We start from the raw sequence: 107782 nt of genomic DNA, 5'->3' as shown, positions 1-107782 counted from the left end.
TATTAGTGAGGTACTTCCAGAAGACTCTATTCTGCAGTAATCGGGTACATTTTTCCCAATGGGCAGACTCCCCCCGCCCGCCACCTGCCTCGTCCCCCAATACGGAGAGTGGCCAGCTTCCAAGATGTCAGCATTTGCCTTTTCATCCCGAAACGGGGGTGGGGAGGAGGGGGCACGGAGGGGGGAAGCGGGGTTCGGCTCCGGGAAGGAGGCCGAGCCCCTCCCCGACGGGCAGTACCACCCAACAGGTGGCCGGCAGTGCCCTCCCAACTCTTTTGCGCACACCCCCCCCTCCCCCATCATGGGTGAAGTTTTCAACCAGAGTCTCCCCGAAAATCTGCAACTTGGAAATCGGGGAGCCGGTGGGGAAAGTTTGGGGGGGCGGCACTCGTGGGAGGTCCGGTTGTCCGGGGGCTCACCCAGATCGTGGGGTTCTGCCCTTCTCCGTCTCCATCTCTCTCAACGCCCCCATCTGTCCCTTGCGGTTCTCCGAGGAAGGGGTGCGCCCAAACGCACCCCGCTTTCTCGATGATCCTCAGAGCCCAGAACCCCGGGTTTCCAAGCGTCCTCAGGGCCGGGGTGGGGGAGCTCAGTCGCTTCCCCCCCCCCCACCCGCCTGGTGGACGGACCTTCTGGGGCCGCCGCCCCGCCGCCCGCCCGCCCGCCCGCCCGGGCCGGGGGAGGCCCCGCGGGGCGGAGGTTCCCGCGCGCCGCCGCCTGCGTCACAGCGGGGCTGGCGCGGCGGAGCGGGGCGCGCGGCGGCGACCCCGGGCCCGGGCGCTGGGCGGCGCTGGCTGCCGGGCCGGGCTGCGCGCGGGGCGGCGCTGGAGGCGGAGGCCCGCGGGGCGGGGCGGGGCGGGCGCTGCGTCCCCGCCCGGAGCCCGCGGAGAGGACGAGGAGGGAGGCGCCGCCGAGGCCGCAGTGCTCCGGCCACGCCGAAGCCCCGTGCAGCGGCCCCACGGCTGACGGCCGCCGCCGCCGCCCGCCGAGCCCCGCCGGAGCCCCGGGCCGCGCCTTCGCGCCCAGAGGTAAGGGCGGGGACCGCGAGGGGATGCGGGGGGCGGGGGGACCCGCGGGAGGATGGCGGGGACCTGCGGAGGGACGGCGGGGGGCGGCCCGCCGGGGCCACCGGGCTGGGTGCGCTGGGGCGCGCGCCGCAGCCCGAGCCCGCTCGCATTCCCGCCCCCCCCCCCCCGCCCGAGTTGTGGACGGACAGAACGGGGTCGCCCGCCCTGGCGTGGCGGGGGGGGGGGGTCCTCGGGGCCACCGCTGCTCCAGCCCGGGACCCGCCGAACCTCTCCCCACGCCAGCCCCGCGCCCGGGGCCCCCGGGACCCCTCGAGCCCTGGACCCCCCGCGCCGGCTGGGCGCGGCCCGGCTCTCTCCGGGGCCTGGGACGGGGCACGCGAGGAGAAATCGCGGTCGCGGCGGACGCGCGGGTGGGCGGCATCGCCCGGGAGAACCGGGGCTGTCCCCCACCCCCCTTCCCCGGTCTTCCTCCCCGCTCCGCCTTCGTCAGCGCCGGGGTGCGGAGGGGATGTGGGGGTCTCCCGGGGTCCCGCGCGTCCTCGCTTACCTGCGCGACCCGAGGGGACAGAAGCCGGGCGTGCGGGCCGGCGGTGGGCGCCAGCCCCGCGCCCCCTCCATCCTCAGCTGAGTGCCCTCCCCAGCCTCCCCCCCACCATCCTCCTCCGCCATCCCTGTTGGTTCTCAGCCCCGGGGCAGCCGGGGGAGGGGTACAGCCTTCGATTGTGCCCCGCGGGGGGCTGAGGTCTTCTCTCCCCCTGCTCCCCTCCCCCTCTCACCGTCCCCCCCCCCCGCCCCCCGCACTCAAATGACTTCCTTCAACCCCAGTACCCCACCTAGCTGGGCAGTCCAGGCTGGCACCCGGTCCACCTTCTTGGGCTGATGATATCTCAAAGTGTTAGGGCCAAACTTGGGTTCCGATGCCGTCAGCGCTTTCCTAGCAAACCAGTTAGGAAACATGTTTTGGGTTCCCATCTCTTTAAAGAGACAAATAAGGACCAATCAGGCTTTATGTTGGACGTTCGGCAGGGGGGGGGGGGGGCGGGGGGGGAAGCTTGAATTTTCTGTGAATGATCAAACCTGGGACAGGGGCAGTAGGAAGTAGAGGAAATCAAAGACTGCACCAGAGTCAGAAATGAAGCCTTCACCAAAGACCCCGTGCTTGAACCGGTAGGTGCTGATTTCCTAAAGGTTGGACAAGGCTTCAGCATGGATGGGACATTAAGGTGACATTACGGATGAGAAGGAGAAAAAGTAATCCTTGGCCAGCACCATCCGTTTTATACGTGTATATGTTCTCCTTGTTTTCTGATGACTTGTCGAAAAACGACCCAGCCCAGATTGCAATCTGAACTTCACAGAAGTCGCTCAGATTCATAAACCGTGGTAGATGTGTTTGCAAAGTTAGCAGATTAGATGTTCACAACTCTAATGTATTCAGATTTCTTGTGACTAGCTTAAACAAAGGAGGCGGGGTGTGGGGGGGGGCAGTGGAAAGCAGTTTTTGCAAAGATGGATAGTTTCCAGAGTTCGCATAATAGACTGGTCACAGGGGTCCATAACCCATTGCTGAGATGGGGGTAGTTAGAAACTTCCTTTGCTTTCTCTTTCCTACGGCTGGGGATTAAATCCAGCACCTTCCACATGCTAGGCAAGTGCTCTACCACTGAGCTAATCCCAGCAACAATATTCTTACTAGTAAAATTGGCCAAGCTCTTGTTAATAGTACTAATGTATGCTTTCTCAGATGGTCTATACACGTTATTTAATGAAGTATATTTTTAAAGAAAAATTCTTTTAGTTAAAAAAAAATCTAAGAAATGATTGTGCCTCACTTAGATGATATTGATCTTTAAAAAACAACACACAGAAAATATCTTTAAGTCCTTTTTAAGACCCAGTTTTCATCAAACTATAGTGACATCTTTTAAATATTTGGTAGCATTTTTGTTGTTGTTGGTCATGGGGCTTGAACTCTGGGCTTGGGCGCTGTCCTTGCGCTCTTCAGCTCAAGGTGAGCACTCTACCACTTGAGCTACAGCTTAAGTTTTTCTAGTGGCTTATTGGAGATAAGAGTCTCATGGGCTTTTCTGCCTGGGCTGGCTTTGAACTGTGATCCTCAGATCTCAGCTTCCTGAGTAGCTAGGTTTACAGGTGTGAGCCACTGGCACACGGCTCCCTGGTAGCATTTTTAAGTGATATAATAAAGCTAATGTTGAAGAAGAAATAAGGTAGAAACTATGATATTGACAAGATTTATGTTAATGATTTCGTATGGTACATTGATATAATATACTCTGGTTGCCTAATATAATCCAGGTACTTAACACAGTCTCAGGGTCTTATGACAAACTCCTAAGAGGAAATGGTGCCTGGATTCACATTTCATAGAAAGAAACAGAGTTTGTGACTTGCCAAAGATCAAACCTCCAAGATAGTGCCTAAATGTGGACAAGCTCCTTATTCTTAGGTGCATTGTTCCTATTCTGTAAAGACAGCTGCTGCTTCTTGGTGCCTGTATTGGGCCTTGAACTCACGGTTCTTAGTTTGTTGTTTTTTGGCAGTGCTCTACTACTTGAGCACAGCTCCACTTGGGGCTTTCTGGTGGCTAATTGGAGGTAAGACTTTCACAGACTTTCTTGCCCCGGTGGCTTTGAACTCTCTTTTTTACTCTCTTGAGTAGCTAGGATTACAGGCATACGCCACTAGCATTCCTCTTTCTTATTCTTTTTGACTTAAGTTTATCTGGAACTTGCCATAATGGTAGTTGTAATGCCCAGACTTTCCCACATCCCCAGTATGTGGTGGAGTTTGAATATTGAAGCAGGGCCGTCTGTTTCCAAAACTGTCTTCTTGCTACCAATACCATTCAATGAATGATTCAAAATTCACCCTAATGGATAGTTCATGCCTACCCATTAACTCCTCTTGTTCCCACAGTGAAGATAGTTTCACGGGTTGCCTCAACACATCTCCCAAGATTTAATACTCTACCCTTGGAATGTTGGCCCTATCTCTAGAGCTCCGGGTCACTTATAGGCGCATATTACAAGCAAGCAAGGTTACAAAACTACATGGCTTTCCTTCCATCCTCTAATGTCTTCTAAAGGAAATTAAAATTGACATGGGGTAAAGAACAGCTTCAAGTGCTTTCAAGTTCTGCTCTGTTGCCCAAAGGAGGACAGAGGTGCTCATGTGTGGGACTTCTTTGAGGCCTGGTTTCCTCTAATGGAGTTATAAGCTTACCTTGCTGTGTGAATGAAAAGCAACGATGCACGCAAAGGACAGCCCCTGGCACCTGGCAGGGGCTGGGGAGGATTAGCATCCTGTAGCCTGGCACTGATTGCTTTTCTGCTGTTCTCTGACTGTAGTTGTATGTGACTCGTGCACAGTGATTCGTCAGGGCTCTGTGCAGAGTGAGATTGCAATCGGGTTTTAGCATCTTTAACTTTTGAGTCAGATCCTTTTTTTTAAGTCTTGAATTAGAAATGTGGAGACACCTTCTTGTAGTTTTTCCTTTGTCCTACACTTTTTAGAAGATTACTAGCAGCAATTACTAGCAGTTCATTGGAATGTGTGTGTGTTTTGGCAAACACACTTTCCTGTTTTCTGCCTCTCACAGTCTCTCAGCCTTGCTTATCTCTCGGGGTGCCAAGACAATGCCAGTATCTCTCCATTGCACACTTGACCATGTCCCTACCAGCTGACATGCTTCAGCCTGAGTTTGCCTCCTTCAGCAGGGCATCTCCATTGAAATCTGTTGTTGGCTCATATACAATTTAGGCAACATGGACCCCAATGCTAATTTTAATTTGTTTTTTTTTTTCAAAATTTTCCCCCCAGGAAATGTCCTATGAAAAACTGGAACTTATTTCTTAGGAACATTAAAAAAATTTCTTTGTGGGCTTTTGTCATTGGTTTGTTTTTGTTTAGATGAGCACAATGGATTCTGTTTCCTGAATGAAAGACAAGTCATGTTTTCAGAGAGATCCTTACAGTAACTAGTAAAGACACCCAATTGTTTTTTCTATTGTATGATTTCGTAGTGCCTTATTTTGAGGCTTGTCCATCCCCTTCTCTATTAACTTAATAGGCCTTACCTGTTAAATTAGCAGAGAAGTTAGTTCTTAAAGTAGAGGCCAATTAGGCACCACACAAGATAGCTGTGTTTCATTAATAAATTGCTCCCAGAGTGATGTAATAATTAACCTTGATTGCAAACAGATTGAGCACATCAACTGCATCTAAGTAGTTGGCATGGGAGGTGGGGTAAGGAAGGGTCCAGATGGATTTCTTTAATTAGGACCTGGATTTCCTCGAGAGGAATGAATACCCCACCCCAGAAATTTGCCTTGGTGAACAGGGCCATTGCACACCACTATGGAGACGACAGAACTATGGAGACAACAGCCAGAAGGCACCACTCACTGCTGGCAGACCCGGTCTCCTCACATGAGTGAGAGAGAGAAAAAGACAGGGCAGAAGAAATGAAGAATGGGGGCTGGGGTGTAGCTCAGCAGCCAAGTGCTTGCCTATCCCAGGGCTAGCACAACGAAACAAGGGGCTAATCACAGAACTTGTTTTAAAGTAGTTGGGCATGAATAGATTGAAAAATCCTAATTATATATATAAAAAAATGAGTAAGATGCCAGACATAAAAAAACCTTGAACTATCTTAGGACTATAACTACTTTTGAAGAGTAAATTTAGGAGCATTTAATTTTCTGGTCTTTATTTTTTGGTGCTGGTGATTGAACCTGGGGCTTTGTGCATGTGCTGTACTGAGTTACATCCCTAGCTCCTTGTCACTTTTTTTTTTTTTATAAGGACCCAGAAAGGAATAGGAAAGTTTAGCAAATTCAAAAACCAATTGTTGGAAAACTATTTTAAAACTTAGGGAAGCAATTGAAAATGTCCAACAGGACCAAAGTATTTTATGTCAAAGAAATCTAGGAGAGTTATATGTTCTTTAAAGATCCTTTGTAAGGGGCTGAGAAGGTGGCTCAGAGGTAGAGTGCTTGCCTTGCATGCATGAGGCCCTGGGTTTGATTCCTTGGCACCAGATAAGCAGAAAAAGCCAGAAGTGGCACTGTGGCTCAAGTGGTAGAGCACTAACCTTGAGCTGAAGAGCTGAGGGACAGCGCCAGGACCCAGAGTTCAGGCCCCACGACTGACAAAAAAAAAAAAAAAGAACCTTTATAAGGATTCAAAAGACCCCAAATTATTCTCATACCAGAGAAATTTTTGAAGGAGTAAAATGAGTTTGGCTGAGCCAAAATGTGCCTGTTTTCATTTTTGTGTTATAAACATGATAGAACACATTCAGAAATGCTTCCCCCTTGCCTCTGCCCAAGATAAAGCACAGAACCACAGGCACTTCATTTATAGACTACAACGATATGGTAGACCACACTCATCGTTTAAGATTGTGTGTGTTCACACACACATGTGTGCACACTGCTTCTGAGACTTGAACTCAGGGCCTGGGTGGTGTCCCTGAGCTTTTGTGCTCAAGGCTAGTTCTCTACCACTTAAGCCACAGCTCCATTTCTAGCTTTTTTTTTGGGGGGGGGGTGTTAATTGACAATTAGAATTTCACAGATTTTTCTTGCCTGGGCTGGCTTTGAACTACGATTGTCAGATTTCAACCTTCTGAGCTTCTAGGATTACAGAAGTGAGCTATGGGCGCTTGGCTGTTTTTACCCCTCTTTTCCGTTCGAACCCATTTTTGCCAGGTGCAAAGATTGTTTAGAGGCCATAATGTCACACAACCCGGATATTGTGTCTAATCTAAAAGGCACAAAGAATAATCAGTATATCAATATATTTTTGTGTGACTACATATGATAACTTACAAATGCTCTGCAATTATACTGCTACTTCTTTGTCTTTATAAGGAGACTATTTTATTGGCTCTTAAACTGATACATATTTAAGCAGTATTAGGCTCCTGCTTGTCTAATTTCACAGTGGCACAATCGTTCAATTGTGATCTCTCCCAATGCATCCTCTACCTGTAGCCCTAGTTCCCGTATGGATCTCGTTCCCCAAGTGTAACTCAATCAACATCCTTTGTTCATTTCTGCCAGGCTGAGAGTGCTCTGTCAGTAGCCATTCATTCTGGTGACTGGTCCACTACATATAAGTTTGTTTGTGGGTATCAAAGAATTTACACTTTCATCCACTTATGATCATGAGATTTCAGGGCAAGGGATATAAGTTGGTGCTAGATCACTTGCCTGGAATGTGTGAGGTCCTTGTTTTGGTTCTCAGCACTGTACATATGCACACACATATCAAAATGTTCCATTTACAGTAAGTAGATAACTGGTGAGAGTAAAGACCGGTAAGTTGTCCTTGGCTTTCCCATGTCTGGACCTTGCCCAACTTCCGGTTTCTGTTGCTGTTGTAGAGTCTCTGTTAAAACTGATAGTCTCTGTTAAACTCTGATCACACACCTGTAATCCTAGCTACTCAGGAGGCTGAGATCTGAGGATCATAGTTCAAAGCCAGCCCAGGCAGGAAAGTCTGTGAGACTCATAGCTCCAATGAATCACCAAAAAGCTGGAAGTGGAGCTGTGGCTCAAGTGGTAGAACACTAGCCTCAAGCACAAAAGCTCAGGGACAATACCTAGACCCTGAGTTCAAGCTGCAGACCAGCATTAAAAAACAAGAACAAAAACCCCCAATGTGTTCAGCATCTGGAGCCTGTCATTCACTGGCCTGCTCGAAACAACTCATCCTTACCTCCTCCATGTCTTGTTTTAACCATATCACCCTTTTTCCTTTATACTCATGCTCATCTTTGAACATCTTTTCTGTCTCTCTCTCTCTGCTATTGGGAGCAGCAGGCTCGAGGACAGTGTCTTTATGTGTCTTTCTCTCCAGTGTCTCCAGTCGCGTGCAAAGTGCCTGAGATAGAGGTGCTCCAGAAATTCTCCTGCCGTAAATATCAGTGTATACTTTCCAGTGACATTTCTTATCTACCATCTTGGACCATATTTGTATTCTTGGAATGAAATTTGGTAGCCTAATCAGAAATTGTTATTTTTAATAGAAATAACTTTTGTGAAGATGTGATTGCAATTTAGGGAAATACATCTAACATAAGAAACATAAAGTCAGGGTATCCTAGGTTGAAGTCTCTAAATAAGTGAAAGCTATGAGAATGCCTGGCTGGGTCTTGCTAGTCCTGTGTGTGTGTGTGTGTGTGTGTGTGTGTGTGTGTGTGTGTGTGTGTGTGTGTGTGAATGCCTGGCTGGGTCTTGCTAGTCCTGTGTGTGTGTGTGTGTGTGTGTGAGAATGCTTGGCTGGGTCTTGCTAGTCCTGTGTGTGTGTGTGTGTGTGTGTGTGTGTGTGTGTGTGTGAATGCCTGGCTGGGTCTTGCTAGTCCTGTGTGTGTGTGTGTGTGTGTGTGTGTGTGTGTGAATGAATGCCTGGCTGGGTCTTGCTAGTCCTGTGTGTGTGTGTGTGTGTGTGTGTGTGTGTGAATGAATGCCTGGCTGGGTCTTGCTAGTCCTGTGTGTGTGTGAATGCCTGGCTGGGTCTTGCTAGTCCTGTGTGTGTGTGTGTGTGTGTGTGTGAATGCCTGGCTGGGTCTTGCTAAGTCCTGTGTGTATGTGTGTGTGTGTGTGTGTGTGTGTGTGTGAATGCCTGGCTGGGTCTTGCTAGTCCTGTGTGTGTGTGTGTGTGTGTGTGTGTGTGTGCTTGCCAGACCTGGGGCTTGAACTCTGTGCCTGGGTATTGTTCCTGAGCTTTTTGTGCTCAAGGCTAGTGTTCTACCACTTTGAGCCACAGTGACATTTCCAGCTTTTTGGTAGCTAATTGGAGATAAGTATCTTACAGGCCTTCCTGCTGGGGCTGGCTTTGAACCAATCTCAGCCTCCTGAGTAGCTAGAATTACAGGCATGAGCCACCAATGCCTGGGCTCTCTATGTATCTTAAGAACTTGTCCTAATTAATAAAAATTGCTCCATGGTGCCTCTCACATCTCTTAGAGGTTTATTAAAATTGGAAACATAGTCACATAATCTTCTTTTTGTTGGTACATGGGGAAAATGTAACTTACAAATCCAACTTCTGGGAAATCTTATAAAAGGTTTTTTTAGTCAATAATAGCATGATTGTTTTGAAGCCTTGAAGTTTTCATTAGGAAAACATTGTCAGGCGAATTTATTTTATTTTCTGTGACATTAGCAAGGTCAATATAAAGTACTACTCAATTTAGGGAACACTGGCCGCACACACAGCATTCCAGTTAATGCCCAGCTATCTGGGTTTTTTGGAAGAGCGAGCATCTGTGTGTGGGGATGCAAGGTCTACATCTTTGAATGAAGCATTTTAGCATTTTATCTATGGAAACATATATTTATATAAGCGACTCCATGATGGACCCAAGTGCCTTGGTCTTATAGCAAAGATTTGAAGAGCTGGGCAAAGGAAAAATAATACAATGAAAGGAAACAGGCAAAACCAAGCAATTAAATTAATTGAAGGAAAGTATAGGGTGGGACCTTTGAAGAAAAAAAATCATCAAGCAGACAATCTACGTGAATGTACTTGATGTTTGGAGGTTTTATTTCCATCGCTATGCCACCAGTAGTTAGAAGAGTGCACAACATGTAGCAAAAGGCCAATAAATGTTTTCTGAATGAATAAATACATGAAAATTCAAGATGGAGAAGAGACTGTCATTAGCATAGAAACAAATATTAGAAGAGGTTGGTACTGAATAACTAGCAAATAGTTAGGAAAAACATTTTGGACAAACAATTTGCCAGCAAAGTTTTGTTTAGGTCTTATATTCAAAAGATTTCTGGTAAGTCTATCCAAAAATGTGGCTTCAAGGTTACTAAGTCTGACTTAAAAAAAAATCACAGCTCCACCCTTGCTCTTCTTTTGTGTTCTTTCATAAGGGGTTATTAGGAGCCAGGAAATTAAGTTCCTATTTATTTGTTGAAATTATATTTTTATCTTTAAGTAGTTGTACGAGAGTTACTATTCAACATTTTAGTTTGTAAGAACAATGCATGCTGATCTGTGTCACCCTGTTCATCATTCTCCCCCACCCGTCCATCCCAACCATTCCTTCCCCTTCGTTTCTTTAGTTTCATAGGATATTAAGCACTTTGAATTTTTTCTTCTACATATTGTATTAGCATCAATCAGCTGTATAAAGGAGTTTCATTTTGACATGTCCATATATGCACACATGGTGTATTGATCCAGCTGCCTCCCTCTGTCTTTCTCCTTCTTCTCCCTCCCCCTCTGCCTGAGCCCAAACCAATCTCACAAGCTTCTTTGTTCCATTTTCACACATACATGTAAAGTATTTTGACCATATTTATGCTCCTTTACCCTCTCTATCCCTCTAGAACCCACAAGCTGGACAGGACCTGTTTTGAATTCTTGTCATTCTTTTTTTTCTTTAGTTGATGCTAATGGTTCAAAGAGATTTCGCTGTGCTATTTCACACATGTATATGCAGTGTTATTACCAGATTGATCTGCTTTACTCTTACTTTCTCCTATCCCCACTAGATTCGACTAATGTCGCCATCCCCCCAAGAAGATAAACTCCTATCTTCATTATAGTTAACTTAAAAAGTGCTTCAGCATGTTTTACCAGAAATATATATATATATATATTTCATAGAAGGAGATTGTAAAAATAACTTGGTGTTAGGTCTTACCCTAGATACATTTAGTAGATAACCTTTACAACTCTGTCTTGGTCAAGGAAAAGTCCTTCATTCCATTTGTGTGTTAAGATCACTGGATTTATTACCTACCCATTTCACTTTTTTAGATTTCTTCATTTGTATTGTACAATCACAGCTTTGTGATTGCCAGCAATGTCTGATAAATGCTGATTATATACTGCTTGGCTCCGTCAGGAAAGATTCTCAAAGCATAAACTAACACTGCTTCAAAGTCACTATTTTGTCCAGTGTATGGACCTGGACTTCTATATTTCATATGTTCTGTCTTATTTAGCATATTTTACTTTAAAAGATGCAGCAAGAGGTGCGTAGTAACTCATCTAAACTATTTTGTGTTGTAAAGTTCACCATGGTGTGATTGTGAGCAAAGGCATTACCTTCTTTTTTGAAGGCTCTAGAGTTACATTGTTTTCATTGCTTCTTTCCAGCTGGCAGGGATTTTGCCTGTAGTTTTTACTACTGTGACAGCCTTGTTTTCTTAAGGACCTTCTTTTCCCCTAAGATTCTTGCTATACTAGGAAATTACATTATTTGCTACCTTAAAAGTCAAGAGTCTGAAGACCTGGTATTGTATCTAGGAAGGATGTTGTAGGCATTGTAACCATTTATAAAGTGTAACCACTAGTATCTTATTAGTGTGATTGTAGTTTCTAAATGTGCAGCATGTGACAAAATAGCCCAATCAATTATATACTATTAGGAAGTAGATTCTTAATGAACCTATGCAGATAACAATATCATATCAGGGACAGTTTAAAGTGTCTGAGTGACAAGTGATGACTGTTATTCTGTGTGGATTTGTGGATGAGGCAAACTACACATGTGTATCACATATAGTCAGAATAAAGTTTATCAGCCAGACACTCGTGACTCATGCCTGCAATCCTAACTACTCAGGAGGCTGAGGTTTGAGGATTCAAATTTGAGACTAGCCTGGACAAGAAAATCAACAAGCTGGTAGTGAAGCTGTGGCTCAAATGATAGTGCCAAGACCCTGAGTTCAAGCCCTAGTATCAATGGAAAACAAAACATCCCTCCCCAAACATTATGTGAAAAAAAATATAGTCCTGATGAGTTAACAGATACTCTCACAGAGAACTGGGAACAATAAAAACAACAAAATAGAAAAACTAAAATGGAAAATCTGTTAAATAGGCTTAGCAGCAAATTAGAGAAAACAGAAATATATCAATAGAAATTTGCAATCTGAAGAATAGAAAGAAAAATAGTTGAACATACTAGACAGAGCCATATTAACACATGGAACAATATCAAGAGTATAGCAGCGGTTCTTTCTAAAAGATGCCTGAAGCGACCTGGGGAAATGATCTGCCAGTCTTTTGACCAAGCCAGCTGGGGCAGGAAAGTCCGTGAGATTATCTCCAATTAATCACCAGACATTGTCCAAAAAGAAATGTACTTTTTTTTTTTTTTTTGTCAGTCATGGGTCTTGAACTCTGGGCCTGGTAGCTGTCCCTGAATTCTTCAGCTCAAAGCAAGCGCTCTACCACTTGAACCATAGCGCCACTTCCATTTTTCTGGTGGTTTATTGGAGATAAGAGTCTCATGGACTTTCCTGCGTGGGCTGGCTTTGAACAGTGATCCTCAAATCTCAACTTGCTGATGGCTAGGAGTGCAGGTGTGAGCCACCAGTGCCCAGCTAAGAAATGTACTTTTTACTTGACTTATATAACTAACTCCTCTGTATATCACCTTTATAATAACAATAAAAAAATCCCCCCAATTTGATGAAAAATATAGATTTACAGATGATAGAAGCATCTCACAGTATAAAAGGTTAAATACAACAAACCATTTTTAAGTATCACCACAGACCAATCTCTGGACACCAAGGATAAAGAGGAAATTATGGGAAATAAAAATACACAGGATAGCAGCAACACAAATGAAGATAAAAAGCTGGGCGCTGGTGACTCATGCTAGTACCTAATTCTAGGTACTCAGGAGGCTGAGATCTGAGGATCGCAGTTCAAAGCCAGCTGGGCAGAAAAGTCCATTAGACTATCTTCAATTAACTAACAGAAAACCAGAAGTGGAGCTGTGGCTGAAAGTGTTAGAATGCCATTGTTGAGCAAAAGAGCTCAGGGACAGCTCCTAGGCCTTGAGTTCAAACTCCATGAGTAGCCAAAAAACAAAAACAAGATTAAAGAAAATAAAAACAGAGGATAAATGAAGTTTTGTTGGAAATCTTAAGAACGTAGTCTCTGAGCTGGGCGCCAGTGGCTCATGCCTGGAATCCTAGCTACTCAGGAGGGTGAGATCTAAGGATCACAGTTTGAAGCCAGCCCAGGTAGAAAAGTCCTTGTAAGACTGTTATCTCCAATTAACCACTCAAAAACCAGAAGTAGCGCTGTGGCTCAACAGGTAGAACACTAACGTTGAGCACAAAGAGGTCAGAGACAGTGTCCAGAACCTGAGTTCAAGCCTCACAATCAACCAAAACCAAACCAAAACAAAACAAAACCCAGTATTCTTTGGACACAGTAGAATTTGAAACCAGTAACAATAAGATAAGTAGAAATGCATCAATGAGCTATAAATAAAATGAGAACTTCTATTTATCTTTTGGTCCAAAATAAAGAGAACTCTAAGAATTGAATGATAAAAATGTAGTGTTGCTATTAACAAGAAAAACTGATTAGTCTTGGCCAGGTGCACACAACTGTAATTCCAGTTACCTGGGATATGGCAATCAGGAGAATCACAGTTCAAGATCTATTGATAGTATTTTAGTCAATAAGCTTGCTCATGGTCCTATTTGGGAGAATACAGAGAGGAGGATCTGAGGCCAGCCTTGGCAAAAATTTGATACCCTACCTGAAAATAACTGAAAGCAAATAAAAAACAAGTGTGTGGCTCAAGTGGCAGAGCTCTAGCATAAAGCCCTGATTTCAAACCCAGCACTGCCAAAAAATAATGAGGATCCATAGCTAGTTAAGTAGATGATAGATAGTAGATAGATGGATGTAGTTTTTTAGAGCTTGATGTGCTTATATTAGAAAAGCCATTTAGAGCTGGAGACACAGCACAATGGTAGAACACTTGACTAGCATGCATGAAGCCCTTGACTTGACCCCCCCTGTAATGGAAGGGGAAGCAAAGGAAAAGAAAAGAAATATTTAATATCAATTATCTTTTTTTGGGGGGGGAGGTCCAGTCATGGGGCCTGAACTCTGGGCCTGGGCTCTGTCCCTCAGCTCTTCAGCTCAAGGCTAGTGCTCTACCACTTGAGCCACAGTGCCACTTCAGCTTTTTTCTTTTTCCTTATGTGATGCTAAGGAATCAAATCCAGGGCCTCATGCATGCAAGGCAAGGACTCTACTACTGAGCCACCTTCCCAGCCCCAATTATCTTTTTTTTAACCACAGGAAGCTAAATTAAACTACAAAATATAAATGGAAATAGGAGAATAGTGGAATCAATGAAATGTAGAATGGATCAAATAAGCCAAATATTAAAAAAAGATTAATGAATCTGGAAAAAATCCATAAAAAAATTGAGATCTGAGGTGGATGGAGAGAAAAGCCCAAATTACCAAATCAGGAATCAAAGACAAGTGACAGTATAGACCCTCAGATAAGGAGGAAATATTGTGAAAAATTGTATGTATGCCTGATACATTTAAGAGTGTAAATGGGGGGTGGGGAGAATCCCAGAAAAGCATAAACAATCAAGTTACACAAATATAATAAATAACTTGGTAAACAAATATCAATAAGGAAAGCTTCAAACAAAAGGCGCTTAAATCCAAGAATGCAAGGTTGGCTTAACACTCAAATTGATGCCTCACTGTCATTCACCTTATTGAATGATCACAAGGATTTTCTCCCTATTGTCTAAGTGATTGCATTCAGCATCCTGAAAGGGTTTCTCATAGCTGAGCCACACGTGATTACACGTTGCTTGTCCTCTTTTCACTTGACAGCTTTTCCTACAATGTGAGTACAATAAATGGAGCCTGCTATTTTTAACCTAATGAAGTAAGGAGCAAATCGGTTACACCTAATTATTTCTCTCATTCTTTAACTTGTGGGTGCCACATCCTGGATTTTACAGGAGAGAAGCAAAATCTTTGCTACCTAGATGATGTGTCAAGCATGTTCCGAGTAGAGCCTCAAGCTCTAGCTTGGCTTTTTCACTCATGGCTGGTACTCTACCAATTGAGCCATATCTCTGGCTAGTTAATTGGAGATTAGGGTCTCTCAGATTCACTTTATTGCTCCAAACTTGGAACATGATCTCAGACTGCAGGAATATCTTTAAATAATGTCAGGTGAGTATACAGATGAAGGCCTTAATAGAAGTGTCAGGAACACATTTTCCTGACAAAAAGAAGTGTGTGTCAAGTTATTTTGCTTGATTCTTTTCTGTTATTTATAATTGTGAAATACAAAAGCAGGATACCTTATTGACCCTTCTGAAAGACCCTTCTGAAAGTTAGATGAGAAAATAAGTAGCCATTTCTCTCTGGGTGTAACATACAATAAGTAAACTTTATAGCTTTTATATTGAGAAAAGACCAAACTGAACATTTTTCTTTCTCACCAGTAATTTATTCTAACTACTTAAACTCTTATCTCAATGTTATTGTTCATGTAGGTCATGTAACCCAAACAGTGGTGAATGACAGTACTACAGGGCTTGATTTTAGTTTTTAGAAATATTATTTTATTGTTATTGTTAAGGAATTGTACAGAGGGCTTACAATTCCATAAGTCAGGTGAAGAGTACAATGCTTCGTGAACAGCATCACCTCTTTCTTTGCTTTTCCTCAGTTTATCCCTCTTGTCCCTGCCAACAAATTGCATAGTTCATTTTCTACATAGTGTCCACTGAATATCATGTCTTCATTTGTTCTTCCCTCCATTTCTATGTGATTTTAGTTTGTTTGTTTTGTTGGTCATGGGGCTTGAACTCTGGGCTTGTGCGTCAACTCAAGGCGAGTGCTCTGCCGCTTGAGCCACAGCACCACTTCCGGTTTTCTACTGGTTTATTGGACATAGAGTCTCTCGGAGTTTCCTGCCCTGGCTGGCTTTGAACTGTGATCCTCAGATCTCAGCCTCCTGAATAGCTAGGATTATAGGCATGAGCCACTGGTGCCCAGCTGTGATTTTAGTTTTAATGATAAAAAACTTTATAAAGCATGCCAGAGTCAATATGTATAGTCTTATTTCAGTGTTATGAAGTGCAAAATATGTTTATGTATGGATATGGTAGGTCAAAACTATTGCATGATAATTATTTTATTACAGATTCTTTATTGACCTCACGGTGTTAATCTATCATCTTAAAGTTGTCTTGAATTATAGTTTACATTGCTACCAGAAAAAGCACCATTCATACTAAAAATTCATCAGATCTCTGGGTGGGGTGCAATGGTGGCACACTTGCTTAGCATGCATGAAAACTTGGGTTTGATTCCAGAACCACAAGAACAAATGAGAACAAAAACTTCTAAGAGCCGGGCGCTGGTGGCTCACGCCTGTAATCCTAGCTACTCAGGAGGCTGAGATCTGAGGATCACGATTCAAAGCCAGCCCAGGCAGGAAAGTCCATGAGACTCTTATCTCCAATAAAAACCACTAGAAAACCGGAAGCGGTGCTGTGGCTCAAGCGATAGAGGCTTGCCTTGAGCTGAAGAACACAGAGACAGCGTCCAAGCCCAGAGTTCAAGCCCCATGACTGACCAAAAAAAAAAAAAAAAGCTTATAAGAAAAATAGGACATTCCATGATCTCGAACAATTCAGCACTATCTGAAATGTACAACTGTTAAGGAAATGTTAGTTATCATTCAATGTTGTTGAGTACATCTCTAGTCTTAAATTTTTAACTATCTGATGTACCAGATAGAAGATGAATACATTCCGGTTAAATAGCTATCTATTGAAGAATATCCATAAACAACTTTATCTGATTATACCATATACTATTTAAGTTATTATTTACTTACACAGCCTACAACCAAATGATTTAAAAAAAATTTTTTTTATTGTGAGAATACCGTACAGAGGAGTTACAATTACATGGGCAAGATAACGAGTACATTTCTTATCAAATTGTTGCCTCCTCTTTGTTTCCCCTTCCCATCCCTTCCCATACTCACCCCTCCCCACACCCGATCCTTCCCCCCCGCCAAAGTTGTAAAGTAAAGTTTGTTTTTCTTTTCTGTCTTTTTCTTTTCTTTTTCTTTTTTGTCGGTCGTGGGGCTTGAACTCTGGGCCTGGGTGCTGTCCCTGTGCTCTTCAGCTCAAGGCGAACGCTCTACCACTTGAGCCACAGTGCCAATTCCGGTTTTCTAGTGGTTTATTGGAGATAAGAGTCTCACGGACTTTCCTGCCTAGGTTGGCTTTGAACCATGATCCTCAGATCTCAGCCTCCTGAGTAGCTAGGATTACAGGCATGTAAAGTTTGTTTTTTGACGTAACGACTTGTACATCTCATTGTTGCAGTGGGTCCACCTGTATCCCTAGTTAAGCGATTTGTTTTTTCCCTTCCCAAATGATTTTTAATATCATAAAATTGTATGACTCTCACATCATCATAATCTAATTTTGGAACATTCTTGCCACCCCCAAAAAGAAATCTGTACCCACTAACTGTCACTCCACCCTTCTCCTTCCTTGCTCAAAGAAATCAACAATCTATTTTTGGTGTGTAAAATGTCCTATTCCGGTAAGTGGTATTATGCAATAAACTGTTTTATGTTATTAGCTTCTGTCAGTATGTAGTATGTGTTGCTCTCTCCCATTTTAGGGTCGAATCCTAGCTTGTAACATGGCCTACTGCATTTTGTTCATCTGTTTGTTCATCATTATACATTTAGGCTGTTTCCACTCTGACCTATTAGGAATACTGGCTCCTGTAAAGATTCACATAGACTTTTATGTGGACACATATTTTCATTTCTTTTGGATAGCTATGTAAAGAAATAGAACTGCAAACGGGTATGGCAGCAATGTATTTGATATTTTGGTGTAAATGATGTATAATCTTACATCATGTCTGCAAGTGGAATAAATGGCTAAGACGTTTAACTTTTTAATGAGATTCAGCCGGATAGTTTATTCATATTTGTCAGGATGTCTATTAAACTTCATTTTTCATAGATTTTATTCATAGTTGTTTATAAGATGCTCTTAAAATGTCCTACACTTTGGGTAAAAAGCTGATTAAAGCTGATCAGGGAGTTATTTGTATTATTATTTTTTAAAATTTCTTGTTCTCAGTAGCCTGCATACATACTGTCCATTAATTCCAAACTCATGATTTTTTTTTTTTTTTTGTCAGTTGTGGGTCTTGAACTCTGTGGCCTGGATACTGTCCCTGAGCTCTTCAGCTCCAGGCACGCACTCTACCACTTGAGCCATAGCACCACTTCTGGTTCTCTGGTGGTTAATTGGAGATAAGAGTCTCAGAGACTTCCTGACTGGGCTGGCTTTGAACTGCAGTCCTCAGCTCTCAGCCTCCTGAGTAGCTAGGATTACAGGCATGAGCTACCGGCACCTGGCCAAACTCATATGTTTCTTACATTTTTTTTCTTTAATGGAGCATATTGAGGTAGGGAGAAATTTTCAGATTCGCAAGCTCTAGATGTTTGTATGTGCTTATTAGCTCTGCCTAGAAAAAGTGAATTCCAGCTATTTGAATGACTTTTATGTTCTTTCTGGAGGAGAGACAGAAACTTCTGAGAAATGAAACATTTTTTCCCTGGTTAACATTTCTGTCACAATTTATTCTTTGCTGGGGATGGTTGTGGAGGACATCTTCTGATACATTGTATATTACATCAGTTATAATCTCTTTAGTCTTATTTTTTTCAGTCCCTGTCAGCTGCAAACCTGGCAGAAAGTCTTAACACTATCTCTTGATAGCACCCAGGCAATGTCCCTATCTTCCCTTATTCTTACTAAAACCATTTGTGTACTGAGGTGTTTTCCTATAACAAGGATAAAATCCTGGGACTCCCATGACCTTTCTTAGAGGTTTTCAGATTAGGTGACATGCTATAAGCCCAGTTGTACCCAAGCAAGAAACTCCTTGACCAAATGATACGATATACAAATAGCTGCTGATACACACAGAATAGACACAGATACAAGACACTTGTGAGACAATTCCTGTCTACATTCAAAATACAAATATTAGTGCAAATACATACATGCACACACTCGCTGCAGGCAAAACACAGACTTTTTTTTTTAATTTTGTTTTATTTTATTTGAGAACATACTGTACAGAGGGGTTACAATTACATGGGCAGGATAATGCATACATTTCTTACCAAGCATTGCAGCCTCCTCCTTTGTTGACACAGACTTTTTTGAACTGTTTCTCAGGATAATTTTCCAAAAGTTTTAAAAGATGACCCTTAGTCAAATGAATGTGTCAAAGTTTTATTTAACTCATAAATGAGGGAGCCAGTAGGAAGACAGATGGGTTCAAAGAGAATTCAAGGAATTATTTTTCAGAAGAATGTCTGAATAACATTGCCGTATTAGATGGGAGAATAGGACATGTACTTCAGAGAAATGAAAATCAAAATGTGTTGAGTTTTTACTGGACTAAAACACAAGTCTGGGATTTAGTCACAAGTAATTAGATATTTCCTTAAATTACCTTTGGATGAGTCAGCCAAGTGATTCTTTAGTATTACAATGAGTGTATTCTCCTTTTGCCATATTCCAAGTTTTTGAAGGTCTTTAAATAATGCTTATAGAGCAGATCTTGGAGACTTTACAATCTTAAATTATTGACAATGCCACGGCTTTTCTGTATTTTTTAAATAGATATGTACCTTATTAAAAATTTAAAATGGGCTGGGTACCAATGGCTCATGCCTATAATCCTAGCTACTCAGGAGACTGAGATCTGAGGACTCAGATTTGAAGCTAGCCAGGGCAGGAAAGTCCCTGAAACTATTTCTAATTAAGTACCAAAAAAAAAAAAAAAAAAAAAGCTGGAAGTAGAGCCTGTGGCTCAGTGTTAGAGTACTAGTTTTGAGCAAAAAAGTGGTCTAGGACAACTCCCAGGCTCTGTGTTCAAGCCCCAGGCCCAGCATATACCAAGAAAATTAAAACAGATAGGGGCGGGGGAGGATGGGAAGGGATGGGAAGGGGAAACAAAGGAGGAGGCTACAATGCTTGATAAGAAATGTACTCATTATCTTGCCCGTGTAATAGTAACTGCTCTGTACAATATTTTTACAATAAAAAAATTAAAAAGAATTAAAACAGATGAATATTTATTTAAAAATAGTAATAATAAGGCTATTTTGGGGTGGGATAAAAAATAAAGTTATTATATGTTAGTGCAAAGAACTTTTTTTATGAAAATGAGTACATTTTTCAAAACAAGTTGAGTGAGAAGCTGCAGAAGTTGTGCAGATTTCTTTAATATCTGGCAGGCAGTTCAGTCACTACCGAATATTCTGTGTTTACCAGAAAATGGATTAAAGAGGCAAATAATGTTTTGTCATTTAGGAAAATAGTATTTTTCCCTAACTGCCACCAGAGACACACTTTTTTGTGTGTGTATGTGCCTGTCCTAGGGCTTGAAGACCTGAGCATTTTTGCTCAAGGCTAGCACTCTACCACTTGAGTCGCAGCTCCACTCTGGCTTCTTCTTCTTCTTCTTTTTTTTTTTTTTGGTTGTTAATTGGAGATAAGAGTCTCATGGACTTTCCTGCCCAGGCTGGCTTTGAACTGTGCTCCTCAAATCTCAGGCTCCTGATTAGCTAGGTTTACAGACATGAGCCATTAGAGCCCAGCTCAAAGACATACTTGGACAGAGACAAGGATCAATTGTGGGAGCAAAATGGAAGCATGGGGTCTAGTTAGGAGGCTACTGTGATAAGTGAGAGCTGTCTGGGGCATGGTGGTATGAAGTGCTTGGATTCTGGATCTCTTTTAAAGTGGTTTTTTTTTTTTTTTTTTTTTACATGAGAGAAGGAAGTCAACATTGACTACAAGATTCTGAATCAAATACATCCAAGGATGCATTTCGTATTTACTGATTGTGAGAATAAGGGAGTAAAAGGAATTATTCTCTTTGAGTGACTGCTTAATTTTGAAATATCTGTTAAGCATTCAGTGGGAAATTTCCTTTGTATCCTTCAATGCTTTTTAAAAGGAAGGAGTGAATACAAGTTATCTGTGCTTCAATGACTGGAATATGCTGTTCCAACTCTCAAATTTAATTTGACTGGTTATGGAACTTCAGATTGAAAACTGCTTCCACTAAAAATTACAGGGTTTTTTTTTTTTTTTTTAAGTCATCTTCTAGCTAGCCGCCAGTGGCTCACGCCTGTAATTCGAGCTACTCAGGAGGTTGAGATCTGAGTATTGTGTTTCAAAGCCAGCCTGGGCAAGAACATCCAGGAGACTCTTATCTCCAACAAACCTCCAGAAAACCAGAAGTGGTGCTGTGGCTCAAGTGGTAGAGAGCTCACCTTGAGCTGAAGAGCACAGAAACAGACCCGGAGTTCAAGCCCCACTACCGATTTAAAAAAAAAACTCATCTTCTGTGCATTCAGTATTATTATTACAAAGTATAATGCTGATTTGCTTGTTTTTGGTGCAGTTTTATCCTCTGTAACCCCAGAAGCTTTTGGGAGTCTCTCTTTTTATTTTATATAATTTACTCACAAAGAATAAAAGTATGCAAATACTAATTTCAAATCACCAGAAATACAATACAATATGAAACATGATATATTATTTTTGAATCTTTTTAGGATCCTCTTTCTGTCACTTTTAGGATTCTCTTTCTCTCACTAATTTTCTGAAACTTCATGATTTCATTGTAGTGGACACTTTAATCTGCCTTTAAAAAATATCAAGTCCTATATTCTGGGAAACTTTTTGCCCTCTTCTACATTTTCCCTTTACTTTTTATGAACCTAAAAAATAATGGATCTGAAATTCATATTTCTGTTTTTTTCCTTTATTTTTTATTACTTTAAAATAAATTTCAGCAGCATTATAATGTGACCATCATGTTGGTTTTTTTTATTATCTTATTTTTCATTTCTAGGCTTTCCCTGGTATGTTTCTTTTATGAATACAACATTAGCTGCTAAAGCTCAGAAATATTGTTTAGAGGTCTCAAAATAAAATATTGCTTTTGTTCCCCTTATTTTTGGTGATATTCTGTGTTTTATTTTGTTTTCTCTTGTGGTACTGGGAATTGAGCCCTGGACCTTGTGCATGGTAGGCAAGGGTCTCTACCACTGAGCTCTGAGCTTCAACCCCATTCCTGCCTTTGGTTTTTGTGTGATCATCCATTCCTATCATTGTGTATTCCTATTTGTATCTCTCTTTCAGGTTAGAGTCATTGTTTAACTATGGATGATCTATAGTCATTCCTTTGTCTGTCTTAGTCCATTTTGTGCCACTGTAACAGTGTACTACAATCAAGGCAATGAGTGAATAGAAGTTTATTAGCTGGGACGTCTTGTAGCAAGGCACTGGCTTCTGGTAGGAGCCCCCTTGCTGTGTCATCACATGGAAGAAGACCAAGGAAAAGTGGCAGGGGCAGAGAGGGTGGGGTGGGGAGGGGAACACACATCAATGGATTCCTGAGGTGAAGCCTTCATATCATAAACATCTCTTCAAAAAGTTCCATCTCTTGGCAGGCATGGTGGCTCATGTCTATAATCCTGTCAGCCCAGGGGGAAAAACACAAGCCCTGACTTCAAACCTTACTACCACCTCTTTATACTGTTTAAGTAACAGCTAAAGCTCACTGGAGTTCTGGAGAGACAAACATTCAAGCATGGCATGGTGGAACATGGAAACGCTGTTAGGAAAGTTGTGTGTGTCCTGAGTGGGGAGACTTGTGTTTTGTGTCTTGAGCAGCCTTTTTGTGTGACTTCTGCTTGTGTGCATTGCTATAGGAATACCGCTGCTAGTGTGGCATCATCCTCCAAACCCCAATTATCTGCATCCTCCAAACCCTGATCATCTGCATCTTCCAAACCCCAATCGTCTGCGTCCTCCAGCACAAGGGCGTTGGGACTTGTCCGATAAGTGTTACAGTCAGAAGTAGAATGGGTCCTAGACCCTTGGCTCTCTGTCAAACATTCTTTCTTCAGTACATGCTCTCATGATTTCCATCACTGCCTTCCTCGAGGTAGAAAAGATTCTCTGCTTTTTGGGGAGAACCTGGAAGTAGAACTGGAAGTATTTTCCCTGAAGAAACAAATCTTACTTTAGTATCTATTACTTTCAGCTTTTAAAAGCATGCAGATTTTACATGAATCTCTGTTCTTATTGGTTTCCACAGAACATTCCTCAAATTTAATTTAAAAATTTTGAGTAAATGCGTCAAGTGCACCAGTAAATGCACCAGTGGCTCACGCCTGTAATCCTAGTACTCAAGAGGCTGAGATCTGAGGACTGCAGTTTGAAGGCAGGCAGCATGGGCAGGAAAGTTCGTGAGACTCTTAACTCTAATAAACTACTTAGAAAAAGTTGGAAGTGCTGTGGCTCAAGTGGTAGAGCTCTAGCCTTGAGCACAAAGAGGCTCAGGGACAGTGCCCAGGCCCTGAGCTGAAGCCCCACCATGGGCAAAAAGAAACTATGCTCTATGTATGTTTGACCTCATATCATTCCCTCTTGTTGCCCTTGAGCAAATCAGCGGCTCCATTGTGACTGGACAGATAAGCGGCCCCAGGCCTGGCCAATGACTGAGGCCTTAGGTGTGAGTTCACAAGCTTCCAGAGGGACACTGCACCTCAGCTTTCCCACGTGCGCCCATGTACACAGTAGTGACATAAACTAGAAAGGATATTATTTCTTTTTTTTGGGTCCGGTCATGGGGCCTGAACTCTGGGCCTGGGCGCTGTCCCTCAGCTCTTCAGCTCAAGGCTAGCACTCTAACACTTGAGCCACAGCGCCACTTCCGGCTTTTTTTTGTCTTTTTGCTTATGTGGTGCTGAGGAATCGAACCCAGGGCCTCAGGCATGCAAGGCAAGCGCTCTACCACAGAGCCACCTTCCCAGCCCGAAAGGATATTATTTCTTTCCCTCTTGTCATGGTCACAGTATGGAGACTCTTCTGAGAGCTCGGCTTCCTTATGTGTAGACATGTGCTATGTGTTAATGTATGTCTTCCTTGGTGTGGTTAAAGGTGTTAATACTAAAACTACACCTCATCTAAGAAGTGGCAGAAGAGTGACAGGCAGGTTCCTCTCCTTCCATTCTGGATTGAACCCATCTTTTCTGTTTATATTCTGTTGTCTCAAACAGAGTCATGTGGACACACCTTGTCTGAACTAACTTTTCCATTATGTGAAAAGGAAAGGATAGGGGAAAGGAATGTGGCTCAGTAGCATGCATGACGCCCTAAGTTCAATTCTTTGGTACCACAGAAACACAAAAAACAGATTAAAATTATCATTATGGTTGTTGTTGTTTTTGGTTGTGGGCTTGAACTCTGGGCCTGGGCGCTGTTGTTGAGCTCTTCAGCTCAAGGCGAGCGCCCTACCTCTGGATTGATACAAGATGACATTTCATTAGGTTTATGACAGATACACATGAAATTAGAGTCGAGCCAGAGTCAGGGGAAAATTACCAGATGTGTCAAAGTTTAGGACTACTTATACTTCCCAGGAATAGTAGATAGAGAAACATGTGTTGCAAATTCGATTTTTTTTTCAGAATCTAGAAGATTCCCAAAGAGAAGTCCAGCTAGTATTTTCTCAAGTAAATTATGAGGTTAATACTGTTACATATGTTGCTGGGTGCTTTTTAAGAGGTTAAAAACTAAAGCTGGGAATGTGGCTTAGCGGTAGAGTGCTTGCCTAGCATGCATAAAGCCCTGCATTCAATTCTTCAGTACCACATAAGCAGAAAAAGCTGGAAGTGGCGCTGTGGCTCAAGTGGTAGAGTGCTAGCCTTGAGCAAAAGAAGCTCAGAGACAGTGTCCAGGCCCTGAATTCAAGCCCCAGGACTGGCAAAACAAACAAGTAAACAAACAAAAAAACTAAAGAGGTTAAAAACCTGCTCAAGGTCACCAGCTCATAGGCATCAAGTTAGATCACCAAATTAGGTCTTCTGTGGAAGTTATACCATCAACATTGTGTTATATCAAAGTGGAGAGCTGAAATGACTTACATTTATTTTTCTTTTTTAGATGAATGTGGCTGCTTATGACTGAATAGAGGTCTGGGAATGCAGATGTGTAGTGAAGTAACATATATGCATAAGGTAATAACAGGAGTCTTTTTTATTAGCTTTATGGTTGACATGTGGATTTGATTAGGGATTTCATGTTCTACATGTTCAAACAATTGATCAGTTGCTAGAGTTTGTACAAATTACTTGCAAGTTTTATATTGTTATATGATGTCGTTGTCTATGTAAGAGTGTATGGTTGTTTTGCCTAACCCTGGTTGTAGGTGCTGTCAATTGGGGCCATTTTGGTTGAGAAGATGCTTAGTATGTAAACAGTTTGCATCTGCAAAATCTTAGGGGGACCTATTTAATATCAGGGGAAAATCTTTTGATCCAGACTTGGGCCTTGAACAAAGATCTACATTATAAGTCAAAATAAAAATATTTTACATGAGGAAATAAGGCATGTTTTAAGCAGCAGTTGCATTTTGAGGCGCTCTCAAGAATGTAAATGTATGATGGACAGTAGCTTTACATTTATTCATTTGGCCTGAGATTTTTTTTTTTTTCTAGTAGAAATACACTACACTTTCAATAAGCCCCTTGTACTATATCCAAATAAGAGAAGAACAGATCCCTTATATGAGGAAACCACAGATCTCTTGCCCTGATGCTCATTGGCCTGGCCTGGCCAGGCTAGGGCTTGGCTTTACTAACATTGCTGGTTGGGGACTTGCCCTAGGTCTCAGGATTCCTTTGTTCAGAAATGTCATGTTTTTGCCAGGCCTCTTCCTGTGGACACATTCACTGAATCGAAATTATTCATGTGACATCATAAGCAGTGTCAAGTAGGCTCTGATATATTAATTAATCTATTTGGGTGTGTTTGCTTGGAAACCTGGCATGAAGCCAGGTTTAAAATATATTTTAAAATATATTTGTTTTAAGAATGTAATCTGACAAAGATGAGAAATTTCTTAACATCACTAAGCAATTTGGATAATCATTCTGCTTATCTTTTTTCTCCAAACTAAACAGTTAATATAAAAATCAGACTTTATCATTTCTCTTATTCAGTGATAAACTCTAGAGCACTTCTTTAAAGTATGCAAGTGAAGCATGCTAAAAATGGACCTTCTTCTGACCGGTTCTCTCATTTAGCTATTGGATGAAGTAGGGTCTGACTTTTAAATTCTAGAAAGCACTCAAGAGGCTGTAAAGTTAAGATTTAAAGCCAAGAAAAAGCACTATCAATAGAAAAGAAAACCAATATATTCTGAATATAAGATGAATTTAAGTATATGCATCTCTGATGTTATAAGTTAATAGGTGTGTGTGTGTGTGTGTGTGTGTGTGTGTGTGTGTGTGTGTGTGTGTGTGTGTGTGTGTGTGTGTGTGTGTGTGTGTGTATGCTGGGGCTTGAACTCAGGGCCTGGACTGTCCCTGAGCCATAGATCTACTTCTAGCTTTTTTCTTTTTGTCAGTCATGGGGCTTGAACACAGGGTCTGGACACTGTCCCCTGAGCTTTTTCACTCAGAGCTATCAAGGTTAGCACTCTACCACTTTGAGCCACAGCTCCACTTCTAGTTTTTCTGGTGGTTAATTGGAGATAAGAGTCTCATGGGCTTTCCTGTTCAGGCTGGCTTGAACTATGATCCTCCGATCTCAGCCTCCTGAGTAGCTAGGATTACAGGCGTGAGACATTGGTATCCAGCAATAAGAATTTTTAAGCAGGGTATCTTCTGTTTTTTAAAGAAGTTTTTCCATAACAACACTGGGGGCAGGCAGGGTAGGAGAGGGCAATAGGAGTGAGCAACAACCTCTGTAGAGTTCTCAGTATGTGAGACAGATGTGTGTATAAATAACACAGGCAGCGAAGGCGTAGACAGCAAGCAGGAAATATATTCAAGTATGTTATGCACATATGAAAATGTCACAATAAGTACCATTATTTTATACAACTGGTATGTGCTAATAAACATTTTTGCTTTGAGTTTGGACTGCAGAAACAAATGGCAAAAAAAGAGAGCAAACACCTTTTCTTGTTCCTGAGGTGTAAGGTGAATCAAGAAGGAATTGAGTTCAGGGTTAATGTTGTGTTGTCTATGGAATGTTTGATTTGGTGACTTAGAGTAATGGCCTCTCGAAACATTACCTGGGTTGGGTTCAGGCTCCCCTGCTTACCTCTGTGTGACCCTCCCCTCCCCCCAGGCAGAATAATGCACTTTCCCACGTCATAATTACTTCCATAATCATAGGCTTATAGTACCTTATACCTCAAGAGTTCTATAGTACCTGTGAATGTCCTATACGGACTGCCACATCCCAGGTACACTGTCATTTTCAGCTCCTGACAGAGGGCTCTCCTTTATAAACAAAGACAGCTTTGTTCAGCAAACCAATGTTCAGTGTTACTCTACATTGGTCAAATAAATAGGGATCCCATCAGAACCAAAGCTGCTAGGATCAAAGCATCGTTGGCATTGTCAGCATCTCTGCATGTGGAGCTCTGGGTCCTGTAAACTGTTACATGCTCAGAGAAGTGGGTCAGGGCCAGGAGTTTTCCGAGTTTACAGTGTGGGAGGGGAGAGAAGGAGTGAACAGGGCAGGTAAGAGAGTGTTGATCTAGGGCTGCCTATGAAAACATTCAGCCACAGTCTCCCAAAATAGAACACTGCAGTTCTGGCCCAAGACCCTGCCAGATATTATTCTAGGAGTGTGCTGTTCCCCAGGGAGAGTGGCCAGGGGCATGGCTGAGTCCTCATGCCATGTTCTGGGTAGGAGTAATGTGCAGGGATCTCTAACTAAATGGATGGTATGAAAATATTGGGTCTGGAGGGATAACTCAGTTACAGAGTGCTTTCTCAGTATGTGCACAGCCCTGGGTTCAAACTCCAGCACCAAAAATAAATACACAAATCCACAGAGGACTGAAATCATTCTCAAAGCCACCTTAATCGCTCCGAAGCAAACTTTTACCTTTGCTAGGGCTGTGGCTCATAGCTTTACTTTTTAATCACAAGAGGAGGAAACAGATGTTTCTGGGAAGATAGGTATCAACCACAGGGTCTTTTAAAAATACCTCATGCCTGGGCCACTCCCAGGGATTCTGGTTTTGTTTTTATGGTGCCAGTCCGAGGGCTTGAACTCAGGACCTAGCCACTGTCCCTGAGCTTTTGTGCTCAAGGCTACCACTTGAGCCATAGCTCTACTTCTGGCCTTTTGTTGGTTAATTAGAGATAAGAGTCTCATGGACTTTCCTGCCTGGGCTAGTTTTGAACCATGATCCTCAGATCCCAGTCTCCTGAGTAGCTAGGATTATAGGGGTGAGCCACTGGTGCCACTGGCGATATTAATTGCATCTAGCCATTGGTATTCTACTCATCAAATGTGTGTGTGTGTATGTGATTACTGGGACTCGAACTCAGTACCTGGACACTGTCCCTTAGCTTTAGTGATTAAGGCTGGCACTCTACTACTTGAGCCACAGCTCCATTTCTGTCTTTTTGGTAGTTCATTAGAAATCACAGTCTCACACTTTCCTGACTTGGCTGACTTGGTACCTTGATCCTCAGATCTCAGCTTCCTGAGTAGCTAAGATTACAGGCGTGAGCCACTGACACTCCACACCAAGTTTGTTGGCTTTTTGGTCAGTTGTAGGTCTTGAACTCTGGGCCTGGGCGCTGTCCCTGAGTTCTTCAGCTCAAGGCTAGCGCCCTACCACTTGAGCCAAGCACCACTGCCGCGGACCGGGTTCTGTCGGGACGACGGAGGATACCTAGGGGAGGAACCTGGAATAGGATGGGGAGATGGCAAACAGACAACTCACACACATTAGGAGTGGATGCTGAGTGCTGAGTGCGATTTAATGCAGAGGATAACAAACTTTTATAGCAAAAAGTCTCCATAAGAAAGGGCAAAAGGTTACACAATCTTGCTACAGGGCTTCATTCTTGGGTGGTCACCAGCTGGTCGCCTGAAAGGCACTTGTTTCCGGCTTATCTCTAAGAAATATAATGGGTTTCGATGTTTGTCACCATCTAACCATTACCTTATTTCTATAGAGGCCTTAACTGTCCCGTAAGATCTTTCCTGTTCCTTCTTTAATAGTAAGGTCACGGAGGCCTAGATCTAGCAAGTCTCTTAGTAAATGAAAGAGAGTAACAGGAAGTTCTTTCTCCTAAGTAGTTATCTCAGCAATTGCCATACATTCTTTCTGTTCTAGCCGCACCTACAGCTTCTTGCAAATATCTCTTACAAACAATTCCTTCTGCTGAAGTGACTTTGTGAAACCCCCAATACTTTTATATTTACTTATAACTTGTCTACTAGCCTCCATAAGAGGGGCTTCCAGGGTAGCATTTAACTCTGGTGAGTTAGTCATATTTTTAAGACACTCATCAGATATTGGAGTCGTCAACACTCTTAAGAAAGAACTTTGAATAAGGGAACGTTGACAATGAGTAAGTACAATGAACAGCAGAAACAGTAAAAGATTAATAGGCACTCTTATACAGTGAGGAAAAGAAAGGCAGAAACACATCTTTCCCAGGGGTTTGTCAGCCTTTCCAGGAGTAGGCCTCTTAGAAGCCCTATTCTCCGAGGTAGACTTCGGTGAAGTCCCAAAACTTGGAGATAGGTTTCTGTAAAGCCCCATTCTCTGAGGTAGACTTCGGTGAAGTCCCAAAACTCAGAGATAGGTCTCTGAAGCCCCTTTCTTAGGTCTGATAGATGGTTTCCCATGCTAAGCAGACTCCACTGGAGTCGGCGTGGCACACCACTTCCACTCTTCTGGTGGTTAATTGGAGATGAGTGTTATGGCCTTTCCTGCCTGGGCTGGCTTTGAACTGTGGTCCTCAGATCTCAGCCTCCAGTGGTATGAGCCACTGGTGCCTGGCACCAAGTGGTTTTGATATGAACCAAGGTTGACAGCCACTCCTCTACCTGTCCTGGGTTTTACTCTCTCCTCCAGGAGATTTTCAAATAAATTCCAGAAGACTTGTACAGCCCAGGTTCTTCCAACAGGTTTTCCAGTCAGCAGCTGATTCAAACCAGTCTGCATGTTTTCCCTGTGGAGTTGTCTGTGTTCAAATGATGCTGCCTCCCAGGGAACCCCAGGCCCCTGCAGCATGCAGGCCTTCCTCAGCTAGCTCCTGCTTCCAGATGCAAGGCGCATCAGCCAGGCCTGGCTTACTGTCCTCTGTTTTTCATAACCAGCCCACAGGCTCTGTGCTAGAACCTTTCATTCAAATCTTTTAACAGTAGGGTTTTTCTGAATCTCCCATGCCATAAATTGGAGGCTGAGGTAGCGATGCACCGAGCTGAAGTGTTCCATGTTTCGTTCTTCACCGTATACATGTCTTTCTAGGGTCTTAGCCCATCTTTGCCCCATTTTGATTTACATAATACTTCTGTATAGGTTCTCTTTCTTCTATCTTATCCTTTCATTCCACAAATACCTACTGAATGCAGAATAGGAACCGAGTATTGTCCTGAACATTAGAAACAAAACAATTTCCAAATCAGGCAAAATTCCTACCTGCGTGGGACTTCCAATTCAAGTGGAAGAAGATAGGAGAGGAAATGCATTAAGTGACTGACATATGCATTGTATGGCAAAGGTGTTCAGTGCTTTGGAGAAAATTGAGGCATGTTGGGCAGAAGGGGAATGCAGAGGGAGGGTTGATATTAAATCTGCTTTGTGATATTGTCTACACAAGAGTGGGAGGAGGCTTAAACCAGAGTTCTGGTGCAGAGATGGAAAAATTAATTGAAATATGGTAAGTTTGAGCAAGGTCTGAAGAGAGCCAGGTGAGGACAGGAGTCTTAAGATCCAGGAGAAGGATTCCAGTTAAAAGTGCTGCAAAGTGCAAAGGCTCTGAGACAAGTAAATCTGGAATGTTCTAGGAACTGCTAGGACCATTGTGGGCAGAGCAAAGAGAATGTGCACAAGAGGGCTGAGATTAGTAGAGGACACCTGTGAGATGCTTAAGACCTTGTAGAATTGTGTGTGTGCTGGGGCTTTACTCAGGGCCTGGGCATTATTCCTAAGCTCTTTTGCTCAAGCCTGGCACTCTTCCACTTGAGCCATAGCTCAACTTCTTGGCTTTTTGCTGGTTAATTGGAGATAAGACTCTCCTGGACTCTCCGTCCAGGCTGGCAGGAACCATGAGCTATGGTCCTCAGATCTCAGCCTCCGGAGTAGCTAGGATTATAGGTGTGAGCCACCAGTGCCTGGCTGAAACCCAGGCTTACTACTCACTTGAGATGGTTGTATAGAGCTTACTGGCAGAACCAAAGAGACTATGAAAAGGCTGTTGTCATCTGGTTGAGATATAAGGATGACTTGCACTGATGCAATAGGAGAGAAAGGTCAGAGATGTATCCAGTGCTAAAGTGCTTGCTTGGCATATAAAGGCTATATCTTTAATCCTCAGCACTGCAAAAAGAAAGAAGAAAGAAATAGGTGGAATCTAAATATATTTTTGAAGATAGAATTTGTTACCCAGAAATGTGTCTACAATTCCCCGATATTCTCCTTTAAGAGAATATATCCCCAAATTCTATCAGGGACCGGAACAATAAAAGTTACAGTAAGAGGTTAACTTTCTGGCTTTTGAGTAATGCAATTTGAACATCTACTTTAAAAAATGTATTGTTATTATAAAGGTGATGTTCAGAGGGCGTGCGGTTGCATATTTCTTTTTGGAAAATGTCAGCCCTTTCTTTGAACTCTCCCAGTTTTCCCCTCTTGTCTGCACTTATTAGTTATATAGTTCATTTTCAACATAGTGTCTAGTGTTCTGTGCCTCCTCTCATCCTCCGAAAGATAGATAAATGAACAAACAGGACAAAAGAAAATGAAAAGTTACAAAGGAAAAAAAACCCTCCTGTTTCTATTTCCTGGAGTTCATGTCAATAAACATTGTTTTATATGATCAGAGGTCCGAAGGCATTGCATCTCTGTGTGAACATCCACTTTTTAGAGGCAGCAACGTTATTGCTTAGTATTCCCCTTTGACCCTTTGTGATTTCCCTAAGCCACCATGCACCGTGTTGCATCACCAGCATTTGCCATGGAGAATTATGACCTCAGCATGATCTATACTTCCCATCTCTCTCTCTTTACCTGACTCTGTGGTAGGTCTCTGGGAGGGGATATGATCTCGCTAATAATGTAAAGGAGCTCAGGCTTCAGAATAATTCAGGCCAAGAATACCTCTTGTCCCATCCCTCCCCATTCTTCCTTCTCCCAAGTCCCTGAAAAAGATGGAAAGGAGGTGTCCCACATCCACCTCCCTGCAGATCTTACTCTTCACTTCCTCCTGGCTGCTGCACAGAATGCAGTATCAGGAGAAAATGCCGGAGAAGTGGTTTACTTCCTAAAAGTAGAGTCATCTTATGCTACATTCTGATAATCCTAGAACTTCATCTGTGATTCAGACTAGATATATGTTCATTTTGTATTCATTCATTCAGCATTTATTTATTGAGTATTCATATGCCAGATTCTGTTACAAGCAGTGAGACACAGACAACACACAACTAAACAACATACCCATAACAGTACATCCCATAAAGATAATGCTATGAGAAACACAACTTAAACACAACTTAGGATGCTGGGATGGTATCCTTCTCCAAGCATGCTAGAAACTTTCTTTTGGTGCTAGTCCTGAGGCTTAAACTCAGGGCCTGGACACTGTTCCTGAGGTTTTGTTGTTGTTGTTTGTTTGTTTCTTTTGTCAAGACCAGAGCTCTGTCTACCACATGAACCACACTTCTCTTTTGGTTTTTTGGGTAGCTAATTAGAGATAACTGTCTAATGAACTTTTCTGCCCAGACTGGCTTTGGACTGTGATCCTCAGATCTCAGCCTCATGAGGAGCTAGGATTATAAGTGTGAGAGCCACCAGTGCCTGGTGGTATAAACCTTTTCAGTAGGGTGACCAGACAATGCATTCCTGAAAATGACATTAGTGCAATGACCTTCAAAGGAAATGGGAGAAAAAAATTCATGCCCATATTTAGGAGCGAAACGTTCCCTGTTTCAGGAAGTCTTCAGTTTTGTGCACTGAGTGGGTTCCTCCTGTCTTGGAGGGCTTTAACTCCTTCTCCACCCACATTGAACTCCTACATGTAACTTGCTAGCTGACACCTTTCTTGAGTCTCGTCTAATATATCCAGCTTTTCATGGAGACCCTCCACTTGGATTTCTTTTTCTTTTTTTTTTTTTATTGTGAAAATACTGTACAGAGGGGTTACAATTACATGGGCAAGATAATGAGTATATTTCTTATCAAGCATTATAGCCTCCTCCTCTGTTTCCCCTTCCCATCCCTTCCCATCCTCTCTCCACCCCCCCCACACCTCCCTTACCGAATCCCCCTCCTCCCTCCCTCCACTTGGATTTCTAACATACGTGTTTGTAACAAGGCCATCTCCACCCCCACATCTGCTCCTTCTGTAGCCTCTTAATCTCTTTGGCAAAGGACAGACTATTCTTTGATTTCTCTGTATTCTTCTCAAATCCCACATCCAGTCCTTCAGCGGGAGGGGGAGTTATTTATGCTGAGAAACACTTTAGAAAGAGGAAATGGCATTGAGGTGAAGAAATGGAAGTTAAATAAAGGCAGAGTAGGGACCAAGGTACGTACCTTCAGGGCAGCCTTTGATGGGATAAAGATGATGAAAGGTAAGGGCTCATGAGCCTGTGAAATCACATCAAAGTCATATTCTCAAAGAGCCAAACCCACAGTACAGTGGTTTTGCTTCATTACGTCTTAGCATCAGGCTTATTATTTGGCAGAGCTAAGACCAAGTTAGTTGAGAGGACAAGGAAGTCCTTCAACATGAAGAAGAAACTTTGGGTACCTGTGGCCGTATTTTGCATAAAGCTGATTTAAAATATTTCCTATACCCTACTTCGGGAAACATTGTCAGGCCCTCATGGGGAAGCCAGAAATATAGTCATATTAATAACATTCAATCAAATTCTAGAAAACAAAACCCAGTGAACATTTGAACTGATTCTAGGAAAAGAAATTGTTGGTATATCTGCAATCAAGGAACACATTCAGGTTAAAACATCAGGGAGGGAAGGTGGTAGTGATTTTTTTTCTTAGAGGCAAGAGATGGTTAATAAGCTAAGTATTGTAACCAATTAATTTGAACAAGAACAATGAAAAGGAAGTGAGTGGCCAGCGTCCTTCTATTTTAATTTGGTCTAAGTTTCCCAGTATTCAAATTCTCAGGACAGAAAGTTCTTGTTTTGCCCCACTTGAGTTCCTAGAAATGGCGTGCCGGTCTCCATAGACACCGGGATAGTGCAGTATTGGAGAACTGCTTCAAACAACAACAAAGTATAACCAGGACTATAATGTATGAGTGATTCTGTGGCCCGGTGAAATTGTTTCTCTAGCTGCTTATGGTGGAAGGTACTAATTTGTACTAATGACTCCTTTGTGAACAGAAACAGAGTGCTTTTACATCTTCTAAAAAAGATGTGCCCTCACACTGGATTTTTCTCGCTCAGTGCCAGATTTTAGGCTTAGTGTGTTCACGTCGCAAACATGATTATCTTGAGTACAATCTTCAGACAGCTACCATCCCAAATAGTGCTTTTCCCAATGGGTGTCAGCCCTGAATTTCTCATACAGGAGCTCATTAGAAACTAAACTAAGTTTTCTGTGAAGAGGAATGAGTTGGACATTGGAATCTGACATACTTCAGCTGGATTGTTTGCGATGTCATTCACCGGCTTTGTAACCTTGAGGGCAATTATTTAACTTTTCTTGCAGATTTTTCCTCTTCATGCATTTTATATGGAGGTTCTGAGTTTTTAGTGACTGGTCATTAGTAGAAACCATCACATTAAATGTTAAATAATACACCTTTCCGTTCTCATTTAACAAAAATGATACAAAGTTTGTTTTCTCCATTTTTCTAAAGAATTTGTTTCTTTGAGGTGGGGAGGAGTGCTGGTCCTAGGCCTCAAACTGTGAAACTGGTCACTGTCCCTGAGCTCCATTTTACTCAAAGCTAGCACTTGAGCCACAGTGCCACTTTCAGCCTTTTTTTGATTAGTTAAAGATAAGAATCTCATGGGCTTTTCTGCCTGGGCTGAGCTTGAACCATGATCCTCAGATCTCAGCCTCCTGAGTAGCTAGGATTATAGGTGTGGGCCACTGGTGCTTGATTAAGAATTATTATTATTTTTTTTTAGTGTGCTACCTTGTTGCAGCTAAAGGCTCCAAACACCAAGAAATTCTTATTCTCGGGGGTGGGAAGGTGGCTCAGTGGTAGAGCGCTTGCCTTGCATGCCTGAGGCCCTGAGTTTGATTCCTCAGCACCACATAAGCAAAAAGAAAAAAAGCCGAAAGTGGTACTGTGGCTCAAGTGGTAGAGCTCTAGCCTTGAGCTGAAGAGCTGAGGGACAGCGCCCAGGACCAGAGTTCAGGCCCCACAACTGGACCAAAAAAAAAAAAATGTGATATAAACTAGAGGTATGACTCAAGTAATAGAGCATCAGCCATGAACAAAAATACAAGTAGAAGCTCAGGGTCCTGAGTTCAAGCCCAGATACCAACCCCCCCCCCCCCCCCACAAATAATACTCCATTGTAATTACACATCACATTTGAGTGTGTGCGTGTGCACATGCACACTGATCCTGAGGCTTGAACTCAGGGCCTGGGCACTGCGTTGAAGCTTGTTTTGCTCAAGGCGAGTGCTCAAGTATTACAGGCTTGAGCCACTAGTGCCCAGCTCTATTTTTTAATAAGAGGAAACATTTTCAATATGTGATGCCATGGGTGAACCTTGAGAATATTTTGTTAAGGAAATAGGCAGTCACAAACAATGACTGCTTGATTCCATTTCAGTGACTGGTTTGAAATGTAGAATTCTGGAGTACAGTGTGGTTGCCAGGGGACAGGAGGAGAGGGCAGTGGTGAATTACTAATCCACAAGCATAAAGGTTCAGTTAGTGAGATTAATGCACTCCCGAGACATGCCAGGCCTCAGTGCACCTGTAGTCAGCAAAACTGTGTGGTAGACAGAAAAGAAACCCTGAAAAAGTTGATCTCATCTGAAGTCTTCTTACCTTAATAATGCTACAAAAATTTTAAAGTAGTAGATTTCCAATACCAAGTCTGATTGTCATCTCTTTTGAAAATATTAGTAACTTTCACAGATTGAGCACTGATTTCCTGCTTGTACTGTAATTAGTGCTTGCCATAATCATCTTTTACACATTTCCCAATAACCCTGAGAAAGAAAATACTTTTCTTCTGACTCTGTGTATGTGTGAGGGGAGGGGCAGGGATGTATGTGCCAGTACTGGGGTTTGATCTTGGCCTGGGTGCTATCTTTGGCTTTATCACTCAAGGCTGATGCTCTACCACTTGAGCCACAGCTCTACTTCTAGCCTTTTTCTGGTCAATTGGAGATAAGAGTTTCACAGACCATCCTATCTCAAGCTGGCTTTGAACTGCAATCCTCAGATCTCAGCCTCCTGAGTAGCTAGGATTGTCGACCTGAGCCAACTGCACTCAGCTTAACACTTTAAAATCATTTACCTAACTAAAGGAAGCTTCATTTGAGTCCTGTAAGCCCTTGGCTGTCCCCTTCCTCCCCCCACTTAATTCTGAAAGTCAAGAAGGGTGCAGTGAATGTATTGGATCCGCTTAGTTCTTAGTGCTAGGCTTTCCCCCTTGGACGTCTTCTATATTTAATCCATTTCCATGTTTTTGCATGTTGCCATGGTAAAGCTCATTCCATGATGGGAGAGGCTTTAGTGCTGAAGCAAGTTTCCTTCATGTAAAACCCTGCATTTTCATTTCCACATTTTATCTCCGCGTTACCAGGGCAACCTAAATAATTTCATTTTCTCTTTGAAGTTGATGCCCTTAAGACCGTTATACCTCATGCTGACTCATTTATTTTCTTATACATTCTTTTCTTTCTAGATTAATTCCTGCAGCTACTTTCCTTACCCAGATGTTTTCTGCCTTTTGTTGTTGTTGTTTTGTGTGTGTGTGTATGTGTGTGTGTGTAGTCATCAAAGCTGGTACTAAGGGGTAGTGGTTCAGTATTTGGGGGTGGGGGAATCAAAATCCCATTGATAATTAGAAAAGAGCTATGAATTTTCTCATCAGGAAAAAAAAAGCCAGCTTAACAAATAATGGAGGAGAGTGTTGGCTCTATAAACGTTTATCCAATTACCTCTTATCCAAGTACCTCTTACCCAGATTCAGAGTGAGGTTTTTGAATAGCAAGTTGCAAGTGTCTGTATGGCAAAGAATTAATTTAGAAAGTGGAATCTATTCCGTTTCTAACTTATGCTGTGAAAGTGAAAATGCCTGTTTTATTTCTATTTTCTTTTCTTTACTTTTTTTTTCTTTTCTTTTTTTCTGGTTCTGGCCTTGAACGCGTGGCTCTGGGAGCTGTCCCTGAACTCTTATGTTCAAGGCTAGAACTCTATCATTTGAGCCACAGCTCAATTCCTGATTCTCCCCTTCATCTCAAGCATTTTCTTCAGTAGTGGACATACTTTGAATAATCATTATTTACAGTGTAGAACAATATGGTAATAGTCACTTTGTGGGTGTGCGCGCGCCTGCGTGTGTGTGCCATGCTGGGGCTTGAACTCAAGGCTTGGGCGTTGTCCCAGAGGCTTTGTGTTCAAGGTTACTGCTTTTTTAGTTTTCAGCTTTTTAGTAGTTCATTGGAGATCAGAATCTCAACAGTTTCCTACTGTGCTGGCTTTGACCCCTGATCCTCAGCTCTCAGCCTCCTGAATAGCTAGGATTACAGGGGTGAGCCACAGGTACCCAGCATTGGGCATGAATCACCGCAGGCACCCAGCTGATTTCCAGTTTGATTTTTTCATCCCAGGGCTGTCTCCAGCTTGGTTTCATGCCCTGTTTTTCTCTCAGGCTTCTTGGTCATCTGCCTGCACAAGTGAAATGATGGCTTGGCTTGTATCACTCCCAGTGCTTGTCTGGCTCACACAAACTCTTTGAGTTTGAAGTAGTGTAAAGAGGTGACAAGCCAAGAAATGAGATCATAATTTTTTTTAGTGTCTTCACATATAGATCTGTTGCCCACATCTTCTGTTATAATTTCTTAGTTATCTTAAATCTCTAGTGGTGAGCAATTGGTATGGTTAAAAAATATATACACCAGGGGGGGTGGGAGGGGATGGGAGATGGGAAGGGATGGGAAGGGGAAACAAAGGAAGAGGCAACAATGCTTGATAAGAAATGTACTCATGGGCTGGGAAGGTGGCTCAGTGGTAGAGCGCTTGCCTTGCATGCCTGAGGCCCTGGGTTTGATTCCTCAGCACCACATAAGAAAAAAGAAAAAAAAAAAAAAGCCGGACGTGGTGCTGTGGTTCAAGGAGTAGAGCGCTAGCTTTGAGCTGAAGAGCTGAGGGACAGCGCCCAGGCCCAGAGTTCAGGCCCACAACTGGACCTGAAAGAAAAAAAAAAAAAAGAAATGTACTCATTACCTTGCCCATGTAATTGTAACCCCTCTGTACGGTATTTTTACAATAAAAATATATACACCACACACACATGTGTGTGTGTATATACATATATGTATACTTGTACATATATGTATATATACAGAGAGAGGAAGAAATGACACTGAGTAGAGGAAAGGAAGGAAAGAAAGGAAAGGGCATATCAAAGGAATGGAAGAAGACAAAGGGAGAAGTAGAACAATGAACAAAACCGAATGAAGTAACCAGGCATGCAAAGACACATCTTCACATTCTCTCTCATATGTGGAATCTCAAAAGTGGTCACTGGAGCAGAGGGAGGATAAGGAGGGAGGGAAGGATGATAGGGAGAGGACAGGTAACTAGTACCAGTACCCAGTTTGACATGGGCAAACGCAGTCATAATATTCAATGTCCATATGCGAAAATGACCAGGTAACGTGAGGGGATGGGCAGAGTTGGAAGGGATGAGAATGAGGGAAGTGGTGACATTGATCAAAATATATTGTACTCATAAACTGTCATGTCAGATTAAAACCCATGATTCTAGAGACTTATACTTTATCCCACACATATACCAATTAAGTTTTAGGGATGAGATTGGAAGCGTAGCTCAGGTGGTAGTGTGCCAGTCAGTGAGCATAAGTTATCAAGTTTGAGTCCCAGTCTTGGACCAAATTTTTTTAAAAGCTTTAGGGATCATGATTCCAAGCCAGCCAATAAAAGTTGGGCATGGTGGATGCACACCCATCAACCCAATTATTTGGCAAGCGTAAATAGGCAGATTGTGCTCTTGGCATGCCCCAGCATCAACACAAGATGGATTTGAAATGTAACAAAAGCCAAAAAGGGGTGATGGTTTTGTCCAAGTGGGAAAGTATCTGCCTAGCAACTACTTTGCGTTCAAAACCCAGTACTGCAATATATATATAATAACTTTCAAAAACAGGTTGCAGGAGATGATCTTTTGACCAAAGAACTGTCTTCTGTGATGGCACAAAGGGTGGTTCCAGAGGAGGGGCTCTGGATGGACTGAGTGAGGGAGTGCTCCATGATTGACAAGTGTAGAGGAACCAGCCTGGCCATCACCATTGCCTGTGTTGAGTCTCAGGAAGACTCCTGATTGGGCTGACGCAATATTGGCTGCCTGGGATAAGAATTTTGTGTGCTGGGTACCAAACGTGGCCTACTGAGCCAGAGCTTTGGGTTTTCCTTACACAGAATTCATTTTTATACTAACTTTGAGTGGAGGCATGACTTGGCATAGGTCAGCATCAAGACAGATGATGCTTTCTAGAGGAAGCAGCAGGCAGGAAAGATGAAGCTGTTAAGGCTGCTTTTAATCTGATCAAGCAGTATCCTACGAATATGGCAGAATGAACCCTCCTTGTACAATTCATTGATGCCAATAAACAGGTGAAAAAAGAAAAGTTGCTTTGGTTAGCCTTTTAGTGGGCAAGTCTTGAAGACTCTTTATCAATTTAATCTATAAGCATGGATGAAAATTGGAGACATCAGTATGAATTAATGTTTAGCTTGCTAATAGATATAAGTGGATGCAAATAAATATGCAAATCTGCTGGGCTCAACACACACATATTTTGCTCTGTTAGCTCAAAGGGCCTCAAAGGGAAAAGTGCCCAGGTAGCCATATCATAATTCTTTATTTTTTTTTCTTTTCTTTCTTTTTTTCTTTTTTCTATTTATTTATTTATTTACTTATTTATTTTTGGTGCTGGTTGAACTGAAGACCTGGGTGTTGTCCCTGAGAGTTTTTACTAAAGGTTATTGCTCTAGCTCTTGAGTCATAGCTCCACTTCTGGCTTTTTTTTTTTTTTTCTTGCAGTTAATTGGCGATAAGAGTCTCACAAACTTTATTGCCTGGGCTGGCTTCAAACCACAATCCTCAGATCTCAGGCTCCTGAGTAGCTAGAATTATAGGCTTGAGCCACACCAGCACTAAACTGTCTTGATTCTATCTCACAAGAATCTCAGTGGGACTTGCATGACTCCATTTATCTGTTGATCATCTACTTTTTTTACTTCCTTTGAAGGAACTCCATTCATTTATGCCTGCATAACCATTGAAAACATTGATCTGTACTAAGTTTTTAGGCCATCTGAAAAGAGGAACTAGCTATAAACAAAATATCCTGAGTAGTTCCAAAACCCTTGTCTTTTTCTCTTGGCGCTAAGGATATTTTCTACCCTACCCCCAAAGGAAAAAAAAATCATCCACTAAAACTCCTCTTCAAAGATTTTCTTGAACTGGTTGACTCTTTAAGTGTAAATATTTTTCTTGTTTTCTTCCTTAATTTTTGCCCCCTACTAAGCCTCAGTTTAAACTCAATGTCTACGATCTTTCTATGCCATTTTTCAGTTTTTGGTTATTTGTCACTAATATTTGTAAGCTTCCTAATTTAATAACTTTGGAGTTAATTTTCTCCTACCAAGATCTCCTCACATCACGGAGGCCTGAACTCAGGGTCTGGGTGCTGTCCGTTAGCTTTTTTGTTTTTTGCTCAAGGCTGGTGCCCCACTACTTGAGCCTCAGGCTTTCCTGCCTGGGCTGACTCTAAACGAGGATCCTCAGATCTCAGCCTCCTAAGTAACTATGATTTACAGGTAGGAACCAGCTTTATATCTATCTTTTTGTGCTACTAATGAAGTTGCTCATCGAAAACAACTTTCCATGTCTCCCTGCAAGCTGATCTATTACTAGGCTTCTGTATCTTGTTTTGTAGGTCCTTCAACCATTTTTAAAAATACATTTGGCAAAGCTCTAGGTATTTTTGAGATGGTTATTCTCAAGAAGGCTTCATCTAAACCCAAGCCAACTTTCTTACTAAAAATAGCAATGGCAAGTAAACCGTTTCAAAATACTATATAGTTTGTCTATACAGATGGCACTTCCTGTTTTTTTTAATCCAAGTTAACTGGGCTTTAAATTTTTTCATAGTTTTTTTAAAAATTGTGTTCTCAAAGGAGTCAAATGAATAACTCTTGGATCTTTCAGTTGTCTTGTCATTTTTAGCTAATTATTCATTTATTTAATCTGTGGCACCTACTATAGGCAAACTTTGTGAGTTGTTGGGAGAAAAGTAGAGAACAAAACAGAAATTGCACTAAACACTGGTGGCTGTTATACCATGTTTTGTAGTTAATTTTCAGGATATACGTACATCATTTGTGTTTTACTCTCAGGTAATATATCACCTAGTGTCTCTAGTTCTTTGAGGGTGGAGGGGTTTTAGTTGTTTTAATCTTTTTTTTTTTTTCCTGTTGGTACTGGCTTGAACTAGGCATGAGTAATATCTCTTTTTTGTGCAAGACTGGTGCTCTACCAGTTGTGCCACAGATCGACTTCTGTCTTTTTTGGTGATTAACTTGAGATGAGGATCTTACAGACTTTCCTGACTGGACCAGCTTTGAACTTGGATCCTCAGATCTCAGTCTCAGAGTAGCTAGGCTTACAGGTGTGAGCCATTGACACTCACCTAGCTTGTTTTTATATTTTTAAGTTGAAGAATCAATTAATCTCAGATGCACATATTTTAACTAAGAGTTTGTTTGTTTTTCCCACATAGATCTTTGGCAAGTTAAATGGGAGGCCAGCACCCTTTGAACATAGCCTTCCTTCTAGAGCTTGCATCTAAAGGAATCTGTGAGCCCTCTTACCCATCCAGTTCTAGAATGTGTGTGTCTCTTCACATTAGATTTTATTTAACTTCACTAGGAGAAAACGACGCTTGGAAGAGGGAACTCATATAATTTAGAACCAAACCCAATAATTACTTATCCTGTAGGGACAAAGGCTTCTATTAAATAGTTATCAGAAGGATGAATAAGATTTAATTTCATTCTTAATAAGACTTTCTTGTTTAGATGTTTTCTGTCATTTGTTGCTTGGTAATGTTAAGAGTTAGGGAGTGACCCCCACAGTGTAACCCCCGCTTTCACTATATTTGATGTCAGTATAACATGTGGAGGAGATGGGGACAAACAAGTCATTTAAGGATTCAGGTGGACCTGTTGCAACAATGAGAAGTACAAAATGTCATGTCAAAACCAGCTTTACAATGTCGGGGGGGGGAGGGGGGGTATGATTGGGTGGGAGGGAGGGGGGAGGCTGGGAAGGGAGGTGAAGGGTAAACAAAGGAGGAGGCTGCAATGCTTGGTAAGAAATGTATGCATTATCCTGCCCATGTAATTGTAACCCCTCTGTACAGTATGTTCTCAAATAAAATAAAATAAAATTAAAAAAAAAAAAAAAAGAGTTAGGGAGTGACAATGTGCGGCCATATCTTTGGGTACAGGCTGAGACATAAGCATTATTGATCGACATGTCCTCTTTAGCACTAGTAATAGAACATTGTGCATTAAAATTTCAATGATCCTTAACTTTAAAATTATAAATAATTCCTGATTCGGGCCTTCATCTCGAACATTTTCTTCAGTAGTGGATGTATTTTGAATAGTCATTATTTACAGTGTAGAACAATGTGATAATAGTCACTTTCTGTGTGTGTGTGTATGCATGCGTGTGCGTGCGTGCGCACATGCACCATGCATGCGTGCACCATCCTTGAACTCAGGGCTTGGGTGCTGTCCCTGAGCTTTTGTGTTCAAGGCTACTGCTCTCCTACTTTGAGCCTCGGCACCATTTCCAGCTTTTTAGTAGTTAATTGGAGATCAGAATCTCACTGAGTTTCCTGCTGGGCTGGCTTTGAATGGTGACCCTTAGATCTCAGCCTCCTGAGTAGCTAGGATTACAGATGTGAGCCACCCATGTTGGTCAGACAGTCTGGCAGTACCAAGCCTTTAAAAGTTAATGATAACAAACTAGAAGAGTTTGGCTCTTATTTACTATGCAGTGATAACTCTTCAAACTCACAACTAACTTGGAAAAGAAAACAAGTGTAGCTGTCATGGCAGTGTCTTAGAGGGGCTAAGTGTTGCAAAAGAAGAATTCAGAGGGACCCCGCCCTGTGTGTGAGAACCTAGACTTTGCTCTTGCAAGGAAGGCCGTAGATAAAGGAGCAGTGGTCCTCTACCTCAGAGCATGGTGCCCGGGACACTGCTAGCCCAAACCTCTTGTAAAAGCCCCTCAAGGTCAGAATTACCTAATGCTGAGATGCCTTTTCCCTTTGTCACTGACATTGCCAAATCCCTAGTGCGTGTGGTGCCTTTCTCTGCATGAATCAACACCGAAGAAACCAAACTGTACTGAAGGGACTGCATCCCTCGTGGGTGCACACGATTTATTTTCGAAAATTGAAGCCTGTGTCACTTAATGTCCCTGCTGAAACAGGACCTGTTATTATTTGAGTAACTCTCAAGCCTTGACCAAATGTATTTATTATGTGAGATGGGAAAGGAACACAGAGAACTTGTGCTATGTGTGTCCCAAAGTACACTGGCCTTTCCTTCGAGAAAACCCCTGGGATGTTTAAATTGAAAGTTAAATTAGCTGTTTTATCATATCATTTTGGGGCTTTTTTCCTTGAATAAAACAACTGATGGTTCAGACTTAGGGACATGGTATGTTATGATAGGAACAGATAATAACAAACATTTGTTAACAGTGATAAAATTCTGATTTTCAAGTGATAGTTAAGGCTTTGAAGAATCAAGAGCCTGACAGCTTCCCAGTACTTAAAACTTTTTGTTCCCAGATAATAGCAATGGTGATATAATTAATATTTTAAAGTGTTTTTTTTTTTAATGAAATGTGTTATTTGGAAGATCACCAATTCAAATGATCCATTGTTTTCCAGATTATCAATGCATGGTTTTACAACTCATGCATAAGGTAAAGATGTGTTCAAAGTGCCAGACAGAGGCTGGGCTGTAGCTCAGAAATAGAATGCTTGCTTAGTTTGGGAAAGGCCCTGGGCTGCTGCTGCTGTATCACATAAAGAAAAGGAAAGAAGGCTGGGAAGGTGACTTAGTGGTAGAGTGCTTGCTTAGCATACATGAAACCCTGGTTCGATTCCTCAGTACCACATACACAGAAAAAGCTGGAAGTGGTGCTGTGACTCGAGTAGTAGTGTTGTGCCAAAGCAGCTCAGAGACAGTGCCCAGGACTGGCAAAAAAAAAAAGAAAAAAGAAAGAAAGGAAAAGAAACACTAATGGATTTTTAATAAAGAGTTTAATTCAATATTTGAAATTAGTTTTAAGAACTAAGAATTTTATAATTTTAATGAGATAGTTTCCAGATTCCACATTGCAACTATTCTAGTCAAGTTGGTATAGCTTCAAAAATAAATATCCTTCTGGACACTGTGGCTCAAGCACTTATAAACTTAGCTTCCTAGAAAGTGAAGATAAGGATAGCAGTTCAAGGCTAGCTGTGCAAAAAAAAAAAGTGTGATTTTAGCTCAGCCAATGAAGAGCTGGGAACAGTGGTTCACACTTGTCATCCCAGCTACATAGGAAGAACAAATAGGAGGATCACAGTCCAGGCTTGCCTAGGAGGAAAAATGAAAGCAAAAATGGTTGGAGACCAAAGTGATTAAATACTTTGGTTAAGAAGCCCAAGGCGGGCTAGGAAGGTGGCTCAGTGGTAGAGCGCTTGCCTTGCATGCCTGAGGCCCTGGGTTCGATTCCTCGGCACCACACAAGCAAAAAGAAAAAAGCCGTAAGTGGTGCTGTGGCTCAAGTGGTAGAGCGCTAGCTAGCCTTGAGCTGAAGAGCTGAGGGACAGTGCCCAGGCCCAGAGTTCAGGCCCCATGACCGGACCCCCCCCAAAAAAAGAAGCCCAAGGCTCTGAATAGTCTTGAACCCCAGTACTGCCAAAAGAAAAATAAAAGAATATTCTCCATGACATGAAAAAACTATTAAGCTGATGCTAGTGGCTTACTCCTGTAATCCTAGTTACTCCGGAGGATGAGATGGCAGAATCGCAGTTCAAAGCCTGCTAGACAGGAAACTCTGTGAGACTCATCGCCAATAAACCACCAGAAATACAGAAGTGGAGCTGTGGCTCAAGTGGTAGTGCGCTAGCCATGAGCAAAAGAGCTCAGGAACAGCACCCAGACCCTGAGTTCAAGCCCCACAACTGACCAAAAATACGTAAATAAGAAAAAGCTGTTAAGACACTCCTTGCCATGGTCTCCCTGATAAGTGGATGTTAAATCCAAAAGGTTAGGTGATACAACAAAATTAACAGGACTTAAGAAACAAAGGACTTCCACTCATCTGGTTGAATCACTACTAAATAACCCCATGCTGCTGATCTCATGTATGGTATATATGTGCACAGCAGAGGGAAACCAGGACAATACAGAACTAGAGGGAATCAGGGAAAAACATACAACAGCAGGACCCATCAGCTGCACTGGACATTGATCAAAATGAACTAAGCAACTCAATGGCAGCGATGGGAGGGAGGGAACAAGTGGGAAAGAGGGAACAGCTGACACTATGCAAAACAAAAGAAATGTACATATCACCCAATGTGGAAGAAATAACTGTATTGCAAAGCTCATAGAACTCATAAATGTTATAGACCATGATAGACAATTTGTCGTATGAAAGTTAGAATGTGCTTGTGGCTTTAACTAAGCTTCACTATCTCACAATACTGTGAAATTTGGGAAATTATGTAACCACTTAATCACAATCAAACATTTGGAAAAAAAAAGACACTCCTTGCATCTCTAACTATATATTTTGTTGAGGCAATGTTTACCTTGTGTAGTTCAGCCTGAACAACATGTCACAAGAACTTGCAGGTAGCAGCAGATCTAAGAGTCTGGCCAGCTGCTGCCTTCTTTTAAGCCAATATTAACGAAAACTGTTCTCAAAGTGTAAAAGTTATTCTAATTTCTGTGTTTGGGAAAATGTATTTATTTTTAATGAATTAATATATATTTTAATTTCTTGGGTTTAATTTCTAACATGGTACTTATTTATGGGCATTATTGTTATAGATACTTTGGGGTTCTCCTTATAATATTTTAGAGCACTAAGGAAAGAGAAGCATCGCGTTCATCTTGAGTGGCCATTGTGTAAGGCAGACTTCAGTATCAGTTAAGGAAAATCCATGAAACAGGATCTGGGAGACAAAGCAGCAAATACACATTCCCCCACCGCTTTGATTAGGATTGAGTAACAAAGATGAATATAGACAGCATCCGAAGGTGGCAGAAGGGAGAAAGAGTTTCCTTTTGGCACTTGTTAGGACTTATTCTTTGCCAAAAAGAAAAAGAAAACAGGTCTTCTCATACTAGCAACATGTTCAACCTCAATTTCTGGGTCACAAAAGGCAGGGAGAATGGGGAGAATGGAGATTGCAGACCAAGAAGGACATGGGCCACTTTTTCTCTAAGGGCCATTTAAATGTGCCCTATCGGTTGAACATCTGTTATGCACTTACAGATAGGAGTTTTATGTTAGTCAGCTCTGTGGCACAGTAACAACTAGCTGCAGTATCAACTTGCAAAGTAGAAAGGTTTCAGTCCCTGGTCTGTTGGCTCATTGCTTTGGGGCCTGCTACAAGACACTAGTTATGATGAGAGGCAAATGACAGGCAAGTAAAGAGCCAGGGGAAATGGCTCTGGTCCCCCCTTCAATCCTCTTCAAGAGCATGACCTTTGTGACCTACCTTCCTTCCACTAGGCCCCACCTCTTAAAGGTTCCTCCGCCTGTCAGTAATCCCACAAGCTGGCATGGAACCTTTTTCCCATGGCCCTTTAGGGTATACTTATTCAAACTATTACAGGTTTCCAGGGCAACCCTGATTTCTCAGGATGTTTCCCTCATAATAACATTAGAGCAGTATAAGAAGTATAAAAAATATCAAAAGCACACAGACAAAAAGATCTCTTAGAGGACAAAGACCATGTGACAGTATTTTTTCTTCCTGGTAATGTAAGCAAGATGTCTTCTAGAGTCCAGTAAACCATGCACATCAGGGGATACTGAAATGACAGTTCAGAGCAGCTGAAAGTGTGATCAACAGCAAAAACAGTTCCCAAGGTGGGGCCATTCCTGCGAATGTCTTTGTATTGTCTGTGAGGGAAGTGGGGGTTGAGGAAGGGACTTTTGGAGGGGCTCTCGTGCCCTGTGGGATGTGGTACGGGGAGGATGGGGACTGGGTGGGGACTCCCTAGGGGAACCCACCCTCCTCCTGTGGATGCAGGGCTGGGCTTGGACTGCAAGAACAGTGTTTTGGTTTCAGATCCTGGTACGTGTAGTATGTGGTGCCTGCAGATGCATTATTCATACTCACCAGCAGTCTCTCCTTTCCCAGAAACATGATTCCGGTGACAGAATTCCGGCAGTTCTCGGAGCAGCAGCCTGCCTTTCGGGTGCTGAAGCCGTGGTGGGACGTGTTTACCGATTACCTGTCGGTGGCCATGCTGATGATTGGCGTGTTTGGATGTACTCTACAGGTGGGTGCCTGCCCGGGGTGGAGGCGGGGCTGGGGCAAGATGCCAGGGCAGTGAGACCTCTTCAGAGAGCCAGCTCTGTGGGGACAGCATGTGGCTCAGTCGCTGAGCCCTTGTTTAGACTGAGGCCCTGGGTTCCATCTCTATCACCACAAAAAAGGGCCAAAGACAAGCTGAGCACCGGTGGCTCACGCCTGTCATCCTAGCTACTCAGGAGGCTGAGATCTGAGGATCACGATTCAAAGACAGTTTGGGCAGGAAAGTCCGTGAGACTCATCTCCAGTAAACCACCAGAAAGCGAGAAGTGGTGCTGTGGCTCAAGTGAAGAGCTGAGGGGCAGTGCCCAGGCCCAGAGTTCAAGTCCCACGACCGGCCAAAAAAAAGGCCAAAGACAGTTCGCTGTTTGATTGGGTGTTTTTTGGGTTTTTTTTTTTTTGAAGTGTGAAATTACTCTTCTCTGTTTGTAAATGACATTTGTCATCCTGGTCAGGAGTCCAATATTTCTAATAAGGTAAATGGGGAACTTATAATACTCCATCCACTCAAGTAAGGATTAATGTTGCTAACACCAGAGCATTCCGTATATTTCACAGTTTGCTTCACAGTGAGGTATAGCATGGACACTCACAATGCCATGCCAACTGGGAAATATAGGGTGTATGCTATATATTATATATTTACATAGGGCATGTGTACTGTATAGCATCTTTGCTATATTATTTATGTAATATACAGGATATAATATATAATGTTCTATATAATATGGTAACATATTATATATTTATGTATTTTATAATTTATATATAATTATATATTTCTATATGTAATGTATTTATATTAATACTATAAAATATTCTATAATATGTAGCATATATCATAATATAGTATGATATATGCTATCTATTATAGTACATATATATGTATTATAAGGTTTTTGGATGAACTGATATTTTGGTGAGGTATCATTATTTTACCTCATATTTAGTTCTGAATTAAAATGGAATCCAATCAAAATATATTCTGCATAAATGCTGTGTATCTGCCCATTAAGTCCTGAAGTATTTTACATAGCTGCTATGTGCTGGCCACCAAGCTTAGGGGACTTAGTGCCCTTACAACCAGAAGAAGCTGTGTAGCAAGTGTCCACAGACATTCCACTCTGCTGGGGAATAATACAAAAGGTAATGAATGGTTACATTAAAACTTAGAGAAGCAGCTGGAAATAGGGAGGAAGAAGAACTGGGATCTTTGAACCTTTGAACCTTTGAGGGACTGGCATAGGTTTCATACTATTTGTGTGTGCTCTTCCTGGAAGTAGATTCTGCCACTGGGAAGGTCATGAGAGAAATGATGTCAGCTGTGTCAACTACACAGCAGGGAAGAATGAAGAGAAGGGAAACCACGGGGGAAGCAGAGAGGCCTCTCGGGAGGCTGGAAAAGGGGTAGCTGTAAGAAAGACACCTAAGAGCTGAAGGAAAGTGTGGTAGAGACGGGCAGGCAGTTTTCAGCCAAGTCACAGAAAAATAGAAAGAAGACCCCTTAGAAAAGTTTAGTTTCAGCTAGCAGTAGGGGGGGCCTGGAGAGGGAAGGGGGGGTGCAGGGGTGGGGACATGGGAAAGGATGGGAAGGGGAAACAAAGGAGGAGGCAACAATGCTTGATAAGAAATGTACTCATTATCTTGCCCACGTAATTGTAACCCCTCTGTATGGTATTTTCACAATTTAAAAAAAAAAGTTTAGTTTTAGTGGTGGGAAAACTGGATAAAAGTTTAAATAGAGACAGTATAGTGACTATGACCTTTAAGAAGGTCACCCAGAAGAGCAAAGAACAGACCAATACATTTGACAGTGTGGAAATCACAGCGCTACATGGCCACCTTCGCTGCTTCTATGTGTTTGGCATGTTCATGGACACTTTGTGCATATTGTAAGTCATTTCTTCTCATGACAAGTCTAAGATTATTTTCCCAAGGCACAGAAGTTAACGGCCCAAGGTGGATAACAAAGCCTTATTCAAACCCAGGCAGTTTGGATCCAGGATGCATTTCTGTGGTCACCGAAAACATTTTCCCCTCCCCACCCAAGAAAAGAAAGGCCCCAGTGAGAAGCTAGAGTCTGAAAGAGAGAAACAGCATTCATTTATTCATAAATAAGTTTATTCATAGATAGTTGAAGAATCTTACTGTGTGTCAGGTTTTGTTCTACTAAGAACTGTTGATAAAGGAGGGGGAAAAAATCAAAGATAAATCCCCATACTCTTGAAATTCTGTGGAGGAAGAAGTGAGTAGATAAGTAAGATTAATAAGCCATATACAATGATTTCCTGGGGATCTATCTAAAAATTCTCCAGGGAATGCTTGAAACTGTATTATTCAACCTCGTGTTTTTCTGTTGTTGGTTCTTACCACGGATCTTAGAAATCTGCATAAATGAGCTGGGCTTTGGTGGCTCACACTGAAATCCTAGTTCCTCCAGAGGTTGAGATCTAAGGATCTTGGTTCAAAGCCAATCCAAACAGGAAAGTCCATGAGACTCTTATCTCCAATTAACTACCCAAAAAGCCAGACGTAGAGCTGTAAGCTTAAATGGTAGCGTGCTACCCTTAAGTAAAATAGCTCAATGATGTTGCCCAGGCTCTGAGTTCAAGCTCCAATACAAGAAGGGAAGAAAGAAAAGAAAAAAGAGAGAAAGAGAGAAAGAAGAAAGAAAAAAGACAAAGAGAGAAAGAGAAAGAAATCTGAATGTGGATTTTAATTGAAAATCTTTTCATTTATCTTTTCACTTTAAGGAAGCACTTTACGTCTTTGGCATATCTGATTTGCCAACATCAAATACTTTTGTGCTGTGTGGCCTTTTTAAACGACAAGTATCACTTGAACACAACTGAGAGACCTGGACAATCAGTCTGAACCCAAGATGGTTGCTAAGCAACTAATCTCATGGGACCCAGAAGGACATGCAATTTTAACTTTATGAATTGTTTGCCTCTGAAATTTTCCATTTAATATTTTTGGACCACCATTGACCCTGGGGTAACTGAAACCAGAGACGAGAAACCATGAACAGAAAGTGATTGCTTGGAACTACATGTTGCACGGTGAAAAGGACAATGGAAAAACAAAAAGGGAAATAAAGCATACTTAAAGGGAGTAGGTGGTCCCAGCTGGTCAGATATGACTTTTAGCTGAGGAATTGAAGGAAGATTGGCACTGAGTCATGGCAGATATTCCAGAAGAGCCTTCCAGACAGAAAGAACAGCAAGAGCAAGGGTCAGAATGACAAAGTGTCAACGTGTGGACCCCTCACTTTGTCCAGAATTTGACTCTGTGTGTGTGTGTGTGTGTGTGTGTGTGTGTGTGTGTGTGTACCTCAGCTCTGTTTCCCTGGAGACCTGACAGCGGTAGAATGTGAACTGTGTTGCTAAGCAACAATACTCATGGTATAAATGACCACTAATTGGTCAGATGTATCTGGGCTGAGAGAATGGTAAAAATGCTAAGTAGGAAGCTAAATCATTGGACTGCTGTGGTTTGCGTGACCTTATATGTAGGCATGTCCCTTGATACATCACATGTATGTTTGAAGTGATATTGAATGCTCCATGAGGGTTAAGTGTGGTAGGTCCTAAGTCTAAGCTTGTTTATTTTTCTTTGTGCCTGAGAACAGAGAGGGAGCAGATGCTCAGCTCAGTTCTGGGCAGCAGAATAGGCCACTACCTGGACAGTTGTGAAGACTTTCCCCAAGGAGTCCTGACACTTTCTAAGTGATTCTGGTGACATAGGAAGTTTGTGACAATCTTCTCAGTCTGAACAAGCAAGCAGGGGTTGAAGGAGAAGCTAGGGACCATATACTAAAGCAGGTGCCAGACTGTAGCAGTCCCATCAGCCAACAGCCCAGGGCTTTTCTCTGATTTAAATGGGACATGCTTGAAGGATTCTGAGCAAAGGGTTGTCATGATCTGCTGTTTTAATAAAAACACTCCAGCTGTTGGGAATATAATATAGAGCTGTGTGTATGGTGGTGCATGCCTATAATCCCAGCACTCAGGAGTAGAGACAGGAAGATGATGAGTCCTAGGCCAGGCTAGACTATGTAGTGAGACTTTGTCTTAAAAAACCAGCTAAGACCAGCCTGGGCAAACATGAGACCCTGTTTGCAAAAAATAACAAAAATCAAGGACCAGTAATGTTGCTCAGTGGTATAGAATTTACCTAGCAATATGGAAGTTCCTGGGTTTAATCCCTAGCATTAGCTAGCTAGATAGCTAGCTAGATAGCTAGATAGATGATAGAGATAGAAAGCTAGATGATAGAAAACTAGGTGGTAGGTTGATGAGGTAGATGGATAGATAGCTACAGATTGATAGATGATATTGGTAGATACATAGATGGATAGATAGATAATAGAGATAGATTGACAGATAGAGATAGAAAGATAGATTTACTTGGAAATATAAATAGATGATAGGGATAGGTACGTAGATAGGCAGGCAGGCAGGCAGGCAGACAGACAGACAGACAGATAGACAGACAGACAGACAGACAAAGGGGAAAGGGAGGGATTTTGGAAAGCTAGTGTACTAATTAAGGAAGAGAAGAATCCAGTAGCTTAGACAGATGGAAGTGGTAATTTGGGATATATTTTGAAGGAAAAGCCACCAAGATCTGCTGCAAGATAAAATGTTAAATGTGACAACAAAAGGACATCAAAGATGACCCTTAGATTTGTAGGCCTGAAAGCTTTTTTTCTTAAATAATTTTTTTTTGGGAGTCCGGTCATGGGGCCGGAACTCTGGGCCTGGGTGCTGTCCCTCAGCTCTTCAGCTCAAGGCTAGCACTCTACCACTTGAGCCACAGCACCACTTACAGCTTTTTTCTTTTTGCTTATGTGATGCTGAGAAATTGAACCCAGGGCCTCATGCATGCAAGGCAAGCGCTCTACCACTGAGCCACCTTCCCAGCCCTTCTTAACTAATTTTTTATTGAGATTAAGTGATTACGTAAATTTCACAAATTTCACAGTATTGTGGGATAGTGATACTTAAAGTCACAAATACATTTTAATGTTCACAAGGCAAATTGTTATTATCATGGTCTATAAAGTTTGTGAATTCTATCAGCTTTGACAAGTGAGATGTCTGTGAACCATCCAGATAAGCAGGTGGCTGTTAGACTCAGGATTCAGGTTTAGAGATGAATCCTCATCTTCTGGAGGGAGGGACAGATCAGGACCCATGTGGAAGGAGCCCCTGGACTGGGGGGAAGAAGGTATCTTCTACCACCCTGGAAGTGATAGCCGTTGTACTTGGAAGAGGGGCAGAGAGATGGAGATGACACCATCCCATTTCCGGCTTCTCTATGAGGCAGAAAGCAGCAGCAAGTCTGCTACAAGATTGTCCGGGAGGGAGGGAGCTAGGAATGGGGACAGGAAGGTGTAGAGGACTGGGGGCCTAAAGGAAAAAGAGCCAAGACGAAATGGCGTGCTGGGGATGTAAGCAGAGGTGACAGCACAGCAGGACTGTAAATCTGTCCTCCATTTGTGACTGTGCCCAGCTTTCAGCAGAACTGCAGGACTGTACAGCAAGCCCAGGGGAGCAGTTCTCAGGTTTGCATTTGCCAGGGCTGGAGGAGATATGGAAAAAGGCAAGGACACAGTCAGCCAATAAGGACAAGTAATGAACTGGGAACCAAGTGGATAAAAATGAGAGGGTCTCTACCAAAATGTCTCTAGTGGACGTCACCTGAGAGAGATGGGTGACTGGCCCACAGTCAGAGCTCTTGTTCTGTAGCACAGCCCTGCAACCACTGCTGCCATACAGAAGCTGTAAGAACACCCCACGGACCACTCTGACCCCATCCTATCGCCTCTCATGTAAGATATGTTACCTAGGTGGGGCTTTTTCATCTTGAGAGCCTTTAAAAAGAAATCCCATGCCCCTTGTCTGAGTATACACAGTGCAGTCTGTGATGCCAGCGTTCTGAGAAATGTGTCTACGCTGTCAGAATACAGGATACAGAATACAGGGCTGAGAATTCGTAGGGGATGGAACATTTGAGCCCCAATTCCTTGCTCCAATCCCTTCCTCCTTTGCATGGTGCAAGGTACATGATGCTGAACCCAAACCCCCACAGTGCAGCAGGCGCCCTTTACAAAGGTGATCCTCTAAAGATGACAGAAATACCCAGGCAGTACTTTCTCACGTGAGGACACCGTCATGTGCCTCAAGAACATTAGGAATGCAAAGTTAGAACTTGAGATGAGCAGAGTCTCAAGGAATATAGAATATGGTATTCAGAACCCAACAATCTTGGGTTCTTAGGACATATGTGGGTTTGAATCTTCCTATCCTGAATGTGAATCACACTGGCATTGAGTAACAGATGGAGGACCTGGTCTGTGTGCACTGTCTTACATCCCCAGGATGAATCTGTGGATGTAGAATAGGTTCCACTTCTCAGTTGAGGATTTGGAAGTATAAAAGGTTGGGTAACTTATACCAGATTCAAAAAGAACATAGCCAGGAATCAGATCGCAGGCTGGCACTCTAGCGAGTGCCGTCCATCCCAATGCACAGCTCTCAAGTATTATGGAAGCATTACGGTCGCCCATATTGCATAGTCAAAGTTTGGTTTGTGACACACTATTTTAAACAAGTGTAAAATGAACTAAAATGGGAAGATATAAAGTTTTAAAAAGTATCAGTTTGCTAAGTTAGAAATTAAGTTTTCTAAAGGCTATTCATTACATGCTGCTAGAAAAAAAGCATTTTCTGTAGTAAACATTAATGAAAAAAACAAATAACATGGTATAAATAATTGAGGAAAGTAAAGCCACCCAAGATCTATATTGCAAATGCAAGCACTCCTCCTGAGGAAAGGAATTTAAGCTCTTATTTCAGCTCTGCTATGATAATCCTGTGAAGTGGCTTAATGGCTGATAACTTTTGACAAAGCGTTCTCTGTAAAGCTTAAATTCCTTTTTTATTTCCAAAATGATATTAAAATAGTTGAAATATAGTTTGTGCCTTGATCTTTTCCTTTGGGGAAAAAAAAGGTATAAACACATTCTTTTGAATCTTACGAAGCAAGTTAATTCCTAAGTTTGAAAATACAACAAAGCAAAGTCTAAGATAGAAATAGAGGCTTCAAGCTGGGCACTGGTGGCTCATACCTGTAATCCTAGCTACTCAGGAGGCGAGATCTGAGGATTGCAGTTGAAAGCCATCCTAGGCAAGAAAGTCCATGAGACTCTAATCTCCAATAAACCACCAGAAAACCAGAAGTAGCACTGTGGCTCAAGTGGTAGAGTGCTCGCCTTGAGCTAAAGAGCTCAGGGACAGTTCCCAGGACCAGAGTTCAAGCCCATGACCAACACTCCCCCCCAAAAGGAAAAATAGAGGCTTCACTCTACTAATGCTAAATGATAAATTGATCACAATAAAGTGGTCATCCAACAGCTTGAGTATTTTTTTAATTGCAGATAATAGTTGATTATCTGGTTATCTGTCTACTCCTTAAATGTGGTATACTAGCCAGGTACCAGTAGCTCACACCTGTAATCATAGCTACTCAGGAGGTTGAGATCTGAGGATCATGGTTCAAAGCCAACCCAGACAAGAAAGTCCATGAGTCTTTTGCCTCCAATTAACACTAAAAAGCCAAAAGTGGAGGTGTGCTTAAGTGGTAGAGTGCTCACCTTGAGCACAAAAATTCAGGGTTAGCACCCAGACCCTGAGTTCAAGACCCCAGACTGGCACCAAAACAAAAAAAAAGTGGTATACATATAGGTCTAATACAATGCAGCTTTGAAAACACTGGGAATGGAGTCTATCTGTTTTTTGTTGTTGTTGTTGTTTTGGGGGGTTATTTTGGTGGTGGTGGTTATGGGGCCTTAACTCTGGGCCTGAGTGCTGTCCCTGAGCTCTTTAGCTCAAGGCTAGTGCTCTACCACTTGAGCCAGAGAGCCACTTCCAGTTTTCTGGTAATTAATTGGAGATCAGAGTCTCATGGACTTTCCTCACAGGCTGGCTTTGAACCACGATCCCCAGATCTCAGCCTCCTTAGTAGTTACCATTACAGGTGTGAGCGAGCCACTACCAGTGCTAGTGAGACTTTTATCTATTGTAAGGATGTTTGTTGATTCTTTCTTGCTGTGATGTAAAAGGATTATAATCCTTACTTGTGTTGCTCATCTGACTAATCTTAAGTCATTTCCACCCCAGTAGCTATTTTCAAAGTTGCTATGGAATAAAAGCCTGTATGAAGTGCATTCCTTAGATTACATCTGTCCACACAAGAAACAAACACAAACTGTGTAAGCCAGGAGAACCTTAGTGGTATGCATATCCTATTCCTGTACAGGCATACCCTCTGTGGGATCAGTAGTATAAACACCCAGCTTTGTGCTATAAACATCACTAGTCCCAAACCCAACACATTAAATAAGAGAGACCAAATCCTAAACAGCCAGCATGTGGCTTCCTGGAAAAATCAGATTGCTTCAGATCTCTGCTTGCTGACCAGGTTATCTTATTATGACCAAAGCCACAACAGCCCCAGGCAGACTGTGATAAATATAGTTAGCTGTTAAAAACCAGACACAGGAATTAGAGAAATGGAAGCCCCTGGGAACCTGCCTTGTGATTGTTACACAGGAAAGACATTTCCTGCTTTCTGAATTGGGGGTGGGAGCACAAGACAAGAGAATTATTTCAGTGACCATCTTAAAAAAACAATCTGGGTAGACTTCATTCAGACATCAAGAGCGAGTGCCAGCCAACACCCCAGCGAGTTTGGGATCCTGAGCTCGTGGTCAGGGTTAATCCCCATACTGATTTCTGTAACGGGCTGACATTCTCTTTTCCTTCTCTAATAAGGTATTCCTCAGTCCATCAGGCAAATGGTTGAAGGTAAAAAATGCTCATGGAGCCATTCACTAGAACACGCAGGTAGAAGAAATGGGAGTTCACAGGGATTTCAAAGGATTTTGTTTCGTGGACTTGTGTGTAGAATTTGTGTGTAGACTTCTTGCTTTTCCCCTCCTACAGTCCTGAGATTTCTAATCAACCTTTTTTTTTTTTTTTTTGACACATTTGAATTTTGAGGAGGTTCATGAATTCTTAATTTGATTCTTACTTAGCTTTAGGGTAACTTTTATAATATCAATGAGATTGGGAATGACCCCACCCCCCACCCCACCCCCAGGTATATTTAAAATGAAGACAGCATCTGTGATGTGTTTTATAAAGTTCTTGTGTCCCTGTTACACATCGTCATTCTCCTTGGGCTTTGGAGAATATCATCATTCTCCTTGGGCTTTGGAGAATATGCAACCAAAAAAACATTCATTTGGAAGGGGAAAATAATCACAAAGATAAGCCTCCTCCGTGTCTGTAGGGGTGGTAGAGAATGCTGTGGGGGGAAAAAACATTTATTTCAAAACCAGGTACACCTAGTAACAAAACATTCCTTAGTTAGGACCTCTTCCTTCTAATGCTTCTTTGAAACCGATAACCTTTTATCTTCCCTAGAACTTTGCTTCTTGCCATCTATCACCTTGACAACTTAATGTGGAGTAAATTCCTGGTTCCAAGAATAATATATGAGTCGCCTCTCACCTCCCTCTCTTGTGTTTCACACACGGCAGGAATCTAAATTCTATTCTAGGGTCATTTGAGACTTTAATCTTACCTTTATGGGTTGATAGGATCTTATGAATAATACATCTTTTTTCCCTTAAGCTGCATCAAAGCACTGAGTAACAGACCTTTGTCGATGGGAAGAAAATTGAGATTTATTATCTATTAGTCTCTGTTATTGTTTCTGTGTGCTCGTCATCTACTTAAATATCTCTATTAAATATATTTACTATGAAATACGGGGTCAGGGCTCATGATGTAAAGATCCCAACTCCCCAATCTTCTATTATGTCATTCTACCACACCTGCCCCCATTTTGTTCCTTTCCAAGCCCTCTCTTTCCCTTCCCCTAAGAACACATAGCACAGGGCTGGAGATGTGGCTTAGTGGTACTGCTCCAGTCTAGCAAGTATGAGGCCCTGAGTTCAAACCCCAGTGGGGTGTGTCCTCATTAGGCTAACATGAGGATCACATTTTAATTGTAGGCTAGGAAGTTTCTAGGTTCTGTCTGGAGCCTTTCATTTACTGTAACCAATGCTATTTCTTTACATATACTAGTTTTTCTTTGTAAAATCGTGGATTTTGTTATGTTTATAATTCCTGTCATTTTAGAATATCTTTCATACAGTTAAAAAATGAAAAAAAGGTTTCCAACTAGAAAGATATGAACCAACTAAAAGGTTTAAGAAAACATACCATACCAATGAAACTGGCAAGAGAAACTAAGCATCTAGAAAGTAAGCTAACCAAGAATAGATAAGGCCTTCATAGTTGTCTCATAAATGACATATATCACAATTTTGATAGGTGGAAAACACTTGTTTTGGATAGCACAGAATTGACATTACAAAGACACCCAGATTTCATAAATTATACCTTCATAGTACTGATACTTTTCTATACAGTTATAGGCACTAGGTTTTGACAACAGAAAACTTTGTCCTCAAATGTGTTTGTTGTTGCAGTATAGAAATGAACATAGGTCTTCCTAAAACTGCATAATTGCTCTAATGGGTAACTATAAAAATATGCTGAGTTAAAAAAAGTCTAATCAAGTCTACCTGAGAAATTCAAGGTCCTTGATGGTCTATATTAAATGATTGTAAGAAATAAATTATATCCTAGGGGGGAAGCAGTATGTGGGATAACAAAGGATGAGATTTGTGGGACAAGGCAAAAATTCCATGAATTTTAACATGGAGGTTTCTAGCAAATAATGACATCTTAAATATATAATTAGTAGCACTCTGTTTCTAAGAATAAAGGCGTAAGCCAGGCATGGGTGGCTCACATGTATAATCCTAGCTTTTGGAGAGGTTGAGATCTGAGGAAAGTCCATGAGACGCTTACCTCCATTTATCCAGCAAAAAGTCAGATGTGGAGCTGTGGCTCAAGTGGTAGAGCATTAACCTTGAACACAAAAGCTTCCCAGCACCCAGGGGCTGGGAAGGTGGCTTAGTGGTAGAGTGCTTGCCTAGCATGCATAAAGCCCTGGATTCAATTCCTTAGTATCCATACACAGAAAAAGCCAGAAGTAGTGATGTGGCTCAAGTGGTAAAGTGCTAGCCTTGAGCACAGAGAGGCTCAGAGACAGAGCCCAGGCCCTGAGTTCAAGCCCCAGGACTGGCAAAAAAAAATTATCTAAATAAATAAAGGCATAATGGCTTTTAAACACAGTGACTCTTTTCATCCTGTAACAGCAAATTCAATAGATGATCTTTTCTAAGAAATGGAGTGGGCATCGGTGGCTCACGCCTATAATCCTAGCTACTCAGGAGGCTGAGATCTGAGGATTGCGGTTCGAAGCCAGCCCAGGCAGGAAAGTCTGTGAGATTCTCATCTCCAATAAACCAATAGGAAAACAGAAGTGACACTGTGGCTCAAGTGCTCACCTTAAGCTGAAGAGTACAGGGGCAGCGTCCAGGCCCAGAGTTCAAGCCCCATAACTGACACACACACACACACACACCAGAAAAAGAAAGAAATGGGAAGAACTGTCAATATCAGGGCCAGCTGGTTTACAATTGAATCATCAGTTCCCTTCTCAAGGTATATCAGTACTTATAAGCTGGAGGAGGGCTGGGAAGGTGGTTCAGTGGTTACCTTGCATTGCATGAGGCCCTGGGTTCGATTCCTCAGCACGACATAAGCAAAAAAATCTGGAAGTGGTGCTGTGGCTCAAGTGGTAGAGCACTAACCTTGAGCTGAAGGGCTGAGGGACAGCGCCCAGGCCCAGAGTTCAGGCCACAGGACCAACAACAACAACAACAAAAGCTGGAGGAAATTCTTCGTACTGTTCTCAAAGTAGGGGCTGTGTGTACTTCACATAAGTTACCTCCTTATTTGTGATGCTAATGCTTAAGTCTGTAATATATGGATAGCCTAAGGCAACATGCTTCCTATGTTGTAGAGACAGATCCTTCTGGAACACTTTCGTGATTGCCTCAGGCCCTTACTTTTATATCTTCAGAAATTTTATTCTCCAACCCTAAATTGCTTGTCTAAAAAAACAGGCCATGAGCTAGCTATCTCATCAGTTTCTGCTGGATCAGTTCCAAGAAGAAAAACTAAATTTCTCTCCCAAACTCCAGAGAAGTGCCTGGTTTTTCTGAGCCCCAGTTTAGTAAAAAACAAAAAGAACAATTCAGGTATTTCCATTTCACAGATTTCTTGTGGGGGAAAAAAAATCTGATAAAATGTAGATTTATTAGTTTTAGTCTCTACAAACTTGAAAATATCTTCTTGTTGTGGGTAATCTCCAGTCATGTGTGATTGGTGGGGTCTCTGTTGATCAGAGATTGAGAGAGGTTTAAGATCTTAGGACCAAATGCTCAAATACGCTTTCCCAGAAGCCACTGCAGGAGATACGCAACCACCGAGGACAAAATCAGGCAGCACAACATCGAATGCTAAGGCTCTCGCCCCAAATGCCATGAGTCACTAATATTCTCCTGGGGCCCTGAACCACACTATAGGTAAATCAGAAGGACTTCTTTGTCCTGGAAATCCCAGAAGGAGATGGAGGCTGAAAGAATCCTTCTTAACCTCTTTTTCTACACAGTAATTTCTGCCATGATCAGTGAAAAAGAAAAATTGGTAAGATGAGATCTGATAGAAAAGGAAAAGATGAGGGAAAGAGGGAAAAGAGTGAAAAGCAAAGGGGGAAGGAGGATCCCCATCTCTTGATTCTCCTTGAAGCCCACCCGAGCTTTCCTCTTCAGACCCTCCCAGCTCCACACCCATTCCCACACGTCAGCCCGGGACTAGATGTAGCGTAAGGTCACTTTTCTTGCAACTGCGAGCCCCTGGATTGGATCTGTAGCCTTCTGCTTACCACCTCCCAAAGGGACTCCAACGGACTCCAACAAAGGCATGCGTACAGCTTCCAAACAAACTGATCCCGTGGGAAATCCTGCCACTTGTGACAAGGTTGAGTCCTTGTCCTTAACAGCTGCCTTCTCTATTGACCCTGGTGGTCACAAACAAGTGCCTCATAGTTGCCATAGCGTCTCCCTTAAGTCAAGTCTCCTGTGACGTAATGAAAGTGCAGTGTTCTCTCTTCTGAGCATTACCGACTCTCTTCCCATAGATTGGATCCCAGCCGGACAGCTGGCCCGGTGTCACACTCTGAGTGCCTTATAAGTATGGCTCTTTCCTTAGTAATTGTAAGTTACTTGTTAGAAAAATGCTTGTTAGAAAACTACTTCTAGAATATTTTTTTCTCCCCGGCTTAGTTGGATGCTTCCAATATTTCTTTATGGTGTGAGCACGTGGTGAAGAGTGCAGGTGATTTGTTTCTCCAGCTCCTTTCATTCCTCACTCCTGCTGGCAGATGGGGCCTGTGGTCAGCTGAGTGCAGAACTGAGATTTCAGGCCCACCTTGCACATTGCATCTTTGATACAAGTTTTTTTTCAATATCATTTCTATAATCGTCAGTATAAGGAAATATTTTAAACTCTCCAAACAAGTAAAAGAAGTGATGCTTGTTATTCAGCAGAGAGTATGTGTTCCCTCCTAGTTTATTTTTCATACATCTGTTGAGTTATCTCACAGAGTTCTTTAATTTGAAAGGGCTGCTGCATCCCACTTAAATTTCCACAGATCCAATCATTTGCTAGTTCATGGACTTAGGGAAAATTGCTACGAAGTACAAGGAAAATAGATGGCTTCAAGACTCACTCACTCCTGAACCTTTAAAAAATTTCCCTCTTCACTCCTTATTTGTTGTGGAACAGACTTCTTCAAAAGAAGGGAGTGCACAGCTAACATACAAGAAATAAAAACATCCTTGCTGTCTGGTGAGTGCAAAGCTAATGAAGGGCTGGCAGGATGATGCATGATGGTTGGGTGTATTATCATCTTCACCCTCAGAAAAGTTGTGTCAGCATTCACTAGGATGGGAGAATTATACTTAGGGATCAAAGTATCAAACCACAGACCACACACGTGATGATGACAAGCTTCTGTTTCCCATAGGGAGAAGCAGTGTGTCTCAGACATGCCACGGTCTTTGTGGATCTTAAGGGAATCAGCACTCTGTACTGGCTTTAGGAATCCCTAGGCTGTCATTAGTTGGCAGTTGGGAAGATGTGTGAAATGAGAGGAAGGTATCACAGCCAGACACTCCCCAGATACTCACAGCATCCTTGCGGAGACAGCAGTGTTTGTTTGCCTGCTATTTATTGTATCCCACTTTGTACCAGGAAATGAAACCGAAACATGGTGCCTGCCCCTCACAAGCTCCGTGCTCCTCATTGATAGGCTTGCTTTGTGTAATAATGACTTAGCAAGTTATCTCAAACTGATGGCATTTAGTGCTCCTCAAGCACAGGAATGTCTGATGATAGATAACTCAAGAAGATTTGCCTGATGTCGGGTATCAAGAAAACTCATAGAAAATGTTATTTTTGTTATATTCTATCTTTGAGGGGGGAAAACCCCCATAGATTCAGGGATCCAGATTTTTATGGATTCATCCTTCCCAACTAGTCAATGATTTTCCTCAAGGAAATAGAACGCACTCTCTGTCTGAAGGAATTTCAGGATCTGTTTAGTTTTTTTTCCTTTTTCCTTGTAATTAATAATACTAAAACTTAAAAAAAATAAATTTTTGGGTTTATTTATTTTATTTTACTTTATTGTGGGGCTAGGGATCAAACTCGGATGTCACACATAGTAGAGAGGACTAATATCCTAGCCCTTGGTGTTTGTGAACAAACATCTTAAAATCTGGCAATTTGCTCTAGACTATTCTTCTTCTCTCTTCCTTCTCTAGGTCTAAACTTCCTCTATGCACATTGTGTCATTTCCTGGTTAGCAAGTAAGCTTTAAATATCATAGTTAAGAGGTCTAGACAACAGAATGTTATCCAGTGCTATTGAGGAAAAAAAATGAGCTGTCAAATGATAAAAAGACATAGAGTCACTTGAATGCATCTTCCTAGGAAAGAGGACAATGTAAAAAGGCTACAGCTATAAGATGTGAGAAGGGCAAACTGTTGAGACAGAAGGCCGGTGATTGTGTAGAGGGCAGGGGAGGAGAGGGTGAATAGGAAGAGAACACAGATCATGTTTAGGACAATAGAACTTGTCTCTAGGAAAGCATAATGATGAATATGTCATACTTGTGTGTGTACATGTGTGTGTATGTATGTGTGTGTGTGCATGTGTGCAGTGGTATTGGGGCTTGAACTCAGGGCTTGGGTGCTGTCCCTTAGCTATTTTTCCTCAAGGCTGCTACTCTACCACTTGAGTCACAGCTCCACTTCCACCTTTTTGCTGGTTCATTCGAGTTGAGTTTCACAGACCATTGTGCCCAGGCTGGCTTTGAACCGCGATCCTCAGATCTTAGCCTCCTGAGTTCTAGGATGTGAGTCACCAGTCCCAGCCTGTCATTGGTTATCTGTCCAGACCCATAGAGTCCACAACCAGAGTGAACTCCCATATGACCTATGCACTTTGGAGATAATGGTGTGTCAGTGCAGGTTCATTGCACTCTGTGAGAGATGTTGGTAATGGCCAGCCTACTAGAAGGTAAGAAGAGGGAGATTGGTATGAGGAGGTGCATAACAGGTTGCTGTACCTTCCAGATTTTGCTGTGAGCCTAAAAGTGCTCCCAATTAAAAAAACAAACAACCAGTCTTTAAAAAACAGAAGGGGAGGAGATGGCGTGTGTGCAGCAGGCAGGAAATGCCGCTGCGCACTTGCAGCTTTGCTTTTCCATTTCCCCTGGAGACGAGAGTTGTGTTTGTCCTGGTGATGGTGCTGCAGCGTTGTGCTTCTCACGCATGGCTATTTTTGTGCTCCAGTGGTGATTGCCTTCAAATATACAGCGTTAGACTCGGAGCATCAGACATGTGCTAACTCCAAAAGCATTTGGATGCATGCTCCTTTACAGGCTTCTTCCCTCCCCTGCCTTTTCAACTGCCTTTCCTTTCTCCTCAGGGTATTTGTGCTGCTTAAAGTATTGTCCATAGCCAGGCATGAGCATGGGGGCTCACACCAGCTTCATTTGGTGACTTCATTTGGTTCTTGAAGTTTCACACTTATATGCGATCCTGGGGAATGAGAAGGTCAGAACCTTGTGGGTTCCAAAGACAGAAGCATTTATGAAAGAGAGGAGGAAAAAAAGGACTGGAAAGATGGACTGTCATTTCTCCTGGGACAGAAATAGAAGGAAAATAACATGTGTGTCACTAAGTTCTCAGTGAACAAACATACTTAATAAGCAATTTATTCCAGCAACAAACTTCCAGAGGGCAAAAAAAAGCAATTGTTCTCAAAAGGCACAAGTGAGTGGGAAGATTAACTCTGAGAAAACCAATTTTTTTCAAGGTTAACTACAAACTATGATGATGATGATGATGATGATGATGATGATGTTCCAGTCCTGGGGCTTGAGCACTATCCCAGTGCTTTTTTGCTCAAGGCTAGTGCTCTTCCACTTGAGATACAGCTCCACTTTTGGCTTTTTTGGGGGAGGGCGGCAGTTAATTGAAGATAAGAATCTCACAGACTTTCTTACCTGGTCTGGCTTCAACCCTTGATATTCAGATCTCAACTTCCTAAGTAGCTAGGATTACAGTGTGAACCATGGATGCCCAGCTTCTTGTTTGGCTTTGTCTATGCTGTATCTAATATGCATATAGGGGTTGGGTTTCAGAATATAAAGTAATTGGATTGCCTGTTTGGTTTACCTGTGGTGTTTAGCATATAGTAAATTCTCAGTTTTTGCTGATTGAGGACACACTCAGTATTTCTAAACAAATCCTGAAGAGTAGAACTTTGGGATGCATTTATTCCAATATTATTATGTCATCAAGAATATCTGTTAGAAGCTGGGTACCTCTAATCCTAGCTACCAATTAATCACAGAAAACCAAAAGTGGAGCTCTGGCTCAATGAGGTAAAGCCTTGAGTGAAAAAGCTCAGGGACAACTTCCAAGCCCTGAGTTCAAGTCCCATGATTGACAAAAAATAAAAAAAGAAAGAAAGAAAGAATATCTGTCAGGGGGGGGGCACATCTGTAGCTTTAGCTTCAGAGCAGAACCATTTGGCACGAGCTGTACTTGGATCTGGGGGGTGGAGGAGGGTGAAGTGAGTCACATTTCATCCTGAAATTAGCTCACCTGCCTTTCTGTGGCTCCATTCTACCTGTTTACCAAGGTAAAGCACTGTCATTAAATAGTAGTCCCTTGTCTAAAGAATACATCTGGATCACAAGTTAGCTTGCTGAGGGGGCTGCTTTATCCTAGGCACTGGCTTTTCCAACTTGGCGACATAATCTTTAGATTATAGCTCATAGAAAAAGAACCCTAGGCTTTATTGTTGAGGATGTAGGATAGTAAATATTCTATGTGATGTTGGTGAGAAGGGTGAAGATAAATTCGGCCTTTGGTGGGGTGAGTAATTTGGCCCTCCTGGTAAGCTTGTTTTTGTTTGACATTTCTCAAGCAGTGCTGTCTTCATAATGTTAATTTATCTTGATTCGTTTTGTTTTTGTATGAAAATAGACACAGACTTGCAAAAAAGTTAATTCAGTAAGTTTTATGTGTTGCAACTCTACTTTGTTCGTGTATAAAGCCATGATGGATAAAGTCATTAGAAGAGATACAGCCATACCAGTGGTTTACGCCTATAATCCTAGCTACATTGGAGGCTGAGCTCTGAGGATCCCAGTTCAAAGCCAGCTGAGTCTGGAAATAAACTACTTAGATAAGCTGAAAGTGGCATTGTGTCTCAAGTGATAGAGCTCTAGCCTTGAGCACAAAGAAGCTCAAGGACAACACCCAGGCCTCAAGTTCAAGCCCCAGGACTGGCAAAAAAGAAAAAGAAAAGAAAAGATGGCAAAAACACATGCAGGGACTCAAAAGCCAGACAAGTATTTCTGTGGAGCACAGGTGCACCGTTGAGTGGGGTTGACTGAATTATCAGGCTGCCAACTAAAAGGAAGTGGTAGCAGCCAGAAGCCCAGCTCATGCTAGTAAGGGCTCTATAGATGCAACAAGCAAGGTAAGAGACAGCAGCCTGGGCTGCAGCCAACTGGATGCTGGAGCTGGGACTTCAGAGAAAACCATCCTGAGGTGTCCCCACAGTCCCCCTGGCTGACTGGGATCCTGACACCCCGTGGAACTGAGAGACCTGCCTGGCTGTGGGAGCCAAAAGAGCACACACAAGAACGACTCCCACTCAGTGGGTGCCTGTCACCCCGTGCACGGGAAGAAAACCATGGTACAGAAAGGCTGTTGTCAAATGTAGCAATTGGAACACAGATTCACAAGCTGAAATCAAGCTTTGAAAATAAGTTGGCAATGAATTTAGCATGAGGACACTGTAGAGTGTGCAGAAAGATCAAGTTATAACCAAAGAGGCAGCTAGATATGACTCAAGAGAAGATAGGGAAGAAATAGAAATTGTAGAAATAGAGAATGCAATTCAGTGGTAAAGCAGGTCCCTGGCTTGCACCAGGGCCTGGGTTCTACTGCAGCACCAAAACCAAAAAGAAACAAAAGACAGGCATTTTAAAATATCAGCTGATAGAACTCATAAATGTACTGAATGGCCAAAAATAAGTCATGAATTAAGCAAGAGTTTGGAGTTTACCCACCTCCAAGCATAGAGACAAGGTGTGCAAAGCACAACACACACACTCAGGGATGATTGACTGGAAAGTTCTGTGTTATGTCTTGCATGAATGGTGAATGTGCACCCTTCATCTAAATAAGGCGCATCTTTGTGTTTGAAGACATACTTCCATTCTTGCAGCCACTCCTGGGAAACAGAAGCATCTCAATCCCCCGAGACATTCTTGGTGCCGATCTTGGCAGTGAATCCCCAGCCCCAACCTGTATTTTGTTCTGTGTCTTTCTCTGTTTTCTGTGCTCTTTTTCCAGATGTCCATGAGATGGCACTTTTTTAAAAATAGCAAACACTTTCTTGCACATCTTCAAGGCTGTGTAACCATATGACATTCAGGACAAGGTAGATCTCAGGTGCCAACATGTGAAAATCTCACAGACAGACTATGAAAGTGAACACTGGATGCACAGATGGCTCCACTGTGTATCTGTCCTCCGTGTGTGAGTTGCAGACACAATCTGGAACAGTAGATACTGGACCGATGGAGGAAGGGTGTGGAGCTCTACCCTCTGTGTTAAAAATAAATCTTTGAAAGGGATTTCTTTGCACAGCAAAAGAGTTCGCAGGTGAAAGACCCATCTGATCTGTTTTTAGAGGAAAGAAAACGAGCCCTTCGACAGCTCAAGAAGAGAAGCACAAACTTTAAATATCTGTCTGGCATCCACATGAAATTCCACAAGAAAGGTGTAAGTAAAATCTGGAGTCCTGGGCTGGAGGGTGTGGCTCCAGCCCATACAGGGCCTGCCTCAAAAACCCCAGGCTCTGAGTCTAATCTCAATCCTGCCTTGAAAAATAAAATACAAGGCTGGGAAGGTGGCTTAGTAGTAGAGTGCTTGCTTAGCATGTATAAAGCCCTGGGTTCCATTCCTCAGTACCACCTCAACAAGAAAGCCAGAAGTGGCATTGTAGCTCAAGTGGTAGAATGCTAGCCTTGAGCAAAAGAAGCTCAGGGACAGTGCCCAGGCCCTGAGTTCAAGCCCCAGGACTGGTGCATAAAATAAAATGAAATAAAATATAAAGATGCCAGTGTATAAATTAGAATATCACCTACTTGATCTGCCCTAAGTCAACAAATAAATAGTAGCTAAACCAGAATTTTGGTAGTCAAAACAAATTAATAACAGGTGTCCAAAATCTTTATAAAAACCACTGCTAAAAGACAGTTGGAGGTTTGGAAGCAAACATGCTGGAGAGAAAGGATCGACACCCTAAAGGGGCAGTTCTTTAATTGAAAGGGGAAATTCTTTAACTTACAGGAGAGGGAAGATATCCCTAATAAAGGTATTATCAGGCAATTTTTCTAGATGGAGATGGTCATAAAGTTTATGGTCAAGGACAAGCAATTGAGTCCTCATGGTATTTGCTGATTTAGAGGGTGCTACGTCTTGGACTTTGAAGAGCTTCTTGGTCCTTGGCATCCCTTGGACAACTACTGACAAAGAATAGAAACTCCACAGTGAGAGCCCGCACTGCAGATATGGTCCACCCAGCCTGGAGGCCTTGTTGTACCAGAGAAGCTGACACCTAAGCTTGTTGATTTTGCTCTGTCTTTGTTAACCTCAGCCCCTTGGAGTCTCACACACACAAAAGTAGGACTTTTGTTATAGGTGGGTCCTGCTTTCCCCTGCAACCCTTGTCTACTTCGTCAGGTGCAGTTAGATTATGTAGCACCTAGCAGGAGGGACTCCATTTGGATTCCATTTGGTTTGTTGGGATTTAGTGAAGCAACTCCTCCAAAAAAAAAAGGCTGAGACCCAAGTGACCACCACTAAGATGTATCATACAATGAAAGTGTAAAGCTGGACATTGGTGGCTGATGCCTGTACTCCTAGCTATACTTAGGAGGCTGAGATCTGAGGATCATGGTTTGAAGCCAGCCAGTCAGGAAAGGCTGTGAGACTCTCATGTTCAATTAACCATCAGAGAAAACCAGAAGTGGAGCTGTGGCTTGAAGTGGTAGAGCACTAGACTTGAGGATCAAAGCTCAGGGACAGCGCCCAGGCACTGAAGGAGAAGCATACTGTGCTATAGCAGTGGCTCAGTTGCTTGCCTCCACCATCAATGCTCAGGACTTTGCTATGTCAGTATCGCGTGATCTTGTATATCCACCTAATGGATCTCCAGCCATTGGATGCAAGTCATTGTTGTGTACTCTTGTTATTCTTTCTTTGAACTCTGTATGTGTTATATATTATTCCAATTATCCCTCTTACTTGGGATGCTCCACAGGATTATTTACCTGATTCATGGTCTATCCTGCCTCATCTTGTCTCATCCTACATCCTCTTCAAAATAAGCACATTCTGTCTTTCCTAAACTTCAGTCTTGGGAGCTGTCTGGACACTCTTCAAGCATAACCATTCTCTGCAACAAGTGATGGCATTGATAGAGGGAAAGAGGTTCATAATATTTCATATTTTTAAAAAGCATGCAATTTAATTATTTTACTACTGAACACTCCTATATTCTTTTGTTATTCTCTGAAGGAGTTGTTTTTCTAAACACTTAGGAAACCTGACATTATATTAAAACCATTCAGATAGGCCTATGCATCTTATCCAGTATATGAATAGACAGAGAGCAGTAGCTCAAGCCTATAATCCCAGCCACTCAGGAAGCTGAGATCTGAAGATTGTGGCTCAAAGCCAGCCTGAGCAGGAAAGCCTGTCAGACTCTTGTTTCCAATAAACGAGCAAAAAGCCAGAAGTGGATCTGTGGGCTCACTGTCTTTCACTCTCTTTTCTTTTCCATCCATGTGCTGTCCACATACTGTTCTATGTAAAGTAGGGAACTGTCCAATTCAAGACTGACTGATCTGGTAGAGGATGTGATTCCTACCTCTAAATGGATTCTCCCAGGCTCCAGTGAGAGAAGAAATGAGGGGGGGGAAATTTTAAAAACAGTGAATGTCTCCAGAAATTTTCCTTATCGTGACTTATTCTGTGTCCTGACAAGACCATGTTTTATGTCATAACTTTTAGACATCATGACTGAACAAAGTCAGATGCTCTATCTTTTCCAACATAGGAGCTAAGAAAAAAATCTTGGCGCTGGAATTGAACTTTATATTCTCCAGGCAGAGGAAATGGACATTTATTGGGTGTGATTGTGGCTTCATTGCCACTAATGACATTAGGAAAGCTCTTTGAGTAATGTAATTTGTAAAATATCATTTCTGTGTTTCAGGTCATGCAAGACAAGATAATCTGCCTCCCCAAAAGGGTGCAGCCTGCTCAGAACCACTCCTCTGTTTCCAATGTCTCCCAGTCCGTCACCAGTGCCACCCCTCTGCCCCCACCTAAGCCCTCCCCTGCCAACCCCGCCACTGTGGAGATGAAAGGACTGAAGACAGATTTGGACCTGCAGCAGTACAGTTTCATCAACCAGATGTGTTACGAGCGGGCCCTGCACTGGTATGCCAAGTACTTCCCATACCTCGTGCTCATCCACACGCTGGTCTTCATGTTGTGCAGCAACTTTTGGTTCAAATTCCCTGGCTCAAGCTCCAAAATCGAACACTTCATTTCCATCCTGGGGAAGTGTTTCGATTCTCCCTGGACCACCCGGGCCTTGTCCGAAGTGTCTGGAGAGGATTCCGAAGAAAAAGACAACAGGAAGAACAACCTGAACAGGTCCAACACCATCCAGTCCGGTCCCGAAGGCAGCCTCGTCAATTCCCAGTCTCTCAAGTCAATCCCTGAGAAGTTTGTGGTAGACAAGTCCACGGCAGGCGCCCTGGATAAGAAGGAAGGTGAGCAAGCCAAAGCCTTGTTTGAGAAAGTGAAGAAGTTCCGGCTGCACGTGGAAGAAGGTGATATTCTGTATGCCATGTACGTCCGCCAGACCATCCTTAAGGTTATCAAATTCCTCATCATCATCGCCTATAATAGCGCCCTCGTTTCCAAAGTCCAGTTTACAGTGGATTGTAACGTTGACATTCAAGACATGACTGGCTACAAAAACTTTTCTTGCAATCATACCATGGCACATCTGTTCTCCAAACTCTCTTTCTGCTACCTGTGCTTCGTGAGTATCTACGGCTTGACGTGCCTTTATACCCTGTACTGGCTCTTCTACCGTTCCCTGAGGGAATATTCTTTCGAGTATGTCCGGCAGGAGACCGGGATCGATGACATTCCCGACGTGAAAAATGACTTTGCTTTTATGCTTCACATGATAGACCAGTACGACCCCCTGTATTCCAAGCGGTTCGCGGTGTTCCTGTCCGAAGTCAGTGAAAACAAACTCAAGCAGCTGAACTTAAATAACGAGTGGACGCCTGACAAACTGAGGCAGAAGCTGCAGACCAATGCGCACAACCGACTGGAATTGCCCCTCATCATGCTCTCAGGTCTGCCCGACACTGTGTTCGAAATCACAGAGCTGCAGTCACTGAAGCTCGAGATCATTAAGAACGTCATGATCCCCGCCACCATGGCCCAGCTGGACAATCTCCAGGAGCTCTCCCTGCACCAGTGCTCGGTCAAGATCCACAGCGCAGCCCTCTCCTTCCTCAAGGACAACCTCAAGGTCTTGAGCGTCAAGTTCGATGACATGCGTGAACTGCCCCCGTGGATGTATGGGCTGCGCAATCTGGAGGAGCTCTACCTGGTTGGCTCGCTGAGTCACGACATTTCCAAAAACGTCACCCTCGAATCTCTGCGGGATCTCAAAAGCCTTAAAATCCTCTCCATCAAAAGCAACGTGGCCAAAATCCCTCAGGCGGTGGTGGATGTCTCCAGCCATCTCCAGAAGATGTCCATCCACAACGACGGCACCAAGCTCGTGATGCTCAACAACCTGAAGAAGATGACCAACCTCACCGAGCTGGAGCTGGTCCACTGCGACCTGGAGCGCATCCCGCATGCCGTCTTCAGCCTGCTCAGCCTCCAGGAACTGGACCTGAAAGAAAACAACCTGAAATCTATCGAAGAAATCGTGAGCTTCCAGCACTTGAGGAAACTGACCGTGCTCAAACTGTGGCATAACAGTATCGCCTATATCCCAGAGCATATAAAGAAACTCACCAGCCTGGAACGGCTGTCCTTCAGTCACAATAAAATCGAGGTGCTTCCTTCCCACCTCTTCCTGTGCAACAAAATCCGATACTTGGATTTATCCTACAATGACATCCGATTCATTCCCCCGGAGATCGGAGTGCTCCAAAGTTTACAGTATTTCTCCATCACTTGTAACAAAGTGGAAAGCCTTCCAGACGAACTGTACTTCTGCAAGAAACTGAAAACTCTGAAGATTGGGAAAAACAGCCTGTCGGTACTCTCACCAAAAATTGGAAATTTACTCTTTCTTTCCTACTTAGATGTCAAAGGCAATCATTTGGAAATTCTCCCCCCTGAACTAGGAGATTGCCGGGCTCTGAAGCGGGCTGGGCTGGTTGTAGAAGACACTCTGTTTGAAACCCTGCCTTCTGATATCCGGGAACAAATGAAAGCAGAATAACTTATTTTTCATCCAAGTTTGACTGATAACGTGCTTCTACCAAATACAGTATAAAGAATTAGGTAGTCTTAATGCCTTTCCTATTTTATTATTTTTCTTTTTTTTTTCTTTTTCACACCAAACAAAATGTACACAAAGATTGAGAGTAAGGAGTCTGTATTTTTTAAATAAAAATTCTATTGTATTTTTTCAATATTAATATTTTAAAGTTTTATTTGTCTTGGAACCTCATGTATAGGTTTGTTTTGTACTGATAGAAGAGACAGACGATTCTGTTTTGAGAGGTTTTTTTAATTTGTTTTTTTTTTATTTTCTCAGTTCATTTTCATGGAAAGGGAGGGAATTATAGATTACTTGCATCTTGGCAAATTTTAAATGGAAGAAGGTATTTTGCCAAGGCCATTTTTAGCTTGTTTACACACACCTGTACAGGGTCCTCCATTTGATTTCCATTGTCTGTACACGATTGTCGAATACCAGCCGCCTTCTTCATTGGCCAGGTCCTTCCTTCTACAGAAAACTCTTGTCTAGAGTGTAAATTCACCCAAGTCCATTGTTGCCCATTACTGAGTGTTTCATTTTCTCCCCAACTCCACTGTCCAACCCCACGTTGTAATCTTTCACACACTTGGCAGTTGTAATTGTTTTTCTCCAAGTACTTTGTAAGTGGATGAAGAGAATAGTGCTCAGTGCTTGACACGCTTGAACTGGCCAACATCCTGAAAATACTATTTAGAAACTATAAACAGAGAAGCCCACTCCCCTCTTCTTTAATCTCCATACTGCTATGTAGTACTGGTGGCCTTGGAGAAATTAGATTTGTTTTAATATTCTAGTAGATAATTAAATTTAAAATCATCGACTTAGAAGCCTGTTTTTTTTTTTATAGTAATTTAATCAGTTTTGATATCTTAATATGTGAATATATATCAGATGGGGGAAAAAAGATTTCACTACTAAAGTACTCTCTTAAAGACTGGGTGTGATTTTTAGGCCCTTTCCCTTCCTTGGCCCTGGTGGCAATGGTAATCTATTCAAATTCTGCCTGATGCACAAAATAATCCACTTATATACATATATCTATGAACCGATTTCTGCAAGCCTGACCTTGCTCTGAATGCTCCTGCTGGTAAGCACGGAATTCTATCTGCTTTCTGGCTTAAAATATGTATCTCCTCTACAGTGGTCCTGTAACTTTTTTTAAAGGTGTTACTAAATGGCTAAGTGAAGCACTTGGCAATAATTTTTGCCTGATGGTCAGCCAAGCTTTTATTTACCTTTATACTGTATTAAAGTGTGGGGACTTGAGCTAAAGTTTTCACCAATTGATCTTGGAACATTGGAACTTTTTGATACTGGTGGATTTGCCCAATGCTACTTTTTACATTGTCTCCCAAAAGGAAAAAGTGAGGACTGTTCACATGTCCATGTGGACCTCACTTAGATTTGAAATTACAAAACACAGCATGGAGCTTGGAGTTATAGCTTAGTGGTAGAGCCCTTGCCTAGCATGCTTAAAGCCCAGAGTTCAGTCCCCAGTACTACAAAGAGAGAGAAAGAGAAAATAGACCATAGGGGGAAGGATCAAGGAAAGAGGAATTGTGTAGAGCAAGTGCTTTAGCTTTTCTGACTTATTAAATTTCACAAGGGTTATTTTTGCTAAGCGGTTTTTATTTAGACCTGGAATCAATATAATAATATTTTGAATTAGTAACACAAGTACAGTTCTTAATCATAAAACATTCAATTCAAGAGTATTGAGCCAGGCACTGGTGGCTCAAGCCTACAAAATCCTACCTACTCAGGAGACAGACCTGAGGATCACGATTTGAAGCCAGCCTGGGCAGGAAAAGTCTGTGAGACTTTTATATCCAATTAACTAGCAAAAAGCTGGAAATGGAGGTGTGGTTTACACAACTGAGGGTAAAACACTAGGTGCACTTTCCTGGATTAAAATTTGTATTTTCTAGGTCACCCTTCAAAAATATGATTAATAATCATATTTATGTTGAAACATTTTTATCTTATATTCAGTGAGAATCCCATATGGCTTCATGGCTAAAATAAATCACTAATAATTCAATTTTATCACTTGATCAAACTTCCAAAATAATTTCATTTGTTTGCCTAATGCTTTTTGCAGCTTTCCCCCAACTTAAGTTGTAAATAGCAACCAATAAATCAGTACAGTTCTACAACTTTATGCTTTAAGAGGGGGGAAAAATCATATATCTTTCTATTAGATTTTATAAAACTTTAAAAGGTCTCAAGCTTAATTTTGAGCCTAAATTTTCTGACTGGTCCCCCTTTTTTTAAAATATTATAAGCTTTTGTTCACATTCTTAAGCAAAAAGCATTCAAATAATATTCAGCCTTCAAATGGAAACTCAGGTAAATGAAATACTGACTTCTCTACAGTTCTTTCACTGGTCAACTCAGTGTACAGGGGTATTTATTTAATCAAATTCAGTATTTTACAAGTGCTCTTGCCAAAAACAAAAAAAAAACAAAAAACAAAAACCAGAAACAACTAACTTCTTCTATAGAATTCATTGAGAAACTGCTGATAAACATTCAAGTACCGTATGCATTCTTTTTTTTTAAGTAGTTGCACAAAGGGATTTCAATTCAATGTGTCAGTTTATGAGTACAATACATCTTGGTCCCTGTCACCCCTTCCATTGTTCTCCCGTGTCTCTCCCATCCCCACCCATCCCTTCTAGTTACCTGGCTCCATTTTCACATACTACATGTATTCTTAACCCAGGTGGCTGCTTGAATAACAGCTATTTGGTGATGGTCTGGTCGAAAGGAAACATGAACCCCAACTAAGATAATGACATTTCAGAAAACTATTACACTTTTCTTACTATGTGGTGGGTTTGGTTGGATTTTGCTTTTAGCACAGAATTCCTAGTATGAAGATTCTGGATACAATGAAGTCTGTTACTTACAATTGTAGGTTTTTCTTATTCATCTCATTCCCAGTTAATTTAAGGAGTTGTAACAATTCTTATGGTGTCTTGTTCAACAGGCACAGCTTTTTTCCCCTAGGAAGGTTAGGGAAACAGGCCTGCTCTAAGCAATTATTTTGTTTCCTTTTCTCTCAATCCCTATTTTGGAAGGGTTTGGGACAAACTGGAAACTTCCTTACTCTGGACAAAGGAAATCTAAGTTCCGACAATGTGCTATTTTATAATATCTGGTATTAAAAAAGAGAAAACAGGTCTGAGAATGTTGCTTAGTGGTAAAGTGCTTGCTTAGCATGCATGAAGCCCTGGGTTCAATTCCTCAGTACCACATACATAGAAAAAGCCAGAAGTGGCACTGTGGCTCAAGTGGTAAAGCGCTAGCCTTGAGCACAAAGAGGCTCAGGGACGGTGCCTAGGCCCTGAGTTCAAGCCCCAGGACTGGTGAGAGAGAGGAGAGAGAGAGAGAAAGAGAGAGAGAGAGAGAATATAAAGATCTAAAGATCTTTATACCTCTTAATTTGTATCTCTGCAGTGGGGCTTTACTAATCTTTATTTCTCTACTATAAGGAATACCATTCTGTAGTTTATTTTACTCTCTAATCCAATTTTCATGGCAAATACCTGATCAATAGGAATGCTGTATTTACTTAATGGCGCACATACACGATTCATTATTATGAAACTTGTCAGCAGTACTTAGTAATGACGAGGTAAGACAAATGTGTGTATGATTTTCATTTGTCCTTAGACAGTACATTCAGAATTGAACTCACAGTCTCCAATGAAGCCTGAAAGTGACAATGCTCTTCAAACAGTTGGCCTTTGGGGGAAGACTCCAGCAATTCAGGATAGGGTTCTATACGAACCTCAAGTTAGCGAACCACAAAGGAGCAAAACAGCAGTTATTAGTGAGTGTGTCCAAAGGCAGAGCCTAAGTGATGTCTTTTCTTGTCTATTTGGAAACATGATAAGAAAATGTGAATAGTCTTGACCAGACCTGCCATGATATTTGCAGTTAGATTCCAGCAGCGTTCTTCATCAGCTTCGTGCCAGCTGTCCAAATCTTCGTTCACTCTCACTCCCCCTTCCCAAATCATTCACTGATAAAGATGGCGACCTTCTGTTCATTTAGGGGTCACAGAGGTGGCTCTCCACACCCGGTCCTAGAATATACTTTCAGCCAGCAGACCTTGACAGGATTATGTAACTTGGGACAATTTGATTTCTTGGTCACGTAAAGTAACAGTCACTTACATGTTTTCTGATTTTTTTTTTTCTGATCTAGGTTCTTGCTATGTATTCCAGGCTGGCTTTGAACTCTCCATCTCCTGCCTCAGCCTCCCGAGGGCTGGGATTATAAGGCATGAGTCTGGCCTGCATTGGGTCTAGTGGATTAAGTTTACTTCTTTCTTCATTCGTTCACCTTGCTCTGCTTCTTTAATGAACATTTTTATTGGGGTTGAAGCTCCAAGCTTTATATACTCATTGTGTCTGTGTGTCCAATGCCGGCAAAACCTCCATGGTGGCCAAGGAGAGGGCTGGAAATTGATTTGTTACAGTGCAACGTCATGATGTAATTGTCTTAATGTCATTTGGCTATGTAGTGCATAGGAACAGAACGTAACTTAAATAAAGTCACTTTTGTAACTTCACAAGGAGATTTGTCTCGTATTTTGAAGCCATGTTTATCTTTTGCATTTCTTAAGCTCTTACTAAGGCTCCTTCTCCATGAAACAGGCTGCATACATCCTTTCCTTGTGTGTTGAGCTAGTTGAGCTGTAATTGTGACTAATTATTTCCTTCCTTGAGCCACTCCACGGCATCAACCAAAGGTGCCCCCGGAGCTTCATTTGGGCAATTAGTGCCTTAATGTGTAATCTGCAGTGCCGTTTTTGGGCACTTGCCAGATCTGATTGTACAATGGACATCCAGCTCAGCTTTCAGTAAATACTTTTACAGTAATGACAGTGGTTACTTAAAGGACTCAGAACGATTTTACACAGCTAGGAGCTCTCCCTTCATTAAACATACTCAATTTAGGCTTATGGAAGGTCTCTACAAGAAAAATGTTATGTCTCCCACCAACCCTCCCCCCCTCCACTAATAAAAAGGCCAGGCACCAGTGGCTCATACCTATAAGCCTAACTACTGAGCAAGCTGAGATTGGATGACTGAGGTTTAAAGCCAGCCTGGGCAGGAAAGTCTATGAGAATCCTACCTCCAGTTAGCTACTAGAAAGCCAGAAGTGGAAGTGTGGCTCAAGTGGTAGAGCACCAGCCTTGAGCAAAACTCAGGGAAAGCACCCAGGCCCTGAGTTCAAGTCTCAGTACTAGCACAGAAACTTTTTTATGTGTCCCTTATACAGAAGAATATCACAACTATTACTATTCAAAAATGGTCACTATATTTTCTTTTACATCTATTTGTTTTACTGATAGCCCATTCTGGAGAAGGATGGTAAATGTGAGAGGAGGGACCATGTGAATATTTGTTTCAGAAACTTGAGAGAGATTGTGTGAGAGTTCTGGAGAACTGTTGGAGACAAGAGCTGAAAAACTACCTCATCATTTTAGTGCATACTGGAAAATTGTGCAAATAAGGAAAAGCTTCTCCCACTACTATCTACGCTCCACTGTTTTGTCTTTCCTGCTCTTTATTTACATGGGCTATTGAGATTAAACTCTGAAACTAAATCAATGGCTTCAGTTGTTTGCTATTGTGGGCTAGCAAGATAGAAGAGAAGCATGTTGTTTGAGACTAATAGTGAATACAAAAGGTGGCAGCCACCAAAGTGAATTTGTGTAAGGGTTTGGCATTACTTACCATTACCACTTGTATATGATGATTATCTCTTCTTCCAGATTTGGGGCCCAATGAACACAGAAACCAAGATTTGTTGATCTGCATTTCCACACAGTGTTTACCATTGTGACTTGAACCTGGTAGGATGGATAGATGAGAGAAAGATAGGATAGATAGATATTAGAAAATAGATGATAGATGGATAAATAGTATAGAGGGATAGACGAATAGATACATGGATGGATAAATGGGCACATGGATGGATAGATAGATAGATGATAGATAGATAGATAGATAGATAGATAGATATTGACGACTGCTGAGTCAATCAAGAGACCTAGCTGAACTTTCTGAATGTCTCGGAACATAAAGTCCATCAACCCTGCTCCCACCCACTCCTAAGTATGATTTTCTTGGTGCTATTATACTAAAGTAACCAATTGGGTGTGGTGCCTCATGGATCTAAATCAAGCCATCTGCATCTACTTTTTTTTTTTTTGGCTGGTCGTGGGGCTTGAACTCTGGGCCTGGGCACTGTCCCTGAGCTCTTCAGCTCAAGGTTAATGCTCTACTACTTGAGCCTCAGCACCACATAAACAGAAAAGGCTGGAAGTGGTGCTGTGGTTCAAGCAGTAGAGTGCTAGCCTTGAGCTTTGGTGCTGAGGAATCGAACCCAGGACCTCATGCATGCCAGGCAAGCACTCTACCAATGAGCCACCTTCCCAGCCCCATTTGCATCTACTTCTATGTCCAAATTTTCCCCTTTTGACAAGGATATGTGCTATTGGACTAGGATGACATCATCTTAACTGGAAGACCTGCAAAGACCCTATTTCCCATCATATCCATAGGTACTGGAGGTTAGGATTTTGATATCTTAGGGGGGCGTGCAGAATTGAACCCCATAACATTAGGCAAGATACTTCTCCTCACTGCAGAATCTATAAAATTCTAAGTTTATTAGAAACAGAAGGTTTAGAGTCCTTGAAGACTGTGTAGTCCAGAGGTTTTCAAGTAGTTTCCCAAGAAGCTCTGACTCTCTAATAAAGTATCTTTGGAGGACTTGGGGAGTGCATGGGGTTGCTAATTTTATATCTGTTCCAATTAGCATATTTAAATTAATATGCATGTCCATGTTACAAACCAGTCCAAAACAACATTGAAACTGTTAAGATGATCAGATGTGGTCAGCAATGTAGACAAGACTCAGTTCCCACTCCAGGATGTCAGGAGCCTGGAGCACTGGGAGTAGAATCACCTGGGACATCTTCATTCCTATCTCCAGCATCTCATCTGGTTTGGGGATAAAAACCTCAGCCAGACCAGATCTCTTTGTGCTGCCTGGGCTTCCCACCAACATGGCAGCTTTGGGCTAGGCGTCATCTTACAGAATAGAATAGCTCAGGGCTCCAAGGCAGTGTCCCAACAGACAGAAAGGATGCTCAATCACCTTTTATAGCCTGGCTTCAGAAGATACATGCATCACTTCTGCTATATTCAGTTGGTTAAGGCTATCTTACACTGCTTTGGAACAGAGAGAAAGAAGACATGGACCTTCACCCTTCCTTGAGAAAAGCATTACTGTGAATCATAAGAATGTATGGAACAGGAAATAGTATTGTGGTCATGTGTAGAAAAATACCATCTGTCCTGTGATTTCACACCAGTCTCTCCAATCATTGAGCCTTATCTCAAGCCAGGTTATTAGTAAGTTAGGGCCCTAAAGCTTATTAGTACTCAAAAATAAGAAAGATGGGATTCATGAGGACATGACAACACTCAGGAACTTTATAATGTCTTTCATAACCCTCAGTGATTTTGTTAGAAAACTAGAAAATTGAGAAGGCTGATACTTTATTCTTTTGCTTTGGACAAGCTGGAGATTCCAGCAAAGACTACATTATCAAATAACTGGGAGAAAGTTGTGATTGTGTAATTGCACTTTTTTGCATGTGTGCCAGCTAGGACCTTGAACTCGGGGCCTAGGCATTGTCCCTGAGCTTCTTATTTCTCAAGGCTAGCATTCTGTCACTTTGAGCCACAGTTCCACTTCTGGCTTTCTGGTGGTTAATTTGGAGATGAAAGTCTCACAGACTTTTCCTGCCTGCGTTGGCTTCAAGCAGTGATACTCAGATCTCAACCTCCTGAGCAGCTAGGATTACAGGCATGAGCCACCAGCATTCGGCTGTGATTGCATATATATATTCGGTCATGGGGCCTGAGCTCTGCCTGGGCGCTGTCCCTCAGCTCTTCAGCTCAAGGCTAGTGCTCTACCACTTGAGCCACAGCACCACTTCTGGCTTTTTCTGCTTATGTGGTGCTGAGGAATTGAACCCAGGGCCTCATACATGCAAGGTAAGCACTCTATCACTGAGCCACCTTCCCAGCCCAGAATATTTTTCATACATATTTTTATTGTTACTATAAAGGTGATGTACAGTGGGGTTACAGAAGTCAGGTAATGAGTACACTTCTTCTTGGACGGTGTCACTCACCCCTTCTCTCGCTCTCTCCCAGGATGATTGCATTTTTAAGCATCTTTTGGGTGGTTTCAGCTAGCACTCAGAAATTTCACCTACAAGCCACACCTTGCCACACGGCTCTCGGATGTGCATGCGTGCACAGGTACACACTCCTTGTGACTTACACAAAGTACTAGAGGAAATGGCTCATCAGCCTTTGTGGTCAAGGTGGAGAAAACTAGGGGGCTTCAACCAGACCCCTGAGCTTCCGTTCTTATCGACCGCAGCCCTGTACAGGGCCTTCGCTTCCTGTCCCTTGCCTGTCTCCAGTGAAGACCAAAAGTGGCTGGGACAGGCAGTAAGCTCTGTAGCAATCTCTCCATGGGGTCACATCCTTTCTACTCAGTAGGAGCCTTTAGGACTTGTGAGAAAATAAAAAAGTTTTCGAGGAAACAATTACTCATGAGCCAAGGGACCAGAAAAGTCCCAGAGACATTCACCAATAGACAGACAATTTAATGACTTGCAGCCAGACAGCCGGCCTTATTATGGCTGAGGTAAATTATGATTATATAATGTTGCCTTTAAGACTTGCCATTTCCTTTCAGCTTACTCAGTCTTCAAACCACTTCAAGGAAAGCATCCTTCTGTCATATGTGTTCATACTTGTAAAACTCCACCACCATCTTTAGCTCACGCTGTTCAATAGCATGTCATATAATAAGGTTGTGGCAGATGTCAGCTGACGTCTGTATGTTCCTTAAGATTAAGAGGAAATTCAACATGTCAGTTTATGAATACAAATGCAGATTAATCTTTATGAATATAATGATATTAATCAATGTCACCCCTTTCCATTGTTCTTCCCTTATTTCCCCCCAGGTTACTTGGTTCCGTTTTCACTTATAGACATTAAATAGTATGACTGTTGAAGTGGAAAAAAAATAAAAGTTATAAAAAGGTAGACACATCCAGCCCCCAAACAAAAATAAACAACATAAACTATGAGATAAAAATAAACCTTTCTCCTTTGCATTTGATTTTTCTTGGGTGTGTCGCAGCAATTCAAATCTGATTTAGATGTGTTGTTCCCCTAAATTGACACACTACACTGAGGTCCCTTTATACAACTATTTAAAGGCAATCTTAAACCAGTAAATCAATCAATACAAAGGTTATAAGAAAATTTGCTCTTACTCCTCCCCCCACCCATGCCCTGCGTTCCTCGAGGTTCTACAAATCCCTGGGGTGTTCCTGTTCTTTAAGCCACAGACTCTGTGCCTGTTGTCTACAGCCCCTTTCCATTCTCAGAGCCGCGCTCTGCTCAATGCCCTTGATTGAACCTGTGCGTTCATTTGTGAGGTGCCCTTCATCTCGGAAGCCCAGGCCGCCCTGCTTACAAGCAGGTATGCAGAGATGTGGAAGAAGTTGTGGCTGGCTGAGCCGAATGTCCCCATCTGACCTCCTCTTGCTCTTTTTCTGTCCTCAGAGGAAGGAAAGGTGGAGCTTTCCTGCCCACAAAACATCATTTCCTTTCTCTGCTCTTCACAATGCTGCATTCCTGCCCTACCCTGCTGCGGAACTTGGGTCCTTACTTAGCTTTCTTAGGGTTAGCACTCTGCTGGGAGGAAACCCCTCCAGAGCGTGCCACACTGGAGACAGAGTTTCTTAGAGTCGGACCCCATTAACCCTGCCTCTGTGAGGACAGGGCGCCTCCCATGCCAGCGTTCACCCTGAGCACACCCTGGGAGCACGGCTCTGGGAGTCAGGTCAGACCCCCCTACCCTGCCCCAGGAGCTTCCCTGAGATCTTGCTGACATAGCCTGGAAGGGAGCTTGGACCAAAAAGGGAAAGGAAACCTAAAGGAGTAGGCAAATAATTCCCCCTCTCTCCCACCCAGGTCTCCTTCCCAGGTGCTGTGGTCTGCAGACGCCTCCCCGGCCACCAACCCATGGGCCGCGTTTTCTCATGAAGGAGAGTGGTAAAAAGAACTCACCTCCTCCTTCAATGCTTGCATGTTCCTTTGCTCTCATTTTTGCAACCCTGCCATTGTACCCCCCCTCACCCACTCCCCCCAAGAAAAGCACTAACATTTGAGTTTGGCCTCAGGCTGTTTTGGGGGCACCCCACGAACACAGGCCTGTTGGCCTCAGAATGAGTTCTGAAGCCATTTGTTTGGCCGGCTGCTTCCTTAGTTGGCTTGGGCAAGTTTGTAATCACTCCTATTTCCCAGAAGTAGGCCATTCCTGGTCTTTTAACTTGGGCAAAAAATAAAATTGGTTCAGATCTAGGTATCTCAGGAAAGCATTTAAAGGAAAGCCATTGGGCTAGGGATGTGACTCAGTGATAGAGCACTTGCCTGACATGTAGAAAGAAGGCCCTTGGAGAAAAGCATTCAAAGAAGGGACTAGAGGCATGTTCCAGGAATTAAAATCTGGTGATCAAAGCAGGGCACCAGAAGATCACACCTGTAATCCTTGCTACTCATGAGGCTGAGAACTGAGGATCACGGTTCAAAGTAAGCCTGAGCAGGAAAGTCCCTGAGACTCTTAACTCCAGTGAACCACCAGGAAACCAGAAGTGGTGCTGTAACTCAAAGTGGTAGAGTGCTCACTTTGAGCTGAAGAGCTCAGCAACAACGTCCAGGCCCTAAGGTCAAGCCCCAGGACTGCCATTAAGAAAAAAAAAATTAATAGTCACCATCTTGAGCATAGAGTACAAGTTTCCATTGGGTTGAGTTGTTGCAGAAGATTGAAAATATCTCAGCTGTAACAATGTCAACATCCCATTTCTGAGAATTTATTACTGAAAAGTTATTAGAGATTTCCTGCAAATATTTCTAACCAAAGCTGTTCAGGTCTGTTCAGATCAGTGTGGGGGAGAGGGGGAGATGAGAACTTAATTATAGCTTCCCAGGAAAGGATTGCTTAGTAAATTATAACGTACCTGCATAATGGAACACTAGCCTACATAACCTTACACTACAATGAAAACTGTGTGGTTGAAATATATGCATGTTATATACTTATTTTTTGGGTCCAGTCGTGAGGCCTGAACTCTGGGCCTGGGCGCTGTCCCTCAGCTCTTCAGCTCAAGACTAGCGCTCTACCTCTTGAGCCACAGCATCACTTCCGGCTTTTTTCTTTTTGCTTATGTGGTGCTAAGGAATCAAACCCAGGGTCTCAGGCATGCAAGGCAAGCGCTCTACCACTTAGCCACCTTCCCAGCCCCGCATGTTATATACTTTTAACTGAGAAAGATTAAGTCTCCATTAGGTTGGAGAGTATTTTTTAAATGCATGAACAGCTAGCCACTGGTGTATCATGCCTCTAATCCTAGCTACTTGGGAGGCAGAATTTGAGGGAATTACAATTCTAGGCCATATTGGGCAAAAAAAGTTTGTGAGACTCCATCTCATCAGAAAATGCTGGGAGAAGTTAGGCACTGGTGGCTCACGCTTATAATCAGGAGGCTGAGATCTAGCTAATCCCGAGGCTAATATCTGAGGATTGTAATTCAAAGCCAGCCCTGGTAGGAAAGTCTGTGACTCTTTTTTTTTTTTTTGGGGTCCGGTCATGGGGCCTGAACTCTCTGGGCCTGGGCGCTGTCCCTCAGCTCTTCAGCTCAAGGCTAGCGCTCTACCACTTGAGCCACAGCGCCACTTCCGGCTTTTTTTCTTTTTGCTTATGTGGTGCTGAGGAATCGAACCCAGGGCCTCTGGCATGCAAGGCAAGCACTCTACCACTGAGCCACCTTCCCAGCCCAAGTCTGTGACTCTTATCTCCAATTAACCACCACCACCAGAAAACCTGAAGTAGAGCTAGCACTAGCCTTGAGCAAAAGAGCTCAGGAACAGCACCCAGGCCCTGAGTCCAAGCCCCACAACTGACAAAAATAAAATAAAATAAATAAAAAAGACAATGCTGGAGAAGTAGCATATAACTGTCACCCCAGCCACAGGAAGCTTGTGGTCTAGGCTATCCAGAGCAAAATGCAAGAGCCTATCTCAAAAAATAACCAGACTAAAAAGTATTGGAGATATGCCTCAAGTAGAATGTCCACCTAGCAAATGCAAAGCTGTGAATTCAAATCCCAATATCACCCACTGCCCCCCTCAAAAAATATATATATATAAGAAAAAAATCATTTGGAATATTCACCAAAAGGTTAATGATGTTAATTGTCATCTAGTAATGTAATTATGAGTGATATTTGTTTTCTCTTTAATATTTCTCTATATTTTCTAAGTTTCTACGCGTAAATTTGTGGCATTTAAAATAGGAAAGAATTTTTAAACTAAAGTTGTTAATTATGCTGGTGGTGTTAAATTGCAACTTAAACACACTGAAAGTGTGTGATTGGCATACCTCTTCTGTATCGATGCAATAAATGGCATAGAGATCGGCCTGGCCAATCCAGACTGTGGACACTTAGAGCTCTCAAGGTGGTGAAGCGGCTTTTGGAGTCCTTTCCAGAGATGTCCCTGCTGTTAGAAACAGCAGAAGTGTTTCCATTAATAAGATAAAATGGCCGGGCACTAGTGGCTCATGCCTGTAATCCTAGCTACTCGGGAGGCTGTAATCTGAGGATCACAGTTCAAAGCCAGCCCTGGGCAGGAAAGTCTGTGAGAATCTTATCTCCAATAAATCACTAGAAAACCGGAAGTGGCGCTGTGGCTAAAGAGGCAGAGCGCTTGCCTTGAGCTGAAGAGTGCAGGGACAGTGCCCAAACCCAGAGTTCAAGCCCCATGACCAACAAAAAAAAAAAAAGAAAGAAAGAAAGATAAAATGCTTGCAGCCAGTGATAATTATGCATGTTAAGATTATTTTGCCACCAGATCTGTGGCTCCTGTCTATAATCCTAGCGATTCAGGAGGCTGAGATCTGAGGATCACAGTTCAAAGCCAGCCTGGAAGAAAAGTTTGTGAGATATTTATTTCCAATTAATGGGTAAAAAGCTGGGAGTGGAGCTGTGGCTCAAGTGGTAGAGCACCAGTCTTGAGTGAAAAAGCTAAGGGACAATGCCCAGGCCCTGAGTTCAAGCCTCAGTACTGGCACCAAAAGGAAAAGGAGGAAGAACAGGAGGAGGAGCAAAGGGAGGAGGAGGAAGAAGAGGAGGAGGAGAGCTTATATAATAATATATATATATATAATTATATATATAATAATGAATGCAGCCTGGGTTATATTTAGCCTTAATATCATTTTCAAATTTTTGTTACTATAAATTAACTGTACAAGGAGAGGTCATTGTGATATGCATGTATACAACCTACTCTGATCGTTCATTCCTTCTATCACTCCCCCCACTTAAAACAATTCCAACGTGTTTTATTGTTTTGTTTTCGTATAAGGTATTTTGACAACATTCACCCCCTGCTTACCCTCCCGCCTCTCACTGGTACCCACCTACCCCTCATAGAATCTGTGTTATAATCTGATCATTAATTTTTGTGCCTGAAAATGGTCACAGTGTGGTAGTTCACATATTGCACATATTATATTGTAATTAAACTAACCCCCTCCTTTGCTCTCTCCTACCATTATTCAATAGCTTACAGTGGCTTTCCTTCTACCGTCTTCATACATAAATGTGATGAAAATCTTTCTTTTTTCTTTTTTTTTTAATGAAGGAAGGGGCTCATCAAATCCAAAGCCATAGGGCTGGGAAGGTGGCTCAGTGGTAGAGCACTTGCCTTGCATGCCTGAGGCCCTGGGTTCGATTCCTCAGCACCACATAAGCTAAAAGAAAAAAAAAAGCCGGAAGTGGCGCTGTGGCTCAAGTGGTAGAGCGCTAGCCTTGAGCTGAGAGCGCCCAGGCCCGGAGTTCAGGACCCACGACCGGACCCAAAAAGAAAAAAAAAAAATCCAAAGCCATGAATATTCATGAAGGTCACGCCTGAGCAGAACAGCCAAATTATCCAAGCCTTGAGCTACCCAGTCGGGCCCTCTGCTGCTGGTCCTCTGCACAGAAAAGCATGCTCTAATGGGATGGGACAGCCCTCTGAGAGAGGCAGCTGTCTTCCACGCCAGTGTAACCACTAAAACAAGGCATCTGGGGCGTGGTGTACCCTCTCTTGCTTCAGCCTGAGTGAAGGGGAATTCAGCAGCACAGTATCTCTTCCTCCACCCTAATAGCACAAACCCAGGTCTGACTTCATCCCCTGTCAATCAGTAAAGTTCATCCATGAGCTCACCTCCTTTTCCCTCAAAAAGCCAGCTCACCACCGCCCCCCCCAGATCAGACTTATTGCCCCCACCCCTCTCAATTCTGTCCCCTCCTTGTTTCTTCTCCTGTCTTCCCATCCCCCAAACTTCTCACCCCTGGGCAGATGACACATCTCCCAGCCTGCTGCTTCTCAGAAGTGGGCTCCGCCTAAAAGTGTGGGTGTCTGGCTGGTCCCCACTTCCTCTGTCTGAAAGGCAGCCCAGAGGGTGCCACCGAGCGGTGACTTCAACAGTGAGTCAGTGCTGTGGCAAATAGGAATTTATTTATTTAAAGCTTAACATTAAATAGGGAGTTTTGGGGCAAGTCTGGAGGGGTGGATAGGGTCAGGGAACAGGGCTGAGCTGATGGAGGATGAGAAACTAAAAGGCTAATGGTGAAATCCCAAGCTGAGACATTCCTAGAGAAGAATTTGTAACCTGGCAGTTGATGGAGTCAACAGGGCCAGGCAAGGCTGCCCTGAAAGCGCTGTGGTGCCTGCTATCTGTCTAGCCATTCCTTCCTTCCTTCCTTCCTTTTTTTTGGGGGGGGGAGGTTGGTTGTGGGGTTTGAACTCAGGACCTGGGTGCTATCCCAGAGCTCTTTTACTCAAGGCTAGTGCTCTACCACTTTGAGCCACAGCTCCACTTCCAGTTTGCTAGTGGGTCATTGGAGATGAGAGTCTCATGGACTTTCCTGCCTGGGGGCTGGCTTTGAACCACAATCCTCAAATCTCAGCCTCCTCTGTAGCTAGGATTACAGGTGTGAGCCACTGGTGTCTGGCTGGACCTCTGTTTGACTGACATTTTCTGGGGCTGTACGAGATCAGCACTCTTCCTCAAAGGAAAGATAAAAGAATTTGTAAGCTGATTGCTGGTGGCTCATGCCTATAATTTTAACTACTCGGGAGGCTGAGATCTGAGGATTGTCGTTTGAAGCTAGCCTAGACAGGCAAGTCTGTGAGACCCTTATTTCCAGTTAGCCATCACAAATCCAGTCTGTGACTCAAAGTGAGAGAGCACTAGCCTTGAGCAAAAAAGCTCAGGGACACTCACTTCCAGTGTGCTGGCCTTGCTGGAATAAAACAAAATGAAGCTATAATAAAATGCTTAGCTGACATTTTAGCCCCAGCTTCAGCCACACCTATGATTCCCAATGCCCATGAAGAAATGCCTTGGATCTATACCCTCCCTATTTTGTCCTGTGGTGGCATTGCCCTAGCCTTTGTCTGTCTTGTCAAAAATGAGCAAAGGGTATAAACCACCCTAGGATAGGCTGACCCAGAAAAGATTCCTTCACCAAATTCCAGAATGTCACAGTGAACTCTTTGAGAAGCAGTATATTGGCTCAACCAAAGACTCCATGGAAAAGCCATAAGCACTTGATTCATTCACTGACCTTTGAAATTGAGGCGGAGCAGAGGGGAAAAGGAATAAGTAAACGGATTCTTTTTGTTTGTTTATTTTAATAAGCATCTAAGTTGTGCACCAAAGCTCATGAATCTTGGAATACACTCATCTACAATCAAGGCTGATTCTTCAAAGGGAGAAGCCAAACTCTGGTAAAAAGCACACTTAGATGTTGAGAAATGTAGGCTGTCAAACAACCCGCAAGCTTCCTGGGATTACCGCTGCTGTTGTTGCAAAATCCTGCCTCTTTCAAAGCACCATCAAATGCCCTTGCCAGAAAAAGCCAGCTTTTAAGAGAAACTAAATCAAAGGTCACTTACTTCCACATTAAAAAAAAAATACTTGTTAGCTGCCAGAATTCATTTTTCTAACATGCTCTCACCCAGTAACTTAGGCCTGGTATGCTGGCAGAATCCCACCTGAGGAATTCCATGCTCACAACTAACATTTCCCAAGGAGCTTGAATGGAACATGACATAATTCTTCACCTCTTTGGCCACTTTATGAATCAAACTAATGCGCTTTTCATCCCCAAAGCATGATAGGGATAGAGAGATGGCATTTGAAAACAAAAGGATTATGCCAGAGAATTCAGTGATGAGAGATTTCACTGTATGAATTTGGTTATTGGGATTGCTAGTGGGCATCAACTGTAGTCTACCACCTGACCTCCAATTCTGTGCACCCCTAACATGGCAGCCTCCGGAATCCTATGCACATGTCTCACATCAGATGGCCATGTCAGATCATGCCACGTGAGTGACAATTCAGCGATTCTTTTGGCTAATGAAAATCATTGTGTGCACCTAAAGGGTATACACAGAGAAAAATCATGTCTTAAAGGGAAACCAAGTTAATTCCTGGAAACAGAACCACAAATAAGCTTGTGGATCTCAAAAGCAAGACAGGGGCCAAGAACTGGTGGCTCCCGCCTGTAATTCTAGCTACTCAGGCTGAGATCTGAGGAACCAGGATCAAAGCCAATTCTATTCCTTCATTCCCTGATACAGACCTGGGTGATAATGTGTTCCAGATGCTTCAACCTCAGGAAAATGCTTACCTGAGCCTTCAGCCAGGCATTAAAGACAATACATTTTCTCAATTTAAATTCTTCATGGTCTACAATAATTTTATCATATCATTTAACACACTACTGATGAGTTAATTACGTGTATATTCTAACCAGCTTAATTTAGCCAGTCTACAATATATGCATATCTCAAAATAATATAAGCCATAAATATATTAAATTAAAAAAATTAAGTAAGATACACCTAAATACCTTGTTAGAATCCAAATACGAACCTGGAGCCAGTGGCTCACATCTGTAATCCTAGCTATTCAAGAGGCTGAGATCTGAGGATTAGAGTTCGGAGCCAACCCAGGCAGGAAAGTCCATGAGACTCTTATCTCCAATTAGCCAGAAAAATTCCAAATGTGGAGCTGTGGCTTAAATGATAGAGTGCTTAACCTTGAGCAAAAAAAGTTCTGAGACAGAAACCAGGCAATAAGTTGAAGCCTCAGGACTGGCATACACCTAGAGTCCAGAAACATTAAGTTCCAAGGGCCACAACACTCTACCAGTGTTACTAAGTGGTGCATCTTGAAGATGGTCTCAGTGGGAAGTGAGCTAGAAAAAAATAAAAAACCCTGACACACAGGGATATTTGCAAAAGAACTTAGCCTTACTGCAGCCAATATGAGCTGTCAAATGTGAGTCTGTCAAATCACTACTACTTTTGCCACTGTCGAAGAAATGACCTAAGTCTTGACTGTCATTCAGCCTTGTCCTGTCTCATCCTCTCTCATTGCCTGTCCGCCCTGGGGAGCTTTCCCGAGGAGGGTAGTGTGTTCAAGTTTCTCTTCATGCTGGGCATTTACATGGGCTTTTCCCTGTGTTTAGATCCATTCCTACCCTTCCCTTTGAACTGAAGTTCTTTGGATCTCCATTTTTCTGAGAGGGAGGTTTTCCCACACCCCTTACGTAAGTTAGACACACTTGCCTAACTCTATTGCCCCTGCCTGCCCCTTTCTAGGGATTCAATTTACTAGCCAACGATGCTTTCAAGAAAGGAAGACAGACAGGAAGACACAGACAAGAGGGAGGGATGGAAGGAAGGAGGAACGAAAGAGGAAGGGAGGGAGAGAGGAAAGGAAGAAGAAAGGGAGGGAGGGAGGGAAGGGAAAAGGAAGAAAGGAAGGAAGGAAGGTTGGTTATAATCTTATTATTTTTGCTGACTATCAGACAAAGTAGGCCAGGAAATTTTTAATCAAAACAGAAAATTAGGAAGGGGAAGATTAGAGCAATGTTCTAGGCTTTGTGGAAAAGGTCTTGCTTTCTATGACTGCTAGTTTAGAAATGCTAGTTTCTGTGGCCTTTGTTAGGTGAGAACAAGACCCAGAAGATAGAACCAAATAGAGTGGGGAGAAGCTGCTGTTTCTGAAGCTTTCACTTTGGGATCTCACTTTCTGAGTCCCAAACCAGGCAAACTTGATTTTTGTGTATGTGTGCCAATCCTGAGGCTTGAACTCATGGCCTGGACATTGTCCCTTAGTTTTTGGGTTTTTTTTTTTGGTGTTTTTGTTTGTTTGTTTGTTTTGTTTTTGGCCAGTTCTGGTGCTTGATCTTAGGGCCTGGGCACTGTCCCTGAGCCTCTTTGTGCTCAAGGCTAGCACTCTGCCACTCGAGCCACAGCGCCACTTCCAGCTTTTTTCTGAGTGGTTTATTGGAGATAAGTGTCACAGACTTTCCTGCCCCAGCTGGCTTCAAACTGCGACCCTCAGATCTCAGCCTCTTGAGTAGCTAGGATTGCAGGTGTGAGCCACCAGTACCCAGCCAGGCAAACTCTCCAACCTGGTTTGTCTGAGGTGTCAGCATTGGGCCCTGTTGAAACCTTGTCAGGATCCCCATCCTAGCCATGTAAGATGGAGCTCACCGGAGCCCTGGGGAAACTCATTCCTGGCTGAGATTAAATAACTAGAAGTCTAGAAGTCTTAGATTTGACTCTGCCCATTGAAGAAGTTAAGAAAGTGGACCTATGGTGGGCACTATGGGCTCTACCCAGTCCCAGGCAGTTGTATCTTTGTTGTTGTAGGATTTTGTCTGTCAGACTGTCTGGTTGTATTCCAGTTCTGGGTGATATACTCACATGTGTTAGACAAGGGTATTACCACTGACCTACAGCCCAATCCTAAATCAGGGGCACTGGACTTACCTTACATATGAAATTTGTATAAATCACTTAGGTGCTCTCTCTCTCTCTTTCTCTCTCTCTTTTCCCTTCCTCCCCTCCTTCCCCCCCCCCCCCCTTTTATTTTGTGGTGCCAGGAATCTAACCTATGGCCTTGAACACACTAAGTAAGCAAGCACACTCTGTTGAAATGCTGACATACCTTCTTACGAGGTGGCGGCTAATATAAATGGTAAAGGGGAAAGGCAATAATTTGCTCACTAAATGAAAGAAGAGACATGACCCTGAGGAACACAATCTGGCACTGAGTGAAGGCAAATACAAGGCAAGAAGCAGCCTCCCCATGTCATGAGAGGGGCATAGCCCAGCTGTGGGCAGAGCAGCATTAGTAGGAAGTGCTCTGTGTGACCGGAAGCTCCCACCCCGACCCCAGGCCCCGCCTCTCTTGGGAACTGGAGGGGTTCAAAGGCGCATCCCAGATGGAAGCAGCTTGGGGGGTGGGGGGGGGAGGAGGTGTTATTGCATCACAGGAAGTATCAACTGCTGTTCAATGGAGGATTTTGGTTGTGCTTACTCTGGGAGTTTCTAAGCCAGGGACTGGGATATGACTGTCCTTACAGTCTACAGATTGAGTCCATGCAGATCTCAGCTGGAGAGCCCCCCAAGAGGGCAGCTTGGGTCAGTGTCTGCCCCCAAGCACTGCAAGCCCCTTGATTACCAAGCTCTGAAAACTTTCTGGAATTAGTGGGGGAAGCACGAGATTTGGAGAGACAGAGCAGCAGTGAAAGGAAAAATCCAAGGCTCTTCTGATGAATCCCACAGAGACAGCTTCACCGGCTTGGCAGGGGGGGGGGGGGGGGCACCGGTTGAGCCAGGAATAGAGGAAGAAGATGAAGGTGAACTTGTGGAGAATGAATCATGGATACCTTTGTCCCGTGGACATTCCTGTTTCGGGAACCCTCTGAGATTCCAAGTTAGGCAGCTGTGGATTTCCAGGGCCCAGGCCTGCTGGTTGTCCAGCCAGCTCTGTCACCCTCCATGCTAGGGGTCCCTCAATTCCAGCCTTCAGGCCGGGATAGGGGTCTCCATAAGTGTGAACTGTTGGTGGGGCGAGAAGGGGGCCCCCTAGGAAGGTGGGGCCCTGGCACTTGAGGGACTAAGAGACCACAGAGAACAAAGGTAACAGAGTGGGGGGTAAGGGGTTGGGGGGGGTAAGGGGGGGTAGGGCAGAATTCTTCTTTGAGCCAGAGTAGGTCCTTTCCTAAGGCAAATCAGACTGAAGGAGTTCCCTCTTCTCCTAATATGGATGCACTGGATGTGCAAATTCACCAAGCACGACTGGAAATGTACTGTATTATCATTTCTGTCTTAGTCCTTCTGGGTGGCAGAAACAGAATACCACATACACACAGCCACACACACAGCCACGTATAACGAACTGAGTCGTGTTGCTTCATGGTTCTGGTGATCCAGAAATCCAAACTCAAGTGGCTAGTGCAGCACAGGGCTGGGGAAACAGAGGAAGTGGCCAGGTGGGGAAGGGCTGGGCCTTTCATGGGGACTCCCCCCCTGCATTGAGGGAGAGGCCTCATGAACTGCTCCTTAGGCCCCAAGACAACCCTGTTGCCTCTGGGCTAAAGTTTCCCACACATACTTAACTATACACGATACAGGTAACCAATTAATGAAGAGGAACTGTTAACCTACTCCTGGAGCTATTTTCAACATCCACCACCAAAGTCCATGTGTGTTTAAAAGGGCACAGCTGCGGGGAGGGGGATGGGGGGAGCGGGTAGATGCTTTACTCACAGTTCATAAGCCATGAACCAAGGGCTTACATCTGTAATCCTAGCTACTGAGGAGGCTGAGATCTGTGAATTGGGGTTCAAAGCCAGCCCAGGCAGACAAATCCCTGAGACTCTTATCTCCAAATAACCAACAAAAGGCTAGATGTGCAGGTGTGGATCAGATGGTAGAACAAAAATGCCAAATGAGTACAAGGCCCTAAGCTCAAGCCCTAGTACTGATACAAAAAAAAAAAAAAAAAGCAAAACTACAAGGGCACAAATAGCTAAGAATAACTAATGAAGGATTCAAATACTTTTTTTAAACACCTAACTAATTTAAGAACTACTTTTGGGGTGAAACCAGAGGAGGAACTAAGATCGCTTTATCTGGTGTTAACTGTAATGAAGACGAGCTTGCCAAGTCTCTGGGTCACTGACCAAAAGTAAGAGTGGAGAAGAAATGGCCTTAGCGAGGAGGAAGAAGAGCTCTGAAGGAAAGGGTACAGGAAGGGGAGGGTCTTGGGCAAAGCACCAGCTCTCCCTAAGAGGGGCAGAGAAAAGCCCAGGAGCAGAGAAGAGGAAGGCTTTAATGCAGGTCTCCTTCACTGCAGCCCCGCTTTGCTTGTCCAGCCCCACACTGCCCTCAAATTCTGTTCTCTTTCACATGTGTACGTTCAGTGTCATCATGACCGAGTTCACTCCCACTTCCTCTCTCCACTGCCCATGTCCCTCCCCTGCACTTCCCATTCCCAGGAGACAGGTTTCAGCTTCCTGGTGTTCACGTTGCCAAACTGTCAGCTAATTGATTAAAGGAGTTACAACATACCCATCGATATGTCTTCATGCATGTTTACGTTTTAGACCTAACTTCCACATTTGAGACAAATCATGTGCCCGTTGTCTCTCAGAGCCTGACTTTGCTCAACATAATTGTTATTTCCCTGCAAATAATGATATATTATTCCTTCTGATAAATGAATAAAAGTCATATACTGGATATATATAGGAATATAGAAATATAAATGTAAGGGTGTGTATAAAAATTATATAAAATTTTATAAATTATGAACTCTATAAATTATTTTTATTGTATAAGAATATGTACATTCTTCGGTAGGGCATCTGATCAGCTTCCATAGCTTGGCTATGGTGAATAGAGCAGCAATGAACATAGATATGCAAGTATCTTGTAATCTTTTGGATAAATACCCAAGAGTGACTTCATGGGATCATAGGATAGTTCCAAATGTAATTTGTAGAGAAATCTCCATAGTGATTTCTATAATGGTTGCACTAATTTACATTCTCACCAACAGTCTAATAGGATTCTTTTTCCCCCTTCATTCTCACCAACATAATGGCTATTTTTATTTCTTTTATGGCCAGGGGTGTTGAGCATTTCTTCATGTACTTATTGGCCTTTTTTTTTTTTTTTGCTAGTCCCAGGGCTTGAACTCAGGCCCTAGGCTGTCCCTGAGCCTCTTTGCACTCAAGCCCTTGAGCCGTGGCACTATTTCTGGCATTTTCGAGTACTTTATTGGAGATAAGAGTCTCACAGACTTTCTTGCCCAGGCTGGCTTCAAATCACAATCCTCAGATCTCAACTTCCTGAGTAACTAGGATTACAGGCTTGAGCTACGGGTGCCCTGCTTTATTAGCTTTATTTTATTTTATTTTTTTGCCAGTCTAGGAGCTTGAACTCAGGGCCGGGGCACTGTTCCTGAGCTTCTTTTGCTCAAGGTTAGCACTCTACCTCTTGAGTCACAGCACTGCTTCTGGCTTTTTCTGTATATATGGTACTGAGGAATTGAACCGGGGCTTCTTCATGCATGCTAGGCAAGTGCTCTACCACTAAGCCACATTCCCAGCCCTATTGGCCATTGTTGTTAGTGATGGTGGTAGTTGTGAGGCTTGAACTCTGGGCTTGGGCGCTGTCCCTGCGCTCATCAGCTCAAGGCTGGCTCTCTACCACCTGAGCCACAGCACCACTTTTGGGCTGGCTTTGAACCTTGATCCTCATATCTCAGCATCCTGAGTAGCTAGGATTATACGCTTGGTGCTCTGCTCTGTTTGCCTTTTTTTGTTTGTTTGTTTGGTTGTGGGGCTTGAACTCTGGGACTGGGCACTGTCCCTCAGCTCTTCAGCTCAAGGCAAGCGCTTTACCACTTGAGCTACAGCGCCACTTCCGGTTTTCTAGTGGTTTATTGGAGATAAGAGTCTCACGGACTTTCCTGCCCAGGGCTGCCTTTGAACTGAGATCCTCAGATCTCAGCCTCCTGAGTAGCTAGGATTACAGGTGTGAGCCACCTGCGCCTGGCTATGTTTGCCATTTTAAAACATCTTTTGAGAAGTATCTATTTAACTTCTTTGCTCAATTATTTATTGCCCATTTTCTGAGGGCTTAGTTTGTTGAGATCCATGTCTGTTCTGTTCATTAAGACCTTGTCAGACATATAGCTGGCAAAGATCTTTTCTTATTCTCTAAGCTGTCTTTCTTAGTTTAGTAGCTGTACCGTTCACGGTACAGAAGCTTCTTAGTTTTATGCAATCTCATTTGTCAATTCTCTCTCTCCTACTTGCTGACTGCTGTAATTCTATTCAGAAAGTTACTGCTTATGCTGATGAGTCTTAATGTTTCCCCTGCTTCTTCCTGTAGTGTTTCAAGGGTTCAGATCTTACTTGGAGGTCTTTGTTGCACTTAGAATTTCCACTTAGAGTTAGTATAAGGTGACAGACACAGCAATCGGGTTTTAGTATTCTAAATACCATTTCCCAACACCTTTTTCCAACATATATTTTTTGGCTTCTTTTGCCAAAAATCAGATGGCTGTAGGTATATGTATTTATTTCTGGGTCTTCACTTGGTTTTGGGCCAGTAACAAGCTCTTTTTGTTACTATGGCTCAGTAGTAAAGTTGAAAGTATAGAATTATACCTCCAGCATTACTTCTTATTGTTCGAGATTGCCTTGTTTAACTGAAGCCTTTTGTATTTCCATATACATTTTTGTATTCTTTCTCTATTTATGTGAAAAATGACACTGGGATATTGCATTAAATTTGTAGGTCAACTGGCAGTATGGACATTTTTATAATTCTGCCAACTCCTGAAGATGGAAGATCTTTCCACCTCCTTGTGTCTTCTTCAATTTCTTTTTTCAAAAAACATATAGGGCTGGGAAGGTGGCTCAGTGGTAGAGTGCTTGCCTAACATGCATGAGGCCCTGGTTTCATTCCTCAGTATCACATACACAGAAAGAGACAGAGTGATGCTGTGGCTCAAGTGGTTGAGTGCTAGTCTTGAGCAAAAGAAGCTCAAGGACAGGTCCTAGGCCCTGAGTTTACAAACCCTAAGACTGGGGATATATATATATAACTATATATATATATAAAACTATATATATATATAACTACATATATATATATATATAACTATATTTTTATAGTTTTTGTTGTAGAGGTCTTTTATCTCCTTGGTTTGTTCCTAAATTGGTTTTCTTTTATTTTGTTGAAGCAATTGAAAATGGAGTTTTCTGATGTCCCTATTTGCTCATTGTAGGTATACAGAAAAGCTGTATTTTTGTGAGTAGATTTTGCATCCTGCTACTTTGCCAAAGGTATTATCAGTTTTAGGAATTTGAAGGTGGAGTCTCCAGGGTCCTTTAGATATAGGATCATATCATTTGCAGGATTCCTTTTATAGCTTTTTTTTTTTTTTTTTTTTTGGCTTTCTTGCTCTGGCTAGGAATTCTAGTACTAGAGAAAGTGGACATTTTTATTTCATTTCTGATTTAGAGGAAATGGCTTCAATGTTTCACTCTTTAGTATGATGTTGGCTGTAGGTTTGTCATAAATCGCCTGTACTATGCTAAGATATATTCTTTCTATCTCTAGCTTCTCTAGAGTTTTTATCATAAAAGGATGTTGGATCCTATCAAAGATTTTTCTGCATCTAGTAAGATAACCCTGTCATTTGTCCTTGATCCTGTCAATGCGTTGTATTACATTTATTGATTTGTGTATATTGAACCATCCTTGCATCCCTGGAATGAAACCTACTTGATAGTGAATTGTTGTTGTTGTTGTTGTTGTTATTATTATTATTGATTAGTTGTTGAATTTGGTTAACAGGGATTTTTGTTGGTGGTGGTGGTCATGGGGCTTGAACTCAAGGCCTGGGCACTGTCCTGCACTCTACCACTTTGAGTCACAGCATCACTTTTGGTTTTCTGGTTAATTGGACATCAGAGTCTCACGGACTTTCTTGCTCAGGCTGGCTTTGAACTGCAATCCTCAGATCTCAGCCTCCTGAGTAGCTAGGATTACAAGTGTGAAAAACCGGTGCCCAGCATCAAGGATTTCATTAAGGACTTTTGCATCTATGCGCACAAAGAAATTGGTCTATGGTTTTCCTTTTTTATTTCACCCTCTCCTGGTTGGAGGATAAGAGTAATGCTGGCTTCATAGAATGAGTTTGGTAGTGATTCCTCCCATTCTATTTCATTCAACCAACAATTCCTAAGAAGCAGCCACTCTCTAGAGTTTCTAAGATGTGAACCATCTTGCATGCACACATTCAACACCCCGGGTCTGAGAAGAATCTGTTCTGTGTGGAGAGAATTTACACTTAAAAAAATTAAGAGTGCTCATAGTCATGTTCAAGGAATATGAGCTTGCTGAAATATGTTCACACATCTTGTGATAACAGAGAGAGAGAGAGAGAGAAAGCTTTCTGAAGGCAGGGCATGGATCCTGCCAACTGGATGACAGTCATTCCCAAGCTGAACCAAATCACATCTCACCAGGTCACCTTCCTCATCCTGCATGCAGCCTTCCACAGGTAGACCCAACATGACTCAATATAGAGACAGATATGAAGCCGGGCTCGTCTGAGCAGCTGCTGAGTGAGAGGGCTGTGATCACATCCCTGAGAAATGTGGACAGGATCCAGCCAGATGATGAAAGCAAAAGCCTGCCCTGAAGAAGGAGAGGTGGTAGGAAACTGCCAGCCTCCTCGCTTGAAGACAGCTGAAGAGCTTTCCAGCCCAGGAGACTGAACTTTTCATCCATTCATCACGTGCGCATCCTCTGGATGGAAGGAGATAGGGGTTACTTGGCAGTGATGGCCAACTCTAGCTCACTTCCTTTCACCTCATGATCTGTTTTCATTTGGGGCTGCAGCTAAGCAGCCAGCACTAGCATTTACCCAGACAGAGCAGACACACACTGACACTTGGGAGCATGCTCACACATGTCACTCTCATGAGCATGTGTGTGTACACACATACACACACACACACACACACACACACACACAACTGCAGCGTGCAGAATCCCTGTGGTCAGCTGTCCTAGGACATCGATGGGAGCATCTTTTCCCATTGTAAACTTGGACAGGAAGAGAAACACAAGTGACTGCAGAGAAAGGATATTGGGAATTTCTGGAACCTCTGCTCCCTCCTGGCATCACCTGTCAGGAGTGTCTTGTAGGCAGCGTTTTGTAGGCAGTTCGTCTTCTGCCCTCCTGTCCTCCTGACCTCCTCACGTCCCTTGCCTGCAACGTTGTCGTTCATCCCTGCATCTTAGGCCCTGTTTCCAGCTCGAGTGAGAGGCCCTTCAGATTGCAGTCTCCATGAAAACCAGTTGTTTTAAATCCAAGCTCCACAAGCAAGCTTGACTTGGATTTCCAACAGCAGTGCTGGAGGTGTGCTGCAGACTGGTTCCAAATAAGACTAGGACGACCTCTAGTGTCTATAGTTGGTATGGCAATACAGGAAACAATAGAATCCACAAATCTCCATCACCCACCACCTCTAGTGACCAAGTCCTTTATCTTCCCCTTCCGAGAAGTTCTCTCAGTGGGGCAGCAGGCACCTGTTTCCTGGATTCTCTGCCTCCAAGTTCTCTAGATAATCCCTATGAACCTCATGGCCAAAGTCATCTTCAGAACACTTACTGTGGATCTTCTGTGATCTCTACTTAAGAATCCTTGGAGCAGCCAGGCGCTGGTGGCTCACTCCTATAATCCTAGCTACTCAGTCAGGAGGCTGAGATCTGAGGATCGCTGTTCAGAGCCATCAGAAAATTCCCCATGAAACTCTAATCTACAATTAACCACTCAAAAACTGGAAATGGAGCTGTGGTCCCAAGTAGTAGCATGCTAGCCTTGAGTAAAAAGAGCTCAGGGACAGAGCCCAGGTCCTGAGTTTAAGGCCCATGACTGACAAAAAAAATCTTCAGAGCAAAGCCAGGACCCACCTCATGCCTGTAATCTCAACTACCCAGGAGGCTGGGATCTGAGAATCACAGCTGGAAGACTTTCCTTGGCTAAGAAAGTCTGGGAGACACATCACCAAAAAGCCAGAACTGGAACAGTGGCTCAAGTGGTAGAGTTCCAGCCTTGAGCCAAAAAGCTAAGGGACAACACCTAGACTCAGCCTGTAACAGTGATCCTCAAGATCAAGGGAGAGGCATGTCACCATCCCAGAAAAGGCGGATCAGAACTGCTCACTCTCTTACCTGTGGAAAAATTAAGTTCCCCAGGGTAATGGCCAAACATCTTGGCTGTTGACAGTCTGGCCTTGACTTCCCTTTCTCGCCTTGCTGTTAAGTATCATGTAAAAGTCAATGGCTAGACAGAATCAGTGGGTTTGGATGACACTCGCAGGTCCACAATGTGTCAGGCATGAAACAATATGAAAGATGCTGAACTCTTAGTTTCTTCACAAGGTTGCCATGGAGATGAGCGGGCTAACACAGCTATCCCGTGTAGTGCAGGGCTCAGCTCGGTGCTTGGTAACCTACAGCTGTGGGGTTTGCACCTCTTTTAACGGAACAGCTAGATTGCTCATGAGTCTGAAGCCAGCCCCTGTGCTCCGCAGAGGTGTATTTTGTTTGGCTTTTGGTGTTTTATGGGCCTGGTGTGACCTCTGCAGATGTGACAACCTGCCTCAGGTCCTCTACGGTGAATGACAGCTACAACAATTTATGAGTACACTCTAGGAATGTGTATACATCTATGGTAGTTTGAACTGGTGTTTAATTTTTTGAAAACATTTCAATCTCACAATATGTATCCATGTATGATGGGACTAGTTCTTCTGAAATACTTTTGCACTGTTATTATAAAGGTCACATACAGAGGTTGTGGTTTCATAAGTCAGGAAACGAGGGCCTAGTTTTTTATTTCTTACAGTTTTACTTCTCTACATAGCTCAGTGAGGTTAAGAGTTATATTTTATACTGATTTTCTTCATGTATCAAATGTCTTCTCTATATTACTACTTGGTAACTTGCCATAACTAGTATGTAGCTGGGTGTTCCTGGCTCATGCCTGTAATCCTAGCTACTCAGGAGGCTAAGATCTGAGGATCACAGTTTGAAGCCAGCTACTCAGGAGGCTAAGATCTGAGGATCACAGTTTGAAGTCCATGAGACTCTTAACTCCAATTAACCATCAAAGAGCCAGATGTGGAGTTGTGACTCAAGTAGTAGAACACCAGCCTTGAGTGAAAAATTTAAACTATAGGATTGATTGATATATAATGAGCCACAATCCAATTGTGTGCTTATTCAGATTCATGTTACATTGACTTAAGAGAAAGCTAGGGGCTGGGAAGGTGGCTCAGTGGTAGAGTGCTCACCTTGCATGCATGAGGCCCTGGGTTCAATTCCTCAGCACCACAGAAGCAGAAAAAGCTGGAAGTGGTGCTGTGGCTCAAGTGGTAAAGCGCTAGCCTTGAGCTGAAGAGCTGAGGGACAGTGCCCAGGCCCAGAGCTCAGGCCCCACGACCAGACCAAAAAAAAAAAAAAAAAGAGAGAGAAAGCTATAAATCCCCCAAGCTATGATTTATGGGTTTGAACTAACCTGACTTTCTGATCATTTTTCATAGGGCTTTTAGTGACATATATTCCTAAGTGACATCATTTACGCCTCTGTCTATGTGAAACATTCATTTAGCAGGTACCTATTGAGCACTGACCAGTTCAACTTCCCAAATTTCTTGGTTTGGAAACCGTTTTGCATCCTAAACACCACCCTAACCAAGAACCCCCAGGGAGGTGTCACCTTCCAGCAAAGCAGACTGTGTGCGGTGGAGCCCTCAGCCCCTCCCCTCCCCTCTCCTCCTGCATCCTTGTCCTCGCTTTGAGGGGGAGGGGCCCACTCCCTCCCTCCCCCAACCTCTGCCCTAAAAGCCTTTGTGATTATCAGCAGCCTCGCTTAATTTACTCTCAGCAGAGCTCCCATCCTTTGTCCACGGAAATCTCTCCAATAGAAGAGAAATAGAATTGTATTTCATTTGGATTCCACTTGCATTTTGCTTTTCTCCTTTATTAAGCCAGGAATCTGATATTCTCTATTGGCTACAGCCAGGTCATGAAGAGCTTAGTGCAGTTCTCTTGCCATTCCGGGCCAGGAAGGCTTAGGGGATTTCAGGAGGGGTCTTGTGGAGACTCAGTGCATTTATCCCCAGGGGCTTCTGAGTCTCTTACATCTAGCCTGACAGACGGTGTCGAGTTTGGTGGGGGGAAGAGGGAGGATCAATGTGGTTTGACTGGGAGAGAGAGGACAGGAGCAAAAGTTACAAATGTGTGTGACTTGACCCCATGCTGGTTGGTGGCTCATGCCTGTAATCCCAACTACTCAGGAGGCTGCGATCTGAGGGTCACAGTTCAAAGCCAACCCACACAGGTAAGTCTGTGAGACTCTTATCACCAATTAAGCAGAAAGCTGGACGTGGAGCTGTGGCTCAAGTGGTAGAGCACTATCTTTGAACAAAAGCGTTCAAGGGACAGCACCCAGGCCCTGAGTTCAAGCCCTACAACTGGCTAGTTACTCACCACGCAGGCCATCTTTACAGCCCATTATTTTATTTTTATATTTATTTTTTGTGCTGTGGCATGGCATGCCAATACTAGGACTTGAGAGTCTTGTACTCTTGCTCCGCTTTTCTATTCAAGGCTGGTGCTCTACCCCTTGAGCCACAGCTCTACTTCCAGGTTTTCTGGTGGCTAACTGGAGATAAGAGCCTGACAAACTTTCCTGGCCAAGGAAAGTCTTCAATCCATGATCTTCAGATCTCAGCCTCCTGAGTAGCAAGGATTACAGGCGTGAGCCACTGGTGCCTGGCATCCATTAGTTTCTGTTTCATTGTTATAGTCTTAAAATAGAAGTAGGTTGCTTGGGAAAATTCCTTGAGCAACCAAGTACTTTGACTGCCGTTGCTCAAGAAGGTCAGCTGTTGCTAAGATGCTTTAGATGCCAGGGGAAAAAAAAAAGAAATGAGAGAGGCGAGGAGAGCTAGTAAAGCAGAAAATTTCAAAACATTGGTTATAAGTTCCAGCATATGTCATGTCGACACAGGTGCTGATGTGAAGTGGAGGAAGGAGCAGTGGTAGCTTTAGCCTGAAGTCATTCTCTAACTGTTCTCCCTACAAAGTTCTTGTCTATAATATTTATACAGTGCTGCTCCTGGGACTTGAGCTCAGAGCTTGGGCACTGTCTCTGAGCTTCTTTGGTCAAAGCTACCACTCTACCATTTGAGCCACAGCTCCACTTCTGGCATCTTGGTGGGTAATTGGAGATAAGAGTCTCACAGATGGGGCTGGGAAGGTGGCTCAGTGGTAGAGCGCTTGCCTTGCATGCATGAGGCCATGGGTTCGATTCCCCAGCACCACATAAGCAAAAAGAAAAAAGCCAGAAGTGGCGCTGTGGCTTAAATGGTAGAGTGCTAGCCTTGAGCTGAAGAGCTGAGGGACAGTGCCCACACCCAGAGTTCAGGCCCCATGACTGGACCAAAAAAAAAAAAAGAGTCTCACAGAGTTTCCTGCCCCAGAGGCTCTGAATCATAATCCTCAGATCTCAGCCTCCTGAGCAGCTAGGATTATTATAGCAGTAAGTCACCTGTGCCCAGCTAAAAGAAATTCTTAATGAATTAGACATTAACCTTATTGGGGAAAAAGAATCACATGCATAAATGTACACACACATATATCATTCTATGGTTATTATAAAGGTATCTGACTGGCACTTACCAATAAGGATCAAATCAGAACTAGGTTTAAGAATGCATTTCAGTGGGGAGAATGATCACTTAAGGTTGTTTGTGTTCAATTACTAGCACAAAAATGTCAAACAACTGAGCTTAAATGCTATTTAAGAATTCCAATGTGTTGTCTAATTTTGGGCTGAGCAAACAGCAAAAGTTATCGGGTGTTTATTTTTTAAAGATATTTAAAAATCTTTCTGTAACAAGTTAATACATATATACGTATCGAACACTCATTTCAATTACCTCATACTTGAGTTTTTTCCCCCCCAAAATGCTCACATAACCAACAGATGGCAGAATAGGCTATGTTGTTCATCTATGGTTAAATCCTAACCTCTGCATCAACCAGAATAGCTATTTTATTTTTTACTAGTAGACATTAGTTGTACAAAAAGTCATTTTAGAGCCAGGTGCTGGTGGCCCATACCTGTAATCAAAACACTGAGATCTGAGGATCACCATTCAAAGCCAGTGGAACAAGGAAAGTCCATGAGCCTTTATCTCCAATCAACCACCAGAAAGCCAGAAGGAAAACTGTAGCTCGAGTGGCCACCTTGATCACAAAGCTCAGGGACACTGCCCAGGCCCTGAGTTCAAGTCCTAGGACTGGCGGACGTCCGCGTACACACACGCACACACACACACACAAGCACTTACACACGTATACACACATGCACACTCAGTTTCTTGGGAAGTTTCCACACATTGTATTCCAATCAACCTTAGTCCCCTAAGCCCCCAGGGTAGATATTTCAAATAGGAGATTGTACTTCTGTGAGTATCAGGATATCTTGAACCTACACATGCACATTCTCTTATTCTTTAACATTTTAAAAGTACATCTCTGAGGCTCTTGCTCCAAAATAGCCAAAAGAAATGAGGGTGGACAGCAGGTTCAGTTCAAGAAAAGACAGTCTTGTGGGCTGTTTTTACTCACAAACACATTTACTACCAAATGAGAAGCTTTTCTTCACACCAATTAGTTCTCCAGGGCTCTCCCCCATCAACTGAATGTTCTAGAATTCAATCCAGTCCTGACATTACCCAGAGACAAAAAGTCTGATGCCATAGTTTAGGGCTCCATCCCATAACCCTACCTCAACTTCAGCCACCAATCCCAAGTCTTAGACCACCCGCAACTCTGGCTATAAATCAAGTGGCTCCTACCACCTCCTTATCAAGTACAATGATTGGCTTAGAGAACAGGGAACAGCTCAGAGATCCCAGGAAGACACTCATCATCACTGGCTTGCTATAAAACTAACAGCCAAATGAAGACACACACACACAAGGCGCAGGACAGACGTGGGTCAGTGCCTGGAGGGGCTGCCACTCCCTCTGTAGGCCCACCCACCCATGCCTGCCAACAAGCATGCCCTCTGAACCCTGTCTGTCTTTTGGGGTTTTGTGGAGGCTTTAGCATGGGCATGCTGGGCTGGTAACTCCTTAGTCCCTCTTCCCTCTCTGAAAGTTCCAAGCTTCCAAAAAAGCCCTACCTAGCCTGCATCCCAAAGCTATGTAGGGGGCTGCACTTGGCAGTTCCCACCTCCCTGTGAACTTGGTAACTGGCACAGTGGGTGACTGGCTTGACCTCTGAACTAGGCAAGGTTTACAATGTGTTTGATGATCCGTATCAATGAAATGGACTGAAAGACACCCCAGTAGTGAAAAGAAGATCTGAACATCAGCATACAACTCCATATTGAATGGTGCCAGCACTGGTGACTTGTAATCTGAGCTACTCAAGAGGCTGAGATCTGAGGATTATAGTTCAAAACCTGGGAAGACAAATATGAGATTCTTATTTCCAACCAACCAGCAAAAACTCAGAAGTCCAGGTATGGCTGAAGTGGTAGAGCACCAATTTTGAGCAAAAACAAAAAAACAAGTGAGAGTGTGAAACCCTGAATTCGAGTCCCAGTAATGAAGAGTGGGGAGGAGAAAGAAAAGAGAAAAGTAGGGACTCAGTGGAAGCAAATGAAGAATGAGACAAGATACCCAGAAAGGGACACCTATTTGCAAGGAACAGCTTTAGTGGCCTATACTGGAACCGATGCAAAAGAGAGGTCCTGGGGCTTGAACTCAGGGCCTGGGCACTGTCCCTTAGCTTTTTCACTCAAAGCTGGTGCTCTACCACTTGAGCCAGAACTCTACTTCTGGCTTTTTAGTGGTTCATTGGAGATAAGAATCTCATGAACTTGGGGCTGGGAAGGTGGCTCAGTGGTAGAGCGCTTGCCTTGCATGCTTGAGGCCCTGGGTTCGATTCCTCAGCACCACATAAGCAAAAAGAAAAAAGCCGGAAGTGGCGCTGTGGCTCAAGTGGTAGAGCGCTAGCCTTGAGCTGAAGAGCTGAGGGACAGCGCCCAGGCCCAGAGTTCAGGCCCCACGACCGGACCCAAAAAAAAAAAAAAAAAGAATCTCATGAACTTTCCTGCTGAGGCTGGCTTTGAACCACGATCCTCAGTTCTCAGCCTCCTGAATAGCTAAGATTACAGCTGTGTGCCACTGATGCCTGGCTGTTTTATATTCTTGATAGCAATACAATGTAAGATAATAAATGGCAGTTTTATGATTCCTATCACCCCACTGGGCTGGGCCATGTTTGAGAGTTGAATTTAAGATGCAAATCTTTTGAAGGTTGGTATATAAGTTCCACAGATGTCATTTTTGCAGTCCAGGCATGGGGCCTGAACTCTGGGCCTGGGCGCTGTCCCTCAGCTCTTCAGCTCAAGGCTAGCACTCTACCACTTGAGCCACAGCGCCACTTCCAGCTTTTTTTTCCTGCTTATGTGGTGCTGAGGAATCGAACCCAGGGCCTCATACATACAAGGCAAGCGCTCTACCACTGATCCACCTTCCCAGCCCCTCCGCCCCCCCAGGAAGGGATTCTTAAGTGAGCAGCACTGTTATATACATGTGAAATGTTTCCCTGTATTTGGGAACTGGAGCAGCGGACCAGAGCTGGTTTTAATTATGTAGAAATAATTGGGTAACAGTAAAACTGAACCTGGAAAATTGCCTCTGGGTTAAAAAATTCATGAGATTTTAGGGTTGGCAGAGACCAAAGTGATCATCTTATTCAGTGGTACTCTACCTTTTATGGTTTAATTAGAAAACAAATATTTAATGAATAGCTGTTAGGTGCTGGGAACTGAACTACAAAATCCTTTAATGTTAAAAAAAAGTACCTTAGGACTCATATCATGATATCGAATAGTAATTATATTTGTAGGCATTTAAGAAAAAAAGTAATGAGGTAAAAAGTAACTACAAACTTGATCAAGAAAATGTGATACATACACATATACACACATTATATATGACTATATATGTGTATATATATGACTGGAGAGTCATATATATGACTAGCATGTGATTAAATTGTACTCATCTATCAGAAAGGGTAAAAAAAAGAAAGAATATTATATCACTTGCAGGGAAATGAATAGACCTGGAAAAAAATTACGTGACATGAAATAAGTCAAGCTCAGAGAGACAAAGGACCTATTTTCTCTCATATGTGGAGGTTATATCTAACATATATGAAACCTATGTAGAAGTATACACAGGGTCATATGCATGTATAAATGAAGATATTGACTGAAGTATGGTATACTCAGGGGAGAACTGCAATGGTATAACACTTCTGAACAACTAACAGTTTAACAAAATGAATACTAGGAAGCTGGAATGTTTTGTTGTTGGGGTGGGGGGGGAGTAGTGTTGGTAGGGGTATCAAAGAGAGGGGGGTAGATGCATAGAGAGAGGAAGGGTGGGTGAATACGTCACCATATTCAATGTCCGTATGGGAAGATGGAACCAGGTATCTTGATTGGCGGGGTGGGGTTGGGAGAGTTAGGAGAGAACAATGAAAGTGGTGATCTAGAGGCATTGTTCTTTTAAAAAAATTTTTTTGAGGGGGCTGGGAAGGTGGTTCAGTGGTAGAGCGCTTGCCTTGCATGCATGAGGCCCTGGGTTCGATTCCTCAGCACCACATAAGCAAAAAGAAAAAAGCCAGAAGTGGCACTGTGGCTCAAGTGGTAGAGCGCTAGCCTTGAGCTGAAGAGCTGAGGGACAGTGCCCAGGCCCAGAGTTCAGGGCCCACCATCAACTGGTCCTGGGCGCTGTCCCTCAGCTCTTCAGCTCAAGGCTAGCGCTCTACCACTTGAGCCGCAGTGCCACTTCCAGTTTTCTGAATGGATTATTGGAGATAAGAGTCTCATGGACCTTTCCTGCCCAAGTTGGCTTTAAACTGTGATCCTCAGTTCTCAGCCTCCTGAGTAGCTAGGATTACAGGCGTGAGCCAAGGGAGCCTGCAAGAGGAATTGTTCTTATCAAATGGCTTGTTAAATTGAAATCCCTTTGTACAATCAGATAAAAGTATATTTTTTTTGCTGGGCATTAGTGGCTCATGCCTGGAATCCTAGCTACTCAGGAGGCTGAGATCTGAGGATTGGGGTTTAAAGCCAGCACCAGCAGGAAAGTCTGAGACTCTTATCTCCGATTTACCACCATAAAACTGGAAGTGGTGCTGTGGCTCAAGTGGTAGAGCTCTAGCTTGAGCTGAAGAACTCAGGTACAGTGCCCAGGCCCAGAGTTCAAGCCCCATAACTACAATAATAATAACAACAACAACAACAATAACAAGTTTTTTAAAGGAGAAGAAAGGAAAGCAACTACAAATGTAGTAAAACTTTTAAATATTATATCTTCATTGTACCTACATTAGAGGTATACAATTCGTGGAGCCATATATGGGAGATGTGTTATTCATTTTATTATCAGAAAAATTCCTACTGAGTCCTACGACCAGTCTAAAGCCAAGAGGTTGGAAACCACTGATCTATTTTAATGGGCTCATCTCACTTCTGATGGAAATGAAGAGGG

At 42.8% G+C, this 107782-nt stretch overlaps 1 protein-coding gene and 1 long non-coding RNA gene across 2 annotated transcripts; one reads left to right on the top strand and one right to left on the bottom strand.

Annotated features, from left to right (window-relative positions):
- The first annotated feature begins 1012 nt into the window (after window positions 1-1012).
- On the top strand, window positions 1013-72217 carry Lrrc8c (leucine rich repeat containing 8 VRAC subunit C). Its single transcript, XM_042678008.1, has 4 exons — window positions 1013-1028; window positions 24901-24974; window positions 47645-47786; window positions 69745-72217. The coding sequence occupies exons 3-4, from the start codon at window positions 47649-47651 to the stop codon at window positions 72016-72018; spliced, it is 2412 nt and encodes an 803-aa protein (XP_042533942.1). The 5' UTR covers window positions 1013-1028; window positions 24901-24974; window positions 47645-47648; the 3' UTR covers window positions 72019-72217.
- An 8521-nt stretch (window positions 72218-80738) lies between these two features.
- On the bottom strand, window positions 80739-86624 carry LOC122110521. The gene is made up of 3 exons (XR_006147896.1): window positions 86576-86624; window positions 84622-84740; window positions 80739-81013 (listed from the first exon to the last, which is right to left on the bottom strand). It is a non-coding gene; the product is annotated as an uncharacterized LOC122110521 (long non-coding RNA).
- Window positions 86625-107782: the final 21158 nt, after the last annotated feature.

The sequence above is a fragment of the Dipodomys spectabilis genome, unplaced genomic scaffold (genome assembly GCF_019054845.1).
Source record: "Dipodomys spectabilis isolate Male_0828 unplaced genomic scaffold, ASM1905484v1 ptg000002l, whole genome shotgun sequence".
Lineage (NCBI taxonomy): Eukaryota > Metazoa > Chordata > Mammalia > Rodentia > Heteromyidae > Dipodomys > Dipodomys spectabilis.
Note: the sequence above shows the minus strand (reverse complement) of the source record. Positions and strands in the feature narration are given on the sequence as shown.

What these genes read in the sequence shown, in the direction of transcription:
- Lrrc8c (XM_042678008.1), top strand. Translation starts at nt 47,649, where the DNA reads ATGATTCCGGTGACAGAATTCCGGCAGTTCTCGGAGCAGCAGCCTGCC. An exon ending in TGTTTGGATGTACTCTACAG is followed by an intron (nt 47,787 to 69,744) that starts GTGGGTGCCTGC and finishes TCTGTGTTTCAG; the next exon opens with GTCATGCAAGACAAGATAAT.